Source organism: Microtus oregoni, unplaced genomic scaffold (assembly GCF_018167655.1).
Source record: "Microtus oregoni isolate MIOR12 unplaced genomic scaffold, Mior012 000003F_ref0000135, whole genome shotgun sequence".
Taxonomy (NCBI): domain Eukaryota; kingdom Metazoa; phylum Chordata; class Mammalia; order Rodentia; family Cricetidae; genus Microtus; species Microtus oregoni.
In genome coordinates this window covers 23409492-23531387 of record NW_024543062.1, presented here as the reverse complement: position 1 = coordinate 23531387, position 121896 = coordinate 23409492, and the positions used below count along the sequence as shown (strand labels likewise).

The 121896-nt window shown below is 48.4% G+C and overlaps 2 protein-coding genes across 15 annotated transcripts; one reads left to right on the top strand and one right to left on the bottom strand.

The window, feature by feature from the left end:
• Positions 1–3617: 3617 nt before the first annotated feature.
• On the top strand, positions 3618–7303 carry Lrcol1 (leucine rich colipase like 1). The gene is made up of 5 exons (XM_041648110.1): positions 3618–3719; positions 4825–4950; positions 5148–5273; positions 5391–5513; positions 7274–7303. The coding sequence occupies exons 1-5, from the start codon at positions 3618–3620 to the stop codon at positions 7301–7303; spliced, it is 507 nt and encodes a 168-aa protein (XP_041504044.1).
• A 13501-nt stretch (positions 7304–20804) lies between these two features.
• On the bottom strand, positions 20805–109839 carry Fbrsl1 (fibrosin like 1). 14 transcript variants are annotated; one of them, XM_041647601.1, is made up of 20 exons: positions 108976–109825; positions 96536–96736; positions 71811–71915; positions 69992–70027; positions 50951–50980; positions 38810–38855; positions 36697–36708; positions 36390–36600; positions 36055–36293; positions 35608–35676; positions 35220–35437; positions 34551–34601; positions 33634–33702; positions 33487–33516; positions 33241–33312; positions 31780–31909; positions 29908–29985; positions 29614–29697; positions 29250–29448; positions 20805–22231 (listed from the first exon to the last, which is right to left on the bottom strand). In XM_041647601.1, the coding sequence occupies exons 1-20, from the start codon at positions 109261–109263 to the stop codon at positions 21385–21387; spliced, it is 3015 nt and encodes a 1004-aa protein (XP_041503535.1). In that variant the 5' UTR covers positions 109264–109825; the 3' UTR covers positions 20805–21384. The 14 variants fall into 14 exon arrangements, with proteins under 14 accessions (XP_041503535.1, XP_041503488.1, XP_041503537.1 ...); XM_041647554.1 differs by having other exon boundaries at positions 36055–36290; positions 36390–36708; positions 108976–109828; XM_041647603.1 differs by lacking the exon at positions 69992–70027.
• Between the last annotated feature and the right edge of the window lie 12057 nt (positions 109840–121896).

Genomic DNA, 121896 nt, shown 5'->3' with positions numbered 1-121896 from the left:
GTATGCCTGTGCACTGTACGCATACCTGGCCAGAAGAAGGCATCAGATCCTTTGGAACTGGAGTTACAGACAGTTGTAAGCAGTTACGTGGGTTCTGGAAACAAAAGCTGGGTCCTCTGCAAAAGCAGCAGATTCCCTCTTAACTACTTGAGCCACCTCCTCCTGTCTCTTTTTTGTATAAACAGGATCTTACTGCATGATCCAAGTTATCCTGAAACTGTGGGGTTGCAGTACAGGTCACTGCTGGCTCTCAAGAGTCCACCTTTCACTGTGACCAGCCTCTTAGATTACCAGTACCTTTTCCCCAGTTTCTCACACACGGTAAGCAAGAACTCTAACCACTAAGCTACATTTCCAGCCCTCTTTTTATTTTATTTTTTTATATTTTTTTAAAAAATATTTATTTATTTATTATGTATACAATATTCTGTCTGTATTTTATTTTTTTAAGTTGCCTAGGCTGTCCTTGAATTTGTAATTCTCCTGCCTTAGGCTTGCTTGCAGCTGGGAAGACAGAGCTGAGCCGCTGGGCCCAGTTCCTGAATTACTTGTGAAAACCTCTGTTCTCCTTTGATGACCATTATTGCAACCTGGAAACACAGACAGGGTTTGGGCAGTTGGCTGTCGTTTTACTCTGCACATCACCAACTCTCTGCCTGAGGTTGCAGTTCCGGTGTTTATGTCTACTGCAAACCCAGGCCTACAGTGAGGAGGGATTTGCCTGACCCCAGTGGGGCCTTTTCCATAGTATGCACACTGCGGCAGGGAATGCTCTACACAAACCCCGTGTGGAGAGGTATCAGAGGCCAGGACTTGACATTGTTATTCATGAAGATTTGAGCACTGTCATCTTTCCTCATCTTAAATAACTCAGTTATCTAGTGATACTAGGGACGTCCTGGTTTCTATGATTATTAATAACTAACATGTGTTGTAAGTCCTTATTGCTTCTAATACTCTGTTGTCTATTAAATTTCTCCATTAACATTCTAACAAGGGGAGAAATACGACGTCTTCCTCATAATTTTATTTTAAAAGTCCTGTGTTGCTTCTTGATAGCTACTGTCTGGGTTCTGGCCTTTTCCCAAGCCATGACCAGTCATCCCCAACAAAGCAGGCTCATCTGTCTGTCTGTGGAGAGGACAGGGATGCCAGGAAGAGACAATGGTCATATGCTGAGTGAACATCTGAGTGTCAGGAGCATGCCAGACAGAGGGACAAGGCTTGGTTCTACGGAATGAGCCCTAAGGAGAGCTAGAGACACACACAAACCAAGGTGTTGGATCCCTTGTGGTAAAAACAAACAGAAGCAAAAAAACACATATACTACAAACAGGGTTTCTACATGGCCAATTACAAAAGGTTCCTCTGAGGGAGGCCAATGGGAGAAAGCCAACTGGAGCTTAAAGATCAACGTACCCAGACTTACAGGCACACTCCCTATTTTAGCAGTAGATACTTGCTTAAATTAATGAGCCTAGCCACTCCTGGTGGCACAGAACAATAATCTCAGCACTTGAGAGGCTGATACAGAATGATCATACATTCAAAGCCAGCCTGGGCTACACATTGAGAGTTTGTTTTAAAAAACAAAAATAATGGGTTGAACAGATGGCTCTTGTTGGTCCCCGACACCTACAGAGACTCATAACCATCCTTAACTCCAATTTCAGAGAGTAATATGCCTTTTTCTGGGGCTCCACAGATACCAGGCATATATGTAATATACACACATGCATGCAAGAAAAACACACATCCTCATTAAATAAATCTTTTTTAAAAAAGTAAATTAATGTTTGGAATAACCCTTCAATGGGAGGAAAGATTGTTTAAAGTCCAGGGTCAAGGTGAAGATACATCCTCATCAATAAAACATTTGATGTACAAACACAAAGACCTGAGTTGGTAATATTCCTAGAATCCACATGTAACAACTCAATGTGGGCTGGGTGGTGGTGGTGCATGCATGCCTTTAATTCCAGAACTTGGGAGGCAGAGGCAGGCAGATCTCTGTGAGTTCGAGGCCAGCCTGGTCTACAAGAGCTAGTTCCAGGACAGGCTCCAAAGCTACAGAGAAACCCTGTCTCGAAAAAAAACCAATTAAAAAAAAAAAAAGCTCAATGTGGTAGCATTCTTTTATAATTCCGGTGCTATGGAGGCAGAGACAGCCCAGGTTTCAGTGAGAGATCCTGTCTCAAAAAGCAAGGTTGCTGAGAACCATGGTAGACTTCTGGCATCTGCCCACAGACACCCACACACAAAGCAAACAAACAACTCTTTCAAAATACAATCAAACTTTTATTCAGTATTAAAAGGAAGTGAGCTGGCTGGACAGTGGTGGCACAGACCTTTAACCCCAGCAGAGGCACATGGATCTCTGTGAGTTCAAGACCAGTGTGGTCTACAAGAGCTAGTTCCAGGACAGACCCCAAAGCTACAGAGAAACCCTGTCTCGGGGGGGAAAAAAAGAAAAAAAAAAGAGGAAGTGAGCTGACTGGCTGGGCAGTGGTGGTGCACGCCTTTAGTCCCAGCAGAGGCAGAGAGGCAGAGGCAGGCAGATCTCTGTGAGTTCCAGGACAGCCAGGGCTACACAGAGAAACCCTGTCTCAAAAAACAAAGGAAAGAAAAGAAAAGAAAAGAAAAGAAAGGAAAGAAAAGAAAAAGACACAGAGGATCCTTAACCTAAATCAAATAAATCATTCTGAGAAGCCACAGACCGTGGTTCCAGTCTGAGCCTTCTGGAAAAAGCTGAACTACAGAAAAACAGGAAAAGAGAAAAACCAGCAACAGCCTTGGTGGGCAGAGGGGAGGATGAGCAGGAACGGCAGGCAATTCTCTGTGTGATGTGCTGATAGTGGACACGTGACTGACAAGTGTGAAGCCCGGTGCCAAGCTCGGATCTGGGCAGCAGTGTGTGTGTCCCTGCATTCACTGGTGTGACCAGCTCACCCCAACTGGTGTGACACATTACTGCAGACAAAAGGGGACTGAGGAAGAAAGTGGGTAGGTGAGAACTGGAAACCAATTTTCTTCACAATTTTGGGTTTGTTTTCTCTTGATTTTACATTTATTCATTTATTTAGGCTTTTTGAGACAGGGTTTCTCTGTGTAGCCCTGGCTGTCCTGGAAGTTGCTCTATAGACCAGGCTGGCCTCAAATTTATAAAGATCCACCTGCGTTTGCCTCCTGAGTGCTGGGATTAAAGGCATGCGCCACCACCACCCAGCTAGGTTTTGTGGTTGTTGTTTGTTTCTTTTGGAAGAGAGAGAGTATCACATAGTCCAAGATGGCTTCAAAGTTGCTATGTGGGTAAAAATAACCCTGAACTTCTGATTATCATGCCTCTACTTCCCAGTGCTGGGAGTTCAGTCATGTTTATGCACTGCTGGGGATCAAACTGAGGGCGATGGACATGCTAGGCAATCAGTCCATTGACTGAAACACAGTCGTGGGCCTTATGCGCATTTTTTCTGTAAACCCAAAACTGCTCATAAAAATACATTTGAATATTTATAAAAGCTATTTTATAAGAGAAAGCACTGGGGAAGGAAGGGGATATTTTGCTGGGTGCCAAGGGCAGAGCCGACTCCATAATACCCTAGCAGGCCTAATGTGTGATGTCTGTCATGGTGTGGAAGCTGCTGCTGCTGCTGCTGCTGCTGCTCCAGGCTGGGTCCACGTTCCAGGCTAGGAAGACAGAGGTGATTTTAGCCTATAAGGTGAGCTCAGACTATGTCTTCCCACTGCATGCTTATTAGATAGGAGGCTGGAATCTAGTTCACAGAGGCCTGTGGCAGGGTGGGGAAGCCAGGGCCTCCATGATCTGGGCAGGCCCAGTAGGGAGGGACTTGAGAACACAGACCCTAAGCTGCACAACTGTAAAGTGTCTGAGGATACACCCTACTGCTGCACCTAACCCTCTTGCAACCCCATCTGCCAATGGAGCCCCAAAGACACAGCAGATTGGAGAAAGCTCCAGAAGGCAGGGAACAAGGACTCTCTGAGGATCTCCCATAATTCCTTTCTGTGCCTTTGCACACACACCCAAATCACCGGTGCTGTGTCCTATTGCTCTGTGGTTCGCTTCTCCTCTGCCTTCTCTCCTGTGTGCCCTGGTGTGGCTCCTCGCTGACCTCTGGTTGCGGTCTCCTTAGCAGTTAACCTACAGCCAACACGCTGTTTTTGTTTTAAAAAGCAAGACAGAAGGGATCTGGGTGGAGCTCCCTGGTCTTCCTTTGCTAGCTCCTGCCGAGCTAACTGTGCAACCCCGGGAAAGTGGTTGCCTCCGAGCATCTGTTTCTTCACCTGGCATCAGAGGTGAGCCAGACAGCGCGGGGTTTGTCTATAGTGCTTCCTGCCCAGGCCCTATTGCTCTGCCACCTGGCCCTCCTTCTGTCTCAGCTTGCCTTCTGTGCACCTGGCCTATAACAACAGACGCTTTGGGGGGTGGAGGGACTGAGGTTTGGCTTTTTTGAGACCAGGTTTCTCTGTGTAGCCCAGGCTGCCTGGGCATGCACTCTAGACCAGGTTGCCCTTGAACTCGGAGATCTGCCTGCCTCTGCCTCCCTTGGGCTGGGATCAAAGGTGTGAGCCACTCGGCTCTGCTAAGATGATCTCACACTATCTCCCCACTCCTCATCCTTCCCCTACTGACATCTACCTTTTCTGTCTTCTTCCCAGGTCAGACAGCTCATCTTGAATTGAAGGGTGGTTGATTTAAGGAAGCCAGAATGGGTGGTGGTAGTGTCTGACCAGAGAAGCCCTTCTGGGGACTGGGTCTGCTGAACTGCCCTGGGGCAGGTAAACAGAATCGGAATGTTTCAGGTGATCGGAGAGCCGTGTGCACACAATTCTGAATGTCAGAGTGACTGCTGTGTCACTAACAGCTTGAACCCGCAGAAGTTCTGCACACCCCAGACCGTGTTCTTGCAATGTTTACCCTGGAAGAAGGTGACTGGGGCCCCTAGTGACACCCAGGCAGGGAAAGAAACCAGCAGGGGGCACCTTCTGGCCCCACTCCTACCTGGTTTTGGATGAGCTAAAGGAAGTGGCCCCTGTGGGGGGTGGGATATAAGGGAGTCCCCAAGGGTGCTAGAGGGAAGGGAGTCCCTGGCAGCAAAAAATGCTGGTCTCCTGCTCCCTCACAGCCGAATGGACATTTCTGTGAAGAACACTTGGAATGCTACAGCAACTGCTGCATCCGGACTGGCGACAGCCCTAACAGGTTCTGCTCAGCAAAGACCATCTTCTTGCAGTGTGTATCTTGGCGCAAGGTGAGCATGGAGCAAGGGAACAGGTGAGGGGCCACCCCATGGGAGCGGGCTCCCTGGTGAGAAAAGGGAAGGAACACCCTCCCTGGGGCTAGATGATATCTGACCATCTCTCTCCAGCAAGAAGGGGACAAATGCCAAAGCCACTCAGAGTGCTGGAGCCTATGTTGCCTCCCGCTGAGTGAGACCAGCTCTCCCCACTGCACAAAGAGAACTGGGCTCTTGGCCTTGTGCCTGCCAGTGGTAAGTCACCCACCTCAACCCCCACCTACTAAAGCTGCAGAGGGCAGGTCCCACCAACAAAGGGCACAGTGACTGCTTGTGGTTAAGGGTCCCTATGCAGTTGCTAAAGTGGAGGAGACAGCTGGAGCAGGCTGGGGGGGGGGGTGGAGGTGACTGTTCCTGGATCAGGCACTGAGCCTGGTGTGAAGCTACACAATGATAAAGGTCTGTTGATCCCACCTGGAGGGACCAGAAGCTTGCACAAGCCAGGAAGCTGGTGTTTAAAGTACCAGGAGCTGGGGCAGAACCAGTCTCCAGGCCTACAGGAGTGTGTCTATATCTGTACATGTGTATTATATCTGTATATTCTGTCTCTCTCTGTATTTCATAGCTCTGTCTCTGTCTGTCTCTGTCCCTCTATCTGTCTCTCCGTATCTGTGTATCTGTCTGTGGTATCTATCAAGTAAAGGTATCATTACAATTACCAAGTAGAAATGTCTCCCAACTTCTCTCCTTCCCGTCTCCTTTACTTTCTACTGGTCCTTAGTGGAGCCCGAGGACAAGAGAGGACTACAGAGAATGAACACTGTGGGAGTCGGCAGCAAGACTGTATGCATGGGCTGTGTAGACCATGGGTGCCATGTGGAGTTAAATACGTATTTTGCTGTTTGACATCATAATACCAACCTGTGCACAGGGGTCTATGGCTCCTAAGGTTAAGAATATGGTACCTGCTGGGTGGTGGTGGCACATGTCTTAAATCCCAACACTCGGGAGGCAGAGGCAGGTAGAGCTCTGTGAGTTCGGGGCCAGTCTGGTCTACAAAGTGAGTTCCAGGACAGGCTCCAAGGCTACAGAGAAACCCTGTCTCAAATAACCTAAAAGAACATGGCACCTGCCAGAAGGGCCCCCTCCTGTTGGATCTGCTTTAGCTTGATTGCCTCTAGGGACATCCTGGCACAGCTTAAATGAAGGAAAGGGTCAGGTAGTCACAGCGTCTGGACCCGAACAAGGGTGCTGTGGTTAGTGCTTAAAATCAAACTCATGTAATTTTTCTCTCTGATTTTTGCTGCCCTTTAGTGAATGAACAAGAGCCTGCAACCACAGAACTAAAACTGGACTTCAGAGAGCAGAGAGTGCTCTGTTCACATCCATGCTGGTTCCTTATTTGGGTTCTAAAATTCTGTGGAAATTAGAGATGTCTGTTGCTTGTTGTTAATATGAACTTGAGTACTACAGCTTCTAAGAACAAATCATAGAATTGCTGATCAATTACTACACAGAAATAAAAAAAACTACTGATTGGTGAGAAAGTATCTGTGCAGTCCATAGCTCGCTCGCTCTCTCTCTCTCTCTCTCTCTCTCTCTCTCTCTCTCTCCTTATTTCTCTAATATGGATACAGTGTTCTGCCTGCATGTAGTCCTGCATACCAGAAGAGGGCACCAGATCTCATTATAGATGGCTGTGAGCCACCATGTGGTTGCTGGCAATTGAACTCAGGACCTTTGGAAGAGGAACCAGTGCTCTTTACCGCTGAGCCATTTCTACAGGCTGTTTTTCTTTGGCAGTTTCTCCAGTGTGAGCTGCTGAGGTCCCCCTTACTCCCCAACTTTGACCCAGGTCCACCTTTGTTGTCCACACTTGCCCATGCTGGGCTAGCTGAATTTGCCCCTGTTCAGCTCCCTTTCTTCTTCCTCCCTTCCTGATGAGCCCTCTGCAGAAGGGGGTCCTTCAGTTCCATTTGGCTTATGAGTCCAATACCTGCTTTATATTTTCCTAGACTCCTCATGACCAGGGCCCTGGACCTTAGACGTGCTTCACTTAGACTGCTGGGTGTTTGAAGGGGAATAGCACAGTCTCTGGTCTTCATTTACACTGCTGGTGTTTGAAGGGGAATAGCACAGTCTCTAGTCTTCACTTAGACTGCTGGGTGTTTGAAGGGGAATAGCACAGTCTCTGGTCTTCCTGTGTCATAAGTGTCTTGTGCCATCTCTGTCTTTCCCTGAGCATTGCTGAGGAATGTGGAGGTGATACTATGAACAAGCTGTGGCTGGGATCACCGAAAGAGTTTGAGATGTTGGTGTCTTTCTTAGGACAGGATGTGGCCCAGCCTGGTCCGCTCAAGGCTGTAAGTTTAAACCCCAATACCACAAAAGAAGATGCCTTTTGCTTACTAACTTAATAGTAAAGTGTTTATTACATCAACTGTAAGGCAAACTATAAAAATGTGTAAGTTCAAAGTGGTAATATGCAATTTTTAAGAATTGCTGACATTTCTAGGACGTTTTATTTCCAACTTTTTGGTTTCAGCATTATCTTTAACAGTACTTACAAAATAGCATTTTTGGGCCAACAAGATGGTTTAGTGAGTAAAGGCACTTTCTACCAAGGCTGACAACTTGAGTTCTGTCTCTGGGATCTACAAACTGCCATCTGATCTACACACACACACACACACACACACACACACACACACACAGAGAGAGAGAGAGAGAGAGAGAGAGAGAGAGAGAGAGAGAGATATGGGGCCACGCCTTCTTCCTAATGAAATAAATGCAAGCCTAAATGAATAAAATATCATTTTGTGATGTCTACTAATGAAAGAAAAGAAAATTAGCTGAGTCTTTCCACTGAAAAGACTGAGGTAACCTCACTTCCCGATGGATGTTTCTCAAAATACATAACTTGGGACTCATTACTTAAACAACCACGAGGACTCTGTGATGGTTCTTCGTGGTTATCAACTTGACACATCAGGAATCAAAACACAAATGACTGCACATACCTGTGAGAAGGTTTTTTTGTTTGTTTGGTTTTGGTTTTTCAAGACAGTGTTTCTCTGTATTGCCCTGGCTGTTCCAGGCTGGCTTCTTGTTTTTTTTTTTTTTTGTTTTTTTGTTTTTTTTGGTTTTTCGAGACAGGGTTTCTCTGTGGTTTTGGAGCCTGTCCTGGAACTAGCTCTTGTAGACCAGGCTGGTCTCGAACTCACAGAGATCCACCTGCCTCTGCCTCCCGAGTGCTGGGATTAAAGGTGTGCGCCACCATCACCCAGTCTAGTTTGTTTGTTTTTTTTTAAAGCAAGGTCACAGGAACACACAATGAAAACCGTGACCTGAAAGCGAAGAAGACACAAGAGTAAAGCATGACGGAGCCTTGAGTCACAGGTTTTTGATGTTTTCTTTGTTGTGCCTGAGTCCAAGGACCCCCAAGAAGACCACCACGGAGCCACACTTCCGAATGCAAAAGCAAGATTTTGTTTATTAAGTACAAGCTAGCACAGGTCCTCTGCCTCATAGTCTGACACCGCAGATGGAGGGAGAAGGACCCCGTCTATTTTTGCAAGGGGCTTATAAAGCTAAAAAAAAAAAAATCACAAAGCAATCCCAAGGTTACAGTCTCAAAATACAAAATTACTTATCCTATATCACCATTGGCTAAAGGTGAGGTATAGCTCAGCTGTTAGCTCCTGATAGGCAGTTAGTATCTGAAGGGGATAGCAACAGCCCCCCAGTTACGTCCTCCAGACATCTGCTGACCCTGTGCTAACCTCAGAGGCAAAACAGTGGTTAACCAGGACGTTTGAAGCAAGCAGATTAAACAGATGTTGTTTGAGTACCCTGGTGGGCATCCTGGTCACTTTGAGCAGGGCAGACACAGTTTCTTGGGAATGTTTATGATTTTCCCGGACTGCATTCAGCCCCCTAGTTAGGTCCTGTCTAAAATGGAGTTCTTTTTCAAAATGGAGTTTGTTTTGTTCCTTCCTTCTTTAGCAATTACTTCTAGTTAATGTTAACCAGTTCAAGACCCTGTGCTGTTCCAAAATGAGCCACCAGGTGGTGCTGTGACCTTGGTAGAGCAGAAACACCTTGGCAAGAAAGCACCTGATTCAGAAAACACAAAATACGGGCAGCGGTGGAACAGACTGCTGTTGTGCCCAAGCTGTTCTGTGAAGATCTGCTTTGTAACACTTCTTTTTCCTGATGAATAGCTTCAGCTTGAGCCAAGTGGGTTGTAAAACAAACACAAGGAAGAAGGGGATCACAGCTCTGCGAAACCCCAGGCTGGAAACCTTTAAGGACCAAGTCACCACAGGCATTGAATCTCTGGAGTCAGCGATCAGGGTTGGCTGGGGAAGTGATTCCTAGGGTTGAGACAGAAACTTGGTCCATGGGAAGTAAAAAATTGATGGGCCAATTCAAGGTGCAGCAGGCTGAGTGTTGTTGATTCCTGGAGAGCCTTTCCAGGGCAGTCGCACCTCAGAAGTGCTCTGTGGCTTTAATACTATGGGAAATGAGGTGGCTGTTGCTCAGTGCGTTTTTATTCACGTCAGGAAAGACTGGAGTCTACAATTACCGTCACAGACCATAGCTTAGCAGAGCCGTTGGCTTGTCCTGTGGTGTTACCTCAAGAGCACAAGCTGCCAGGTGACAGGATGGCAAGGCTGGTGAGGCTGCAGGACAAGCACCTGGTCTTTTTAGAGCCCACTGTGAACGCAGACCTGAGGATGGAAAATCTATTGAGCGAGGGAAGGCCCCAGGCAGCAGTGAACTACTGTTGTTCTTAATTCCTGCGGGTTGTTCTTAATTCCTGCGGGTTAGACGAGGGTTACGCTAGAAAAGACACAGACACGCGGCGGTACCACGTGGTACACTTTTTAATGGGAGGGGAAAACACACTAGGAAAAGTAAAAGGAAGGGACAAAGGGAAGGGATAAGAAGGGGCGAACTTGTGGCTTGCCCTTGCTTTTAACAGAGGATGCAAAGGCTTCTGGGAAATGTGTCCCACGCTTGCGTGCGCTGGAGTCCAGAGGGATGTTGGGAGTTGTAGTGTTGCAAGGGAACAACATTTCACCCTTTTGGTTTGATTAAAAAGAAATTGGGGGACCTTAAAGGGTAGGGAATGGGGGCGTAGTCCAGTCTCTCATGGCTGCTTCCTGCTGACTTTGGGCGTTGAGGGGTCCAGGGAATGTCCGATTATCTTGGCAATGTCCCATTGGCGTTTGCGGTCGCTGGTGTAGTTGGTCACTGATGTCCATGTCCAGGGTTGCTGGCTGGTGTAGTTGGTCAATGATGTCCAGAGTTGCTGGCTGGTGTAGTCGGTCACCGATGTCCAGGGTTGCTGGCTGGTGTAGTCGGTCACTGATGTTTGAAGTCCTGGCTGTCGTCTGAGGTGGCTGATTGAAGAAATCTGTGTGGCTTTTCCTGAGTAGCTGGGTCATCATTAAGATGCTGGAAGGCAAAAGTTGCATTAGTAAAAGAAAAAAAAATTAAAAGAAGGGGGGGGAATTTTTGGAGAGCTGGGGTGAAGAGGGGGGGGAGAGGGTCTTAGGATGTCCGGGGTTAAGAAATGATAAAAAAATTAAGTGATACTTATTCCTTTGTGTTTGATCCGTTGGGCTGGCATCCCGGAGCTTAAGGAAACTGTCTTAAAAGAAATAGATTCTAACCATACATCTCTTAACATTTCAGGGGCCACTGCTGCAGTCAGCAGCTGACCTGTTACGTAAAAGAGCTTTGTAGAGGAGAATCTGCTTACCACTTGCCTTCATATTTGATGGGGGTACCTGTAACGACAGCTAGACGGTTATTTATGAATTTAAAGAAGGGAGGGTGTGTTAACACAGCGACGGATCGGGACCATTGTTTTCCTTAGACTGTAGCAGAGGGAACTGAATCCGGCGTCCTTTGGAACCTAAGAGAACAGGGTCCGGTTTGGGTCACCGTGTATGAAGGATTATCTTGAGCTGTGGAGACAAACGGTTAAGTGAATATTTGGTCCTGGGATCTGACTTTTGGCAGATCTGACAGGAGGCTGCTGTAGCTTTTAGGAGCCTGATATCCTTAGGTGTAACAAAGGGAGAGTGGTGGTTAGTGACAGCGGGAGCCTAGAGGGGCCTTGGAAGACCGAGGGGGAGGCGTAGGACAGGGAGGAGACGCTCCAAGCTGCCTGTGTGGCCTGTGGCGGAGGGGAGGCAGGGAAGAATCGGAAGACATGGAAGACACGCACGACCTGTTGCGGGAGAAGTGGGGCGAGGCTGGCCCGGAGAAGGAACGGTAATGGGTGAGCTGTCGCTGTCGCTCAACTGGGCGGAGCGAGAGCGAGTGGCCCCCCCGAGGCGCGGTGGGGGGTGTGTGAAGGCAGGGGGGTTGAGGTTTGTCCGCGGGATCCATAGCAGCGGCGGGAGCAGAGGGTCCCCGGAGGGATGGCATTGCACCAGCCTTCCAGATGTGGGGGTTGGTTACAGAGCCCACGACTGAAACGAAGTCTGTCCGCAAAAGGTAACTGGCCCGAACCCAGCTACCGTACGGGGGGAGGAAAGGCCCCGGCCCCGGCTGGGAGGAGACAATTACCGTGAACACGGCAAGCCAAGAGCGCTGGCATCCCGGGCGTTCTTGGGGCGTGCTAACTCTTAACTGCCCTGACCCAGCAACCGTACGGGAGAGAAAGTCCTGGCTGAGAGGAGGCGATTAAGCTCTTTAGGGCACAGGGCCCGGAGGTGCCACAAGAAGCGGCCCGAAAGTGGACAGGAAAAAGTTAGAAAAAAGGAAGAAAAAAGAGAAAAAAGCCCGGAGCACCGAACTCCGGGTGCGCGGACTGAGCGTTTCGGCCGAGGGCAAAAAACCGGGGGAGGCGGGTTAGCAACCTAGCCCTAGCCCGAGGTGCGCAAAGAAAGCCGGCCGGACAGTCTTCGAACGCCCCAGGGGGAAGGAAGCCAACTCAGGGTAACTCACGGATCAGGATGAAGCTGTGGAAATGGCCGTGGAAACAGGTGGTGGTGAGCGAAGGCTGTCGGTTCTTTGGACCTTGTCGGCGAAACCCAGAGGCAAAAGCCTCGGGCACCGGACGGAGAGGTCTCCGAGTCAATGCGGCGGCACCAAAATGTTGTTCTTAATTCCTTGGTGGGTTCTTAATTCCTGCGGGTTAGACGAGGGTTACGCTAGAAAAGACACAGACACGCGGCGGTACCACGTGGTACACTTTTTAATGGGAGGGGAAAACACACTAGGAAAAGTAAAAGGAAGGGACAAAGGGAAGGGATAAGAAGGGGCGAACTTGTGGCTTGCCCTTGCTTTTAACAGAGGATGCAAAGGCTTCTGGGAAATGTGTCCCGCGCTTGCGTGCTCTGGAGTCCAGAGGGATGTTGGGAGTTGTAGTGTTGCAAGGGAACAACAACTACACTAACAATGAAAAAGGGCAAGTGTGTTTATCAGGTGCAAGGAAGCAGATGCTTGAGGCAAGAGTTGCTGAAAGACTGGGGGTGGTGGTGGTGGCGGCGGCGCATGCCTTTAATCCCTGCACTTGGGAGGCAGAGAACTCTGTGAGTTTGAGGACAACCTGGTCTACAAGAACCAGTTCCAGTACAGGCTCCAAAGCTTCAGAGTCTCGAAAAACAAAACAAAACAAAAAGAGCTGCTGAAAGGCAAAGGGGAAGTTACTCAGAGCTTTGACAGTACCTTAGGGGGTGAGTCGAGTCTGGGAGTTCCAGCCCACTCCAGAGGCACATCAAACTTAGGGAGCTTTATAGCTGGGGCATAGATGGGGGGACTTTGTCTTCACTCACAGCATCTAGAAGTAAAATGGGTGTTGTTTGGGGTGATTTCTGTAGGACTCAGCCTTAACAAGCTTAAAGGAGGCCTGAGTTTCAATAGTTTACCCCGAAGCAATACCTGGTTGCAGGAAGGACCACAAACTGAGACTACCCAGGTACCACCCAGGAACAGACCATCCAAAGAAAATTCCTAATGTTCCAACCATTGTAGATAGGACCATCTGCCAGCACACACCCATCATTTTTCACCAGGACACCCCTAGACAAATGTCAGCCAATCAGGGGTCCTGAACCTCAGAAACCACTCACCCCCACCTTTACTATTATAAAAACCCAACTCTAACTGAGCTTGGGGCTCTCTGATTATTCTAATACACTGGACACACAGAGTTTGCAAAATTGCATAAAATCAAGGCTCATTTGTAATGGTTTAAGTAAAAAGTAAAATGCTGCAAGTCCCTGAGTGGCAGCAGTGGGCTGCGGGCCATGAGACCACGCCCCAGGTCCCTGAGCTGTGGCAGGCAGTGGGAAGCAGGTCCTCGAAGTGCAGGCAGGTCCTGAGACTACAGCAGGCCACGGAGACAGCTGGGTCCCAGGCAGGGAGCAGGGAGCCGCATGGTGAGTAAGAGACCTTGATGGGGCAGCCAGTTCCATGAGGAAAGACAGACGGATGGGCACACCACGAGACCACGCCACAGGTCTCCGAAGGCGGCTGGTCCCAGGCAGAGAGCCATGTGGTGGGCGAGAGACAGAGACATGGATAGGCATGCCCTGCAGAGTAAGGTTGGATATTTATTTAGTGGGTTATGGAGGGGAAAGGGGAGACGAGCAGAGAGAGAGAGAGAGAGGCAGAGAGAGAGAGAGAGAGAGAGAGAGAGAGGAGGGGAAGAGGAGAAGTGGGGAGACACAGAAGCTGCCTCTTTGAGAGGGAGATGGAAAAGGAAAGGACTCAGGCTGGAAGCTGAAGATCAGCTACAGGGGAGAGAGTAGGCGTGGCTTGTCTCTTAAAGGGACAGAGCAGACCATTACATCACAGCTTTTCCAAACAGGACTCAGTTCTCCTTGTTGGCTTTGGGAGACTTCACGGATCTGGACATACCATGCAGTTGCAGCACTGGAGGAGAACTGGTAGCTAGAGCTTGCATCTCCACTTCTAAGGGAGCAGGTTTTGGCTCCAGCACCAGTTGTTTCATACAGACTGCAGTTTCTTTCAGAGGTCTCATGCTTTTGTTGCTGCCCACTGGATCTAAGATGTCTTCTCCCAGTGACATTTCATCTTGCTCTAGTCCAGCCCCGTGGCTCCTTTGTTTTCACTGAAGCTGGTGTCTGGCAGCTGCTGAGGAGGCTATGGGCTGGAGGCCAGCTGCAGGCAGGTCAGTGAAAGCTGAGAGTCCCACATGGCGTGGGCGGCTATGGAATCTAATGGGCCAGTCCTGCTTTCTTTGTCTCTCATGCGGCTGACTGGGCATGTTCAGACTTGCCTTGAATTGGAGTTCTGTTGTCAAATGATGTACTCTTTGCCAAGGGTCATCGCCAGCTGTGTCTTGTCCTCATTGCAAGGACGCTCTCTGGGCCCAGGTTTTCACAGAGATGCCCAAGTAGCAGACAGTACCCTGAATGTTGCCCATCCAAGGCAATCATCCATAAACGTGACAGTCTACTCCAGAAAGGAATGTCTATACCACATTATGCCCAAATCTGCAAAGTCCCCCAAAAGCCAACAAGGAGACTGAGTCCCGTATGTAAAAGCAAAGAGCCTTTATTTTATGAAAGTTTGCAAACTCAGTCTCTCCACATGTCCAATGTTTTGGAATAAACAGAGAGCCCCGAGTTCAGAGTTGGGTTTTTATAGTAGTAAAGGTGGGGGTGAGGGGTTTCTGATTGGCTGACATTTGTCTAGGGGTGTCCTGGTGAGTGTGTGTTGGCCACTGTGTGCTAGTGAGTGTAGATAGTTACAGCAGTTGGAATGCTAGGCATTTCCTTTGGATGGTCCGCTCTTGGGTGGTGCTTGGGTAATCTTAGTTTATGGTCCTTTCTGCAACCAGGCATTGCATCAGGGTAAACTACTGAGACTCAGGCTTCCATGAAACTTACCGATGGCTGAGTCCTACACTGGCAGGTGATAATGGTTGGAAGTAAAGAACTTCCATATTTAGCCTATCATGGCCGGCTCCTACAACCACACTAATGAGGTGCAGGTATTAGGTAAGGACCCACGAGGACCTGTAATGATTCAGTCACACAACACGGCTGACACTTCCGGGTTCCAGGGCCATGCACGTGCGGACAAGCCCTCAGGCAGAAGTGCCTAATGGCTCTGGGAATCTTAAAGGACCCCGCGTGACCCATATGCAGCATGGTTGCATCATCTACGTATGATGCAGCTGCGTGAGCCCTTGCGCGCATGCGTGAGCTCCATCATCTGTGTGTGACGTAGCCACATCATCCCCCTGTGCTCATGCGCTAGACGGCCTTTAAAAGCTGGATGCTTTTAAAGGCCGTCTAGCGCATGGTGGTGGTGGCGCACTCCTTTAATCCCAGCACTCGGGAGGCAGAGGCAGGCGGATCTCAGTGAGTTCAAGACCAGCCTGGTCTACAAGAGCTAGTTTCAGGACAGGCTCCAAAACCACAGAGAAACCCTGTCTCGAAAAACCAAAAAAAAAAAAAAAAAAACAAACAAACAAACAAAAAACCTGGATGCGCCATCTTCTCTATCTCTCCCCCCCACTCCTCTCTCTCTCTCTCTCTCTCTCTCTGCACACTACCTTCACCAGGCCTGCACCCCCCCCCCCCCATCCAAAAACCTGTTCCGCGTTCCGCGTTTCCTTCGCCTTGAGGAAAGATGTACCGTTGGCTGTCACTCAGTACTCATCAACATGATGGTCTTAGCTAGAGGACCCTAACCTGCTGCTCACACCTAGTGGTGAGTTCTATGGCCTCTTGAAGTGGTTCTGCAAGGCTCTGAACAGGGCCCTCTGAACAGGGCCCTGTGAGCGGCCTCCAAACCCACTCTAGTCAGTGACACTGTGTAGCCCTGGCTGAAACATGCTATGTTCTCACAGAAATCTAACTTCCTCTGCCTCTGATGGGATTAAAGGAATGTGTGATCCCACCTGGATGACAAAGTATTGGTTTTGTTTGTTTGTTTTGTTTTTTAAATCCCACTCATTTCCCAGTCCTTGTAACCTCCCCCAAAAGAAAGTAAAAAAATCAAAACCAAACAACAACAAAAACATCGTGCTGACCCCTCTGGGCAGTGGCTATCAACCGTAGCGTTCTCTTTTTTTTTTTTAAACATTTATTTATTTATTATGTATACAGTATTTTGTGTGTATGCCTGCAGGCCAGAAGAGGGCACCAGACCTCATTACAGATGGTTGTGAGCCACCATGTGGTTGCTGGGAATTGAACTCAGGACCTTTGGAAGAGCAGGCAGTGCTCTTAACCACTGAGCCATCTCTCCAGCTCCCCGTAGCGTTCTCTTACATCACGGCTGTTGCTCTCCAGCTCACTACACACGCACCTCTCTGCTTGGCTGTCTTTCCTGTCCTCCATCACACGCACCTCTCTGCTTGGCTGTCTCTCCTGTCCTCCATCACACACACCTCTCTGCTCGGCTGTCTCTCCTGTCCTCCATCACACACACCTCTCTGCTCGGCTGTCTCTCCTGTCCTCCATCACACACACCTCTCTGCTCGGCTGTCTCTCCTGTCCTCCATCACACACACCTCTCTGCTCGGCTGTCTCTCCTGTCCTCCATCACACACACCTCTCTGCTCGGCTGTCTCTCCTGTCCTCCATCACACGCACCTCTCTGCTCGGCTGTCTCTCCTGTCCTCCATCACACGCACCTCTCTGCTCGGCTGTCTCTCCTGTCCTCCATCACACGCACCTCTCTGCTCGGCTGTCTCTCCTGTCCTCCATCACACGCACCTCTCTGCTCGGCTGTCTCTCCTGTCCTCCATCACACGCACCTCTCTGCTCGGCTGTCTCTCCTGTCCTCCATCACACGCACCTCTCTGCTCGGCTGTCTCTCCTGTCCTCCATCACACACACCTCTCTGCTCGGCTGTCTCTCCTGTCCTCCATCACACACACCTCTCTGCTCGGCTGTCTCTCCTGTCTTCCATCACACACACCTCTCTGCTCGGCTGTCTCTCCTGTCCTCCATCACACGCACCTCTCTGCTCGGCTGTCTCTCCTGTCTTCCATCACACACACCTCTCTGCTCGGCTGTCTCTCCTGTCCTCCATCACACACACCTCTCTGCTCGGCTGTCTCTCCTGTCTTCCATCACACGCACCTCTCTGCTCGGCTGTCTCTCCTGTCTTCCATCACACGCACCTCTCTGCTCGGCTGTCTCTCCTGTCCTCCATCACACACACCTCTCTGCTCGGCTGTCTCTCCTGTCTTCCATCACACACACCTCTCTGCTCGGCTGTCTCTCCTGTCCTCCATCACACGCACCTCTCTGCTCGGCTGTCTCTCCTGTCCTCCATCACACGCACCTCTCTGCTCGGCTGTCTCTCCTGTCCTCCATCACACGCACCTCTCTGCTCGGCTGTCTCTCCTGTCCTCCATCACACGCACCTCTCTGCTCGGCTGTCTCTCCTGTCCTCCATCACATGCACCTCTCTGCTCGGCTGTCTTTCCCGCTCTCCATCATGTATTCGTTTGTCCTAGTGGTGCTGGGAGCTGCAGTGTGTCACCCTTTTGCCCAAACAGCTTTACTTGCAAATGTTTATTGCAATGAGTCATTGGTCTGGTTCAAGACCTTTGGCTTCTGCTAAACTATCAATACTGGACCATCACTTAGCATGATGGGGTTAATGCTGAAGATCAGAGAGCCAGAGCAGCAGGCCCTTAGAGACTTGTTTTACCTCTAGCAATGCTCAGACCAAAGGGGCGATCCTGTCCTCAGACTGCATCTCTCGATTGCATCTGTCTATACCAAGTCTCAGACTGCAGCAGTCTCCTTCCGCCTATATTCCTCTCTCCACTCCCCAGCCACATCACTTGTCTCCACCTCCCTAGTGCTGGGATTAAAGGCGTGTGATCCCAAGTGCTAGGATCACCTTCGTGTGAGCTCTGTTTCTCTTTTAAACAGATTCAATCTCCTGTAGCCCAGGGTGGCCTTGAACTATAAGATCTGTCTCCTGAGTCCTGGAATGAAAGGTGTGTGCCACCACTGCCTGGCCTCTAGTGGCTTAGCTCTGCACTCTGATCTTCAGGCAGGCTTCATTCATTTAGATATAAACAAAATATCACCACCCTTCACTGAAATTCCTCTTAGTTATCTTGCTCTTGCCCAAAGTCACGGAGATCCTGAGGCTATGGTTCCTCAGTAAGACCAGCCCTTCACATGTTCCAACAGCTCACAGATGGGGCAGGTGTTGGGGTGGGCCAATCAAAGGCCTGGATCTGGGCCTGGGTGGGGCCTGGGTTGGTCAGCCTATCCCCTCCACCCTCACCAGCTCTCCACACTGGTACTTTTCCCTTGCTGTGGCAGCAGAGGGACAGGGTCAGTTCATTGTGGTCCTCAGACATCAACACGGCTTCAGGTGGCAACCCAGACCACAGACATCTACATGGCCCTTGGTGGCAACACAGACCACAGAGACCCTGGCTGACCCAGACATGGCAGCCCAGGCCCTTGATATCACCATGGTCTCAAGTGGCAGAGCAGTCCTCTCACGTGGGCCTGTTCCTCACCACTGTGAAAGCTGCAGCTCTACCTCCCCACTCCCCATTCTCTCCCATCTTCTCAGCACCCAGAGGGCGGGCCTCTGGCTTTGTTCTTCATGCCCAGATATTGGAATCACTCTGATGAAGTAGACAAGGAAAGCAGATAAATCTCTGAGTTTGAGGACAACCTGGTCTACATCATTAAGTTCCAGGACAGCCTGGTCTATATACAGTCCCAAAACCAAAAAAACAAAAGATGAGTTAGGGCAAGTGAAGTCTTGTCTAATCCAGGGTACCCTGGGAGGAGACATATAGCCAAAATACCTATCTGGATCATAACTTTCTGGGATACAGGGGACGTTCCCTTCTGCTACCCAATCCACAGCATCACTGTGTTCATAATGCTTTCATTCTGGGGCTTGGGCAGCCATATGGTTATAAAGCACTAATATAATAATATAGTTATTGTCAGAGCAGCCGTTACTGTTTGCAAGCCCTCCAAGATCTGGCTTGTTGACTACTGATATTTCCTCATAGAAGGGGGAGGGGTGATGGCCTTCTATTCTAGGTGCTCCCTCTTGTGCCCCTTCGCCATTTGTATGTAATTAGCCCTAGTTGAACATGGCCTAGTGATTTAGGAAAGTGCTGGAGTATAAAAGCTGGGGAAGATGGGCATCCCATCTTGCAGCTCTAAGTTGTTCTTTTGGGTTCTCATTCATGTTAAGATTTTCTGGAGCCGGGCGGTGGTGGCGCATGCCTTTAATCCCAGCACTCGGGAGGCAGAGGCAGGCGGATCTCTGTGAGTTCGAGACCAGCCTGGTCTGCAAGAGCTAGTTCCAGGACAGGCTCCAAAGCTCCAGAGAAACCCTGTCTCGAAAAACCAAAAAAAAAAAAAAAAAAAAAAAAAAAAAGATTTTCTGGTGATGCAGCTGCTTTAAGGCACTCCTTATTCTGTAAGAAAGTCCAAGCACTCTGCAGAACCCTACTTGGTTTGTCACTGGTATTCTATCACCCAGGCTTTCCACTCGACAAGGTGACCTGATTAAAACTTTACTTCCAAGCCCAAACAGGACACAGTGAGAGCTACACCAAGTCAGATGTACAGGTGGGTCCTGAGCTTCATCGATATGGGCAGGTGGCACTATCCTGCACACATATGGAAGGAGGTCACTGGCTATCTCTTACCCCAGACATTCTAAGTTTTCATTCACTGGGCAGAGTTAACATGGTTCTATGTGGTGCAACAGGCAGGTCAGAGACACCTGCATGTGGCAATGTGCTCTCAAGAGCTGCAAGCCCTATGCACCAACAGTGAGAACGTGAAGAATGGGTTCCAAGTAGAAAACCCGGCATCTCTGGTAATATGGGCTGCTGTGGCCAGGATGGTTAGGGTTCATGTCACTTGGGCCAACCTGCAAAGTCAGTCATGCAGATGGGGGGGGGGGGTACAGCAGAAGTGGTACCCACAGGACAGCCCCAAGGGAAACAAAAGCTGAAGCGAGCAGCATGGACTGCCAGCCCCACAGTCTCAGAATGCCCTCGAGGCACTTTGAAGCCCAGAGCCTCATATCCCAGGGAAGGATAGAGACAGTGAGACACCTGCCTCAGAGCCACACAAGACACTGGACCACATTTTATCCAAATCAAGGCTATATTTATCACTGTTGATTGACGAGAAAACAGACTGTTTGGGTCGGTGGTGATAGTGGGGGTGGGAGGGCAACACCCAGACAGACGCTAGGAAGAAACTAATCTTTTTCTAAGATCCAGACAACGCAACACTAGCATTAGCATGTGGGCACGGGTTTGTCCTTGTAACTGGGGTCAGTCCTGAAGTCCACAGTGAGTCTAAGGAGATGCCCACAAGTGTGGCTCTCTGGGAGGTCCAACCACCCCGACAGGAGGCTCAGGTACTTTCCCTAAACATCCTGTCTTGCCTGGGAGGCTTGCATAGTTGAAGGATAGTCGCTGCAGATACTCTGCTGAGTGTGTTCACAACTGACAGCCAAGTGGGTTTTTGTGACCACGTACACAAATAACCAGAGGGATTTCTAGAAACTTTTTATAGACTGTCCAGGTTAAGAATTTAATAAGTTTTATAATTATATCAACAGAATATTTACATGTTTTTCTCTAAAAAAAAATCAAACCAAAGAAATCCTCTTACACCTGTGCATAAGGCAGAAAACCCAAAGTTTTGTACATTATTATTATTATTATTAATATATATCTGTAACTTCGGTTCCAAGTACCAAGGGAAGGCCAGAGCCGGGCCTGAGTGTGGAGCCTCACAGTGCGCTAGACAGAAAGACTGTTTCTATAAATAAGACAAACTCTGGGGCTCAAACGGAATCTGAGACGTGAAACCGTAAATCCCAAATAAAATTTCTTATTTTCTTTTTTGGTTCTTTAAAATGTTAGAGCACAAAATTAAGAAAAATACAAAACCATTAAAAATGCTTGTCAGCTGTGGGGAGTTACAAAGCTAAATTTTTCCCAGTGTCCTAACTGCAAGCTCGGAAAATAAAGTTACCCCAGAAAAAGAGTCAAGTCCTGGACTATGCAAGCCCCAGCGTGGAGCGAGCGGCGCTGCTCCTGGACTAGAGGAACTGTGTTCAGATCCCAGGTATGTAAGTGAGTCAGTCCGCTATGCTGGGACTACCGAGCCTCCACCTCAGGCGGGTTGCACGCCGCCGGCGAGTAGTCGCGCGCCTCGCCAGGCCCAAGCGCCAGCGGCGTCGTCCTAGAGCGCGCTGGTGGTGTAGACACCCCGCTAGCAGCCACCAGTGGAGGAGGCGCCCCGAGTGCGGCGGTGGCCGGCGGGGTCCGGGCCAGGAGCGTGCCGTGTAGCGCGCCAGGAGCCAGGCGCGGGTAATGCAGTGCCGGCAAGAGCGCCGTGCCCGAGGCGGGTGCGCTGGCGCGATCCAGCTCTTCCCGGCGCACCTCCCGCAGGCACTCCGGGCTGTAGTCGTGAGGCTCGCGGTCGCGGTAGGTGCGCTCGGAGAGCTCGAAGGCAGCGGGGCCCGCAGCGGGCGGCAGGGCGGGAAAAGTGCGACGTGGCAGTTCTAGGCCCCGGTAGGTGTCGCGCGGCAGGTCCCACACGAAGCCCGACGAGCCCAGGCCCAGATGTGTGGCTGTGGAGTGCACGCTGATGCCCGTGAGCTCCGGTGTCTCGTCTTCCCTGTGCTCCTCCTTTACCTTCACATCGCCCTGGGGCTGCTCAGGCGTCTGCTTGCCGGACTCCCGACCCAACAGGCCTGCCAGGCGCAGGCAGTCATCCAGAGCTGCCTTGCAGTAGGGCGATGGAGGTCGTGCACCCTGTTTGGCACCATCCTCTTTGCCTGATGAGTGGCCCTCCTTGACCCGAGGCTCAGCCTCACTCTCTGTGAGGATTCTAGGGAGGCCCAGCTCACCAGGGCCCCGCTGCAGGAGGCTGCTGATGGGGTGGCTCACTGATGCTGCAGGCGAGTTGTGGCTCAGCAGGTGCGTCTTCTCCAGGAGGTCCCTGGGGACAACAGGATAGAGCCATCACCTAGAGCATCTATAGCTCCTAGAAAGGTGTTTGTCAAGTTCCTGTGACCTCAGTATTCCCGCTGTGGAGCCTCTGTATCCTGGGCTCTAGGCATGTCCAGTGTTAGAAGTGCCCTAACTGTGAAGACACTGGTTGTGGACAATAGGAAGCTCCCTATCATTCCTTCCCTGGTTATTAGATACAGTTCTCTATATTGTCCTGGTGGCTGCAGCATGAAAAACTGCTCGGAGTTCTACCACTTGGGGGCTGGGGAGGCAAGGCAACATGGCTCCCCCAACCCTGGAATTCCCTGCTCAAAATTTAAGCATTCTCAGGTTTAGGGGTATGCAGTTGCTTTCTAGTAGTTTAACTACAGATGCTGTCTGTTTTAAATTCCCTCAGCACCAGCCTAATAATGCAGGCCTGTAATTCCAGCTGAGAGGCTTTGACTGGAGGACTAAACGGTTCAAGACCAGGCTATACAGTTCAAGGTTAGCCTGGGCCACTTGCCCTGGGTTCTTGCTGTTCTCACCAAAGGGCCAGGGAGGATCCTGAAAACACGCTACACTCACTTTTCTGGTAGGGTCCCCAGCTAGGCCTACAAGCAGGTTCTTTTCCCACATTTTGTTTGTTTGTTTGAGACAGGGTTTCTCTGTGTAGCTTTGGAGCCTGTCCTGGAACTCTGAATACCAAGCTGCCTTCGAACTCAGAGATCCACCTGCCTTTGCCTTCTGAGTGCTGGGATTAAAAATGTGCACCACCACAGCCCGGCTTCTCCCACATTTGCTCAGTGTGGGGAAGTCTAGAGCAGGCCCAGGGCTCTGTTCTCACCTAGCTGAGTCTCTCATACTGGCCAATTCTGCTCTCACCAGGCAAAGGACCCTGCTCCTTTGGTCTGGGGGCAGGAAAGAGCCTCCAGAGCCTGACCAGGGAGGGATCTCAGAGAGCACTCTAAGGTGCCAGCTGCAGGAAGGCTGACATGATGACCTAGGAAGTCCCTGATAAAAACAACCTGCATTAGCATCTGCAGCTTTGAGACTGCAGGGGAATTCATCCGCAGACGGAACCTTCCACCCTGAGAAAGTTCCCCTTCCTGCCTCAGAAAGCCCCCAAGCTTCTGGACCTGGGCATATACCCTCCACTCCCGTCGAGATGCTGCTTCTCATGTTCTGGTTGAAGGGCAAACTGTGTTTGCAGAGGTCAGTCTCCTCTCATTTTCACATTGCCTTGACCAATCTAGAGCTTAACACTTGGTGCCAAGACCCAGGGGGGCAGTTTTGGGGACCTACGCCCCTTCCTCTGAGTAATCTTTCCTCCCGCCCCTTACCCATCTACCTTTGCTGACATCTCTCACCCAGAGCTGCTCACCTGCTTACCATCTGAAACCTCTAGGTCTTCGCAGCCTTTGTCTTCATACGCAGTACAAATAACATTCTGAGGTTTTATTGGAATGTCATATAAACTCAATTGAGTCTTCCTCACCTGCCCACTTTCCCTCCCTAACTACCAACCTCTAGAGCAGAAGCCAGTCCCCACACCAATCCATCAAACATCCACACATTAAGGTAAAATCTGGGTTGAGTTTACAAGCGCCCTCAACTGACTCTCCGAGGTCCTCCAACTTCCTGCCTCTGGCTTTGCTTGCCAGGTCACTGTAATTGGGGGTGCATGTTAGGTGACCACTTACTTCCAGAAACAAGCTTCACACTCTCCTAGCCTAAAACAGTGTACAAGATTTCCATTCTACACACTTTCGCTTGTCTTAAGCCTGAAGACATTAGTTAGCCTGTTGACTGAAGTGTGGACACAACACAAATTGGGTAATACTTTTCACTTTCAAAGTCTCACTGACTCAGAAAACTTCATAAAACAGAAGGGCAACTGTTATTTTGCTGATCTTCCGTGTCACTAGAGTACCCTGCCCCTTTAAGAGACAAGCTCCGGTGGGCAGTGGTGGTGGTGGCGCACGCCTTTAATCCCAGCACTCGGGAGGCAGAGGCAGGCGGATCTCTGTGAGTTCGAGGCCAGCCTGGTCTACAAGAGCTAGTTCCAGGACAGGCTCCAAAACCTCAGAGAAACCCTGTCTCAAAAAAACCAAAAAAAAAAAAAAGAAAAAAGAAAAAAAAAAGAAAAACCAGAGAGAGAGAGAGAGAGAGAGAGAGAGAGAGAGGGGGGCCCCGCCCACCCTGATCTCCCACCCATCTTTCATCCTCTGTCCACCCCTCTTCTGAGGCACCCTCCCCGCTCTATTATCTCTTCACTCCATAATCCCCTTCCCCATTAAATAAACTCCATACCCAAGCTCTCTCTGTCTGTCTCCCACTGGCCAGGGGACCTGCCAGGGTTGCGCTGCCATGAATCTTACCAACAGTTCTGCAAGTCTCCTGTCTTCCTTTACTCCCGCCATTCCCTTTATTTCTTCATTTCTGGATATCAGGTGTTACTAGCTCACAATTTTTTCCCCTTTGAGACAGGGTTTCTCTGTAGCTCTGGCTATCCTGGAACTTGCTTCTTAGACTAGGCTGACCTCAAATCACAGAGATCTGTCTGCCTCTGCCTCCTGAGTACTGGAACTGCCCTTCCCTATCAGACTTTTCTCCCACCCTGCCTCTATGCCACAGGGATGAACTGTGAACAGATTTCTTTTTCTTGATACAGAAGGTCCAATTAAGATCTGGACCTCAGGCAGGGCGGTGGCGGTGCACACTTTAATCTCAGCACTCAGGAGGCAGAGGCAGGCAGATCTACAGAGTGAGTTCCAGGACAGGCAAGACTGTTTCACAGAGGAATCCTGTCTCAAAAAAACAAAAACAAACAAACAAAAAAGATCCGCGACCTCTTCCCTCCCAAGGGATCCCATATATCCTGCTCAGAACAAAAAGACAGTTCTGGTCCATATGATTGTTGAAGGTTTAATTTATCCTAGGTGTGCCATGGCCACAATAGACTCTTTGGTGCCAAACAGGAACTGCTGGTACCACTCCCCCATCCTGATACTGGTAATATTCCTAAGGGAGATTCAGAAATTACTCTGTATCTGGAGATAAATCTTTTTTAAACAAACAAGCAAGCATCTTCATCCTTTCCTTCTCTCGTCTGTTCTGCAACCCTGAGTGAGAAAGTCACGCTGTGATCTATCAGCCACTCGAGCTACCCAAGGACCCTGTTTCCTCAAGCTGAAACTATGACATTTTCCTCTTTATTTTACTATTTTGGGCCTGCCACAGGTACCATCTCCTTCTGTATCCATCCATATTAACTAAGATCCACCTGGCTCTACCTGACTGATGGTAACTGATGAACCAGCCCCATCTTGGGCTCGAAAGTCATCTTAAAAAAAAAAAAGTCAATGAAAGGATTCCTAATGATATTCTCCTATACTCATAGATTGTTGCCTAGCCCAGTGGTCATCAGAGAACCTTCATCTAGCAACTGACAGAAACAGATGCAGAGACCCACAACCAAATATTAAGCAGAGCTTGGAGAATTCGGTGGATGAGGGAGATTGTAGGAGCCAGAGCGGTCAAGGACATCATAAGAAAACCCACAGAAACAACTAACCTGGACTCATAAGGGTTCACAGAGACTAAATCAACAACCAGGGAGCCTGTGTGGGACTGGCCTATGCCCTGTGCACATATATTCCAGTTGTGTAACTTGGTCTCCTTGTGGGACCCCTAACAGTAGGCACAGGGACTGTCTCTGACTTTATTGCCTGCTTTTGGGATCTTTTCCTCCTCCACGGTTGCTTCATCCAGCTCTAATAGGAGAGAAGGTGCCTAGTCTCAATGCACCTTGATATGCCTTGGCTGGTTGATATCCATGGGAGGCCTTCCCCTTTCTGAAGAGAAATGGAGGAGGAGGAGTGGATGGAGGTGGAAGATATATGGGAGGGGCTAGGTGGAGAGGAAGGAAGATAAATATTTGTCAAAATGTAAAAATAATAAACAAAACATCAAAAGATACAATAAAAAAATAAATAAAAACAGACAAACTAGGCTCCTTCCTGCTTATGATCAAATTTCAGTTTCTTTCTTTTTTTTTTCTTGGTTTTTCGAGACAGGGTTTTTCTGTAGCTTTTGGCGCCTGTTCTGAAACTTGCTCTTGTAGACCAGGCTGGCCTCGAACTCACAGAGATCCGCCTGCCTCTGCCTCTCGAGTGCTAGGATTAAAGGCATGCGTCACCACTGCCCGGCCAAGTTTCAGTTTCTTAAAGATTGGGCTATGTACCATCTATAACCTTAACTACAAATGGTTCTGTACTTCCTGCTCCAGGAGACAGCAACCATGTCTTTGTTTCAAACGGTTGTTAAGACCACCTTGTTATTTTCTGCTTCTATAACCCCTGCATTTGCCTGCCAAATCCCATTTGGAAACTCCCTTCCCCAGAGCTATAAAAAGCCTTATCTTTGCCCATACCCAATGCTGGCCTCTTGAACCTTGCCTTAGGGAGGCAGTCTGTATATGCAAATAAAAAAACAGTTTGCTTTAATTGTTTAAGCTAGGTGGTGGTGATCTATTCCCTTAATGCCAGCACTTGGGGGACAGATGCAGGTGAGCTTGAGGCCAGCCTGATCTACAGAGCAAGATCCAGGACAGCCAAGGCTACACAGAGAAACCCTGTCTTGACAAACAACAAAAAACCAGTAATATCAGTCTCAAAAAACCAAACCAACCAAACAAAACAACAACAACAACAACAAAAAAAAACCCCAGTAACAACATCAGATGTCTAAGAAGGAATATATGTATCTATAATTTTAATGTTTTATTTATGACAACGTGGTGGTTTGAATGAGAATGGCCCCCATAGGGTCATACAGGTATCACTTTGTTGGAGAAATTGTTATTGGGATAGGCTTTAAGGTTTCAAATTCCATGCCAGGCCCAGACTGTTTCTCAGTCTCTTACTTCCCTTTGCTTTGGATCAGGATGTAGCTCTCAGCTACTATTCCAGGACTATGCTTGCTGCCAGGATGATAATGGACTAATCCTCTGAAATTGTAAACAAGCCCTCAATCAATTGCTATCTTGTGTAAGAATTGCAGTCATGGTGTCTTTTCACAGCAACAGAACAGTGGCTAGGACAGAAGTTGGTACAGGATTAGGGTGTTACTGTGACAGGCCCAACCATGCTGTTTGTTGGAGTAGTATGAAAGACTGGGATTTCAGACTAGAGAGTGGTTGAATGCTTGAGTGGGGCCATCCTGGTAGGAGCACAGACATCGGTACTGCCATGGCTCAGCTCAAGATGTTTCAGAGGGGAAGAATATTAATAAGTGGCCCTGAGATGCTGCTTTTTGCCCTTGTCCTAAGAATTTACCCGAGGCTCAACCGTTAATTAATGGTGCTGGCAGAGGAGAGTTCAGGACAGCCTAGTACTGTCGTGTGGCCATTAGTGATTATTCTTATACAAAATATACAATGTGAGGAGAGAAGGAGTAATAGGAAGTGTAACAGAGACAAGTTCAGTGCTCAAGGAGATAAAAAAGTTTAAAAAGCCTGATGCTAAATGAGATAAAGGGAGCTATGACCTCACAGAAAGCCCCCATATAGCTAAGCTGCCAGCTGCTGAAAAGGAAAGAAAGGACAGCTTAAGCAGTGAAGGAAACCACTGAAAACAGAAGCTGATGCAGATGCAGCTGAAGGAGGGGCCATATTCCAGCCCTAGCAAGCAGCAGAAGCTGGTAGCTTTGGCCATGTGGTTCTGGCGTCAGAGTCAAGGATACAAGAAAGGAGTTGTGGGATCTCCCTCCATGGGTAAGCTGTTAGGCCAGGCACGTGTCAGGAGTGTCCCTGCTTGGAGACCCAGAGAGGCTACTGGATGAAGCTGTGAAGGTTACAGATTCTGCCTCACTCATATAACACAGTCCAAGGATGCATGCTGTCACCAAATGGCTGTTTTATGTTCTGGACCTTTCCTGCCTGTTTAATTTTATTGTGGCTCCTTAGATTGACCCTCCTCTGAGACACGCTAACTGCTGTCTCTTTTATTGCCCCCTTGCCAGCTATGAAGCGGTTAGGTGAGCTGTGCACCAAAACCCCTAACAGCAGTTAGACACCCCCTAAAAAAGGACTGATGGGCCACCCAACTCATTCTCGTTCATTTGTTTGTTTTGTTTTTCTCAAGACAGGGCTTCTCTTCTTGTAGTCTGCCCTGGCACTTGCTCTGTAGACCAGGCTGGCCTCAAACTTATATAGCTCTGCCTGCCTCTGTCTCCCAAGTGCTGGGCCCCAACTCATTCTTCTTGCCACTCTGGGCATTTTTTTTCTTTCAGAACTAAAACAGCTGGATTGAATTAACCTCTCTGTCTGGCCAGCTCTCATAAAACCTTAAAGAAATTTCAGATCAGTTAATATCCTTCAGGACTAACTAGTTTCTTTGGCCCCAAAATTAAAGAGGATTTGTTGTCTACCCCACCCCCCTCAGTATTTGTTTCTGGGTTAATGGAACTAAAAGCCTTAGACAAGCTGAGAGGCTCCAGAAGGTAAGTGGACATACTGAGAACATCTGTAGGCAGTAAGGAGCTGAAAAGCCCAGTACGAGGTCAACAGACTCACCTTTGTTAGTATTTACCACTTTAAGACTGAAAGGGAATAGATCTGCAGATGGAATCTTCCACCTGCAAAGTTCCCTTTTCTGCCCTGTAAAACCTCCAAGTTCGCTATGCCCATGTGCAGTCTCCACTCCCATGGAGACTTAAGGACAAGTTCCTTCTACAGAGGTTGGTCTCCTTTTATTTTATTTTATTTTTGGGGAGGGGGGGGGTTGAGACAGGGTTTCTCTGTAGCTTTGGTGCTGGTCCTGGAACTAGCTCTTGTAGACCAGGCTGGCCTCGAACTCCCAGAGATCCGCCTGCCTCTGCCTCCCGAGTGCTGGGATTAAAGGCATGCGCCACCACCGCCCAGCTCCTTTTATTTTCATGCCGCTTCTTTGATCAATCCCAATCTAACAGACTAAACAGGTGAGAAACCAAGCCAGGTAGAGGGGTCTGGGGCCAGATGAACTCACCGCTCATGCTCTTCCTGGCCTTTGTCAGGCTCTCGGTCGTGGTTGGTCAGGGCTGGGAAGCGCTCCGTATCCATTGGCTTGGGCCATGGGGGCGGGGTAGGAAAAGAAGACGGTGCCCTGTGCAGCCGGTTCCAGGAATCATGGGGACTGGGCAGGCCAAGCAAAGCTGTGCCCTCCTTGGAGGCAAAGATGCTGCCCCCTGGTGTGAAGCAGGAGAAAAGGACAGAGGACCAGGAGTGTGAGCTAGGCAGGATGCCAACACTAACCCTAACAGGCTGTGAGAAGCCTTAGCCTAGTGGGAGGTCAGTATGCAGGACAGACAGGAGGGTGAGGGGCAGTGGAATGGATGTGGCGAGTCACTCACTCAGTGCATGGCTGCCCAGACCTCCAAAAGCATGGCTGCCCAGGCTCCCCAGGCCTCCAAAGGTGCTGGATCTGCTGAAGGCGTCTATAGGGGCGAGGGAAGGGCAACAAGGGGTCAGGAATCTGCAAGGCTTCCCCCCTGCCCCAGACAGAAAGGGTGGCCCAGGAACACCTTAGTCTGGGCAGGTGCCACAGATATCAATCTGAGAGGCTGTGGGACCTCCTTCCCACCCATTCACATCCCTCTAGCTGTGAAGTGTGTGGAAGATGCCACCCAGGCTTCTCGATCACCTACCTGTTAGATGACTAGTGGGCAGGAAGCTGCCATGATGAGCTGAGGGTCCAAATGGGTTGGCGGTTGGATGAGTGACACCTAGGTGAGGGGTAGCCAGGCTGACAAGAGCTTCCAGACCTGGGACCTCCTACCTCTAGTGTTGGGTCACAGGTAGAGAACCCCAGTTTTACATTGGGACCCCCTATCTTCCATTCTCTCACCTCTACATCACTGTACAGGTGTATGGTTAGATTATGAGATTGGAATTCAGTCTGGTCCCCAGGTCTGAGGCCCCAAGGTATGCAGAGGCAGTGGTACTCACTGTAGTGGGGCTCTCCGAGAAAGACGCCAAGATGTGGACAAAAATGGAGAGGGAAGGCCTAAGTAAGTGAGCCATAATGAGACTGATCCCCAAGGTAGTGACCCCAGGGCTTAAAACTGGAGCAAAAAATGATCCTGGCTAACCCAAGGAGGGCAGCCGGTCCTGAGTCCATAGTCTTGGGTGTGCCCTCTATTTTCTAGCTAAATGAAATTTTTAAATGAGTAATGAGTAAGAAACAGAACACCCAGGAATGCTTCTATAATTCCTAAACACCTTGTTGGTGGGTTAGAAGATGATACCAGAAAGGAATGAATTCCCTTTCCTGTGTTGTCTCAACTCAATCCCAGTAAAAAAATATCAGCTGTTTGGTAGATACTAGGCAGGTTTAACAAACAGAGAACTTAGGCAATCAGAGAAAAAAATATAGCTCAATAAAAACAATTTAAAAAAAAAGATTAAAAAAGAAACAGAGAACTTTGAGAAGTGGGGAGAAGGTAGTGATCATCCAAGATAAGAAATTGAAGGATGGAGGCCAGCTAAAGAGCACAACACTAAGGTATGTTCTGGGGCTTGAGTCAGCTCTGTTAGCCTATCATCCTAGCAGAGGTAAAAACATGCTTGTTCTCATTCACCTACAGGTGGGCACCAAGTGGGAAGAAGATGGAAAGGACTAGGGTAGGCCGGGCAGTGGTGGCGCACGCCTTTAATCCCAGCACTCGGGAGGCAGAGGCAGGCGGATCTCTGTGAATTTGAGGCCAGCCTGGTCTACAAAGCAGATGACAAAACCATTACACAGAGAAACTGTTTTGAAAAACTAAAAAATAAAAGAATGACTGAATGAATAAATAAATAAAAAGGAAGGAAAGGACTAGGGTAGCGGGGGCTCTGAGGTGACAGACCTAAGACCTGCTTGTGGAAGAAGAGGAATTCTGCAGAGGGAAATACAGACAGCATTCACTTATGTTTATGTACACATGTGTGCATACACACAGGCTGAAATTGATGCTGATCCTTCTATTTTGAGTCGGAGACATTCCTTTTATGCCTGTAACTGAAGGGCAACCTGCACTTGTATCCAGACTTTATCCATATAGCCTCTTGCTGACTCTCTTTTTCTTCCTGGAGACTAGGGATTTGGATACAAGTCAGGCAGATGTCCCCCCAAAGACCCTGGGCATCGAGGACTGAAAAGCACATAACTCTACACGGCCAAGTACTTAGGGAAGGCTGGGACACAGGATTTTGGGAACAGTTCCCTGCATGTGGAGACAAACCAGATACTGTCCTAGGTATCCCAATGATGAGGGATGCCAGGATGAGGAGGAACCAAATCACCAAGCCTTAAGTTATGTGTGATACACATTGGCTAGGGCCTTCAGGAACTAACACCAGGGTCCCACAGTACATGAGCTGGCTTTGGGAAGTTTGGGGACTTGGGCCTGGGACCAGAGGTAGATAGATATAAAGAACATTGTGCAAGGGCCCTGGACAGTTCTCTTACTCCCAGCACAGGAGAAGACAGATGTTTTGGGCCTACTCAGACCCCTGATCCCAGCTACCTTTGGTCTCACCTGTGCTGGAGAAGAGGGGCCGGGCCAGGTCCTGTGGGTAGTGGAACCCAGAGAACATGCCTGGGGCGGGGGGCCGGCTGAAAAGATCCAGCTTTGTGGCAACCTCCAGCTTGTGGGGGTCCAGCTGCATCTGCAAGGGAACAGAGTATGTACCAAGGCTGTGTACAAGGGCTTGGATATTGCTCAAGGTAAAGCCTCAACTGATAACCTTTACTAAACAGGGACTTCACTGGAGGTACCTCCTGAGGAACAGGAGGTAAGGGGAAGGAAAGGTAGTTTTAGTGGGGGTTTCATCTGGTACAGAAAAACTAAAACCTTCCTATAGTATGCAATGCATGGAGTCACAATGACACACTCCACTTTTATATCAGAGCTTTCAATCGTTGTACCCTTATATAACAGCATATTTGCATATATCACAGAAAATATCTTTATTTAGAATTCACAAAATTCAGTTGGAAAAGCATATCCATAGGCCAAAGTTGCTCCAAGCATGTTTGGTTTCCAACAGTGTACTTTATGTTTAACAACAAAATCTAGAGCAGTGAGATGATTTAGCAGGTAAAGGCTCCTTCCTGCTACCAAGGCTGAGCACCGGAGTTCACACACCAGGACCTACATGGTAGATAGAGATCCAACTCCTGCATGTTGTCCTCTGACCTCCACATGCATGCCATGGCACACATGTATTGCATGTGCAGATGCACACATGTGTACACACACATAAAAATATACAAAACCCCCAAACCATGACTCTATTAAAATATATAGACCTGAGGTACCCGTCCTCCTTTGGGCTGGCCATCCCTTCAGGGCTCTGTGGCCAGAGGCTACACTGAGTGTGGCTCTGAAGATCACAAGGACAAAGTCACTGTCCTTCTCCCCTTGCCTGTATGACCTGCCCTGCCACACCTTGCTATGGCCAGCATTTCGGGGCTCACATTTCTCCCATTTCATAAAGTATGTTACTGAATGTGTGTGAGGGTGGCGTTCGCACATCAACATGGGAGTGCCCTGTGCTAGAGGGGCAAGTGGGAAGTATGTAGACTTTATGTCTACAGATGCCTATCCAACTAGGGTCACAAATTAATCTCAGCAAGTGAGAACCAAGGATCACCAGGGATCACCAGGGATCACTGTAGTCAACCCTAAATTTTACCACTCCTGGAAATCCACACTGCCAGCACCTCTCCACCCCCACCTAAGCGTACGCACTGGAATATAAACAGCATCTCTCAGGAGTCCCTTTCTGTTGACAACCGCACAAAAGGTGCAGTGCATCCTGGGTAACATCCGTATTAGATTGTCCTGATTGCGAAGAACCTCTCCTACTCCATTAGATACCTGTGCACATGCATGTGGCCCTCATCCCTGGTCTCTGCATTGCCTTCCCTACCTAGGTTCCTCCCAAATGGCCCCACCAGGGAGGCCCCAGTAGTGACCCGCTTGGCCCGGCCTCACCTTCATCTTCTGCTGCTGGTGGTAGATCTGCCAGGCGATCTGCACGTGTACCGCACACCACTTCCCTGGTTTCTGTGGCAGGACCGGGATGTGCTCAGAGAGCCCAGCGCCTCTTCCCAGGTCTCATCTTCCCCAGATTCCTACCATCAGGACCACCCAAAGGCCACCCAGGAGAGAACCGGAGTCCTTCCCAGCCACAGCCCTGGGTGTGCTTCCAACTCCTCTTCCCAGCATGCACGCACTCACCCTGACTGCTGTCCGGTATGGATCAGGCACCTACGATGAACAGGAGAGATGGGTCATGTCCAGGCTCTTTGGGAGCACAGGACCAGGGTTGGGAGAGACAGCACCTGAATGTATGTTGCCAACTACATAGTGAATGCCAACACCTACCCCAGGGGCTTTCTGCAGGAAAGTGTGAACCGCACTGGCCCGGCCCGTTATCTCGACTGAGTTTGAAGTCTAAAGGTACAGGTGGAAAGGGAGAGAGAGCATGAGTGAACCCATACACTGAGGAGGAAGGAAGCAGGAAGCCTCTTGGAGCCCCAAGTTCAGGGATGGACCATGCTTTGGCCTGCTGGTGGGACCCTGCATACTGTTACCACTCCTCATAGCACACCTCCCCTTTAGTCAAAAGGACTCGCCAAGGCTTATGACATCACTAGGGAGAGTGAACTGCCTCGCTGTGCTAAGCACCTACAGACCACGGGTAAGACAGTACTTAGGGGAAGGCAGCCAGCCCAGTCCTTAGCCCTGGAGATTTGGGGAGCTGCTGCAGAAACATAGGTGGGTTTGTGAGATGGGGCCCACACTCCTTATTTGGAGGGAGAGGCCATGAAACGTCTCCTGTTCAGCTCCTGGCTCTTCCACTCCTTCCCTCCTGTGAAAGGTACCGGGTTCAGATGTCATGTCAGGTGGACAACTGCAGCAAGGCGCAGGAGCAGCCTTTCTGACTGCAAACAGGCCCGACCAGCAGGGGGCGCTTTCAATAAAAACTGGAGCTATTCTGGACCCCTGCCCGATGCCCCACCCACCTGCCAGTCACCTCCCAGCAAGAACAGCTGAAATCAGGCTGAAAAGCACCCTGCAGGGACCCAAAGGGGCCAGGGTGCTCAAGTAGGGTGGGCAGCCCAGGGATTGTGAGAGGGAAGGGCTGCAAGAGAGAGACAGAGTTCTGGGCTGTGGGCCCCACATGGTGGAGGGCCCTTGAGCATGGTATCTCCCTCAGCATCCGGAAGGAAACACAGAAAAACCTGTAATTCCCTACATCCCAAGCAGACAGTAAGGTGAACTTGAGCACGGGGACTCACGTTGGAATGTCGGAAGTAGGGGCTGTCCAGCTTGGGAGAGAACTTGTCAAACTGCAAGGGAAGAAAGCAAAGGGAAGCCTTCCTGTACAGGCCTGATGTCCTCTAGTGACCCAGAACCCACCCACGGCTGGGCTGGGTAGTGACCAGGATGGTACTGCCTTTTCTGAAGCAGGTGGCCCGGTGTCCGGGCTCCTAGAGAGCCCTGGTCTCCGGCCCTGTGGAGCCCGGGTTCCTGGTGCAGAGAGGTTTGTGTGGACCCAGCTGGGGCCCTAGGTAGGGGTGTAGGCATGAAGCCCTGGCTGCGGAGGTAAGGTGGAAAAGCTGTGAACAACCCGGGCTGCTCAGAGAGAGGAAATGGCTGCACTCAACCATGCGGAAACGGATCAAGGGACACACAAGGGGGCTATAATGGACTGGTTCTTGCAGCCCAGTCCTGTCTAGGCTCCAGACTTGGCGTCAGGCATAGGACCCAGCACAGTCTCAGCCAGCCCAGGCTCACAGTCCAGCACCCAGCATGGCAGTCGAGTAGGGTCTACATACACAAAGGCAGGAGACATTGGGACTGCCTGCTCACGGCCTATGTGCTTAAGAATTAGCGTGCGTCTATGTGTACAGATGCCTGTCCCACCCAGCCCGCCCCACCAGCAGCCAGCACTAGGGCCTACGCACCGGCGAGGGTGCACTGGGTGGCATGAGCGGCGTCGGGGGCAGGCCAGCGAAGGGGGCAAATGTGTGTTGGTGCTGGTGTGTGTGCTGGTGCGTGTGCTGATGCGTGTGCTGGTGGAATTCGGCCCGCAGCAGAGCCCCTGGGCCAAGGGCGGCGCCAGGCCGCTCGGTGTTCTGCACCAGAAACCGCGTGTTCAGCTCTTGCCTGAGCAGTTCGTGATCTACAAGAGAAAAAGAGAGAGAGACAGAGAGGCACGTCGGCCGTGGGCTCCCAGCGGGGCGAGGCGGATAGTCACCTGGCACTCCCGGGGTCGGCAGGCCAAACCGTGACGGCCGCTAGCAACATGTGGGCCCAGGGGTGGAGGTAAGAGAAGAGCCTGTGACCAAGTACCAATCAGAATCCCCGAATGAGGCTGGCAATACATGATTGGCTGGTTGAATGAGATCAACAGGCTGGCATCTAGAGGCAAGGAGAGAAGTCGGTGAGCCCTGTCCCATGTGGCCCACTGCCAGGGCCGGGATGCCTGCCCCTAGGAGGAGGTTCTGTCCCCTGTAAGATGGCTGGCTGCTTCCATTCAGAAATCCTCCAGAGATTAAAAATTAGTGAAAGTTACGGCCAGGGGCAAGGGGGGGGGGGGACTACGACGACACTTGTACCCACTCGGGATCTTCTGGAGGTTGGGAGTGCAAACGCAGGGTAGGTAGGGGCTGCCTGCACGTCTTCTAACACCCAACCCCCGGGAAATGGTCAGCCCATTAACCTCCTGGGATCTTCACCACTTCCGTCTTGCCCCAGGGCCCCACTAAGGTTAAGGGCACCACTGGGTGTAATACCTACCGGCAGGGTGTCCTGGGATGACCAGGCTGCTGGCGGGCAATGCTGGGGGCGGGGGCAGTGTTGGGGGGGCAGCAAACATTGCTGCAGCGTGGTGCTGGTGCTGCGCCTGGGACCTGAGCGCCAGGTGTGAGGTAGACAGGTGGGGGCCAGGGCCATGTGGCGACAGTGTCACGTGCTGTGACAGTGTCACGTGCTTCGCCAGGCCCAGAGGGGTGCCGCTGACTGTACTGCTGCTCCTGCTGCAGGACACAGGGTTCAATAGTATCCTTTCTCTCACAACCTGGTTGTCCCGTAGCCACCACCCCACCACAGGACATATCTCACCCACTCCCCACCTGAGGCTGTGCAGGTGCAGGCTGTTGGGTGCCACCTGGCCAGAGCCAGGGCCCACGAAGGCGCCCAAGGACAGAGGCACGTGTGTTGGGAGTGAGCCACGATGCTGCGGGGTGAGCTGTGACTGCGAGACGTGGTGAGGTACTATGGGGGCTTCCCTCTTCACCAGGGGGCTGTCCCGAGCTCCTGGCAGAGGTCCTGAGGGCGCTGGTGCTGTGTCAGGCAGTAAAGACTCGGTGCTGAGCTCATGGCTGCGCTCCAGGCCTGACACCTTGGGCACTGCCCCGGCCTTGGCCTCTGACTTCTCACCTTTCCCAGAGCCTGCAGAGAAAGGGTGGGTGTGCTGTTGGACCTGGTCCTATGTGCCCAAATACCACCCACCAGTAGCCAGAATGTCTAGACCCTGCCACTGCTCCTGACACAGTTTCAAAGGTCCGGTAATGACCTCTATGACCAACGGAGAAACATGAACAGAGATAAGTCATGTGACCTCAGGCAATGAACATAGGTGAGCTCAGATGTGTGCCAGCCTCCGCCCTGGTGCTCAACCCGGGTCCTTTTCATAACTCCAGAATTCTAGGCTCCAAAGGACAGGTTACAAGGCTGTTAATGCCCCCCTCCCCCCCTTTTCTTCTTTTGGTTTTTCAAGACAGAGACTCTCTGCATAGCCTTTGCTGTCCTGGAACTTGCTCTGTAGATCAGGCTGGCCTCGAACTCACAGAGATCCGCCTGCCTCTGCCTCCTGAGTGCTGGGATTAAAGACGTGAGCCACCACATTCAGCTTTTAAAGATCTATTTATTTATTATGCAGTGTTCTGCCTGCAGGCCAGAAGAGGGCGCCAGATCTCATTACAGATGGTTGTGAGCCACCATGTGGGTGCTGGGAACTGAACTCAGGACCTCTGGAAGAACAGCTAGTACTTTTAACCTCTAAGCCATCACTCCAGCCCAATAACCCATTTTTAAAGTTGTTGTGAGGTTTGCTTTTTCTTTTTTCTTCCTTATCTTTATGTGTATGAGTGTTTGACTGCATGTATACCTGTACACCACCAGATTGCCTGGTGCTTGTGGAAGCTACAACGGGGCATCAGATCACCTGGAACTAGAGTTGCAGATGGTTGGAAGCCACCATGCGGGTGTTGAGAATCAAACCCTGGTCCTTTGGAAGAATAATCCGTGCTCTTAATCTCTCTAGCCCCTTCTTTTTATTTTAAAATAAATATTTTTTCAGTGATGTGGTTTTTTTTTTTTTTTTTTGAGACAGGGTTTCTCTGTGGCTTTGGAGCCTGTCCTGGAACTAGCTCTGTAGACCAGGCTGGTCTCGAACTCACAGAGATCCGCCTGCCTCTGCCTCCCGAGTGCTGGGATTAAAGGCGTGCGCCACCACCGCCCGGCTTCAGTGATGTGTTTTTAAGGTGTGTGTCTTTGTATGGATATATGTGAGTGTGAGTGTCTGGGGGAGAGAAGAGGCATGATCCCTTGGCGCTGGAGGTACAGGCATCTGTGGGCTGCCTGAAGCGGGTGCTGAAACCCGAACTCCAGTCCTCTGACTGGGCAGGATAATTTCTTAACCACTGAGCCACTTCTCCAGCCCCACCTCTCCTCTCTATGTATAGTCCTGGTTGCTTCGGAGCTTGCTCTGTAGACCTGGCTGGCCTCAACACAAGCTATTCTCTGCACTTGCCTCCCAAGTGCTAGGACCAAAGGCATTTTAAATATTTTCCTTCAACTGTGCCCATGAGCTTGTGTATGCACATGCACGGTCCACATGTGGGACTCAGGACAGCGTGTGGGAGTCTGCTCTCTCCTTCTATCATGTAGTTTCCGGTCTTCAGGCTTGGCAGCTCCCTAACCACTCAACTCTCACTAGCTCTTGCTTTTGGTGTTGGGAGACAAGTCCTGAACATTCTAAGCAAGTGCTCTACCACTGGCTTTTCTCTTTAGCCCTCTTTGACTTTTTAATTTTGAGATAGGGTTGCTGTAAGTCACACAAGATGGTCCTGAACTCACTCTACAGCCCACAATGGGCATCAAATTTTAATCCTCCTACCTCACCCTCCCAAGTAGTTGAGAAGACAGTCCTGTGCCATGAGGCTCAGCTCTCATGACCCCATTCTGTAGAAAAGATTAAGATTCTACAAGGACTTGTCCTAGGGTTGACACTTGTCCAACCACTACTTACTCCCTTGGCTGCAGCATTCATTAACATACACTCATGCAGCCACACATGCATGCATTGATGCCTACCTCTTTCTGCAGTGTTCAGGGGAAGCTGTCCCTTACACTAAGACAGCTTCCCTTTGCCCCACTGTTTCTTGACCACCATCCCTACCCAATGGGATAAATAGACCCTCCCAAATTTCCTACTATTCTTGAGTCTCTACAACCTGAGACCCAGGAACTGGGCTAGGGATATACTCACCTCTGTCAGATGCCGGGGTAAAGAACTTCTCAGAGCCTACAGATGCCTGAGGAGAGAGAAGAGGCTAACAGGCTGGAGCTGAGAGTGACTATTCCCCATCGCCCCAGCAGAACCCAATCCCTGGTATACTACACACTTCTGAGGAAGACACACATTTAGTCCTGGACTTGGAAGCAGGCACACATGTTTACAATGTTCAGACGGCTCCTTTCTACTTAGAACAATGGACTTCATCAAAATGGGGCATGTGATGGTCTTATGGTGGAATGATCTGAGAATGCCACCAGCCTGGCCGGTAGCCCATCTCTGTGCTCAGGACTCTGTTGGGTCTCAGGCACAGGCTGAAGGCAGAGAAGGGAGGAGAGTCTTTACTGCATGTCCCTCTTGTCCTGCCCAGGGCACAGTGTCAACGCAGAGAAAGGTAGATGAATACACGGATGTGCACCCTTTAACACTGTCATCTACAAATGTGCAGGCTGCATCCATCTTAGGATACATTCAGCTGTAGGTGATAGTTGGCTCTACTAGGTACCAGGTTGGAGATGTGCCGTTTACATGCTGTGGCACAACACCATTCTCAAGGGCTGGGACTGGCCAAGTCAGGGCTCACATAGTCCAAGCAAAATAAGGCCTTGGATTTCTAGTATTCTAGTTTTCACCTGAAGCCTCAAGACTGTCTCTGCTTTTCCCTATTCTGTACCTGCATGCAAATGCTGTCATACTGCATGGGGTTCGTCAAGACCACTGTACCCACCTAGTGCAGTATGCCTCTTGAACAGACCTCAGACACTGCTTCAAAAGAGGAGCCATTGTGAGATGCCATGCATCAACCACAGACTTGTGTACACAAGGTGCCTGTGTATATATTCTGTACATGGATGCACAAATTATGGGTGCCTGTACTGTATAGGCATACATGTGATCATGTGTAAGCAAGTGTATGGGTAGACACATTAGCGTACATGTTTACATATACTGGCATACACAATGAGTGTGTGTGTGTGTGTGTGTGTGTGTGTTTATGATTATGTCAGTAAGGCCTCAGGAAGGTCTGGGAGGACACGTGTCCACTGGAGATTGGTGGAGTTCAGTGGATCTGGGGTCATGTCCCCGGCTCAAACTCTCCTATTTTATGATTTTACAAAGAAGGAATTCATTTATCACTGAAAGTGATAGCATAGCTTCTGCAGGGAGAGGGAGGACAGGCTTGTCCCAAGGGAATTCATGGGAGAGACAGCTTGGAAGAGGCCTCATCCCAAGAGGCCATACATGGAGACTTGGCACACCACACTGCAGCTCTAACTACAACTTCCCCAGCTCAAATCCAACAGAACAACGCCAGAATGCCCTTACTGTCCACAGAGTCTCTAAGTGGCCTAGCCCAAGGCCTGGGGTGAGGATACCCAGGGTCTATCAACAGGCAACGAAGTGGACATAGCATCTACCTCAGCACAACCAGGGAGAGCTGTGGACACAGGCAATATGATGAACCTCAAGTGCCCAAAGAGCCCATTCTGCAAGATGCCATCTGCATTCAAGAGAGTGAAAGGCAGCCGGAGGGCGCTGTCAGAATGCATCAGATTGGTTTGTTTAGGTGCATTTTATTGGCCATAATCTACAATCCCCAAATCAACAAAAAGATGTGGTGCTGAAGCTTGAGAAGGCCTAGGGGAGTACCCAAGCATGTCTAAGGCAGGCACTCCCACTGGGAGAGCACAGAGCTAGATCCCGCTGTTTTCCATGTCAGAATAATTCCAGATAGACCTCAGACGGGAATGTAAGGAAGACCGGAACATAAAGCCATCATGAGTATGAAAATAGGGCTTTCCTACCCACACCTTAAGAGTTCACCACAGAAGAGGCAACAGATTCAAGCCTTTGACACCCCTACCTGTACCCCAGGGCTCTAGTAAAGGTCAAGTCAGTAAACCACCCTTGAATTGCACTGATCATGAACATGCTTAAATAAGGATCCATTTTCCTTCTTTCTGATTGGTAAAGTTAAGAAAAACGCCAGAGCCGGGTGGTGGTGGCGCACGCCTTTAATCCCAGCACTCGGGAGGCAGAGGCAGGCGGATCTCTGTGAGTTCGAGGCCAGCCTGGTCTACAAGAGCTAGTTCCAGGACAGGAACCAAAAGCTACGGAGAAACCCTGTCTCGAAAAATCAAAAAAGAAAAACCCCAGAACACTGGGGCTGGGCAGAGATGACTCAGTGTTTAAGAGCACTGGCTGTTCTTCCAAAAGACCAGGGTTCAATTCCCAGCAACCACATGGTGGTTCACAATCATCTGTAACTCCAGTCCCAAAGATTTTTCTGGCCTCTTTGACACATATTGTACAATGTACCTGCACATATATCAAATTTTTGTTTGTTTGTTTGAGACAGGGTCGCATTTTGTAGCCTTGGCTGGCTTGAAATTCACTGTGTATACCAAGTTGACCTCGAACTCAGAGATATACCCGCCTGCCTTCTTCACCATCTAAGATTAAAGGTGTTTTATTTTTATTTTTTTCTAATTAAAAAAGAATACCCCAGGACAGTGAGAGGCAGAACTCACAGGACTGGACAGACAGGTAGTGAGCAAGGAGGCAGGGCCCTATCCATAGGCTACTCTGACCCGCCAGCTTTGCTCTCTCCTGGTTGACAGGCTCCTGTCTTTGATGCTGGGACACTTACTACAAACTGGGTGACTATAGTGCACAGAGCAGGCCACCTCGACCTCAAGACCAGAGTTTTCAGTGTCCTGATCTTGGACTTCCAGTCTCAATGGTGAGCAGAAGTTCACTTCTGCAGTCTATAAGCCTCTGTGCTATGTCACACACATGATATGGAACCAGTGATGTTCTCAATTCCCTGGAGGTGAAGGAGGTGCCAGGACTGGGTAGGAAGAGAGGCTACAACCCAACCTGTAGCTCCAAGTGTGATGTGTGCTGGTGTGTCCTAGAAGGTGGAGCAGAGTAGCTTCAAACACAAGTCAGCACACAGTTCGGACCTGATCAGAGGTCTTTACAACGCCAGTGAGGCCCAGGATCCCCCAAATCACCCGAATGCTGAGAACACTCTGCCCAGCTCAGTCTTTTTGCCCCATGCCATACTTTGTGGCTGGGGCTTTCTCAACTCTGTCCTTCCTACAACCACCACAAGCTAGTTTGGTAGAGGAGATGACAGGACAAGCCAAGCTTCCTAAAGATTGGGGCTGTTCTTCCTAATTCTGCTGCTGGCATGCTGAAAGGACTGACCACTGTAGGGTCTGCCCTACACGGGGCTCAGAGCCATAAGGAATAGAGGTTCAGTCAGTGGATAGGAAAAGCCAGGGACCTGCTGAGCAGGTAAAGAGGACCTTGTGGGGTTAGATTCAGCTGTTACTTACCATTGCTGTCTGCAGACAGAACAGCAGGGTCTTAGAAATGACTGGGCATTGCTTCTTACTGCCTGGCTCTGTCTACCAGGACGCCCAGGGTCCCAGGAGGTGTCATCACCTGTCACCATCCTATCAGAGCTAAGGCAGGTCACTTGGTCATCAGTTCCTGTACCATCCTGGCTAGCTTAACTTTTAAAGTTCTTTACAACAAACCAAATAAGAACAAGTGGCCCCCAGTGGTGAAAATTTTAGGCTCTCCCCAGGCCAGAGCCCAAACTTCTCTATGGCTGTGGTGGAACTGTGTAGAACCCCCAGACCCCCCTCCTATCCTATTCTTCTGCACACAGGGCTACCATGGTCCCCATTAATCTCTCTTGGCATCTCATGAAGCCCCTCTAGAGTTCTGTCAGCATCTGTCCTGTGTCTATAGCCTCCTTATGTGTACCAGCTCTGGGAACCTACACAACCAGCCCCACAAGGCACCAGGAAACGGCAACCAGCCTCCCTCTGAAGAGGCTGCCCTGGGGTTTTCACTACAGGCCCTCTGGGTGCCACCAAGTCCTTAGTGCAGGAAATTTCAGCAAGTCCATCTGGACCTCTCTGTTTCAAGTAAGCTTGGAGCCCAAGCGACCTCCTGTAAGCCCAAAAGGAAGAACCCCGACCTCTCAGGCAGGACAATGAAACAAGCCATCAAGAACAAGACCTGCAATTCCAGATCCAACCCAAATGGTAACTTCCAAATCCCAAGACATAAGACCCTGTTCCTCAGCACAAACAGCAAGCAGCAATGAAAGGGCCTGAGCTTAGGTGAGGAGAGGGGGGCAGGGTGACCCCTGCTCTACCTGCCTCTAATTGAGACCTAATGACCCCTTAAGAATATCCTGGAGAGCCAAGGGGAATAGTGTAGGGGTGGGGAGCAGAGAGGGGAAAGCAGGGGTGGCATATTCTTCCCATCAAAGGACACTCATGCATGGCCACAGCCAGTTCCCTCCCTCCAGAGGCAAATCTGCTCAGGAAGACCGTGGGTGCAGGCAGGAATCCTAGTGCTTTTTAGGGTTTTGAACACATGGCCAGGATGGTTATCCCTGTTCCCAAAAGCCCTGACCCAGAAGACTCCAGTTTCCAGGATCTCTGAGGAAACCAGTGGTTTCAGTGGCACAAGTTTGAGCTGCAAGCACGGAGATGTCCCTTCAGCCTCTTCCTTTCTGCCAAACTTCAGAAATGACTAGGTTAGGCCAAGACGGGTGAAGTGTCTCACCGGGTTTCCAACCCTGTGTTAATAACTTTCTGGGCATTATCTCCAGGGACGTGCCTCAGGCATGCAGTCCTCCTCCAATCCTGGTGTGCAGCCAGAGTGCAGAATACAGTCACTTCATGCCAAGGAGCATGGGGGAAATCCCTGGGTTGCAGGCTTGTGGTTCCACGCAAAAGGCATGTCTGGTAAAAAGACACCACTAATCCTCCGAGGGGGCTAGGGTCACCCCTTGCTTTGTTTGAGACTACTGGACCCTAGGGGCACCCTCAGATCAGACAGGAAGCGCAGGCTGCCGGCCGCACCCCGCCCCAGACAAAGAACTCAACTCCAGTCAGGTGAGCAAGACACCACGCAGCTGGTGGCGGTGGCCCACTGTGCGCAGGGGTGCAGACAAAGGCGCCCCCCCCCACACACACACCGTGCCCCGCCTGCCTACACCGCAAGTCCAAAGGGCCGGGACCCTCGCCAGACAACACCCCTACCGCTTGCCACCACGTGCGCCCCGGGTACAGCTTCGAGAACACGGATATTCTGAGCGACCTGCTCCAGCAGAGGACGGATGCATGAGCGGGGCTCCCAGGGTTGTCCTGTTGCCCATTCTTCAAAGGGCTCCCCACCCGCGAAGCCCGAAGTCCCGCTTTGCTCTTCGGAGCCCACAACGCACACTGACCTCGGGGGTACCCAGATCCCGCGTGCTCCGGAGCGTTCCTCGAAGGTCTGAGCCCTAGGCGCGGTACGGGCATGGGTGGCAGAGAAACTCCTGCGGGGCTGCTACCCAGGTAGCCTCTTTTTGCATGTCCTGCTCAGCCGGACCTCGGACGCGCGGGGCACACAAGCCCCAGCACCTTCTTTGAGCGCTAAGGGCGCTCTGGGAGCAGCTGCCAGGAGCCATCGGGCGGGGTGGCAGTGGCGCGGGCAGGCGGGGCGCTATGTGGGCGGGGGACGGGCAGGCCCAACTAATCCAACCCCGAGGCGTGGATCTACCCTAGCTGGGCTGCTGGCTTTATCCTGGCTGTCTGATCTGTCCTGGTACCCCAGGCTCGGCGTACATCAGCTACAAGAAATGCCCGTGGGCTTGATTCCATGTTCATCTTAAAAATAAGTTACAGACAACTGCTACTCTGCTTACATTAGGGGAAACAGAGCCAGAAAGAAGCGTGACCTCTGACAAGTCAATGTAGCTATTTTGCTCCACGGCTGTGCCATTATTTCCATTTTTCAGGCAAGGACACAGGATTGGAGATTCACTGGAAGCCTGAGGTCCCTGTAGCCCATAGTCATCCCTGGTGGGGGATGAAGGCAAGAACCACAGTTTGTGTATGGTCTGGGGTGGGGGCAGGTACATACAGGAAAGAAAACTCCTGCAGAATGTTTAGCAACTGACTCTGACTCTGCTAACCTGCATTCATATGACCACGTGCAAATTACATGAACATGCCTCTCACCTGTTCTGTCCTACTTGGGGTTTCTCTGTATAACAACCCAAGCTGTAACTCGCTTCATAGACCAGGCTGCCCCAGAACGCACAAAAATCCACCTGTCTCCCAAGTGCTGGGACTAAAGGCATGCGCCACTACCACCTGAATTTTTTTCTTCTTTTTTAAAAGACAGGACATTACTATGTAGCCCAACCTGACCTATTTCTACCTCAGTCACACAAATGCTGAGAATACAAGTACCATGCCTATCTTCACTCTACCAATTTCTGATACCCATTCTTGATGTGGAATTCCCCTCTGTATGCTGTGAATATGTTTTATTATCATTAGTTAATAAAGAAACTGCTTTGGGCCTATGGCAGTACAGAATATGGCAAGGCGGGAATTCCAAGCAGAGATAAAGGAGAAAAGAAAGCAGAGTCAGGGAGATGCCATGTAGCTGCCAAAAGAGATAGTCACCAGAGAACCTTACAGGTAAACTATGAGTCTCTTGGTAAAAAACAAAATAATAGAAATGGGTTAATTTAAGATGTAAGAATTAGCTAGAAATATGTATAAGTTATTGGCCAAACAGTGTTGTAATTAATACAGTTTCTGTGTGATTATTTTAGGTCTGGGCGGCCGGGAAACAAACAAGCAGCCTCCTACTACAAAAAAAAAAAAATAAAGAAGCTGCTTTTGGCCAATGACTTAACAGAATAAAGCTAGGCAGAAAATCTGAACAGAGATGCAGAGAGAGAGTAGGCAGAATCAGGGAGACACCATGTAGCTGTTGAAGGAGACATATGCCAGAACTTTACCTGGTAAGCCACAACCTTGTGGCATTACACAGAATAATAAATATGGGTTAATTTAAGATGTAAGAGCTAGCTAGGAATACACTAGAGTCATTGGCCAAGTAGTGTTGCAATTAATACAGTTTCTGTGTGATTATTTCGGGTCTGGGTGGCCAGGAATGAACAAGCAGTCTCTGCCTACACATTCTTGCCAGAACTACTCACCTCTCCAGGGTGGAACCTAGTAAGAATCCTGTGTCATGTCACACCTAAGGGTGTTTATTGTAGCTCCTGAGGGGAATCAAGATGCCTCCTTGTATCAGGAAGTGAAAATGTATTAGCGTGTCTATATGTGCATGTATGGGGAATCCTTCCATCCATGACTCTCTTTTCTCTCATCAAGCCCACCAAAAACAACAACAACAACAAACCAAAAAACCAAAAACAGCCATGGCACTTCTCAAAGCTGGTGACACTCAGAAATAAGAAAACCCAACAAATACCAGACACAAATGGTGTGGGACAATGGTCTGTATTCTGTCAATTATATTTTAAATAAATGCTGATTGGCTAGTAGCCAGGCAGGAAGTAGAGGTGGGTCAATGAGAACAGGAGAATTCTGGGAAGAGGATTCTCTTTCTGCTGTCCTGTCCCAGCCACAGAAGAAGCAAGATGTGACTGCCCCACCAAATAAGGCACTCAGCGACGTGGCTAACACAGATAAGAATAATGGGCTAATGTAAGTTGTAAGAGTTAATAAGAAGCCTGAACTAATGGGCCAATCAGTTTATAACTAATGTAGACCACTGTGTGATTTCTTTGGGACATAACGACTGTAGGAACCGGGCAGGACAGAAAACTCAGTCAACACACAAAGCCTGTGGGCACCCCAGGGTACCCTGAAGTAGTTGTGGGCTCTGAGCTCATTCTACATCTTTTCTCCATCATTTGATTCTTGGAATGTATCTTGGAGTCTCATATATAAGGCAGGGCAACACTGGCTTGAGCTGAGGTTTGATGTTTCATTAGTGGATTCTGAAGCTTCTGCTCAATCCCCTTCTGTCCTGTAGCTTGGAGATACTACCTGAAGCTGGCTGGACTCGTCCCTCTCCTTCCCTGAAGTAGGGACCATCCTATTGGCCTCCATTCAGGTACCCCCACTTAGAGAGATCCTAAAGTCAGCAGGCAAAGGGTCTGTGGGTATCTGCAGCTAGTGGTGGTTCTCCATACACAGAAAGGAAGTGGATCCTGCCCAAGGCACCAGCCTGAAGGGGTAAGGGTGGCCATAGGGGCTACTCAACTTGGCAACCAACATCTGCACAGCAAGCTTTGAAAGAGGACACACAGCTGCCACTCACTGGGGCACCAAGAACAGAAATGCCCACATCCCCTTTCCACACATGTCCTGCATCTAGCCCACCTAAGCTGTCACCTGCCACTTGCTATCCAGGGCCCTTGACTTCACTCTCCTCCCTACTAGTCATATCTCCTCACTGGGCCCCCACTCACAGTAGGAAGGTTTTGACCCTTAGAGGCCTTGCCTTTTAACAAAGCTGGCAAGTCAGGGATATCTTGGGGTTGTCTGGAGCCCAGGAAATACCTGCCACATAGTGGTAGATGCCTCTGTACCCTTTGACCCCTTGCCCCCTGCCTAATGGAACTCCTGGATATCAGTCCAACAAAAGGTGGCCATGCAGAGGTGAACAGGGTGCCAGGCAGCTGGAATCCAGAGGTGTCCAACTTAGGGACCAATCACCAAAGCCCAAGGTACACTGTGCTGGTTGGATTTTTTTGCCAACTTGATACAAGCCAGCATTGTCTGGAAAGAGGAAACCTCATTAGAGAAAGTGTTTCCATCGAATTGGCCTGTGGGATATTTTCTTGATTAATGATTGATGCGGGAGGGCCCAGCCAAGTGCGGGAGTGCCATCCCTAGGAAAAGAGTCCAGAGTAGCATTCCTTAGAAAGCAGGCTAAGTAAGCCATGGGGAGCAAGCCAGTGAACAGCACTCCTCTGTGCTCTCTGCTGCAGTTCCTGCCTTGCCTTCCTATACTAAATAATATTTATCATAGCAATAGAAACCTAAGACATACACAGTATAGCAGAGGTCTGTGGACTTCACCCCCGGAGGGACGCAGTCTCCACTGCTGTGCTTAACCTGTGCTGTCCCTTACGAGATGACCCACACAGGGGTCTCTTTACCCTGGAAGGATGTTCTTGGTGGCCAGAGTGTAAAAAGAGTCTCCTAGTGGACACCTACAAATGGGCTGCAGACAGTCCCAGAGGCTGGCTAGCCACAGGGCTGAGGTCACACGTACTCGGGAGGAATCTTGGCCAGATGGCTGGCAGCTAGGGCCATTTGGGCAGAGTTGGCAGCCATCCCGGACCTAACGGGCTGCCTTATGAGCCCCTACACAACTTTTCACCAATATTATTCCAATAAAAAAGCAGTTAGATACTAGTCACAGCCCTGAGAAGGAGCCATCTGTCTGCCCACTCCTGAGCCTGCAGCTAGAACTCCCTGCACTGGCAGCTGCCATAGTAGAGAGTAGCTCTGGTGGGTGGAGGTGCACAGCTGTCTGCACAGGGCCAGTAGAGCCTGTGGGATGCTGAGCTTCAGGAGACAGAGAAGTAAAACATCTGTAACAATGAACTTGTCTAGTGTCTGCATCCTGACCTACAGTAGAGCTCCAGGCTTGTCCCTGGGGGAGGGACACTAAGTACCAGAGTACTAGGCTCAGGTCCTGTCTACAGGACCACCCCATCTGTGTGAATTGTCCAGCTCCACCAGCATGCCCAGGCTCTCTTCCTGCTACTACAGGGCTAAGCCTATCTGAGTCATTGCCAAGACTCCTATACAATAAACTTATTGTGCACCCCCCCACCCTGCCCCCACCCCCAGGGTCTCTCTATGACCCTGGCTGTCCTGGAACACACTATGCAGACCATACCAGGATGGGCTCAAACTCACAGATCTGTCTGCCTCTCCTAGCCACCACTTGTCAGCGACCCTGTTCACTGCTTCCAGGCCACATGTACCAGGGAATGTGAATCAGTGCTGTGAAAAGCCCAGAGATCCCTTTGAATATGGCTGCTGGCAGGCTCCCTCCCTCCCAAGTTCCAGGATCCCCTGTGAATATGGCTGCTGGCAGGCTCTCTCCCTCCCTCCCAAGTTCTTGCTGCATTGAAAAAAGAGACATGCCACCTCAGAAACACCTCAGTAGGGAACTTGGCCTTGGCAAAGCTACGCCCAAGAGGGACACAGGATCTGGCCACCTGAGATTTAGCATTGTGAGGAAGGAGGTACAGGTCTGGACCCTGATTCACAGGCCCTAAACTCAGGATCTCAGTATCCAGGAAGTCAGCATCTTTCTTGTGGCAAGGGTTGAGAGGTCTGGGCTATGATCTGTACCTGTGGTATTGGAGGTACTAGGGAGGATACAGCTCCCATGCGAAGCCCTTTGCTATACAGAGCCATCGGGGATGGTAGCCTCAGGAGTGACAAGAAATGGCAATCATGATTGCTACAGGATAGCGACTTCGCTGTAGTTCAGGTGTGTAAATAGATCATCACAGAGAGACGCTCATGGAAAGAGCAATCTGAGTTAACAAAACAGATGTGTAACCTGTCCCAAGGACCCATTGCTCCCTTAAAAAAATCCCCAAAGCAGCAGGTCACTCACTCTGCTGGCTTCTGTGTCCCTTATGTATGCCAGTTCAACTCCACTAAGACCAACTACAGTGGCAAAACAGAGACACTGTGGAATGGGACAGGTGCTACCCTGGCTTATTCCTCTTGTTCAGAGGGATGCGACTGAAGGCGACAGGGGTGTTCTTCCACTCTCCTCGGCAACTACCCCTCCCCAGGGCCCCACTTCACCCCTCCAGGGTAGACCTCTCTGAAGACCCCACAGCCCTTCTGGTTACCTGCCCTCAGATGGCTGACGGATTTGTTTCCTCTAAAAGACAGGATGAAGGAACAGGAGCTTGAAATCCCTTCCTGTTTTCTTCCTATCCCATATGCTCTGAGCAGCTCTGGATTACAGAGAGAACTTTTTCCTGAAGTTTGCTTTATACCAAGGGCCCTGCAGGCTGAGCACTTCCCTAGGTGCTTCCTAATATCTGTATAAGGCCTCTGTCAGTGAAGGAGGCAGCAACTCTAGACGGGGGGGGGCACAGCTCTTATCTTCCCCATAAGTCTCCCACCCTGAGCCCCAGTGGCTCCTTGTGGATTTACTGATCTCCAGGGCTTTTTTTCCAGAAATGTTTTGTTCAAGGGACCTGTGAGGAAAGCCTGCACTGCAGAGGGACACAGTGGAGGCAGCACAGGGTCTTGAAACCTCATGATACAGGCATGTAGCCGCCAGAGCCAGCATGGCCTGATCCTGGGTCCTGTTAATGTACCTTCAACAATTTGGGGTCAGTTGAGTTGAACCTGCTGAAACCTACCAAGAGGTCGGGCAGACATGGCTCCATGGAGCCCTACACTACAAATAAAGTATGCATTAGCAGGCACCAAACACCCTTAGTGCACCCTGAAGATCCACATATATAAAACCCTTTCCATAAAAACTTGCCTCAAACCAAAGTCCAAGCACAATTTCTATCCCCCTTTCACGCCCTGTATCTGGAACACACCTCCCTCTGTGTCCTCTCCTCTATATTTGGGATTGCCATATCCAATCCCATATCCAACCCCATATCCAAATAAAGGCTAGGCCTTTATTTGCTCAGAGGTCAAGGCCAGTAAGACAGGACCCTGAATCTGCTGCCCCTACCCACTTGATAAGTGTGACTTCTGCTAAGCCCCTTCCCTCCTATGTCCTGAGGATCCCTTAACCATCTATGAGAAAGTGCTATCTGGAGGACTCCAGAACCCAGGGAGGCCCTGAGCAGTGGTGGTGGTAGCAAGTTACTCCAACACTCAGCGCTGAGCAGCACAGACCCTGGATTAACGGGGATGCTCTGTTCTAAGAGTAGAAGGCAATAGTGACCAACAGCCCCCACCTCACCTCCCTGGAGGTGCCTGCTGCTGCTCAGCAAAAGCCCTGCTACCCTCCTTGAGGCCAGCCAGTGCCTAGGGTGACCTCCATTAGTGTTTCAACAATGGCTGCCTATTTGAGGTCTACTGTTGGGATGCCTAAGTCACTGTCATGGCAGGCACCCCCAGCCAGGGAGAAGCTTCCTACACTGCCTATCTAATAGACAGAACTCTTCCTAGCTTTCAGGGCCTGCCCTGCTTTAGGGAAGGTTGGTGGAGTGGGTATCCCAGGTCAGTCCATAAGAAAGGGAGGAGAAGCCAGGCTCACCTTGTCATCCACGCCACTCTCACTGTCGCACTGTGGGAGAGAGGGGGGGGAGGGGGAGAGAGAGAGAGAGAGAGAGAGAGAGAGAGAGAGAGAGAGAGAGAGGAGTCAACGCCTTCCATATAACCAGAGTCACAAGGCTACAGGGTCCAGGTGCACATTCCCAGCTTTATCTCAATGGGAAGGAAGGGGGACAGGGGAAAGGTATAACAAAGCTGGCTTGCCTCAGGGTACGTAGATTCCATTTCCCAAGGGCCAGGCCAGACTCTGGAGCTTCTGAATGCAAGGTGATTTGGGGAATGTGCAGGGAGCTTTTCCCAGTTCAGATGAATTCAACGATCCCAGGAAATCCCCAGGGCCTCACCCCATGTTGAGTTTTTGTGAGGAGAGCCCAGGTTGAAAGAGCATCTCCCCCCTACCCCCACCCCCAAACACTCTCACTGCCAGGCAACAGCAGCAACAGCTGCTCTATGCCCAGATGAGATGGGGTACAGAAGAGACAAGTGGTATCACAAAGGCCCATGAAGCAGCGATAGTGACACAATGCTCCTTCTCCTGGTCTGAACACAGGAATTTAACTGGAGATGGCAGCATCCCATCCAGCTGCTCTGGCCTCTGGAGAAGAGCATACTTAAGCTGTGTAGCCTTGACAAGTCCCTTAACCTCTCAGTGCCTCAGTCTATGCTTCTGCAAAGCAGGGACAACAGCTTCTCTTGGTGGGAATGTAAGGGGTAAAGGAAGTGAGTGGCCTTCAGTTTTTGGATTTGCCTGAGAAACCCAGGGTGGAGCTCAGGGCAGTCAGACTGTAAGAGATCCATTTGTGAGTTAACTCAGGATTGTGACAATCAAGAAAACAAATCTTTATTTACTGTTTTCAGAAAGCAGATTTGAAAAGGAATCACTGCTAGAGAACAATGCAGGTTCCTCTGAGACAGAAAGGGGGAAAACTCGCTAGCAACTGCGATTATGATACATGCACATCAAATAAATTATATGGCTTAAAATAAATCTCCTCTGAGACACATGAGATGGAGATTGGGCTATAGTCAGACATGTGTGGTGCTAGCTTTATAAGTTGTACTCAACTTGATTACTACACATCATCAAATTATACTGCCTTCCACTGCCCTAATTGAAGGCCATAATGTCTTCAATGACAAAGTTTAGAGTTAAATTAAAATGTGTTCACCAGTCGCTCATTGCAGCTGGAGCTCTACTCCAGCTCAAGGACAACACGCCAGACAGCTGGGATGGGCATGTGGGGGTTTTCTGAGGCTGGTGGGCTTCACAACTGCAGCTCATGGATCCCTCCATTCACCCATGCAGTGTGGGTCATGCATGGCCAGGGTGAGCAGGGACCAAGACTCTGGATGCTAAGCCATGGGCGGGCATCATTTCCTAGACCAGTGGCTCTCAAACTTCCTAAAGCTGCAACCATTTAATACAATTTCTCATGTCATGGTTACCCCAAACTATAAAATTATTTTATTGCCACTATGTCATAACCATAATTTTGCTACTGTTGGGAACTGTGATCTAAATATCTGATAAGCAGGATATCTGGTATGAGACCTCCAAAAGGGTAGTCAACGACTGTCCTAGAGTAAGGAAGACTCGTGTGGCGCTTCAGCTGTGCACACGGCCAGGCCCCTCCCCAGATCCAAGCTTCACTGGCCTGTCTCAGCAGGCACTCAGCAAGGACTATGCCTGGACCCTTCAAAACCTTGGCACCCCTCTCACTGGGAGGTAGGCAAGATCTGGTGATATAGCATATAACAGGGTCTGTGTTATAAAGGAGAGTTTGCAAATGAGGGCCTGATTGTGGGGGAAGGAGGGGTGACCAGACAGAGCTCGGGAAATAGGAGATGAAATCATGGAGCTGAGTGGAACCTGAATATGCCAGGACATTCTAGTGCCTCTGCAATAGTACAGGGCAAATGCCATGAGCAGCCCTTCAAGGCAGTCTTTTGCCAGGTCACTGAGCACTGAGACAGATGTGTGTAGGTAGAGTGGAGGTAGGACGGGACCTGACAGTCCCTCCCTCTTACCTTGCTGCCTGGGCTGCCAGGACCTATGATCAGGTCTCTTACCATCACACCTCGTTGTTAAACTGTCAGTGCAGCAGGTCAGAGCCCTGCATGGCATATTTGTCAGTGGGGCAGCTGGATGACAACTGAATCGTCTGTGAGCATTACCCTCTGCTCCTTCTTCAGCACCAGAGCCCACCTGCACCAGATCTATGGCCAGAACAGCAATTCACAGACCTAGACTGGTAACAGACTGTCCCATGGCTTTAAGATCTGAAGCCAGACCAGCAGGGCTGAGCAGCAGAACCTGACGAAGGGCAACTTATGGTGTCTGCCAAGTGAGAGGACCCTCCAGAAGATACAGGAGAGGCTGCCCAGATCTTATAATTGTTAGACAGTGCTATATCATCAGCCATATGTAGACCGCACCATAAACACAGTCATGTGATTAAGTACCACTGACTTAACATTTAACTGCAATGGAGTTAGAATTTAATCAGGGCAAGGTGGGGAAAAGAGACATATCCACCTTCTGAAAGCAGCCTAAGCCATGTTCAGGAGCTGGACAGCTGGTATGATAAATGTGTGATGGTATAGTAATAAGACCATCACCATCATTACTACTTCTCCCATCCCCATCACGACTCTGATGGGTAATCCTGTGAACTTGACAGGATTTGGAAACACCTAGGAAACATACTTCCAAGCATGTCTCTGAGGATATTTCCAAAGAGGTTTCATGAAGGTTGTAAAACTCACCCTCAATACAGGTGACACCATCCCATTATCTAGGGTACTAGACTAAGAGAAAAGGAAAAACTGAGCTGAATACTATCATTCTTCTCTCTGCTTCTTGCTACTTTCTGAACCATGATGGACTGGTTCCTCTTAATTGTGAGCTCAAACAAATTCTTTTGTAATTTGCTTTTGCCAAGTACGTTGTCATAGGTTACAAAAAATAACTAAAGAAAGCCCTGGAACCAAGAAGTGGGACTATTGCTGTGACATGCCCATGCTGTAATAGGCCTTTAGAATGGGTTTGTGGGAGGGTTGCACAAGAGTCTGAAGCTATAGGCTAGAGAAGGCATAGAATGGTTTAAGCAGAACTTAATGGGCCATTTTGGTAGGAGTCTGGAAGACTAGAATGCCAAAAGAAAAAAAGCTTAGCTTAGTAAAAGCTAGGCTCATTCAGAGAACAACAGGCCTTTACTAGAAACTGGGCTAGCAACTAAGGTGGGATGAGACAGGAACTGGCTCTCTTTCAGTCTGAGGATCTATTTCTTAGCGGTAAGAGCTCTCTAGTGGCTTCGCTGCTTTGCTTTTCTGATCTTCAGGTTGAACCCCAATACCCGTCTCTGGGTTTTTATGATTTGTGCTACATTTGGCACTCAACGTTTGGAGTATGAGTTCTCAAAAATTCGTGAATTTGAGAGGGGTTGTATAGGCCAGAGCTGCACATGGGCTCCAGCCCCACCTGGCTAGGCTCCCTCCCCCCAGCCTCTGATCTAGTTTGGGATTATATCATTGCAGCCTTCAGACAGCCCCAACACACGTGCTTTTTCTGAAGAAGCCCCTGTGTGTTTTTCAGACAGCGGGTTCTCTCCACTGTGGGTTGTAGACTCTCCCTGAAACCCTTCTCGGGCTGCTGCCAAACTAGGTAGCTGTTCCACACAGCAGCAATCAGCCTCACACCCTCATCAACATCATTGGTAGATTTAGTAAAACAATTGAGAATTCTTAAAGTGAGGAATTAGTTCAAAAAGAAAGTTTTTCTCACATTAAAAAAAATGGAAAAAAAACATTATAATGGAGGGATTTGGGTCTCTATATAATAATACATTAGACAGTTTTAAAATGGAATGATTAAATGAGAGGATATCTAATTTAAGTGAGATTTACGTAATGTCAATTGTAAACATTATCATTTTTGTCTTATCACTAAAAAAGCTGGTTAATCTGAGTGCTAAGATACAGGCCTTAGAAAAACATAATAAAACAGATCACAGAAGAATTTAATAGAGAGCCAATTTCAGCATTGCATTATAAGACTAGAGAGGAATAGTTGGGCAGTGGTGGCACACGCCTTTAATCCCAGCACTCAGGAGGCAGAGGCAGGAGGATCTCTGTGAGTTCGAGGCCAGCCTGGTCTACAAGAGCTAGTTCCAGGACAGGCTCTAAAACTACAGCAAAACCTTGTTTCAAAAAACAAAAATAAATGAACAAAACAAACAAAAATAATAGAGAGGAACAGCCCAAAGTTTTCAGACAAACAACCTTATTATATCCAGTAGCCTTACGGTAACCAAATGGCAGAGGCTCTGTCACAGCTAACTGGGCTCCTGTGCCAATGTTAGATTTAAGGAGATTCAAGGAAGCAAAAGTCTCACACAGCATGCATTCATTTATTGTGAAGCAAATGTTAACTCATGGTCAGTTTGTAATAGAATTATCCCTAAAGACTGGATAAAATTGGTTAAGGGTGTCTTAGAGCCTGGTCCGCAATTACAAAGGAGTACCTGGTTCAGCGAAGAGGCTAAGGTTATTGAACAGCAGAGTAAAGCTAGAGGTTTCTTGGAGAAGGAGACTGTGTTACTATAGAAAGGCAGGCTGTATGTGATGACCACACCCTGGGTTTATGCCCCATAGCAGCTTTGACTGCTTGTGAGAGAAATGGAGAAATAGAAAAGAAAACTGAGTCATTTACTAAAGTTATACAGGGCTCAATGGAAGCTTTACAAAGATTGACTTCAGCAGTAAATAGAATGATACAAAATTCAGAAGCTAGACAAAGAATAATTCAACCTTTGGCTTCGTGAATTCAAGGCCAGCCTGGTCTACAAGAGCTAGTTCCAGGACAGGCTCCAAAGCTACAAAGAGATACCCTGTCTCGAAAAAAATGCCAATTCACTATGCAGAAGAATAATTAGACTGTTAAACATAAGGTCAACACCTTTGTTTTTTTTGTTTTTTGTTTTGTTTTGGTTTTTCGAGACAGGGTTTCTCTGTGGTTTTGGAGCCTGTCCTGGAACTAGCTCTTGTAGACCAGGCTGGTCTCAAACTTACAGAGATCCACCTGCCTCTGCCTCCCGAGTGCTGGGATTAAAGGCGTGCGCCACCACCGCCTGGCAAGGTCAGCACCTGTGAATGAATGAATCCGAGATACAATTAATATTGAATCTCATGAACATGATGATGCATGGATAAGAGAAGTGATTTCCAGAGGTGTGAGGAAAATCAAAATATCAAATGTTATAACTATGGCAAACAAGGTCACCTTAAAAGGGATTATAGATAGGGCTTTCCTAGAAACAATGTTTTTCTAAGAATAATCCATTCAGAATGCCCTTCCTTTCTATATTATGTGGAAGGTGTGGCAAAGGCAGGCATTGGACTAATGAATATTCATGGTAATCTTTTGCTGACAATTAATCAAAAATTTTCTTTTCAGGATCCCCTAAAGATGCCATTGCCCCCAAATAGCAGGAAGTAAATTTAAGAATATGACGCCCACATTCCCAAGAGGTAGGGTGAGTGGTTTTTGATTGTTCAATAGGTTATGGATATTAATTATTGTTTAGGGGGATTGGTTACAAGTTGTTATTAGTAATGGTCAGGAAAAAGCTAAACAATGGAAATTAGATTCAAGGTTCTTCTTTTGAAAAGAAAAAAAGAGGGATATAATATGATAAGATAAAAAGGTAGAGTATTGAATCTACTTTTAAAAAGCAACTACCAGTTTTAAATGTTTTGCATTGTATTGGATTTTTGTATATTGTATACAAATTTTATATATTGATAAAAATTTGAGATTAATTTTGTTAAAACATACTGTAATACATTTCTACTCTTGTTCAAAGTATTGTACTTACACAGCTCATTTAAAAATGCAATGTAAATTTCTAGTCCTTGGAAATTATTATTACCAACTGTTTAGGATAATAAAGAAATGCAGGTTAATAGTTAATCACCTATTACAATTGAACTTGGAGTCACATTAGGTATGTTTTCAAGGTCAAACAAAGGTATATTTTAGGTAAACATGTCATTTTCAAACACTTCAGAGATCTACAGAATATGGCATTTAAGATGTTTTAATAACATAGGTTTCTTTTTCTTTTTTTTTTAATGATAATGAGACATGTCTGCTCCTGGAAGCACCAATCTACTTCAGAGAAGATGATGGGCAGCAAAAAACAAAAACAACAACAACAAAAAAAAAACAAACCTCCATATGGAGTTTACTTTCTTTGTGGCAAAAGTAAGCCACTGGGCAAGAAAGTGCCCTTGCCTTGACTGCTGGCAGTATGCTGTCCTAATGGGACAAGCAGGACACAAAAGAGAGTGACTGCCAAACTTTGCCCAGACAAGGTAGGACAGTTCTTCAAAAACCCTGCTTCATAGAAAAGTCTGTCAGATATTCTAGGCCTCTCGGCCAAAGGCGGATGCCCCATCACTGCAGAGGACCTCTGGGTGACTGTCCAGGCAGCCAGATGTTTCTGTCATATCTCACATTTTTTTGGAAGTCACTTGCTTACACTTCCTGCTTATTCAGTTAATATTATTTCCTTCTCAGGTTTCTGAGGTAGTTGAAAATTAGAGAGTTATAGTTTTCATTGTTTATGAGCTCAGAAAAGAAATTCACTAAAGAAATATAAAGCATATAAGGTTGAAAGCTATCAAAAGATAGTTATGGATGGTAATGCAAGCTACGATAGAAAGTAAATTAGGTACAAGACTTTGGACTCATCAAGATAGGATAGATATGGAGTATTTTCTCTGAATTTGTCAAACGCAAATGGACTAGACATTGTTGATGTATTTATTGCCTGTACATTGTATATAGTTACTGTACTTATTATAAATGGTTTCTTATATTAGTTATAGCCTTTTTAAAAATTTTAGAGAAGGGGAAATATAGTGATATTTTATTTATGTTTTATAAATAAAGCTTACCTGAAGCCCAGAAGGTAAAATTAAGCCACTAGAGGCCAGGTAGTGGTGTCACACACATTTAATCCCAGGATTTGGGAGACAGAGGTAGATGGACCTCTGTGAGTTCAAAACCACCCTGGGCTACACAAGATCAATGTAGAAACAGATCCAGATGGTGGTGGATCACACCATTAATCCCATTACTAGGGAGTCATGTGCCTTTAATCCCAGCACAAGAGAGGCATATAAGGTGGGATGTGACAGGAACTTGGTCTCTTTCAGTCTGAGGATTTCTTTTTTTTTGTTTTTTTTGTTTTTTTTTTTTTTGTTTTTTCGAGATAGGGTTTCTCTGTGGTTCCGGAGCCTGTCCTGGAACTAGCTCTTATAGACCAGGCTGGTCTCGAACTCACAGAGATCCACCTGCCTCTGCCTCCCGAGTGCTGGGATTAAAGGCGTGTGCCACCACCGCCCGGCCAGTCTGAGGATTTTTAGAGGTAAGAGTTCTCCAATGGCTGGCTGCTTTACTTTTCTGAACTTTAGGTTGAACCCCGATATCTGTCTCTGGGTTTTTATGATCCATGCTATAAGCAACTATTTGTTACATCTTGGCAAAGAATCTGTTTGCATTTTGTCCATGTCCTAAGAACTTCAGTGAGGGTGATTTAAAACACAAAAGAATTCATTTGGTGGAGGAAATTTCAAGACAGCATATTATTCAAGCGGTGGCATGGTTACTGCCCTTACTCAGGTCTACAGTGACAGACAACAGCAAATGGAGTAGAAAGATACAGAAGATGCACAGTTTGGCTAGGAAGGTGTTTGAATTCATTTAAAGTTGCAGATCAGGAAGCATAGAGAAAATAGCTGTAATTTTTTTTTAAGAGACTAGTATCATTAAGAAGAAACCTCCTTGATGGGGAGATGGTGAAGTCGGTAAATCACTTACCACACAAACATAAAGACTTAAAGGTTGAGTGAAAAGCCAGGCATGGCGGCATGTACTTATAATCAGCACTGGGGATGTGGGGGAGCCAGTCTAGCTAATCAACGAATCCTGAGCAACTTTTGAGATGGACTAAATGCATTTTGCAGTGACTAAACATGCCACTTTAGGACCAAGAGTAGAATGCTCAGTTTGGGTTTCAAGTTCATATGGAATGAGAGCAAGACAATTAAAGTTAACCTAACGGGATTCAGAACTGCTAGGTGATATACTTTAGAATGGGTTTTCCTCCTTGAATGTGAGCAGTACAATCCCATGATCTTATTTTATTTATTACTTTGTTTTTGGAGTGGGGGTCGAGACAGGGTTTCTTTGGGTAGCCTTGGTTATTTGGAACTAGACCAGGAACTATAGACCAGGCTTGCCTTGAACTCAAGAGATCCACCTGCCTCTACCTCCCGAGTGCTGGGATTAAAGTCATGTGCCACCAATACCTGGCGTTTTTTTTAAGACATGGTCTCTCTAAATATCCCTGGTTGTCCTGTAGCTCACTATGTAGACCAGGCTGGCCTCAAACTCACAGAGATCTACTCACCTCTGCCTCCTAAGCACTGGAGTTAAAGGTGTGCAGTACCACTCAGTTAAATAAATCCTTCTTTAAGTAGAATGTGCTAGGTATTTTACCTATTGAAGCTCCTTCCCTCCCTGTTATCTACTCACCTTTGCAGCCATTCCCTACATGGACTGACCTGACAGTTTTCCTATCACTCAGGCTTTCCTACACCCCTGCCTGCTGGGGTGGGAACTTCTTGTCACAGAGACACAAGTCAGCATGGTCAAGGCAGGAGCAGCACTGTCCTTTCTGTGTGAACTCTTACAACAATATTCACCGCTGTCTCACCACTGAAAAGAATGAAAATTCATGAGGACCTTGTAGCCAGAGTTACTCCACCATGTTGAGCAAGGAGGAGGGACAGAAAGAAACAGGAGGCAGGCCTCCCCAAATTCCCACAGGTCACCATACCTGAGCCAAAGAAGGGCTGCAGGAGGCTCAGACAGGGCCAAGTGTAGGTTGGGTTTCTGCCCAGTTACCATGCAAGAGCTGCTGTAAGATATTACTTCAGGGCTGTTTGGGACAAGGAGGCCTGGTCCTGCTGACCAGCTGAAAGATGTTCCAATGAGAGGCCCAAGGAGATACAAATGAAGCAGAATAAAGGAACCAGAACATTTGAAGATGCAGGTTTAATGGCCATAGTGTGCACAAGAAAGTCTCAGGATAGTCTATTGAGCCTGGCTCAAGAATGGGGTAAGGTCTCAGCTACAAGGATATTGAGCACCAAAGGTGCCACTCAGCTGTAGAGAGGTTGCCTGAGGCATGTACAGGTAGCATAACATACAGGTGTTCCACTGGCTCCTGCTGACCTGGTATATTCAGTGCATGTGGCAACTTTATGGTAGGCATGAACCCTCGGATATATGCATATGTATCTTAGCATTAGTGCTGTATGCCTGAGTGTACCGTAGGAGATGATGAAGCTAGGCTTCACACACAATTCTTGGCACTCTGCTTCTGTCCTCAACTCCTCTCTGGATCCTGTGAGGGTGATCAAGTGCCATGCCACTAACTGGGCTAAGGCTCCTCTGTCCTGGGCCTCCAGCACTTGAATTCCAGCTCTCACACAGGTTTAGTGGGAGCAGCCTGAGAAGAATCAGGCAAGGGAATGAAGACTCCACAGCCCAGTCTAGGAAATGCATTGCCTCTGCAGATATGGAGTGGGAAGAGGCTCAGCTCCATCTGTGTACGTTCTGATTAGCAATCCAGCTAAAATAAGGAGCCAAGAGTTAACGTGGACTGCCCTTATGGGACTCTGGGTGACTAGTGAGGAGGTCACATGTTGACCTCAGCACTGAAAAGTTCTTATGACCAGACTGGGATTAATATGTGGAGTCATTGCTCACTTTTATGTTCACCTCTGAGAATAAGTCAGTGAAACTCCTTCCCATCCCCACTTAGATGAAGTGAGTCGGCAGGTCAGAGAATCTACCCCATGCAGCCAGATCATCAACTTCCCCATGGCTGCTTTGAGTCCTTAGGGATGGTTCCATAAACTTCTTTTCCACTTGTGTCTTTTTTTTAAAAATATTTATTTATTTATTTATTTATTTATTTATTTATTTATTATGTATACAATATTCTGTCTGCATGTATGCCTGCAGGCCAGAAGAGGGCATCAGATCTCAATACAGATGGTTGTGGGCCACCATGTGGTTGCTGGGAATTGAACTCAGGACCTTTGGAAGAGCAGGCAGTGCTCTTAACCACTGAGCCATTTCTCCAGCCCTCCACTTGTGTCTTGCTTGGAGCCCTTGTACTTGATGGATCACTAAGGACAAGGGTACAGAGTTGGGGGGGGGGGGGTGTGTGCTAGGATGTAAGGTAGGAATTGTGGCCACTCTATGCTTAGTTGTCCATTTCAAAGAAGAATTGGAGGCTGAGAGGGTAAAGGACCTGCTGTGGCTAGTCAGCCAGCAGAGGCTGGGAACAGAGTTTGGGGCCCAGAACCAGGTTCTAGGTTCAGTCCAGTAGAGGCACATATAGGACTGGTAACAGTTAGTTTAGGGTAAAGCCAGGCAATTTGAGCATTGCTATCCAGTTCCCACATGCTACAGCCAAGGTGATGGCCAATCAGAGACAAGGAGGTGCTAGGCTGAACATCCCTGCCCAAAATGATTTCCCTGTACTCCGGACTATAGAAGACAGCTGTCTCTTGGACCTCCATTCAATGCTTGCAATGGAAGGTCTTGTGATACACACAACAGACCCAACCTCAGAGGGAAGGTCAGTCATGGGAGACTGAGCATGTACTGCTGAAAGGAGTAGAGACAGGCTGCTGTGGGACAATGGTCTTGCACACTGTAAAGAATTGTTACTTGGGGGGCTGGAGAGATGGCTCAGTGGTTAAGAGCATTGCCTGCTCTTCCAAAGGTCCTGAGTTCAATTCCTGGCAACCACATGGTGGCTCACAACCATCTGTAATGAGGTCTGGTGCCCTCTTCTGGCCTGCAGACATACACACAGACAGAATATTGTATACATAATAAATAAATAAATAAATATGTTTTAAAAAAACAAAAAAAAAAGGAAAAAAAAAAGAATTGTCACTTGTATTGGTTTAATAAAATGCTGATTGGCCAGTAGCCAGGCAGGAAGTATAGGCAGAGCAAACCAGAACAGGAGAATAGGAGAATTCTGGGAAGAGGAAAGGCTCAGTCTGCCAAACACAGAGAAAGCAAGATGAGAATGCTTCACTGATAAAAGATTAGCCACGTGGCTAACACAGACAAGAATTATGGGTTAATTTAAGATGTAAGGGTTAATAAAAAGCCCGAGCTAATAGGCCAACCAGTTTAATTAATATAGACCTCTGTGTGTTTCTTTGGGACTGAATGGCTGCAGGACCAGGCAGGACAGAAACCTCTGTCAACAACAGGCAAGGGGAAAAACCTGGGGAGGCTACAGAGAGAGATATGGCTGGAAAGGTGAGAAGGGTAGGAGGTGGCCAAGATCAAAGACCAGTGGTAATATGATGGGCATGATGGAGCCACAGGTAACAGACTGAGCTGAGATCAAGGTGGCTCTGCTAGATTCAGGCTGATGCAGTGCACTTTGAGATGGACCAACATGACTTGACAGACTAGATGTAGACACATGAGAGACATGGACACAGCAGTACCTGGGGGAGGGGTGGTGGAAAGAGACCTATATATGGTCTATATGTCTATATACTGTCAACTTCAAAGATGGGGTTGGCTGGGACAGGACAGGACAGGGCCCTAGGGTTGGGTCATTAGGACTCCTGCCCAGGTTAGAATGTACAGTCTACCTGATCTTCCTTTTCCCTTCTTTCCCTAGATGAATCTCTGGCAGTCACTGGTAAAACCCAGATGGGAATGACATGCCTCATTCAGGTACCATCATATACATGGTCACTAATGGGGAAACCGAGGCCCATAGGGATGGGGCTAATCCTCAAGCACAACTAGGGGGAGTTGAGTCCTAGATTTAAGTTAGGCCCTTTGCCTAGTCAACCCTCTGCATGAGGCCATCAAAATCAGCCTGATTAATTATGTAGTAGTCAATAAGCCTGAAAACTCCATTTCTGTCTACTCTGCTCATCCACTTTCTGAGTGTTTAGGCTTTAAAACCAAACAAAGCACTATTTACACAATTAACAGTCAATTAAGTTATAGCCCATATAGGCAAACCCATTGTGGGACCATTTGACCACTCATGCAGCTATGATCTCTGGGTACGCACCCAACCCTCTGCCAGCTTCCTCTGTAGCCTGAGACTTCAGTAGAGGAGGGCAATGAGGACAATGGCCACCCACACTGGCATCCTGTCTCCTGACAAAGGTGCAGCCTGTTCTGTCAGCCTGTTCAGGAGCCTTGACTATTAGCTGGCATATCAGTGAGACATGGAGCAGTATCTGTGAGGGACAGCCTGGGGAAGAGGATTGGCCAAGTCAACCTAGAGAGAACCTGGTAACCTCTACCCCGCCTCAGCCCCATCCACAGACTAGGGATCCAGAACAAGTTGACTCCCTACCAGTCTGGCTCCTTCTATAACCAGGCTCAGCATTGTGAACCCCCTCCTCAGCTGTGAGATCTAGGCTCCAGCTCATTTAGCAAATGCTCATGGCTCTGGTGGCTCAGCAATAATGTCATCTGCCTCTCATTGAGACAATTCTATCATGAGGTCAGTCTAACAAGGTGAGCCCCAGAGATTTGTCTGCAGAGTGCTTAGGAGAGACCCAGCCAATCACCTTGCTAGCAGGGGGCAGGGTCCCCCGAGGATATTTTTTACTTATAAAGATTGCTGGCGCGCTCCCAACCGCCCCTTCTGTTTTCCTGTTCTCCGCGGGAACCTGTGGTTCTGTAAGTCTATTTCCCCATTAAAGCTGTATATATTTTTACAATCTGTCTACATTCATTTACGCTGATACAGAGTGCTCTTCCTTACTCTGTAAAGGAGTTGGAGGGCCCTAGAAAGGATACTTGTTCAGCACCTTACGTTATTCTGGAATGTTCCCACAATTTTTACAGAGCTGAAAACCTGTGAATTTATGCTTGAAACCAACTCTATTCTGAGAAATGTTACTAGTTTTCTCAGATTGTGTTTACATAACAGCAAGGAAAAGCTAGACAAGTGTTCCCTATCTATTCTCTGTGGGGTCACCCTCTGGGAAAGCAAAGAACACTGTGCTAGAACTGTACCACAGACACTCCTTATCTGTCTGCTCCCTAGGGTCATATGTCTGGGACACATGCTAGTTCTGCCTTTCAGACTCGGCCTGGCATTCACCACAAAAGGGATTCTGTGTGATTTTGCTTGGAGCTTCCTTCCTGTTTTCCATTAATTTCTCAAGGGTACACACTTTCATTTTAATTGTGTTGTTGATTTTTAATTGCGTTGATGATCTTTGTGTTCCCAACATACAGTAAAGGGTATTGTACAAACTGTGACAATGTTGCTTAAGTTCCACCCCACGCTACACACACCTGGACGCCCCTCCATTCCCCAGCTGTTGGCCCACTCTGGAGCTATCTAGGATGCTAGGTTCCCTTCCTGGCTCCTCCTGGCAGGGAACCTGGGTTTGGCTCACAGCACTTACATTGTACGGCTCAAAGCCACCTGTCATTCCAGCTCTAGGGGATCCAAAGCCCTCTTCTGCAGGCACCTAGAAGCACATGGTACTCATAAACTCATACAAGCACACACACACACAAACACACACACACACACACTAAAAAAATAAAAATTTTAAAAATGAATAAAAATAAAACCCTTTTTAAATTGCTCAAAGACAAGCATCATAATAATCAGCTAATCATACCCTGTGCAAGGTACCAAGGGGACTTTTCTGGCAGGTACTGCTTCCTGGAAGGATCCTAAGTGCTTCTATACCTGACCTTGAGGCCTGCCCTCCAACAAAAGCATCTTCAGTCTATTGTAGCCATCAAGATTGGAAGAAGACAGCGCCATTTTGTCCTCATTACATCCTATTCTCTTATAAACCCTCAATGGCTCTCTCAGCGCATCACAGCCAGATCTTCCTCTGGGCTCCACTGCCCAGGTGGAACCTTACCTCACCAGCTTTTCTCTCTTCACCTGTCTGTGGCTCCTCAAGCATACTTAGGCTTCTACCCCAAGGCCACCCTTAGGCATGGTTTACACATGCCTGCTCCTGCCATACTATGTAAACAAGACTATACCTGCCTGACCCTTCTGCTTCTCCTCTTATTCACTACTTATAATGAGCCTCTCTACCCGCAGTACTCAGAATGTTCTGGAAGTGCCCATGCCCAGCAGGTGTGGAAGCCGCCTAGCACCTGAGCTGACAGGCACAGTGTGATGGAGGCTGGAGGCTTATCTAGCCTGTGAGATGAGAGTTGCTAGGTCAGCCATGCATTTGTTGTCAGTAGGACACTGACACACAGGAGATACTCACTGAACGCTTATTGGAGGAGGAAGAGGAGTAAAGAAATGAGTAATTCCTTTCTCAACTCTGTAGCTGGGGTTCCTATGATGGGAAAGACTGCAGGACAATGGAGACCAAAGGGAAGGCTGTTTGGGGGTACCAGGGCTCCTGAAGGTGCTCCAGATACTAAGGTGGAGGGTCTAGGCAGGACACTCAGACAAGGAATGATGTTTCTCTGTGTAACAGTCCTCACTGCCTGGCTGTCCTAGAACTCACTCTGTAGAGGCTGGCCTCAAACTCACAGAGATCTGCCCGTCTCTGCCTCCTGAGTGTTGGGATCTAAAGGTGTGCACCACCACTGCCTGGTCAGCAACAGGTCCTTTTCTAACACTGACAAGATACTTGGGATACTGGCCCACGGAGGGCTCCGGGTTGTGCGTGTCTGAGGGATAGGAGGGAGACAAAGGTCTTGGACCCAGCCTACTCTTCTGAAGCCAGAGCCCTGCAGGCAGGTTCTGTAGCTTCTTTGAGCCTTGAGACCCCATCTGGAGAGCAGGGGTAATATAAGAAATCCAACTCCACCTTCCAGACTCGCTAGGCCTCCAGGATGCATCACCCCAGCACTGGCCATCTCAGCTCCTCTATGGCTACAACCTCCTCTGCTCCTGCTCCTAGACAATGTCTGCACTTGCTGGGCATGGGCACTTCCAGAACATTCTTAATCCTGAGTGTAAGGAGGCTGACTGGTGTTTTTATATATAGAAACTGTTCTCATTTCTTTTTCACAAGAGGAGCCTCTCAGTCCTGCTTTGCAGGAGACACACCACTCTCTGGGCTGTGAGCAAACCAAATTAAGAAAATCACTCTCTGACTAATTTTATGGCATTAACAAACATTTGATGGTGTATTGGGAAGGCAGTGTCTAGCGTTTTGGATGAAAGCTTTAAGGATGAGCAATAACTAGGGAAGTTTCTGAGGATAAATCTTAGCAAAATTCACCTACTTTAAACAGTTTGCAGAGATCTCCTGAGTAAATTGGGAGCATGGGAACCATGGGTGAGGGTTGAAGGGGAGGCAGGGAGGGGAGCAGAGAAAAAACGTATAGCTCAATAAAAACAAACAAACAAACAAACAAACAAAACCCAAAAATACAGTTTGCAGACTGGGATGTGTAGTTTAGTGGAGGAATGCAGTCTAGCAAGTACAAAGCCCTGAATTCAATTCCTAGTACTACAAAATTAGTTTTTTAAAAAGTGCAACCTGAAGCCAGGTGTTGTGGAATAGACTATCTGTTTAAATATGTAAAGATGATGTGCTGCATTTGTTTGTGCTGCAGAATAATTGCTTAACTATGTAAAGATGTGTTGCATTTGTCTAAAAGGTGTGTTGCTATTTCACCTTGCCTGCTTAAGGCACCTGAAAATAAATAAATAATAAAAAGCTGAATGACCAATAGCTAGGCAGAAGAGGAACAGGTGAGGCTGGCAGGCAGAGAGAAGAGGGGAGCCCCCCAGCCAGCAGGGGTCAGCAAGCAAGACACGGAGGAAGCAGGAAAGCAGGACGGACATGAAGTAGAAGAGGCCAAGGAACCTCGGGGCAGCACACAGATTAATAGAGATGGGCTAATTTAAGTTAAAAAATAAAAAAAAAAAGAACTAACTAGAAACAAGCCTAAGCTAAGGCCGAACAGTTATAATTAATAACAAGTCTCTGTGTCATGATTTTGGTGCTGGCAGTCCATGAAAGCCTGCTTCAGCCAGGTATAGTGGAGCACGCTTTTAATCACACCACTGGGAAGGCAGGTGAATCTCTGTAAATTCAAGGCCAGTCTATATAAGTGGGTTCCAGGAAAGTGAGGGCTACATAGAGAGACCTTATCTCAAAACAAAACAAAGCAAGGTTGGAGATACATAGTGATGTCACTGAGCATGATGATACTGTGGGACAAGAAGAGGACATGTTCAGGTAGGGGGGCATCTCTCTCTCTCTCTCTCTCTCTCTCTCTCTCTCTCTCTCTCTCTCACACACACACACACACACACACACACCAGTGCTACAAAGCCAGAGGTGCACACAAATACAATGAGCACTAAGGATCCCCTGAGAAGCTAGAGAGGCACAAGAGTAGTGTCTACAGATATTCAGGAATGCATAAACCACAGAATATAAAGAAAACAACAGGTACAGTACCCCACTATACACAAAAGCCTCCCACATCCATAGACACATGCAACAGACATCCAGACATACACACCTGCTGATAAGACTGGGCATTGTCTCTTGCTCTCTGCCTGGATATCGGTCTCACCTGAACCCATAGGACAAATGAGGTCTGTCCCTTGTGGAAATAGTTTACAGGTGTCAGGACTCACGTGGCACTCTGAAGCAGGAAATTCTACACAGGAGGACCCTAAAGTTCTGTCAATTCAAGTCAGTTCTAATACACCTGCCTGTCTGTGGAAGCCTCAGGTCTATGTGCAGGCGCCAGGCCCTCCTGGGTCTTTGGCTCAGAGAGAACCCTACAGCCAGTCATACTGTGGACTAGTAGGCTCCCTTCCTGGCACCGTCTGTCACTCCTATGCAGCTGCCACAGGGGGCTAAGCTACAAGCATCTGGCAAGTTACTTGTAGGCTTTTTAAGAAAACGTTAGAAAATCAAAGTCTGGGGAGAACGATTGCATGATGGTTGTGGACTTAGAAGCACAAAAGGGGCCTGGTAGCTCAGAGTAGTGGTGCTGCAGATACTCCATGGGTCTCCAATCTGTCTATTTTACCATAGGTAGGCCAGAGATGACCTGTTATCTAACTTAGATTAGCTGTAGAACCTCTGCCTAATACTTTAGTGTAACACAAAACCACAGCATCAGGAGTCTGCTCCAAGATGTAGTATTCTTCCTTCCCAAGGGATGCTTCAGACCCCTGAAAATTTAGATGACAGAGATGGGGCTTGGATTTATTCCTCTGCCCAAGTGCTGGCCCAGATATGAGTGTCTTGAGTCCAATTCTGGCTGTTTCAGCCACCAGTTTCTAGCACTGCCAGCAGCATCTGCTGTGGCTACTGGAGCCCTCTACGTTAATAGGCTTGGGTAAGGGTTCTTAGCAGCTTACTCCTCAGTGCCCAACACAGGCCTGGGCACAGTGCCATTCTCAGAAGCATCAGGTACAGGGGAGGGCAACAGAGAAGGCAGGTCCATCATACCTGGGGCATCTACAACCACTCTCAAGGGCTGCTGTTCTCAGTGATCAGACGTGAACAAGGCTGCCCAAGGGTACACCCTGCAAAGAAGGGTACAAGTCTCCCTGTCAAAGATCTCCTTAGGTGACCTCTCTGTGATGTCCACAGACCCTAAGATCAAAGGCCCAAATACTAGACTTTTCCAGCCAAACCCAAGCTCAAAATGGAACAAGGTCTGATGAGCCTTGGCCTTCTACATCCTCAGGTACACAACGGAAGAGGTGGGGTTGGGGGAATGAGGAGTGCAGATGGAGTGGGAAGACACTAGGTCCGTCCTTCAGCCAAGGCAGGTATCCCCACCTGTGCTCTGGCCTCTGAAAGGGCCACTGAGCCTGAGCTGCTGACCCATTCCAATTCCTTCCTTGCTTTCTTTTCAGTACCCAGGAATTCTAGGGTAGATACCAGGGTCAGGGGAGATGCTCCAGTAGGCTCCGCTGGGTAACTAATGGGTTAATTGCATACCCCATAAAAAAGCCACTGCAATTTAGGGAGTGAGCCAAGCAGCCCCTGACTGGCAGTAAATCAGGGATGAGACAGGTGGAGTCCCAGCCCTAGTCCTCCAAGGAGCCAAAACGGCAGTAAATCTACAGAAATGGCTTTTATGAAGCTCTGGGTTTTATGATGACGTTAATGTTTCTCCTGATACTTATGGGAAAATGAAGTAAGTCACGGGCAGGTGCAAGAACTGCTCTGGTTGGTGCCAGGCCACTCCATGAACTTAGGTAGATGAGGGAATTGCCTGCACCTGAGGTCATGCCCCTAGTGGATTGGCAAGCTGGCATCAAGCACCCCCCAACCAGTTGACCTGGATATGCCTGCCCACCCAGGGATTTATGCAGAGTTTATTGACTGCCGTCTTGCCCCAGTGGGGCTTTCCATGGGCCAAGAGTCCACTGTTTGGGCACACATTCATCCCCACAATCTTTCCACACAGGGGTAGCTCTGGACTTCTCCGGGTCCAGTCTAAGCCCAAGACCCTTCAGTACAAACATGGAACTGTGTGCTGTGAGCTGTGTGTTGGAGTACGGCTGCTCAAACCACAGGCTTGACACCAAAGACCCTTGGTCCCTAACCAAGAGACCCAAGAGGCAGCAGCCTGTTCAACCTATTAGCAGCAGCCTGGCTCCCCACTTCCTGGCACTCTGCTCACCTACACAAAAACCCACCTCAGGTTCCTGGCCAAAATCCTGGAGACCCTGTCTTATGTTGTGTCCCAAAGCATCAAGCTTCCCATGAATCTCAGTTCAGGGGCATGTCCACCCTTTGCCTGCCCAGCAGCTGTTGAAGTCAGAACCAACAGGATTCTAAAGGGGAAGAGTCCAGGGTGGTGGGGCCCTGTAGGCACTGGAGCTGTGGACAGCTGCAGTTGAGGGATGGCCCTGAGGCAAGGACAAAGACAGCAGGGGAGGAGGGGCTGGAGACTTACTGAGTAGCCTCTCCCGGAAACCGCCTGTGCAGAGCTCTGTGGGGAAAAAGTACGAAGACAGTCAGTGATAGGTTAAGCCACAGCCAACTGCCCCCAGGAAACAGGCCCGCAGACCCTAGGGGCAGTAGGGCACCCGCTGGAAAGTGGAAAACAGGGCTGAGCATAGTCTTCTGCACCAGACAGCTTCTGGAGCCTTCTTTCAAGCAGTGGTCTCCCCTCTGGTTTAGCCACGTCAGCAGTTATTTCAATACCTCTGGGCTAGCCCAGGAGATGAGCCCTACCTAGTAGAGGGGGCCCCACAGAGATGCCCTTACACTATCCACAGCTCCTTCAGGACTAGGATGCTAAAGCCATTCCCCAAAGTGCAGCAGGAAGACCCTTCTGGAGGAGGGTGATAGCATAGGTTGCTAGGTTAGCCAACAACTATGGTGGAGGCTAGCATGAGAGCCCAGGGCACTAGGAAGCTTCCTTCTATCCGGCTTAAGAACATCAGAAGAGAGACAGCTGTATCTCAAGTTGCTTGGGATTCCATAGCCCAAAGATGGGCCATGAACCAGGATCAAGCACGTGTATGTGCACATGAGGCAGAAGCTGTGGCAGGTAGGGGTGCTGCAAAGTGCACGGTGGGGGCTGTGAGGCAGGTGGGAACTACATGGTGACTTGTGACAGTAAGACAGGAGAATAGAGAGTGGATAGAGCACACAAAGGAGAGTCAGCAAGGAAATAGGAGCTAGTAGGTGAAACTGCAGTCCTCCCTTCACAGCAATCCTCCACATCCTTTTCTTTGAACGACTAACAGGGCTAGGTCACTGCTTGGAGGGTGGAGCTCACCCACTTCTACCCCTGTTGGATCCCACCTGCCAACCAAAGGCAGCTGATGGGGTGGGGGTGGGACGTACTTGGTGAATTCTCAGCTTCATGTCAAGCTGTGTTCAGAATGCAGCTTCATTTACCCTGGGCTGCAATTAGAGTGCTAACTAGGGCAGCCCTGCGGCCCCAGACAATTACCAGCCTATTTTCCCATCTTGCAGCAACAAGATCAGGAGCCTGGCAATTAAGCCTCCCTCTGCGACAGCAGGCTGCACCCCCAGTCCCCTATTTAAATGATAATGAGACACGACTCATTCAATTTAGTCCTTCAAAAAAATGTACTACCCTGAGGCCACTTCAGGAGCTGGGCAGGGTTGGTGTCAGTGGCCAGTCCGGAGCCACCAACCCAGTGGGTAATCCCTCTGCTTCTACCCCAGTTCTAGTCCCTATGCTTCATTTTGGTTGGCCCAGTAGGCTAGCCCTGTGACAGGCTTCAGACCCCTTCCACCTGGCTTTGTGGCTGACTATCCCAGAGACCTGGTACCCAGGGGCCTTTCTCAGGGACACTGATACAGCCCCAATTCAGATCGTTGCATGTGCACCCCTACCCTACATCAGCAGCCCCAGGTACCTCAGACATGGCCTGACACCTACGATTTCAGACACATTTGTGGAGTCATTTCTACCCAGGCATCACTGCAGGATGCTGATGTAGCATCTATCTGCTCTAGGACACAAGGGTGTCCTCCTTAGGGTTCCAGGGCCAGATCTCAGGCTGCTACGCTGTGCACTATGAGATACTTGATATTCCAGATGGGCTCCTGCCAGTTCCTAACTGCTGTCCTTCATTTAAAGCCCTCCTTCTGGTGAGGTCTCAATTTGTGAACAACTGCTTTAGAGAAGGCAAACTGCTAATTGCTCATGTGTGGCCTCCGTGTAAACTGCCGGGCATGGTCAAAGCCATGAGACACCTGCAGGAGCCACCAGGATGTCAGTGACGGGTACTCACATCGCTCAGCTGGTCCCGGGAGTTGCTATGCTGAGAGCTGGAAGCTTCAAGGACACTGTCATCGTCACTGTTCTGGCCACCCCCTCTGGCCATGGTGACCTTCATCTGGGGACAGGGAGAAAAAGTCTCAGGCAAACGGGCACTCACCAATAAGACACCCTGACCAGAGTCACACCCTCCCCACAAAAGCCACTGGGACTAAGCTCATTCCAGGGCTGGACGTGCCAAATGTGGCAGGGGGGCATTTCCCCTTAACTGGAGGACATGCGTTTGTTGGGAGACAGCAGAAAGAACAAAGAGATGTAGGGCCAGGAACCCACCTGGCTGAGTACTTACAAATTCATCACCAGACAGAACAGGAAAAAAAAATGCACCAAGAAGCTACACCATCACTGGCCCTGTCCTGGATTCTTCCAGTCATTGACTCTGAAGATACCCCAGGGGACTGAGAGGCTACAAACCAGGCCTGTTCTCCCTGCCTTTCCCTACTACACCAAGATATCACACCCATGCACCCACAGGGCCTCCTTTAGTAGGCACACTCACTCCTTATGTATGTGACCTTGAGCTACTTCTTAGCTCCTGGATGCCTCGGGTTTGCCATTTGCCATTTGCAGGGCAAAGCTGTAGGCACACACAAACATCTCAGGGGCCAGCTGACACTGGTTATCCTTAGTGCTTAGCACGTTCTGAGACTGCTGGCTGTTTGGAACAGCCCTTAGGACAACCCATTTCACTCTCAGCTCAGAAAAAGGAAACAGGTTGAGGCATGGTGACAGATATCACTGGCCTTGGCATTAGGAGCAGCCTAATTAGGAGCAGCCAGTTACGCAGCTGGGTTCACAGCATCCTGGGACTACTAGTGCAAAGGCCACCTTCTGGCCCCAGACACAAACACGACTGTCTAGGCATGATGACCTCACACTTCTGCGATCTGTTTAATAAGATCATTGCCACATCTTACAATGGATGAGCTGGGTCTCCTCATGAACAAACTGGGTGCAGTGTTCACTCAGCCAGCACAGGATGCTGAGGGGCTATGTGATTGCATGTGACCATTTGTCCTGCTTCTACCTCTTTTACCTCCCCTGGTCTCACATTCCACAGCCACTGATATAGTTTTGGCTAAAGTCCTTAGAATACAGCTAGTCATTTTACCAAAGCATGTGCCAGCCCTGGAACTACTTTAGGGCTTGGAAGTGGCTAAGCCTCCGAATCTGCCAACCTCCCTCCAGCCCCAGACTTCCAGTAATCCAAACCCCTTTCCACTCCCCAGAGCTAACAGGGTACCAAGGCCGAGACACTAACTGGATGTTAGTTCATGACCAGATAGCTAAATGGGGGCCCTCTCACCCAGGAAAATGTGTAAGGCCCTAGCGAAGTGAAGGTCATGTCTTTGGGGCAGAGTCTAGGTAGGGTGCAGATGAACTAGGAGCTGAAGGTGATCATAGTCACTGACTGAATTCCATCACTGGACCCATTGAGAATCTACTGGTATCTATGTCTGGTTTGATTGATTTGAGGGTACTCTCTCTTCTGACCTACAACAAGTGGACAAAGACTCACTGCCAACTCATGAGGGCTGAAGAACACACCTATGTAGTTGAACTATGAGTACACAGAGCATGCTTTCTGCTTGACACATACATGCAGAAGTCACCCTTTCTGAGTCAGACACTAGAGTGAGTGATATACCTATGATTCCATGATAGAACCCTGTAGGTGGGGTGGGCTGGTGTCTGTTATCCTGTCTTCAGGGTTGAGAGCCCCATTCCCTACAGTGTTACAGAGCTGACTGAGTCCTGTACTGTGGAAACCACTGCAACCACAGACACACAGACAGTTGCCACCTACTTCTAAAACCAGGTCATCCAAAACAGCCCAACCTGTTTGCCTTTGCTCTTTCCTGCTTCTTCCCCGCTTTGAGAGTCTATTAGCTATGCCAGAGGCTGTGAGATGCCATGCTTCCATCTCCATCTTTGTGTGAAAGGAGGAGGTGAACTATTTGTTTGTTTGTTTGGAGACAGGGTTTCTTTTCTTTTCTTTTTTTTTTTTTTATTTTTTATTTTTTTTTATTTTTCGAAACAGGGTTTCTCTGTAGCTTTTGGAGCCTGTCCTGGAACTTGCTCTGTAGACCAGGCTGGCCTCAAACTCACAGAGATCCACCTGCCTCTGCCTCCCGAGTGCTGGGGAAAGGCATGCGCCACCACTGCCCGGCGTGTGGAAGGATGAGGTCAGTACACCTGGACCTCTGTATCTGCCTGGAGCCAGAAGATGACCTGCTTGCTCCAGGAGGGCAGATGAGAGTACCTGTACTTACAACCACCTCTGGACTTTGTAGACCAGACACCAGCTTATCCACTTATCCACTGGTTCACTCATCCACCCATCAACCCATCCAACTCTTCAGCTAATCAGTCAGCCAACTAACCAACTAACTAATAAACAGTTAACCAACCAACGAGTCAGCATTCCCTGGGTGAGTACATTGGGCTCTTCTGAACAATGGACATGTAGACATATACCCTCCCCTCTCATCGAGCCTTCAAAAGCACATGACTTCCAGTAAATGTAAGGGGAAAAAAATGGATGAAAGACAGCCGCAGGGGAGGCAAACTGCAGAGAACGAGAGAGGCTCACCAGAAAAGGCTGCCCTATGCCACAAGGCAGGCAGGCCCACTGCTCACGCTGGGCAGTGTCTCGTTTGTTCTGTGACACAACGACTTTGATGAGCAGTTAGGCTAGTTTGTAGGCTCCAGTTTGGGAGGCTACAGACATGGAACGGGGCTCAAAGCTGGTCCAATCATTTAAAGTTTGCTCCTGCAGCAGTCTAGGTAACTATGGCCTGCATGTTCCTGTGCAACCTCAGCAGCCCAGGAGGTCTACAGGGAGTGGCTAGAGGCCAAGCCCCAAGGAGGAAGCACAGATACTGTACCTCCTCACACAGCTCTCTTGTACAGCCACAGGCTGACACTTCTGAGCAGCTGTTCTCTTGGGCTTAGGTATGGAGTCTATGCAACTGCACATGCGCCCCCGCTGGGCACAACCACATTCAGTCTCTCTCTCTCTCTCTTCCTTATGCCCCTTGTGGGTTTCTGAGGTCATCTTTAGAAATCACAGTTCTTTCATCCAGCCTCCTATAGGAACTTAATGTATACATTATCTTGTATATGTATGTGTGAATATGCAAGCCACAGTGCACATGCAGAGAAGTCAGAGGACAACTTGTGGGGACCATTTCTTTTCTTTCACCAAGGGGGTCCCAGGAGTTTGAACACAGGATATCAGGCTTGGCAGCAAGTGCCTTTCTTTACCCACTGAGCTACTTCTGTAACTGAGTGGATTTGATAGTTTATCATTTTTTTAGGTTTATTTTGTTTATAGTGTTTTGCCTACATATATGTCTGTGTACCATGTGCTAGAGTGCCCACGGAGACCAGAAGAGGTCATCGGATCTTCTGGAATCACAGATGTTTGTGAACAACCATCTGAGTGCTGGGAACTGAATCCAAGAGTCCTCTGGAAGAGCAGTCACTGCTCTTACCACTGAACCACCCTCTCTTGTGCCGGGTTTTAATTATTCTTAACCATGTACTTGCCAGATAGCAACATGAGCCCAAGGCATTTCTGGACAGCACCTGAAAGCTCACAGACTTTGGGTCACTGGCAGCTCCAAGAAGCTAAACTGGCAGCCTTGGAGATAGAACTTTCATAGGCCTTTAGTCTTGGTGGGATTCAGCCCTTGGCTCTGGGCTGTGTAGGTCTATGGGGGAGCTGCAAGAAGAAAGAAGGTTCCCAGCCAAGGGGGCAAGAGTTCCAGAACATGAAGGGAGGTAGGGCAACGATTAGGGGTCCAGATATATAGAGCTCACAAGATCTCAGAGAAAGGCCAATATTGTCCTACTGGGGTCCCAAAACTATAGTGCTGATGAGTGTCCTCTCTGCAGTGGACCTTGCATGTCCCAAGCCCACAAAGTGGGTGGGGTAGACTGTGAGCCAAGCTGCTTCCCGTCCAGCAGCCTCTGTCAGCATGTGCTAGTGAAACACTCCTTACTTTCTCATGGCGTGGTCTGGGCGGGACATAGGATACAAAAACCACAACAAGCTGGCAGGAACTTGCGCGCAGACCTGTTCAACACTATTTATGTGAACATGCTACCGACTGGGCAGAGAAACTGAGGCACAGTGCAGTGCATAGACTTCTGCAGGTACTACATGTGATAAATGGGAGCTCGAGTGGTACACTCCTCGGGTACCACTGCCTGCCAAATGCTGGAATACACATGGTCACTGGTACCCAAGCAGGGCTTCAGTTGACACTACTTGGGCAGACAATATATGTATTAGTACATACATATTACACACCTCACTTGCTCCCCAAACATCTTCATGTTCTATAGCACTTCAAAGGGGCATCAAGGCCCACTGGACCCCAGGATCCCATTATTCAGGCTGAACATACACACAAGGGCAGGATGGGGTTGGGCAGTGGTGGTGCACGCCTTTAATCCTAGCACTTGGGAGGCAGAGGCAGGCGGATCTCTGTGAGTTCGAGACCAGCCTGGTCTACAAGAGCTAGTTCCAGGACAGGCACCAAAGCTACAGAGAAACCCTGTCTCAAAAAACCAAAAACCAAAATAAAGAAAACAAACGAATAAAAAAAAAACAATTAGCAGGACCAAAGCAAAGCCAGCAAAGCCAGCGTTGTGTGGTAAGTCTGCTTTATGGGAGGGGGAGGCCTCCAGGAATGCCTGCCAGTTTCCACAGAGTAAATGCTCACACTGAAGTCCACCGAAGCTACCAACAGTTTCACAGCTTGTGAATTTTCTGAACACTTAGCAATCAGTTTCTGCAAGCTGGTGTTTCTCAGAAACAGGGCAATCTGACTAGAGGCTGGGAAAGGGTTCCGGTAGCCAAGACATGGTGACTCTAGCAATGAGGTGCCTCCTTTCCCTACTCAGCTGCAGGCTGCACATGGAAGGGACTGTTTCTAGGACTGGTGGTCAAGTACACTGCTCTCCCAGGCAGGAAACATGTGCTTTGTCCTGGTGCTCAGGGAACAGAGCGAGCCTGTCCAAGGGTTGTACCCCGAGCCACTTATCATTGAAGATGAAGGCCCTAGAGTGTCATCTCTCACTTGCAGGAGTTAGAAAGTCTACCAAGACTCTGACCCAGAAAGAAGCACACATGGACACACATGTTACATGTACATGCCCCAGGTTATCTATGAAATGTATATGTACTACCCAGTGTACACACCTCACCTGCTCCTCAGACACTTCAAAGGGGCATCAAGGGCCACTGGACCCCAGAACCCCATTTTCAGGCTGAGAAGACACAAGACAGTAGGAACAGCGACCCTGAGGAAGTGCAGGGCATGACCTGGATGGTGTGCATGAAAGTCTGATGAGTCACACACAAGCTGAGATAGTCCCAGGGAGACATGCACAACACCTCAAACTGTTGCATGCTTAGACAGATGCTTAACTTAGGGCCCCTACAGTCCACTTAACCTCTGCACTTGCAAGATAGAGACAGGGTGGAGCAGTTCACTTCCTGGATTGAGGATGAGAAGTAAGGCTGCCTGGCTGCTTTCTGCTATAAGCCCTGGGAAATCCTTGCAAGGGGCAGCAGCTCTCTCAGGCATCACAGACCCAGAAAAGGCCAGAGGTGGAAGAGTGGTTAGGTTCCATAGACCCTAACGTGAAAAGCCAACCAACGTAAGACACGCCGTAGCACTGCCCTCCTAACATACAGTACGTCCTGTATACACAAAATGTCAAAAGTACACACCGTGCATGTATGGTTCTTCCTGTATGCCATAGGTACATTTTCAATACATGGCACTCGTGAGCATAGTAGATCCCGTGTATACAGTGCATTCTATAGACAGAATATACCGTATGTGTATGGTGTGTCCTGTACACACAGTGCATTCCATGTATGCTGCTGGCCCTCCAGCAGCCACTCTATGCCTACTCTTCTTGGGGGGTTGACCCCTGCTCCCACATCCTCAGGTCACTGACCCCTGGTCCTGCTACAGACAATGGTCATTTGAAGAACTCTGAAGGTTCCCTAGATATAGCACATCTTAGAAGCTTGGCACTGGCCCAAGTTACCCGAGTAACTAATGCCCTCCTGCAGTGAGCTATGCCAAGAGTCCATAGTCACAGTAACCCTGATCACTTCAGCAGAACAAGACCACGCTGAAAGAGACCAAGCTGCAACTTTCTCTAATGGTCTCTGCTCCCTGTCCTATATAACCCCTACTCATTTGTCAGTTCTGGGCCCTGGCTTCGCGTGTCTTCTGAGATCCTAGAACAAGTGCTGATACAGTAAAGAACCTCAGTTAGCACAACAATAAAACAGCTTTTCTGTTTTGTTGTCTCCAGGCCTGATGGTCTCCTACCCCTGACCACAACACTCACTGGCCATTGTGGACTCCACCCCATACTTCCCTTCCACAGGTACCCAGCTGTGGCTTCAGACTTGGGCATTCCATATAATCCTCTCTTCGGAACTAAGCTTTCTCGTCACCTGACCAGGAGGGGGCCCACCCAAGATCTTCCTCGCCAAGACACTCCATTTGCTCCTTTCCCCATCATATTTTTTTTAAATATTTATTTATTTAGTATACAATGTTCTGTCTGTATGCCTACAGGCCAGAAGAGGGCGCCAGACCTCATTACAGATGGTTGTGAGCCACCATGTGGTTGCTGGGAATTGAACTCAGGACCTTTGGAAGAGCAGGCAATGCTCTTAACCACTGAGCCATCTCTCCAGCCCCTCCCCATCATATTTAACACCAAGATGTCATTGTTGTTTACTACTGTCCCGGGATGGGGAGATGGCTCAGGCTTGAGGTTAAGGGCATCAAGCTTCTCTACATCCTTCCAGGATTCAGATAGCTAAGTTCTGTGGTGAGGTAGCACAACATGGCTAGGGCATGAGGAGGGAGAAACAAGACAGGGACTTGTTGCGGGAGGTCCTCCCACTCCTCCAGCCTATCACTGCTGAGGTACCAGCCCATTGGGGCGTGGTTTCTCTCCCTTTAAAAAAGCGGCCACTTCCCTCTCCTCTCGCTCTTCACTTCCTGCTCCGCCTGCGACTAGACTCCTTTCCTGGTTGCATAGAGGGCTGTTGCCTGGGACAGTGATCTGTAAGTTTTTTCCCCTTTAAATAAATACCACCCTAATAATCATAACCCCGAATTGGTGTGGCATTGTTTGTGACTTACGCCTTCATTTTGGCACCCAACGTTTGGTTTTAGAACCTCTCCTTTCCCCGCTCGCAGCCGCGAGTTCAGCTTGGCGGCCCCAAGTTCGGCTTGGCGGCTGCGGGCTTGGCGGGCGCAAGTTCAGCTTGGCGGCCGCGGGCTTGGCGGGCTCTAGTTCGGCTTGGCGGGAGCCCTCCCTTCCTCAGCCGCCAGCGGCCTTGGACTCCCCACGTGGATTTAAACTCCACAGGCCCGCGTAGTCTCTGGCCGCCTGGTTTGCTCTTTTCTGAGTCATTTTTAAATCTCCCTTGCAAGTACAGCTCTTAAGTGGCACGAACCAGAGCACGTGGTTGCTGAAAGCTGCAACCCCTCAGGGTGACTTGTTCCGTCTCAGGAATTGATTTAATTACATTTATTTTGTTGAGAAACTTGCATTTTCCAGTTTTTAACATCTACTAAGGCACTGAAACAGGACCATGTTTTCACCGCGACTCTGCAACAGCGCCACCTGCTGGATAATAGGTAATATTGCAGTTTTTGTTTCTAACGCAAATTTTACTGCTTTGTTTTCACTAATACAATGGATTAGTAAATTTATATTTACTAATACAATGAATTACATCATACAAGGTTTATATGATTATGGGGATACCTTAATTTGCTTGTTACTAGCCTTCAGTTTTCTTTTCCATATTCTATCATTAAGGAAGAATATGGCACTCCTAAGAACGATTGAATCTTTACGTACTAATAATGAACAGAAGAATATGGCACTCCTAAGAACGATTGAATCTTTACGTACTAATAATGAACAGAAGAATATGGCACTCCTAAAAACGATAGAATCTTTACAAACTAATAATGAACAGAAGAATATGGCACTCCTACGAATGATAGAATCTTTACGAACTAATAATGAACAACTAATTGACAGGATTAAAATTATTGAAAATCAGAGGTTATCTGAACAAGTGGATACTATGACAGACAAAATTGATTCCATATCCAAGGGTATTAGAAAGTTACCTGAAAGGGTTCAGGCTGTTGTATTTGACGTTCAGACTTTATCACAAAGTTTTGATAAGGTAACAGACAGAATGTACCTCCAAGATGGGAATCTACATGATATACAAGAAAAGTTTAAGGAGGAAATGTTATCTTTGAAGGAAAAAATTAAAGCTTTGGAATCACAGGTGCAGAATGGGGACCAAAAAATTGATACCTCAGTGAAATCACTGGAAATATATACAGGTCAGGAGATTCAGGATTTAAGAGAGACAATGATAAAAAGATTTGAAAAGATTGGGGAAATTATTGCAGCTGGTGAACAGAGTAAGGAGGCACAAGGACAGGATACAATGCCTCCACCAGCTATTAGAACTGGCTTACCCAGGGTTCTAGCGACATACCCTATACTTAATTCTGACAAAGCGTCAACTTCTAAAGGCTCAAAGGGAGTCAGAGAAGCTAGATGGACACCAATAGCAATGAATGATCTGAAAGAAATTAAGCAAGCTGTTGTTAATTTTGGCTTGCACAATGCATAAGTAAAGGAAATGATAAGGACTTGGGCTTCTAATGCTAGAGCTACCCCCCATGATTTCCATCAGTTAGTGTCTGCAGTTTTAGATAATGGACCTTCCTTGATGTTCGGAATTTATTTCAGAGAAGAATCCAAACATATGGAACAGCAAGGAAGAGCAAAAGGTATTGAGGTTTCCCAAGATCAAATTCTTGGTGCAGGAGAATATGCTGATCCACAGGTCCAAGCTCTTTATGACAATGAAGTACTGTGTCTATGTCACCAAGCAGCTTTAAATGCTTGGAATAGGATACAAGATCCAGCAAAAAGGGTTGAATCATATACCAGAATTAGGCAGGGACAGAGAGAACCCTTTATTGACTTTTTGCAAAGATTAATTAAGGCTCTGGACATAGGGGTAACAGACCCAGAAGCTAGACGAATACTTCTTGAATCTCTAGCTTTTGAGAATGCAAACATAGAATGCAAAAAGATAATTGGGCCTTTAAAGTCTAGATCAGCACCTATGGATGAATGGATTCAGCATACGATGAATGTTGAGACGTTTAGCTATAATGATGAATCTTGGGTAGGAGAAGCGATTTCCAAAGCAATGAGGAGACATCAAACTACCAGGTGTTTTAATTGTGGTAAATTAGGACATTTGCAAAGGAATTGCAGGCAAAGAATTTCTAGGAATAATATCTCTTCTGGGAATGACAAAAATAGGAGACCTCGGCCTTCAGGTATATGTAGGAGATGCGGTAAAGGCAGGCATTGGTCCAACGAATGTAGGTCAACAACAGACAGACGGGGCAATCCGATATCATCGGGAAACTCCATGGGGGGCCTCTCGCAGGCCCCCAAGCCAACAGTGGCCCAGTCATTCCCAGTCACAGTGGAGAACGTGCCTCACCAAGAAAATTAAAAGCTCCAATTTCTGCTGTAAAAAGTAATACTGGTCTAAATGAAGAATTACGTGTGGAGGATGAGTCAAAAAACCCAATAGGACAGAGTAAACGTATATTTTGGCAGACTTCTATTAATGATCAAAGACCAAAGCTAAGAGTCTGTATAAATGGCACTTTTATTGAAGGCTTATTAGACACAGGTGCGGATGTAAGTATCATTACCCCAGAATCTTGGCATCCGAATTGGCCTCTTCAAGAGGTAGATGTTCAGTTCCTGGGAATTGGAACCCTATCTCGTGTAAAACAAAGCACAAGATGGGTTGAATGCATAGGGCCCGAAGGGCAAATAGGAAGACTAAGGCCATATATAGCCAATATTGCCATAAATTTATGGGGCCGTGACCTGCTACAGCAATGGAATACCCAGATTAACATTCCTGTATTTCCAGGAACTCATAATTCTGGGAAGGATATGATGAGGTATTATGGAAAAAGGTCACCAGCCATTCAGGCTGTACAAGAACATACAGCAAATACCAAACCTTTAGAGGTACCAACGGCCCTACCTTTAAAATGGCTAACTGAGAAGCCAATATGGACCAAACAATGGCCTCTAGCTGAAGATAAACTACAGGCATTGGAACAGCTGGTGCAAGAGCAACTAGATGCTCACCATATTGAAGAATCAACCAGCCCTTGGAATTCTCCTGTGTTTGTTGTAAAAAAGAAATCTGGTAAATGGAGAATGGTGACAGATCTAAGAGCTGTCAACAAAGTAATTCAACCTATGGGCCCACTACAATCTGGAATTCCTTTGCCTTCTCTGTTACCAAAAGGATGGCCTCTTATAGTTATTGATTTGAAAGATTGTTTTTTCACTATACCGTTACAAGAAAAGGATAGAGAAAAATTTGCCTTCACAGTGCCTACTTATAATAATTCTCAGCCTAATAGGAGATATCAATGGACTGTCCTCCCACAGGGTATGCTCAATAGTCCTACACTGTGCCAATATTTTGTAAGTAAGCCATTGGAAATAATTCGTAAACAATTCCCCAAGTCCATCATTTATCATTACATGGATGACATCTTATTATCTGATTCAAATAAAGATACTTTAGAAAGGATGTTTGAAGAAGTAAAGAAAGTCTTGCCTAGGTGGGGATTACAAATTGCCCCTGAAAAGATTCAAAGAGGAAATTCTATTAATTACCTAGGTTACAGAATAGGGTTAGAGAAAATTAAAACGCAAAAGGCACAAATTAGGAGAGACCGCTTAAAGACTCTTAATGACTTCCAAAGATTGTTAGGAGACATTTCCAGTCTACGACCAGCTGTTGGGATAACACCTGATCTAATAGTTCATTTAAACAAAACCTTAGATGGTGATAAAGATTTGAATAGTCCAAGAGAACTGACAGCTGAAGCAGAAAAGGAACTAACAATGATTGAGGAAAAATTACAGGAGGCACATGTGGATAGGGTGAACCCAAATCTTAGCTGCATCCTAGTCATATTGCCTTCCAGAATTTCTCCTACAGGGATTCTAATGCAGAGGGAAGATATTATTTTATAGTGGATATTTATACCTAATAAACCAAGTAAAAAATTAAAAACTTACGTGGAAAAGGTCTCTGAATTAATTATAAAAGGTAAGCTGAGACTTCGTCAACTAGCAGGTATAGACCCAGCAGAAATTATAGTGCCTTTTACTACTGAAGAAATAAAAAAGTTATGGGAAGACAATGAACCGTGGCAAAGAGCTTGTGCTAACTTTTTGGGAGAAATTAATAGCAACTATCCCAGAAGTGATAGACTTAATCTCATAAAAAGAACTTCTTGGATTCTTCCTAGAATTGTACGTGATGCTCCAATAACTGGAGCCCGTACGTTCTATACTGATGCAAATAAATCAGGGAAAGCAGGTTACAAGTCAGATGAATTGAGTAAGGTGGAACAAAGCCCTTATAATTCTGTCCAGAAGGCAGAATTATATGCCATTCTTATGGTGCTAAGGGATTTTAAAGAACCTCTTAATATAGTTACAGATTCACAATATGCAGAAAGAGTTATCTTGCATATTGAAACCGCTGAATTTATACCAGATGACACAGAGTTGACTTCATTGTTTATCCAGGTACAAGACATAATCAGGAACAGGCTTTGTCCAATGTACATAACACACATCCGGTCCCATACAGGTCTGCCTGGTCCTCTAGCCCAAGGCAATGCTGAGATTGATCAATTATTGATTGGAAGTGTGTTGCAGGCCTCAGAATTTCATAAAAAGCATCATGTCAATAGTAAAGGCCTAAAGAAAGAATTTTCCATTACTTGGCAACAAGCTAAGGACATTATAAAGAGATGTCCTACTTGTTCTTTCTATAATCAAACACCGTTGCCTGCAGGGAGTAACCCAAAGGGTACTAAGAGAAATGAAATCTGGCAGATGGATGTGTTCCACTTTATGGAATTTGGTAAATTAAAATATGTACACCACACCATAGACACGTATTCAGGTTTTCAATGGGCTACTGCCCTGAGCTCAGAAAAGGCTGATTCAGTAATCACACATTTATTGGAAGTTATGGCCATCATGGGTATACCTGCGCAAATAAAGACAGATAATGGTCCGGCATATGTATCTAAGAAAATGAAACGCTTTTTTGATTATTATAATATAAAACACATTACAGGTATACCAAATAATCCTACAGGTCAGGCAGTTATAGAAAGATCAAATCGTACTATAAAGGATATGCTGAACAAACAGAAAGGGACTGAAAATACCCCCAGAAATAGATTACATAATGCTTTATTAACCTTGAATTTTCTTAACGCTAATGAGAAAGGAACGACAGCAGCAGAAAGACATTGGATAATGGAAAAGTCTGCTGAACTAAATCAACCGATTTATTTCAAAGATGTGCTGACCTCTCAGTGGAAGCCAGGAGATGTGCTACGTTGGGGAAGGGGTTTTGCTCTTGTTTCCACAGGAGAAGAAAAATTGTGGATACCATCAAAATTAATAAAGTTTCGATTTGAAGAGGAGAAACCTCTTGGAAAGGAGAAATGACAACTCATTCACAATGATGATATTCATACAGGTGGTAAGAAAAACATATAGAATGGGGGCAGGGTTCTGTTCTTATCTCCACAGGAAAACACTCATCTTTGAGAAATTCAAGGGACCCTGGATGTTTGGATACTGACAGATGGAAAAATACCTGCCCAATAGGAAATATCAAGACAACTGAATGGGTTGTGTAAGTAATATTAAACCATATTTCTAAATTTATAAAGCTGGTTTTGAAGTTGGACTCTGGCTCAGTCCCTCTCCAATTCCAAGCCTGTTAGTAAGAGAAAAACCCAGAGTTTCTGGAGTTTCTGTCTCATGTCAAGAGCCATGATATGGGACAGAAAGAAATATGAGTTTAGAAAACATCTTTGCTTTTCTTCATATCTATCATACTTTTCATTGAATATATCTATCATGTCTTTCATTGAATATATATATATATATATGTCTATATGATTAATGTTTAAGTTTTTCATAATGAACAATGAGTTTTTCCTGAAGTGACATTTGAAGTTTCCAGGAAGAAGATGGGGCCCCATAACAACAACTCCACCTGGTTGATATGACGTCATGATACTGATAGCGCTACTACAAGACCTGCTTTTGGTACCAGCTGCACAAGACAGTTCCAACTTGGTTAGCTGAAATGGTGCACATCTTATACAACATTTTGGCCAGACCTGCACAAAATACTCAGAGACTATTGGAAATTTTAAAAGACATTGATCTTGAAATTTAACCATCATTTTACTTTCACAGGATCCCCCAGAAAGAATGTCACCCCCATGACAGCTGGAAGTAATTCTAGAGGACAACGTCCCCTCTCCCAGTAAAGTTTGCCCTTGGGTTTAGGGACATCATTTAGGGGTTGATTATAATTAGTATATGATTGAGGGTTGGGGGAGGAATTTTATAAGCTCAGGGATCATTTTGAAAAAAAAAAAAGAGGGATGATGGGATAATAGATTTGTAATTGTGAGTTACTGTCTTTAGACAAATATATTGGTATAGATTCTTGTATATTGATACAAAGTTAAATTATATTGACTATTGTATGCATGCATGTTTCTACCTCTGTTTAAAACATTTTTTATGTATTGACATATATTGTATTGATATATATATATATTGTATATATTTACCATATTGCAGTGTACATTTCTACCTCTGATTAAGATACTTATATAATATTTGTGTATTGATATATATTTACCTACTGCAATGTATATTTGTACATTGTTTATATTTGGAGGTCATTGTCCTCATTTGTTTCACAGTCGTTTTTTGTCTTAGTCTTTAAGTTAGATAGATATTGAGAATTATATAGACTAATAGTCATCTAAGTTTGTCATTTATAATAGACTAATCAGGTTCTTTAGATATACAGAGATTATACTCAGTATAGATAGATAATCTTCAACTTCTTCAAAGAGCTGTAGAAAATGGCCTTTAATCTAACTCAGAGTTTTGTGGTAGTGAGACACAACTGCTCCTGGCAACACCACTCTATTCCCGAGAGAATGTTGAGCACCAAAGACACTCCACCTGGAGCCTTTCTTTTTGACAGAACTGGCGTTTGGGCAAAGAAATGCCCATACCTCAACAACTGACAAAGATACAGAGCATGCATCAATGGATAAAACAGGACTGTCATATCCTGCCAAGACAGGGTAAGATAGTTTTGAAAAGTTGCTTGCCTTAGAAAATGGTATGTCAGTTATGTTAGGCCTTAGCCAAAGTTGGTTGCTTCAACGCTGCTAATGTGACTTTGGGTGATTGCCCAGGTAGCTAGTTGTCTCTGTAATTTGTTGCATGTTTTGGAAGTTGTTTTACTGAACTTCCTAATTACCCAGGTAACATTATTTCCCTTCTCAGATCTTCGATGGGGTTGAAGACTATATAAATGTAGTTACTTTCTCTCATGACTTGACCAAGTTATTTATTATACAAGACCTAAGCTAGTTAGAATAGGATATTTGTACTTATTGTATATAATTTCATAGTAGGTTTAGAACTCTCTTATTTAAACAAAAGGGGGAGGTGTTGCGGGAGGTCCTCCCACTCCTCCAGCCTATCACCGCTGAGGTACCAGCCCATTGGGGCGTGGTTTCTCTCCCTTTAAAAAAGCGGCCACTTCCCTCTCCTCTCGCTCTTCACTTCCTGCTCCGCCTGCGACTAGACTCCTTTCCTGGTTGCATAGAGGGCTGTTGCCTGGGACAGTGATCTGTAAGTTTTTTCCCCTTTAAATAAATACCACCCTAATAATCATAACCCCGAATTGGTGTGGCATTGTTTGTGACTTACGCCTTCAGGGACTAGCAGGATTTCAGGGACCCACAGCGCCCTTCAGGAGCATGCCTCCAATGATCCTACTAATCCTCCTAATTCCTCACTTCCTCCTACTAAGCCCCACTCTCTAGAGTTTCCACTGCATCCCAGCAGTGCCAGAGGCTGATACCTTTAGCATATGAGCCTTGAGGGGTGCCCCGATCCAAACCACAACATGGCCCTCTTCCATTTTCATAGAGATCTGCAGTGGAACCACCCCCACCAGCCTGCACTCTGGGTCCTGCATGTCCCTTCCTGACACCAACCCAAAGGTGCTTCTCCATATAGCTGTCACACTCAGCCCCCACTTGCTCTACTCTACTGCAGTGGTTCTCAATCTTCCTAACGCCATGGCGACCCCCAACCATAAAGCTATTTTGTTGCACTTTAGAGTTGTAATTTTGCTACTGTTACAAATTGTAATGTAAATAATCTTATGTGTAAGATATCTGATATGAGCACCCCCAAGGGGGTTGTGACTCACAGGTTGAGAACCACTGCTCCTCTATGTCTTCCAGACAGAACTGATTTTCATACAGAAAGTCTTGTTTCTTGCTGAATCCTAGGATCCGAATATAGTGGCTCATGCAAAAGAACCAGTTCCTGAGAGGGCACAAGACCTGACGGGGCAGGATTACCATGATTGCCCAACACAGCCAGTCCAAGGCTGTAGGGAAAAAGGTCCTGGTTGCCCAGAACCACACCAGTCCTTGAGTCTTCTATCCCTGGAGGGGAGGGATCCAATTTATGTGGGGCTATGATGGAATACTAGCGGCTTCAATAATCAAAGCCATTCAAATGTTCCCCAGCTTGTAGCCTGGCCACAGCAGTGTTACAGAAGGGGACTGGGTCTGCAGATGAGGACAAAGATGAGCATCCAGGGTTTGGGTCTCAAACCAGCTAAGTGGCATGAGAGGAGGAAATCACTGAATTTATACAGAGAACAGTACCCACCATGGAAACAGCAGGGCACATTCAAGTCCGCTAGAACCTTCTGATGGTTTTTGAAGATAGGGTTTCAAGCAGCCTTGAACTCAGTACGTAGGTGAAGTCGTCACTATACCCTGGTAACTTACTTTTGATCTCTCATTCCCACACCTCGAAGACTTATGTGTTATTATGAACATTCTCACTTTATAGGGATAGAGGTAGAGTCCCAGAAAGAGGATGCTCCTTGACAAGGCTACCAAGCTGCAAAGGGCAGTGCAGAGGATATGACCAAAATACATTGAATACATACATACATGAAGTCAAAAATAAAAAATATTAAAAATTAAGTCTCTAGCATGACCATTGCTAGATCACAGCTGCCAAAGTGAAGTTCAATCCCTTGTGACTTCTAACCAAAGCAAAAACTGCAAAGAGCATTGCAAGGCACCTTCTCACGTTCGGAGGAAGCTCGGGTCTTCCCCTCTTCCCAAAGAGCTGAGACTGAAACATAATGTTCAGTCTATGCCCACTTGGAAGGAGATGAAGTTCAGGTTGTCCAAGGACACTTACAAAGGCCATCAAATTGGCAAAGTGGTCCAAGGGTACAGAAAGAAACACGAATCTACGTTAGATGAGTGCAGCAGGAAAGGCTAATGACACGACTGTCCACGTGGGCATCCACCCCAGCACGGTGCTGTCACCAGGTTAAAGCTGGGTAAAGATGGCAAACAGATACTGGAAAGGGAAGTCTCGACACGAAGGAAAGGAGAAGGGCAAATATGAGGAAGAAACAATTGAGAAGATGCAGGAGTGGAGGTGTCTTATAAACAACTTTCATTAAAGATGCTTAAGTTAGTCTCTCCTACCCACATAAACACACACACATGAGGTAGTGGTGGGGTATAACAGTATCATTCAGTCCTCAGGAGGGCAGCCATTCCAGATCCCTGAGGAATAGGGAAGCCACAGCCTTGGAACCTGCTGAGAAAGTGGTCTGTCTAGCAAAGGTGAACTAAGGCAGGCACGAAGGGACTGCAGAGCCTCCTGCTGTCTCCCAACTGCTGAGGATCATAAATTTGTGCCACCATCTATCAGCTTTTGTGACTACATTTTTTGAGGAATTTATACATCTCACCCAATTGTTGGCTTAGTTGGAATAAAATCTATTTCATGTCTATGACAACTAAAAACTGGCAGCCTGTGTTGTTTTGTTTTTCCTTGGTTAATTTAGCAAGGGGTTTCTCAGCTTTATTATCTTTCCTAGTTTCTATTGGCCATTTGCACAACATAGAAGTCCCTAGGAAGGGCCCTCAACTAAAGAATTGCCTTGACTACGGACATCCCCAGCCTACTGTGGGCCATACCACCCCATAGGCAGATAGCCCTGGGCTGTATAAAAAAAGCTATCTGAGTATAAGAGAGCAAGCCAACAAGTATAAGACCCGAAGTTAACCTGTGAGCCTAACCCACCCAGGGACCAGGTAACTTCCTGGGACTTATACAAATGGGAAACTGGGTAGTCATATATGGGTTTGTCCTTAAATAGCCCCTACAACATGTGTCTCCTTGCCCCTTGTGGGAATTCCAGAGAGTGGTTCTGACCAAGGTCCATCCTGGTCAGTATTTAATTAAAGCTTGCCTTAAATTTGGCTCAAAATTGTGGAACTGGGGGGCTGGAGAGATGGCTCAGTGGTTAAGAGCATTGCCTGCTCTTCCAAAGGTCCTGAGTTCAATTCCCAGCAACCACATGGTGGCTCACAACCATCTGGAATGAGGTCTGGTGCCCTCTTCTGGCCTGCACATATACACACAGACAGAATATTGTATACATAATAAATAAATATTTAAAAAAAAATTGTGGAACTGGTTCTTCTCTTGCAAATCTCAAGATCAACTCAAGCAGCCTTCTCCTATGGTTCCTATCTCCAGGTTCTTGCCTCGAGTTCCTCTTCCGATTCCCCTCAGTGATGGACTGTCTAGAAAGTGCAAGCTATACATTTACTAGGAAGCCTTTTCCCCCATAGCTGCTATCACTTAGCATGTGAGACCCTAAAAGTGAATTGTGCTAGTCCCTCCCACTCCCACCCCCGAAACAGGGTCTCCTGTATCCTCAGGCCCTTGTGCTAGATTTCTAACACTCAACGCAGAGCACAGACACAAACACAAGTGCGCGTGCACGCGCAGACACACACACACATCCCAGTGATATTTTTATTTTTTTTTATTTTTTTATTTTTGATTTTCGAGACAGGGTTTCTCTGTAGTTTTTGGTGCCTGTCCTGGAACTAGCTCTTGTAGACCAGGCTGGCCTCGAACTCACAGAGATCCGCCTGCCTCTGCCTCCCAAGTGCTGGGATTAAAGGCGTGCGCCACCACTACCCAGCTGCAGTGATATTTTTTTTTAAAAATATTTATTTATTTATTTATTATGTATACAATATTCTGTCTGTGTGTATGTCTGCAGGCCAGAAGAGGGCACCAGACCTCATTCCAGATGGTTGTGAGCCACCATGTGGTTGCTGGGAATTGAACTCAGGACCTTTGGAAGAGCAGGCAGTGCTCTTAACCACTGAGCCATCTCTCCAGCCCCCTGCAGTGATATTTTTAAAGACAAGATTTAGGCGGGGCGGTGGTGGATTTAGGTGGAGGCAGAGGCAGGTGGATCTCTGTGAGTTCAAGGTCAGCCTGGTCTACAGAGCTAGTTCCAGGACAGACTCCAAAGCCACAGAGAAACCCTGTCTCAAAAAAAAAAAAAAAAAAAAAAAAGACAAGGTTTAAGTATTTAGGCTGACCTCAAATTCGTCATCCTTCCTCAGTCTCCCAAACGCTAGGATCACAAGTGTGCAGTGTGCACTACCAGCTCATCACTAATTCATTTCATACTTTTTACATGCTAAAATGATAACACTTTCAACAAATTTAAATGATATCTATTATTAATATCAGCACTTGGGAGGCAGAGGTAGGTGGATCTCTAAATTCAAGACAAGCCTTTTCTACAGAACCAGGACAGCCAGGGTTACACAGAGAAACCCTGTCTTAAAAAAACAAAAACAATCCATTATGATGGTTTATTTCAGTGTGGTTTCTAGGACATTTCAAATGCTTTGGCTCATGTTACTTCCACCAACAGTGCTGCTGAGTCCAGGACCTATCCATATCTGTTTCTCAAGAAACTGCCCAGGAGGCCCTGTAGAACTAGAAAACCTGTGGACTTTCCCGCATCTGTCAACTGTGGGGGATTGTCACCTGTCACTGCATCTTCAAGCTAGGAAGGGGCCTCACTATGCCACTAAGCCCATTTAGAAGGGTTGAAAGGTAGGCAGAGAGATCCCAGGTCAGGTCATGCCACATGTCAGGCACAACACCTCATCTCACCGTGATAAACTGCTCCAAGGCCCTGAAACCTTGCTTTTCTATTTCTGGTCTGGCCTCACTTCTTTAGCTAGGGTATAAATTGTTCCCTCTGCCATATGCCTTTCTTCTAAAACTGCTAGGGTGCAGCCCCTGAAGGGTTATCAGTTGGAGCTTTGACTAGAAGAGGCTCCATGAGGCGAACATCAGCAAGCTGGGACTAGTGTCTGGATGAAACTGGTGAGCAGGTTGGGAAGGCTGGTGACTTCATTTCATAGGCTGTGATGTTAACATGGAGAGCATGATGGGATGTGTCATAAACACCCACCTTGCAGACATACCTTTGCAGTCATGTAAGGTGAGGCAAGGACACACACACACACACACGCACGCACACGTGCAAATGCCTTGGACAGGTACTGGCATTCAAGGTAGACTGTGCTTGCAACTTTTCCCTTCTAGGTTGCCCCAACTCACATTCTGACTCAGCCAAGGTAGAACCCAAGGATCATTCTAGCTCCAGGCCCTACAACAGGGGCCACCCAGCTTCCCTGGGAATTTACTCAGATACTTCAACTCCTCACAGGCTTCACTTTCTTGTAAGAGATCCAGTGGGGGAGCTTACCAGCTTCTTCATGCTCCCCTCCCCTTCCTGGTAGATAATACTATACCTTGCCCACGGTAAAGCGGGCTACACCGAACCTGGTACAGAGTATGAGGCCCTAGCAGCAAATAAGTAGATGCTGATGCCACTTGAATGATGGCACTGTCTCCAGACTCCATTTCCAGAGGGTCTTCTGGACTCCAGACCCACATCATGTGGATGAGCCCACTACCCCATGGTCATCAGGACCCAAGCCTGCTTCCAGGGAAGCTCCAAACAACCTCAGGGTCTCCACCCACAGCTGCCTATCCTGGCAGGCCCATATAGCCATATGGTCAGATAGGTCAGCAACACTAGAATTTGCCAAATCCAGAGGAACCTGGGTCTCTAGTTGCTCAGAAACACCACAGGTCAGCTTTGTGAACTCGCCTTTTCTAAGAGCAGCTCCAAAACAGGTCCCAGAACATGGCCCATGTGACCCAGCCACCAGGGTCCTGGTAATGGTGCCCACCCAAGGCTGGCTGTGGTCTGTTTTTCAATTGTGTATGTGTGAGTACAGCGTCTATGTGTGGAGGTTTAAGAAGTTCAAAAGTCTGTTCTCTCCTGCCACCTTGTGGCATAAGCACCTCTCTACCTGCTGAGTTGAGCTATGTCTCTGACCCACTAGGTTCAAGTAGTCTTCCTTAGCAAGCGTCTACAAGACCTCATCCTAGAAGCCTCAACTTTCTGTGCTAATCTGCCCACCACTGTCAGTATTCTATTTCCCCTCTTAAACACACAACTAAGAGGCAGCCAAGGGCACCCAGAGTGGCCTGATACAATAGATACCCTCAGGTACAACCAACCAGCCTTCCAACCCTGTAATAGACTAAGCTGAGCAGTAGGAGATAACAGGACTTTACAATGCACTTTCTGGCCCCAAACAGGACAGAAGGACCTGTATGTATGCGGTGCATCATCAAAAATAGGATTTCCCTAACCCTTTCCACAAGCTAATGTGCAGAGTAGGTTCAGGGCAGTCTAACTCAGGCGCCAGGTTCCTTGGGCCACCCTCAGGCAGCCAACTCTCTTCAAAACACTGACATGGATGGGCCCAGTTCGGCGTGTGAATCCTGCCCTCAAGAGCTCCACCCTTAATAACTCAATACCCACCACAAACTTCTACTGCACGTCTGGGTACTACAGCCCTCTCCATGAGGGTCATGGCAAGGACAGCAGCTCCCCAGACCCACAGGACAGAATGTGACTCCAAGTCTCCTCTGTCTAGTACTTAGTGAACAGAAGACCAACTCTAGATATACAAAACCACTCAATGGAATAAATCATGGGAAATAGGTCATCTATTTAAATTATAAAACACTGTTATAAAAATGGCATGGCACTTTATTTTTATAATCAGAAAAATAAGTTCCAAATTCTCAGTTCATAGGCTGTGCTAAGCATCAGAAAGGGGTTATCCAGTGTCAACAGGAATAAGAACAGGTACCAGGTACAGTGACTGGGGCCCAGCCATGTAGCCCAGACAACCCTCCCAGGTAGAAGTTCCAAGCCCAGGAGCCCTCTCTCTGCTCTGGTCACCTCCCCTTCAGGGACTCAATCTAGCCACTGGGACTCCAGGAGATCCAGTGTGGGGCTGGCTCCCCTAAGATGGAACTTTGGCAAGCTGAACAACCCCTGATTGCAGGTAATAGGGACAGGTGCAGGCCCAAAGGTGTAGTAATGGGCATCGGAATCAGGGTTGAACACTGTTGTAACGGGGATGAAGAATCCGGATAGAGGCTTCTAGCTGCCCTGTCAGCATCTCTGGGGTGGAGAAAGCCCTGAGAGATGGGGAAGCAGCCACGGAGTCACCACCCCTTCATATCTCTTATGCAGCTGGAGGATCTTCAAGTAGACACTAACACCATCCCACAGCCAAAAGGTGTGATGATGGAGGAGGGTCATAGGTCTGTTGGTTAATAAAGAAACTGCCTTGGCCCTTTTGATATGACAGCAGCTTAGATAGGCGGAGTAGACAGAACAGAATACTGGGAGAAAGAAGCCGAGTCAGGCAGTCGTCATAGCTCTGCTCTCCAAGATGGATGCTGGTTAAGATTTTACTGGTAAGCTACCACCTTGTGGTGGTACACAGATTATTAGAAATGAGTTAATCTAGATGTGAGAGCTAGCCAGTAAGAGGCTAGAGCTAATGGGCCAAGCAGTGTGTAAAAGAATACAGTTTCTGTGTAATTATTTCGGGTAAAGCTAGCTGTGCGGAGCTGGGCGGGAACACAGCCCGTCGCTCGCACTACTACAGAGTGAGCTGAAACCTGGCTAACCAAATGCACGCTGTGGCCCTGAGTCACTTAAGCCATTGTGCTCAGGGCAGGGAACACAGTGGGTGTGAAGTGGGGGACAGAAAGTGAGGCCTAGGTCTCACACATGCCCGCCACACACAGGCACACATGGACACACCACTTGCACCTGCACATATGCATGAGACGCGGAGATGCAAAAATGTTGTTGGCAATTAGAGGCACCAAAGGATGCTGAAGGATCCCAACAGGCTCCAAGTCCTTGGGTGGCTGTGTAACCTCTCCTAGGAGTTGTCCAACATAAAGCATGTGAGGGGCACAGTAACACCAAGAGGCCTGACACCTATGGAAGGGGCAGTAGGATGATGGAATGACTTGGCATTCATCTCTCTTCTGATGCTTCTGAGGCGATGAGCCTGGGCCTGGTCTTGGCACAGCAGGGGCTTTCCTGTCTTGACCTCAGGCCCCAATCAGTCAAAGCAGTCTGGGAACAGCCTCATGGCAGTCTGTAAAGCATCTAAAGGGTAAGGTTCTCACTGGTGCAGCCCAACTGCAGCGTGACAAATTCATCCAGGGAGTTATCTACAAGCCTCATGCTCCAGGACTCACAGACGGGGCTTGGCGGGCCACCCCCGGGGCAGAGTTTCGAGTCCACTGTGTCCTCAAGGGCCTGAAGGGATGGCCCAGGATCGAAGGCTGGGGTTGACGGGCTGGCACCAGATCCAGTAGGGACTGCCGCCTCAGTTGACAAAGGGGCCTCAGAAGAGGCTGGGGGGCCAGGCCTGGTTGCCCCAGAAGTGAAGGGCGATCGGGTAGGGTAAGTAACGGTTGGGGTTTGCGAAGTTGGTCTGGGCCCAGAAGTGACCGCAGGGGCTTCTTTGGGCCCATGAGGGGCTGTTTAGGTAGGTGAGATGGCTCTGGGCTAAGACTTGGACACTTCTGTTGTGACTGTCTAGGACTCAGCAGGGCAGGATTTGGAGAGCTACTCTGCTCTGGGCCTTCAACTAATTGCTGGGGCTGCTTGAGGCCCACCAGTGACTGTCGGGGGCCACTAGACTGGCCCAGGAGAGATCTATGGGGCTGGCTCTGCTGATGTGGGGCCAACAGTGCCTGCCAGGAGCAGCAGCACTGGCCTGAAAGGTGGCTGGTGGGACAATGGCGTGGTTGCAAGGTGAGAGTCCGAGGGGGCTGGCAGCGCTGTCCTGAGGCAGCCCTACAGGGCTGATCACAGGAACACTCTGTGGTCCATGACTGCAAAGGTCGGCAACGATGCCACACAGTCAGTAGAGACCGGCAGAGGTGACACGAGGTCAACAGGGATCGAAGTGGGTAGCGATGCCATGGAGTCTGGATGGACTGCAGGCGCTGCCTGGAGCCTGGAAGAGCCAAGAGTGGCCTGTGGGGCTGAGCCAGGCGTGAGCGCTGGGTCTGGCTGAGCTGATCTGGGGCCGGAAGCAGATGCTGGGGTCGGTGTTGCTGACCAGGGCCCAGAAGTGGGCGCCGGGGCTGGCAAGGCTGTCTCAAGCCAAGTGATCGATGGGGCCAAGCACGCTGACCCAGGGGTGGCCGCTGGGGCTGGCAGGGCTGCCCTGGGGCTGGGAGGGGCCCCTGGGGCTGGCTGGACTGGCTGGGCTGTTGTTGCTGCTGGTGCTGGGCCGGGCCGTTCTGGTGCCAGGGGCTGGCTGGGAGCGGCCCCCCTTCTGGGGAGCACACCTGCATGGAAGAAAGAGTATGTGTCCACCTGGGCAGGTGTGCCCGCGGATCCCCCATCCAGCCCAGGCCCAAGACATGCTATTCCCTCTCCAAAGCCCAATTCCCAAGGGAGCTCAGAGCAGTCTTAACTGCTGAGAAAAGCCCTTTTTCTATAAAAAGAGGACACAGGCCTAGGGTCCTCAGGAGGAAAGCAGTTGCAGCACTGAGCCATGACTCAAGACAGACCCATGCTCAGGCAGCACAGACCAGTTTCTACCTGCTCTGACAGACCTCATATGGCCAGAAACACTCCTCCTGGGAGAGGGAGGGCATCCCTTTTCTTGGTTTCTCCTTTCACTGCTGGACCACCACCTGAAGCCTTTGGCTGAGCATTCCCCTCTCTTAGCAGGAGCCTTGTCCCCATATCCATTTAGAGACACTCTGGATGTCTCCAGACACCTAGTCGGCGGAACCTGACAGACGCAGTGGGAAGCGGGGCCGGCCTATCAGCTTAGCACTGTCACCCATCCTGGCCAGCACACACCCCTGTACTCCTGGGGAAAAGCAATAGCACTGGCCAGGCAGGCCTTTTCAGTTGGGCAGACAGACAGGTCCCCGCACCTCTGTGACCAGCCTGGCTCCTACCTATCTACCCCATACCCCAAGCCTAGCAACGATGGGGTGCATTGCCAGGCAGGCCAGATGCCGAAGGGTGGGGTCCAGGTGTGCGTATAGAACTGGTGCAGATCCCACCACTGCAGAGATCTTGAGTAAGGGAGGGCACAGGATGCTTACCTGTTTGGAGGGCTGCAACGGGACCTTCTTAGTCCCTTCATCACAAGTGGGCTCTGCATTCTGCCCTGGACTGCCCACCTCCAGGGGCTGCCTGTTCTCACTCAGCTCAGCAGATGGGCAGTTTTCTGACTCTCGGGGCTTCTTGATGAGGCGTTGATCCCATTTTTCTTTCCGCTCATGTGGCTTCAGAGCCATGTCCTTCTGCAGAGAAAGAAGGAAATACATGTCAACCTGTGGAAATACCCTATGGAGATGAAGCAGGTTCTCAGGCTGTGGAGACTCCTCACAGGAAGGAGCCTCCAACCTGTAAAGCCATGTCTGAAGGGAAACAGACAGGTGATGGCTGGATTATGTAGGAAATTCCCAAGTTCCCAGGGGCCTAGTAAACAGTATTGTAGAATTCTTCATGTATGGCATACTTGGGAACTCTCTGAGGTGGCACATTGGCCTGGGGTTAAGGATACCTATGAGCCTCACCAACTGACACCCACAGGAAATGCCCCCTGGTAACATGCTATATAGAATAGGAAATACCCCAGGTGATCCCTACTTTCCACAGAAGTGCCCCCTAGTGGCTCTAATTCCCTATGTTCTTCCCAGTGACATACTTCATTCCACAGGAAGCACCACTACCCAGGAGACTGCAGAGAGCCTTGCCAAGTATCTTTCATGTTGTCAGACTTCAAAGACATTACTGTCAGCTAGCCCTGTCAGTGGTCATCTGTACCGCCATGTTCTGGGACCCCCATTTCTGTAGCAATGACCAGCACTGGTTATCAATGGTGGCACAGAAATGAGGCAAACACTCACATGCAGCTTAGACTTCCCCAAAAGCAGTGGACAGTGAAGTCTACAGAAAAACAAAACCTCCCCCAAAACAGGAAAATCTGTAAGGGAACATCCCAAGGCCTCAAAGGCAGAGCCACCCCCGCCCCAGAGACAGAAGATTTGAGTTTCTGCCCTGCCTTTCTACCTTGGACAGGTTAAGGCTGAACATAATAACCTTCTGTAATACACAAGTATTTAAGGTCCTGATCTCATTAAACCCATATTGCAGACTGTCTTGTCATCTGTCCACAAGGGCCCTGGGCTATCAAGACTGCCCCGCTGCTAAGGACTGAAATGTACAAAAAAAAAAAAAAAAGGCAAAGACTTATAGGCACTCTGATGTTATAGCTGTGACAGGGCTGTTTGCAGGGTGTTTTAGACCCAAAGTCTAAATAAACTGAGGTCAACTTTAATGGATACTAAACAATGACAATCTCTGACTAGGACACCAAAGGGTTGGGGAGGGGGAGAGAGAGCAAGCCTGGTCTTCCCCAACAGCAGAAAGCAGAAGGAAAGAGAAAGTAATCAGACAGGAAAACTGACAGACAGTACAGACCCAGGCCCAGGCCCCTATTAGGAATTTGAATCCTCTGTATCTATTTGGTACTCTGCTTTTTATACGATAAAAGACTCCACTGGCCCCCTCCCATTCTGTTAGTCCACTTTCTAGTCTCATCCTGCACACAGAATTGTTTTCTTGGTCATCTGCCCCACTTAGCTTAGGGAAGGGCTGGCTAGTGAGTGATAGTAGCCAGCCCCTACCCCAAAGGAAGACACCTTCAGATTTCCCCTCATGAATGAATCTTATGTGTACACCTGCCTGAGGGAACAAAGGTGACTCACTCAAGGGGTACTAGCAAGGCTGTCACCGAATCTCAATTCTGAAATTCTCGGTTGGTGTAAATCAACTTTCACCTTGCACATTAGGAGAGCACAGAAATTGCTCAAGCATCACCTAGGCATCTGGGGAACAATGGGTTATTCTGTCTGTCTGGGCATTTTTGGAGCTTAAGCACTCCCCAATAGACCCTGTCTCTAAAAGCCCTGCTTTTAGACCACCAGTAAAGAAAGGGCCTTCAGTAGCTTAACCTATACTTAGATAACCAAGGGGATAAGACACACAGCACAGAGTTGCCTTTAGCAGTGTCCCATAGTTGCTGTTCTACAGTCTAACCCCCCCTACCCCCTGCAGGGTAAGCACTGAAGCTCAGAGAGGTTTTACTTACAGCCATATGTCAGAGCCCAGGCAGCCAGCACTGGAGTACCGTGTCTGTAGCACCAGGTTCAGGTACCCCAGGTCTAAGAGAAAGCAGGGCTCTAGGCTCTGTCTTCAAATGAGCCAAAATAATTCCAGGGAAAGTAGTCACTCACAAAGGTGCTAGGACACCAAGGAAAGAAAGGCTCAAAACACTAATGGACAAGTTCTGTATTCATGACCCAGTGTAGGCCCTGCCTTAGGTATTCTGTTAGACACTCAACGGATCCACATACAATCAGTACTGAGTATCTTAAAACCAAACACGGACACCAGAGGCTCAGAGAAGCCATCCAGAAAGACAGCTTGGTCTCTGGTAACCCAGAGTCTTATACAAACAACCCCTACTCCAGCACCCCGGGGAATGCCAGCTCCTGTCTGAGAGTCTGGCAGAAGACAAACACTGGAGCCCAAGGAGTCATCCTGCCAGGACCTGTGCAGCAAGACAGACTACAGAGTAGATCTGACTGTCATGTGCAGCAGGGTTAGCCACCAGCAATCAAGCCCACACACAAGGCGCTGTTGTGCTAACAGTCCCACAATCATTCCAGGCTTCAAACTTGTGTTCCCCACCCCAAAAAGAACACCAAGCTAAATGCCTAGTAAAGGAAATTGCCCATTCAATTTTCTTCCTTCCTTCTTTTTTTTTCTTTCTGGTTTTTCAAGACAGGGTTTTTCTCTGTGTAGCCCTGGAACTCACTAACTCACTAGGTATGCCAAGTTAGCCTCAAACTCAGAGATCCTCCTGTTTCTGCCTCTCAAATGCTGGAATTAAAGAGGCGTGTACCACCACTTTGTTTCCACAGCTTGTTTCTCCCTGCCACCTCTATTCAATTTTCTAATGGTGACTTTACATGACTGTTCCCATCATGTTACTGCTATGCAATACCAATAAAATTCTAATTGTACTACATTAAACCAACCACAAGGAGACTTGTTTCTCTTCAGAGGCCAAGCTACTTAACTCCCATCATGATCCTTACTAAGGCTCAGCCCCATCCCCTTTAGCCAAGAAAGTATATGCTCACTCTTACCCCTATTATCAACAAGCCTTAAGGCATGTTCCCTTTGGCAAAGCAGGAAGGCCTGGCCCAAGCCTGTCTGAAGCCTTGTCCCGAGCTTCCTAACCCATGTGACAGTATTGCCCCTGGAAAATCTGAGTCTGGAGTATCAGAACCTTGTACAGGCAAATACTGCTCCAGTACTCCAGGCTCCCTTCTCACCAACTACTTAAACATCTCAGCAGCCTTCCTTAGACTTCCCCTCATGCTGAATCTACCAGTTTATTTGTTCTCTGGGCTGCTGTCTACCCAAGTTCAAGATCTCCACTCAGGTATCCACCCAGGTAGGACTCCCATGAACCAACCAGTCCTTGCAGTCCTCTGACCCCTGGGGCAGCACCCAACCTACTGGCATCTTAACTACCTCTCCAGCTAAGGTGGAAATAGGGCGCTCCCTCCCAGATCTTTCTCTCTTCAGCTTGCTTCTCCCAACTGGCTGCTGAGTTTCAGTCATATAGAACCTGAGTCAAATGTTCAAGAGGATCGCCACAGGTCCTCATGACTTCTTATCTGCTCCAGAAGTATAGACCACTGTGCCATCTCTGAAATCTCCAAGTTCATGGATATTACCTTCATACCTGCTATCCAGCTGCCAGCAACCAATGACAGCAGGCTTCGGTGGACAGGTAGAGAGACTCCTGTGCCCAGCACAGGCTGCCACAGGATACAGGGAGGCAGAGACCATCCTGCTACACAACTACTGCTACAGTGCTGGGGTTCAGGAAAAGTTGGGGAGGCCAGAGCACCAATGGGTCCAAGGGCCATAACCCACCCTGCAATTACTAAATGAAGTGTTTTGAGCACTCCACCCCCAGGGTTCTGGCGAAGAGCCCTCCTTCGTCCTCAGACCGAGTCAAGCAGCTGCGCCAGCACAACACTGGCAGGACAGAGGGTCGCTTCGAGACAGCAGCAGGCCTTGTCTATGGCTGAACGAGGTGTACAAGGTGGGAGCACTGACATCATTAGCAGTACTATCCAGGGAGGAGTTGGAGCTAGACAGAGGAGCATGGAGGCCACTTGCTTGGGGTCTACATCAAACTACTATATCATGTCCACATTGCTGGCCTGAGCAATGGTTCTGAAATCAGTCTCCACAATCCTTCCTTCCAGCTCCATTCAGACAGACTATAGCCTTGTTCTCAAATCCCATTTCTTTTTTTTAAGGGGGTAGGGCAAGGCATGGTTTCTCTAGGACAGGTCAATGAGGAAGACCTAAGGGTAGCGGTTTTCCAGGAAGAAGTTAGCATGTAGGAGGGCCTTACGGAATCTCAGTTCTGACCCCACTGTCTGCTTGCGGCCACTCTTTTTGTGAGGATGTAGGTTCTGTGTACTCTGAACACATACAATTTCCCACAGCCATAAAAGACAAGAAATCAGATCATCTAGATTTGAGTGGAGACAGTAAAAAGGGGTGGTAACCTAGATGGACAAGAAGGTCCCAGAGCAGAGAAAAGGCTGTGTGGCTAAAGGCAGGAAAGGGGAGAAGGTCTGGGGGCTCTAGGGCAGAGCCAAGGTCCCTGAACATGACTGATGCCTGATCCAGGCTCTCCTTTGTGTGGTAGCCTTCAAGTCCCTTGCCCCAGTCACAATACACTGGATCCTCAGTGCTCTCCCGTGAGATCAGTACTCCTGGGAGGGATAGTCTACCCTAAGCCATTTTCCCTGGCCTATTCTCTTTAGCCAGAAAGCAAGGCAGGCCAACAGCCCATCTGTCTAAAACAGTACTTTCTCTTCCAAGTTCTGGGAAGACACCTCAGGTCTGATTTCTGCCACACTCTAGGCCCATCAAAGCTTCAGCACAGCTGCTGCTCAGTTGTCATCCAGGGTGTCTCCCAAAGCCTCTTCTATAGCAGAGTCAGCTGAAGCCAGGCTGGACATTTCTGATGCCACAAGCCTGGGACATGAAAGGATCTGGGTAAGTTTAAATGAGTGGGGAGGGGCAATAGGCAAGCATTCAAACTGAGCCTGCTCTTCCTCTCTGTACTGGAGACCACTACAAGTAGTCCAGTTCTGGATATAGGTCCAGCAGGGTCTGCCTGGAGTAGACTGAAGGAAGACACAGGGACCTAAGTATGCTCACCACAGGACTCTCATCCTGGTGTCCAGTGGGTAGCAGGGAGAACAAGCACATGTTGCCTCATTACCCTTTCTGCAGATGAGGAAGTAAGACCCAGAGCAGGAAGCAGGTATTCCCAAGCAGTTTACAGATTTTTCTGCAATGTATGGCTGGCAAGGCTGAGGGCAGAGGAAGCCCAGGGCCTCTTCCTGAGAGCTAGGAGACAGCAGCTGCACTGCTGGAGAATGTGTAGATGCCCTGAGACAGACTCACTGGTATTCCTGAATCACAGGAAGCCCCTGAGGTTGAAGCCTTGACAAGCAAGCCTATTCCTACTCTGCCCGACTAATCCCTACCTCAGATAAAGGGAAAAGCTAGGGGATACTGAGGATACCACCACATCACCTCATCAGGAGCCCCTCCTCCCTGGGCAGTCACTGGGTTCAGTTCCCAGTTCTAAGTGTGCTGGCAACATCATGAGATAAAGAGAAGGGAAGGTCATACAGAACAGAATCTGGTCAAGGGGCAACCAAAGCTCTACAGTATGAGCAGTATCCCAAGAGGCAGGGTCTGAGGGGGCAGGTGGCCAGAGCACATCTGAAAGATCCCTGTGAGAACTCTGCCTTTTACGGGAGAGGAACCTGGGCCTTTTGAAGATGACAAAGCTGTCAGACTAGAGAACAAACTGCAAAGAAGCGGGACATAGAAGGACACCCAGGACAGCCAGGGTGCAGAAAGCTGGACATAGAAGCTGGGAGTAGGTTAGTCAGACAGACAGATGCCAAGGCAAGAGCTACTAGCAAAATGGAACAAAATAGAACAGGGGAAGCTGGCCACTCTCCAGGAATCTGTCTGAATCTCACTGGGGACTCTAGCTTTACTCTGTGCCTCAGTTTCTCCAAAAGTATGGGAACAACACTGCTGCCTCTTTAGAGGCTACCAGAAGGGAAAGCTCAGCACACAAAATCCTCCAACCATCCCTACACCCTGGAGACAGTACAGCACTGACCTTTTTCTGTCATTAAGCAACAAGGCTAGGCTTCGAGGAACAGCTATAGCACGGAAACTTTGACACTCCTCTGCTCCTTACATAAAGAGGGACTGGTTGGTGAATACAGGATATGCAGGCACCACCTGAGGCATCCTGAGAAATCTAAGGGACAAGTGGCTGTTCCTCCCGAGATGGCAGTTTCAAGCCTGAATCAGAGCTGAGCTGCCAAGCCAGGCAACAGCCAGGCTTCTACCAGGAATCACCAATACACAACTGCATGCACCACACATGCTCCAACTAACGGCAAGACACCTGCCCGAGCTAGAAAGCTCTGTACACAGCATGAAACCACAAAGCCAATAGCTCTCCATACCAGCTCTCTACAGAAACCACACAGAACAGCTCATGTTGTGCTGAGGAACACTAGTACCTAGTTGGTACACTTTCCTTTTTTAACTACTCAGGTAAAACATGCCAGGCACCTGCCACTCCATTGTAATATTCTGACTAGTTTCATATCTTCTACTCTACCCTATACACAATACACAGCTTCCATCATATCCCTTCTACCCCATTCAAAGCTGGAAACATAACCACACCCAAGCACATGTCGGTATCAGAGGTTCTAACACACCTAGTAGCAGTTGGGGATCCAGCGGGTGGAAGAGCTGTAGGCTAACACTGGGCCTGGATTTAAGCCTGGATCATCTTGGCAGGAACAGGTAGGTCACAGAAGGGAACAAGGAAGTTGTCAAGTGACTATGGAATCTGAATGGAGGGGTGCTAAGATGAGTGTAGAGGGAGGGGGCAGCTTGCAAGGGATTTGAGTAGACTAGGCCCCTCCCACACTACCCAACCCTATAACCAGGCTGCATGCCCTGGCGATAACAGATGGGCACTGCTATAGCATGCATCCCTCTAGGTCTTGGCTGCTGCTTATAGGTGGGCCTCCTTGACATGAAAGCCAGGCCCCACCACAAACAATGCTGATCAACCGGTCACCAGTTAACAAGGTTGGATTCTGTGACCTAAGAATTTTGTCCAGTAAAAGAAGTAGCTGCTCCTCAGAGTGCAGGAAAAAAGAAAAGCCCCCAATCCAAACAGCAGAGCTGGTAGAACAAGACAACTTCAGACCAGGAAGACAGCAGCAAAACTCATAGCTAATTCTGAAATGGACTCCATATAAACAGTTCTCTATGGGGCTCCAGAGACACCCAAGAGCTAAGAGCTGAAATGTTACTGGATACTAAGAACAACCCAAGCACAGTCAGCAAGGCATAGAAATGTGCTTCAAGACCAGCGCAGCATGCGTGTCAGAACCAAAACTAAAGGGACCTCACCCACAAGGGAAGGAAAGACGCCAAGACTACCAACAATCTGTGGCTCTGGGAATGCTATGAAATGATCAACTGGCAGCATAGTAAAATTAGCGTTATAAATAAAAGCAAGATGACCAGAGTCAAGTGCTTGAAGACCCAATGAGAACTCAAGAGCACTGTCTAGGAGCAAATGGGGACAGCTTTGGAAAACTGGCTTTCTCACAGAAGCAGAAAAAGATGGGGCGGGGGGGGGGGGGGAACAAAACACAAAACAAAACAAAAAAAAAAACAAAGTTCTCTTCATTCAGGATCAACCAAGGGAGCCAGGCGGCGAATGGAAAATGCCTCCTGCCATAGCTCTCCTCTCCTCACCTAAATGTCTATGTGTTTCAGTTCCCATAGCTATGCACAAACATCAGCATGGCAGGGTATGGGCATAATCCCCTGAACACAGCCAGAGTGAAGACCTTCCCAAACTGTCCCACGATATGCCATTCCCAAAAGTCACAGTGCAGGCTGGTGGCTGTCAGCTAAGCTGACAAGTTTTTGTCCTTTTTTTTTTTTTTTTTTTAAATAAAGACAATGTCTCTCTATGTAGCCCTTGCTGTCCTGGAACTCAAAGAGATCCACCTGCCCATGCTTCTAGAGTTCTGGGATCAAAGGCATGCACCACCATGCCCAGTGGCTGACAATTGCTTAAGCACAGCTCTGTACAGTGTGGTTTTATGAATATATTTTGTGAATTATAAGTCACATTTATTGACCAGAGAATGCAGAAAAGAGAAAAAAGCACCACAGCACACAGCATTTGGGACGATTTTCCTTTCCACTTTTGTCCCAAGTACAGTTCATATGCACAGAGGTGAGGAACAATAATACTCCCTCTCTATGTAAACAGCATAGCTTCTACCAAGTTGTCTCCACTGTGAAGAACCTCCCTCAACTCCATGCGTGTGACAAACAGTATCCAGCTGTGTCTCCTCTGGGAATTCCCCTCCTCCCTTTTTAGATGGCACAGCCATTCATATACCTAGCCGCATCTCTATTGTGAGGAACAACTCCCACCCACTATAAATGACACTTATGTATCCAGTTTTGTGTCTTCTGTGATGAGTACTCTCCTTCCCTGTGTAGATAGCACAGCTCTTTGTGGCCACTATGAGGAACCTTCTATGTGCAGGTGACATAGTTGTTACTTGTCTGTCTCTCCAATGTGAATAAACACCACCTCCCTTCGCATGTGGGCTATTACCCTGGTCAGGGGCTCCAGAAAACAGCAGACACCTGTGGAATGTAGCACTGCAGCTGAGGCACCCATCTTCTAAAGAGCTTGACTTTCCAAACACCTCAGTCAACTTGCTGCTTAAAACAAATTAATGAGCCAGAAGGTGGTGGTGCACCTTTAATCCCAGCACTCGGGAGGCAGAGGCAGGCGGATCTCTGTGAGTTCGAGACCAGCCTGGTCTGCAAGAGCTAGTTCCAGGACAGGCTCCAAAGCTACAGAGAAACCCTGTCTCGGGGGAAAAAAAAAAATTAATGAAATCACATGACATGAAACCACAGGTGGTTTCTGCTTGGTGATGGTAGTAAAAATGTTCTCTGGCCCCAGAGTCTTAGCCCTATGGCTAGAAAGTGCTTGTCTACCTGAGGTTGGATGCAGGACTCAGTCTACTTCCTAGTAATACAGGTACCAGCACAACTTGTTCAGTGACCTGCGGCACTTGTGTTGGGTGAAGGGGATACTTCGGGCCCTAAACAGTTCCTCACCTTTTCACTGCTGGGTGTGGGGTCACAAGAAGGGCAAGATCTACTTTCCCTAAGTGTCCAAATCCCAGGCTTCTATGGATCCCTGTCCTTCACTCCCCAACCTGTTAAGAGAAGACTGAGCTGGGTGGTGGTGGCGCACGCCTTTAATCCCAGCACTCGGGAGGTAGAGGCAGGCGGATCTCTGTGAGTTCGAGACCAGCCTGGTCTACAAGAGCTAGTTCCAGGACAGGCTCCAAAACCACAGAGAAACCCTGTCTCGAAGAAAAAAAAAAAAAGGAAAAGAAAAAAAAAAGAGAAGACTGAATACCTTCAGTTCCAACATGAGACTCTTAGTCTAAATCTGTGGATACACTAAGTGCTACCCCACACCCTGTTGCCAACAGCCACCACCATGGCATCCGGGGAAGCATCACAGACAGAAAGGAGTCAAGGGCTCCAATCCCTACAGTAACAAAGGAAGATTAGCAGAGAGATATGAGGCAGCCCTGGCACAGGGAGCCTACACAGGCATCCTCAAATGAGTTAACGGGACCTTCTTCCATCCTCTCCCAAGTCATTCCATCCACTGAACTGCCTTTGGGACTATGCAGGCTTCTCTGATACTCAACAGTGTCATGACATAGGGATCCTAAGGAAGTTACTGTTGAGATAAGCTCTACCTCTGGACTGGAGTCCTGATAATCCTGAGAATGTAGCTAGTCATCTCCCCCTCCCCGCCCCGCCCCAGTTTGAGGCTATAGAGCAGGGGGACCACACACAATTTCCAGACTGTGTTGAAGGGATAAATGAATTTGTGTCTGCAAAGACAACTAGTAGAGTGAACTAGTCATCATTAGAGGTGATGGGATTATAAATTACCTGATCTCAAGGAGAAAACAGTTTACTGGTAAATGAGACCCAGCAAAACTCTTCTAGAGGCGATCTAGACCCTGTGATCTGCCCAGAAACCAAGTACTTCCCAAAGCCACACTCAGGTCATAAGAAAGACTACCATGGGGGTAACAAGTTTGTGTTGAGGTGTAAAGTGAGGCAGGATAATCTCTCAGTGACCTGGGAGTAAACTGGTGAGCCTGTACAAGTCAACCCTCTATATGTGGCCTAGAAGAGGTGGGGAAGGCCAGAGACTACAACCGCAGCTAACAAAGGCAAAACACTTAGGTCCAAACGGGCTGTTCTCATGCATGTCCTGTGTGACCTTAAGGAGCGACTATGGACTTCCTGAAAGACCATTCCTCTCTTCACTCCCTCCCTCACTACACAGGACATTCACAAGACACTCCCCACTGTTGAGTCTTGGTTGCTCCATTCTGGGTACTGGGAACTCATGGGCACTGACAAGTTTGGAGGGGAAGAATCCCAGGCACACCAATCAGTCTCTAAAGTATGGGAAAAAGTGAGACCAAAAGGGACAATGAAAGACATGGGTTAAAAAATATCCCTACAAAACTAGAGACCTGAAAAAAGAAATCCCTACCTCAGATGAGATTTTTTTTTTTTTTTTTTTTTTTGGTTTTTCGAGACAGGGTTTCTCTGGAGCTTTGGAGCCTGTCCTGGAACTAGCTCTTGTAGTCCAGGTTGGCCTCAAACTCACAGAGATCCGCCTGTCTCTGCCTCCCGAGTGCTGGGATTAAAGGCATGCACCACCACCACCCGGCTTCAGATGAGATCTTAAATAGACAGCAGGGCTAAGCTGTAACAGCACCGAACAGTACACAGGCAGACAGAGCACTAAAACCAAGACTGCAAAACCTAAGACCCAAAAGAGGCCCATGTGCTAGAGAAGAAATGGGGGGAAAGGCCAAATGGATGTGCAGGCTCTCTCTGGGCCTGGCAGCAGACACAGGTGTGGCAAAGTGGAAGATGAGATTACCTATCTGAAGCATGTGGTACTGTGGCTGCAATGTAGGGGTTTTAGTGCAGTGTTTAGCTGTGTCATTATCACCACTAAAGCAGAAACCCCAACATCAGGCGCAAAATCCTGTACATCAGTACCAGACACAATACAACTACACCCCATAAAATCACCTGGCTTGGAGTCCCTGACTTGGGCCCAGAACTCATCTCATGTTCCCCAGAAGACCACTGAGCTCAGCACAAGGTATGATTGTGCTTCAATCATTTACAGGCGTCTGAGACAAACCCTTCCCAGGGCGACTCATAGCAGCCATCACTGTGGGACCCTCAGCTCTCTACAGACCCAGCAGACCCCAAAATTAGGGTATGAGCTTGGTGGGAACTCCCTTTAGAGACCTGCAATGACAAACACCCCTTTCCCAAAGCTTTGTCGGAGACTGGGGAAATCCCCTATTGTCAGTCAGGGCAGAAGTGACAAGAGCTACAGAGTGATCCCTGGGACCACAGCCCAGCAGACTGAGAAGTGGTTCCAGAAGTGCTCACCTAGATGGAGATCTCTGCATTCCTAGGGGCGAATAGGGCCTTTGAAGGTTCTGCTGGTGCCCAGCATTTCCAACTACTTGCGTTCCAGAGACACAGTGGCTACCCACTCACTGGCTGGCCATTTCTCTTGAAGTGTCTCTCTTCCTTCTCTACTAACATGAGTTCAGGTAGAAAGGATACTGTGCTCAGCAAATACTGTACATGATAACTCACAGTCAGATAGGTAGCATTTTTAGTAGACTTATTACTTCTACCCAAGCAATAATCAGTCATCACCAAGAAGGGTTTGCCAATTTACTCCCTGTCCCCTCCAAACAACCCTTAAGAGAACACCGAACTGCCGGGCGGTGGTGGCGCACGCCTTTAATCCCAGCACTCGGGAGGCAGAGGCAGGCGGATCTCTGTGAGTTCGAGACCAGCCTGGTCTACAGAGCTAGTTCCAGGACAGGCTCCAAAGCCACAGAGAAACCCTGTCTCGAAAAACCAAAAAAAAAAAAAAAAAAAAAAAAAAAAAAGAGAACACCGAACTGAAAGAATCCCAAGTGTCCACCTTATCGTCGCTGCCTCCCGAGGCCCCAAACTGTCCAACTCCCCAGTTAGTCCAGGACACAGCGGTAACTTGGCAACAAGTAACAACTGCTGCAAAATCGGCTTGGGCTGCGTGATTTAAGTCCTCCCACACACCCCTCACTCCGGGTCCTCTCATTGGCAGGCGGCGTTCGGGTAGGTTTTCTTGGTCCCCGGTCCGACCTTCCCGCCCACCTACCTCCAGGGCCTCCAGGGTGCTGAAGCTGGCTATAGCAAAGCCGTCAATAACCTCCTCCTCCTGCGAGCTGGACTCGCGGCGACGGCGCCGCGGGGGGCGCGCTGCGCGCAGGGGCGTAGGGCGCTGAGACGGCGCGCCGCGGACTCCCGCGTTCTCCTTGCCAGGACTGGGCTCCGGCTCGTCGCCCGACGACGGGCTCTGCGCGCGGGCGTCGCGGGTGGCTTCCCGACGCCGGCCGCGGTCTCTCTGCGCGCGCGAACGCCGGCTCGGCCGGACCTTGGCCTCCATGGCGGCGCCGCGGCTGTGACCTTGGCGCCCCGCGCCGCCTGCTACGCCGCGCCGCCGGGCTGGGAAGGCGCCGCGCGGGCTCGGGGCCGGGGCGGGCTCGGGGCCGGGGCGGGCATGCCGGGCACGGACGCTCAGCGCCGGGCGCCGCGCGGGCTGCTACTCCGGGTCTGGGCCCTGCGCATCGGAGGGCGGCCGGCGCTCAGCAGCCCTACACCGGGCCCTCAGGGACGCAACCCATGGCGACCGGCGGGCAGCGGCGGCGGGCGGCCGAAGACGGCGGGTGGCGGAGCTCCTGATCACCGAGATCGAGAGGCAGAAACAGTAGTGGCAGCGGCCGGAGCGGATAACAACTGACGCACTTCCGCCAGGCCGGAGTGCCAGAGGAAGCGGGCGCAGCTGGGGAGGCTGACCCGCCGACTCCGCCCCACCCAGGCCCCGCCCTGGCTCCGCCCTTCCGGACTCGGCGGCTCCGCGCTAAGCTGCCCAGCGCCCTTTCATATTAAGCCCCGCCCCTGAGAAGAATTTTCCCTTTGCTCCGCCCCTGCAATAGGCCACACCTATTTGTGCACTTCTCTTCAGAATCCCGCCCCTCCCAGTCAGGCCACGCCCCTTTCCTCCTGGCTCCACCTCTCTAGTCAGAGCTCTCTCCGTCCCGTAAGCCCCGCCCTTGCCTTCCAGTCCCGCTCACCTGTGGCAGGGCGGTGAGCCAGGTTCTGCTCAGATCCCGCCCCTTCATGTCCCGCCTTGTTGACCACGCCCACTCGGCGACCTGCGCACGCTAGCTAGAACTGGCCACCTGCGGCGAAGTTTGTGGCGGTCAGCACCGCCTCTTCCGCCCTCTACGTGGGAGGTGATGGGTTTCTGTACCCTCAACAGGTTTCAGCAAACTGAGTGAAAGCACGTGAGCTTGTGGGCCCGACTGTTTGGGGGCCCACAGTGCTGGAATGTGTATGCCATCCTCCACCTGCAAGCCCTCAAATCCAGAGGTCCCACCCTGCTCTCCAAGCTAAATTAGGTGGTTCTCGGCTGAAAACCAAAGCCCTCTGGCCTCAAGCATGCTTCCCTTGGGGACCTGCCTCTCCCCGTTAGTCAAGGACCAGGGGACTGCAGCTCTTGGGAGACATGAAGAATGGGCGCTAGGAAGTTCGAAGTTAGACAAAATGGTGGTTTTCCTCCTTCAGCAGAAAACAACTTTCCCAAGTAGAGTGTCCTCGTGCAAATGGAGCAGGCCACTGATTCATATAGAAATTACCCCAAAACCTTGTTCTAAGGTACCTTGATAACTCAGAAGTGGGAACTGTTGACACGAAGAAACAGGTGGTGTCACGGCTTGGCTTAGACATTGAGTGAGAAGCGACATAGCCATGTCTTCACCTGAGCATTCGAGGCCCTGACAGGAAGAAGACACATGGAGAAAGCCCTGTCATCTGGCTCCTGAGAAGGCCACAGGCTCTCAGCAACGCTGTCCCCTGGGGCCTCTGAGAAGACAGCCTACCATCCACAGGAGAGCTTCTTTCACTTCCAACCTGAGACCACACCTGCCAGCTACCCCAGGGTGGGGGTGTCTCCTGGTAGGTCTCCCTCCTGTCGTTCCAGGGTTTATTATGAAAATTCTCAACAGCTAGCTTCTAATCAGCTAAGAATCTAGTTGGAAAGACAGCAGAACCAAAGCAACTCTCACTCCTGCCCCCTTCTTTCTCCTTTTAACACCTCTCCTGAGGCCATCCCACCTCCACATTGTACAGAGTTTCTCTCCCCTATGTCAACCCTTTTCTAGAACAACTGCTGAGACCCACTTTTTTGAAGTTTTCATTAGAAATAAAAGGTTTCCTTGCTTCTTAGGTCCCTACTTTCTCAAGTGCATTAATTCAGTGAAAGGCAGGGACTCCAGAGACCAGATTAGGGATCTTTCATCCTGGGTTTCTTCCCAGTTTCTTTATCTCCTTTAATTTGTTTTCAACTTAGGGACCAGCCACAATCTCCCTCGGGGAATGGAGTTCTAGCTCAATTGTTCCTCAGGGAAGGCTGACTGTGGAGAGACATCTGCTCTGGTTTTTTTCCCACAGGACAAAGCTAGGAGGGATGCAGGGATAAGATGGACTAGAATGGGCCCCATTTGCCTCCACCTAGAAGACCAAGTCTCCACTCAGGTTTGGAAGGACTTGCAGATGCAATTCACCCTAGTTTCTTGGTGCAGTTCAAGCTGCTGCACTCTGGTTTTGACTAGCCTTCGTGCACACCCATTTTTCTCTCAGACCTCTGTGGACTCTGGACTGGATTTCCCTCTGTGCTCTGGTGATGTGTTCAGACTCAGCTTGTCCAAACTTAAGCACATTAGTATCACAGTAGGGAGGGAGTTATCATACACACACACACACACACACACACACATGCACACACGCACACACATACACACTCATTCACACTCACCACTCTCCTGATCCAGAGTGCCTGAGCTTTAGGCTTGAGAATGAAGCTTGAGAATTATTTGTGGGCTGTTGATCTAGGGACCACACTTTGGGAACCACCTTCCCCCATGCCACCAGGACTGGTTGGCTGCTGAGCTTAGGAGCTTGCATATGCTAGGTAAACACTCTACCACAGAGTTATATTCTAGCCTGGAGATCTGGATTTAAACAATGAGCACCAGCTAGTATTCCTATGTTAACCCAGAGACTTTTCCAGCCTCTCACCTCAGGTCCTGTCCCGCCATGCCTTCCCCTCTTTTTCACAGCCCATGGAAGTAATGATCGTATCCTCTGCTGGTGGAAGCCAACAGCACAAGGACTGTTCAAAAAACAGCTGTTTCTCAAGCCTATCCCAGGCCCTTGTCCATTTCCCCACAGCTCTGATCCTGACCTATTCTCCCAAGGTTGAGGCTGTCAGAAGCTCCCCCTGTTAAAAGGAAACACAGGTCACTTTGTGAGTTCCTAGTCTTGTAGATGGAGGCATGTACAAATGCTCAGGAGAAAGCTTTCACTAGGATTTGAGCGAAAAAGCAATAGGATAGACGAGCTGTACATCTCAGAGGCAGCCAGAAAGAGGAAGCTGAATAAGAAAATCGAGTAAGAAGGTGGCTCAGTAGTGTAAGTACGTACACAAGCAGCTACACTAGGTGGGGAGCTTCTTTTGGAGTGAGAATCTATACCCAGGGTAGCAGGACAAATGGGCTTAGATTTTTGACCACTACCTGAAAAAGGAAGAGAGGGAGATGAAAAAGGGAAAAAGAAAACATTAGGTTTTGTAAGTTGAGAACTTCAAAAAGAGGGCAAGCTTAGTGGTGAAAATCTGTAACCAGCTAGATCCAGGAAGAGACTTCTGGTATCTTAAAGGAGTGGTCTTCTTTACCTTCAGTAAAGGTCTTGTCAGGCCCATTTTGATAAACTCTTAAAAGATTTGATTCTGAGGAGCTGAGCAATGACTCAGTGGTTAAGAGCACTGACTGCTTTTTCCAGAGGACTGGTGTTCAACTCTCACCCACATGGCAGGTCACAGCTGTCTGTGACTTCAGTTTTAGGGGATCCAATACCCTCCTACAAACATACATGCAGGCAAAACACCAATGCACATAAAAGATAAAAATAAATCATTAAAAAAGATTTGATTTTGAGACAGAAGCTACAACTCAGATTTTATTCTTTTGAGTAAAAATTATTTAATGGGCACTCAGGAGCCAGAGGCAAGAGGATTTCTGTGAGTTCAAGACCAGCCTGCTCTACATAGTGAACTCCAGGATAGCTAGAACTACATAGAGAAACCCTGTGTCAAAATAAAATGATAAAAAAAAAATCAAGAAAGGAAGGAAGCAAAGAGAGAAAGAAGGAAGGAAGAAAAAAGAAGCCGGGAGCATACGTTTTATTCCAGCACTCAGGAGGCAGAGCCAGTAGGATCTCTGAGTTCGAGACCAGCCTGGTCTACAGAACGAGTTCCAGGACAGGCTCCAAAGCTACAGAGAAATAGTAAAACCAAAAAAGAAAAAAAAAATGTGACTGCAGACTGAAGAGAATAAAATCTGTAAAATCACCCTGCTTGGATGGGAGTAGCTTCCCTACGGCTTTCAACAAAGCTCTGCTACCTCCACCTGCCTCCCTTTCTTTTGGTTTTAAATCTGAAGGGGGGTGCAATTTGAAGGGCAGTTCTCTCTCCTTTCAAATTCTTTTTTTTAATTTATTTTATTTTATTGATATTTATTGAGCTCTACATTTTTCTCTGCTCCCCTCCCTGCTTCTCCCCGCCCCACTTCAATCCTCCCCCAAGATTCCCGTGCTCCCAATTTACTCAGGAGATCTTGTCTTTTTCTTTTTCTCACTCCAAAAGCAGACGTTCAGGTGTGGTGGTGCACGCCTTTAATCCCAGGCAGAGGCTGGTGGATCTCTGTGAGTTCAAGGTCAGCCTGATCCACAGAGTTCCAGTACTGCCAGGGCTTCACAGAGAAAAACAACAACAAAAAAGAAAGGAAGAAAAAGAAAAGAAAGGAAGAAAGAAAGAAGAAAAGAAAAGAAGCAGGCTTCTAAACCATAAAAATACTAATCTGTGCAGACCCATGCAGGCTAGGGGTTTACCTCTGTGGAGGTCTCTAATGAGTTTAGAGAACAGCCCAAGCCCCAAGCTGCTGATGGCTGCTAAGCTGTGTGTGTCTCCTGGTATATTATTGCAATACCTGATTTGACTTAAGGTCCCCTCCACAAAATAGAACCTATGTTTGAGTGACCGCTTCCTCCTGCAGCAGTGGAGAACAAATCAGACCCACAGGCAGACTTTATGCAGAGAGTTAGAGACCTTGGAACTAAGTGCCCTAAATGGGATGTTTCTATCAAATTCCTCCCTTCAGTGCTCAAAGAAGCCTGTTTGTTTTCTTTTCATTTTTCTTTCTTTTCTTTCTTTCTTTCTTTCTTTCTTTTTTTTTTTTGTTGTTTTTCTCTGTGCAGCCCTGGCGGTACTAGAACTCTGTGGACCAGGCTGACCTTGAACTCACAGAGATCCCCCCCCCCCCCCACCCTCCCGGAGGCTTCTGGTTGATACTCAAGCAGTTGGTTTTTACTCTACATTGTTTGGGATAGGGTGGCCTAGAACTCACTACGTATTGTATCGTCCAGGCTCTACTCCTAGTGCTGGGAATATGGGAGTGAGCCACCACACCCAGCTCAGCTGTTGTTTGTTTTTGAGACAGGGTCTCACTGTGGTAACCTAGGCTGACCTAAAACTCTTGGCAATCCTCCTGCCTCAGCTTCTTAAGTGCTGGAATTACAAGCATGTGCTACCACACCCAACTTTCAGCTGCTGTTTTCTTGCTCACTGGGCTGGAGGCTGCTTGGAGGGGCTGAACTTTAATTGGTGGACAGAGTGATTTTTTTTTTCAGAACACAGAGTGGAGGGGAGGGCTTTTAGCTTTACAAGGGGCCTCTCCTGAAGGCCTTGTGCTCTAATCAAAGCTGCAGTGTAGAAAGAGGAAGTATAGCACTGGACGTGGTTGTAGTGTGCCCATTCAGGAGGTCAGTCTGCTAGTTATTTGTCTTGTCTCTGGAACTCAGTCCAGCCATCCTTAGTGGCCCCTCTTGCTGGCTCCTGTTCTTATGGATCTAGGCATGACCTTCCAGTTTCAGGTCTGTGGCTCCTTGGCATGAAGCCCTCCCTCTTTGTATAGTTCCACGAGTACCACTGTTGCCTAGAGGTTGACTATTGGCCTGGTTGAACAGAAAAGACTTTCCTGGTGTCTCTAGGTCAGTGTCAGGCACCAGAACCATTTGTGTGTACTCAGCAAAGCTGAAAGAGGAATGGAATAGTTCATTTTATAGCCCAGAGAGGCTCATGGGGATACCTGATCACAATCAGTTTCTAATTCTCACTTCTGGGCCATGAGAATGTAGACCTCCTTTTGTCGTAGGTAGAGGTAGGAACAGATGCATACTATGTTGTCTTGAGGACTAGCTATTGCCTATGGATACCAGTATAGGCAGCCTCTTGCAGGGACCTATCCATCCTGAAGCTCAAGTGGTTCCTGCCGAAGTCCTCTAAGGGGCTAACAGGTGTCATTTCCCTGTACTACGAATTCTAATAGGTATTAATTAGAAAAACCCAGAGTCAGATATTAGAGGAGGAAAGCTGAAGGAGCAGAGAGCAGTGCAGCAGCCACCAAAGACACCTTTTACTCCTACCAAATCCTCAGACCAAAAGGGCGATCCTGTCTTCAGATTGAGTCCTTAGACTGCATTCTCAAACTGTATCTGAGCTCTTGTCTCCTTCCACCTACATTACTTTCTCCACCCAGCTATATCCCTTTCTGTTTCCACCTCACTAGTGCTGGGATTAAAGGTGTGGTACTCCCAAATACTAGGATTAAAGGTGTGAGCCACCACCGCCTGGCCTCTAGTGACTTAACTCTGCACTCTGATCTTCAGGCAAGCTTTATTTGTTAAAACACAAACAAACTATCACTACACTTCCCAGACTATCCACATAGCCCTTCTCCCAGCAGCACTGCCTCCTCTTGTCACCAGATCCAAGTGTTAAGTATTTTCTTTCTTGGCCAACAAACCTCTCCTCTGACACAAATTATTCCAGTCAGACTAATCAGACCAAATTAAAGATGCCCATGTTTAATGGAGTGCTCCTGGGTGGCCCCGGGGAAACATGGAGAAAGGAAGAGAGAGAGAAGGGGAGACCATGTGAAACCCGGAGACCATGTGTTCATTCTGGGGGGGGGGGAGTTTAAATAGCCTGTGGGAGTGGTCTTGACCTTCCCTGGGGAGGGGTCACCATTTGGTGGGCTTTTTCGGAGGTGGTGTTTGGACTCAGGCAACAACCAGGGGAAGGGAGCTTATGCCAGGAGCTGGGGTGAAGCCCCCAGCCAAACAATCCGGACTTTTTGTATAAAGGGGTGTTAGGGAGCTGAGGTGATGCTTATCACCAAACACCAAGCTCGCTAAGAGCCGAGGGCAAACCTTCATAAACTTGTGAAAAACCCTTGGCTCCATGAAAGAGCCCAGTTCTGGATTGCAGGGGTGGGAGATGTCAGAGCTTGCATGAATGACAAACAAAACAAAACTGCGGGCAGTCACTTGCAGCTTCCTAAGCCTGAACTCCTAGTATGGCCTGTGTACATAGCTTGTAAAAATGAGGACACACTGGGGAAATGGTCTAAATGACTAAAAATGATAGAAAACTGACTGGTCGTGGAGGTGCACACCTTTAATTCCAGCACTCAGGAGGCAGAGGTAGGCCAATCTCCAGTGAGTGAATTTCAGAACAGCCAGGACTACACAGAAAAACCTGTCTCAGGAAAACAAACAAACAAACAACCCCCACCCCAGAAAACCAAAAATGATTACTGTGAAAGTTTGGTATCTGCCTGGTTTCAAGTCGGGCTGCTTCTCAGACACCAGCTGGCTTTGATGTTTCTTCTTCTTCCAGGCTTTCTCACTTCAAGCTTTCTGTCTGTCGTTTGAGAGATATTGTTTTGGTTTTTTGTTTTTGTTTGCTTGTGTGTGATCTTTAAAGATTATTTGTTTATTTATTTATATGGGTGTTTGTCAGGTGTTCTTCCCTGCTGTCAGAGAGCCTAAAATTCATCTTGGAGTAACCCTCTTTCTTTGATTGTCCTCAAAGTACAGAACACCCGTCAGGTGTTTTGTACTCATGTATGTCTGAACATCAGAAAAGGGCATTGGAATTCATGGGACTATAGTTATAGACAGTCGTAAGTCACCATGTGGGGCCTGAGAACTGAACTTAGGACCTTTGGGAGAGCAGCCAGGGCTCTAACTGCTGAGCTGTCTCTCCAGCCTCCACTTTGGTTTGTTTGTTTGTTTGTTTGTTTGGTGTGTGTGTGTGTGTGTGTGTGTTGGTTATTATTGTTGTTTTTGGTTTCTTGAGACAGAGTTTCTTTGTGTAGCCCTGGCTGTCCTGGAACTCACTCTGTAGACCAGGTTGTCCTCAAACTCACAGAGATCTGCCTGTCTCTGCCTCCTGAGTGCTAGGACTAAAGACAATGCCACCACCACCAGGCTGCATGTTTTTTTTTTCTTTGACAGATTATCATATAGTCTAGGCTGGGCTTGAACTCCAAAGAAAGTAGCTTTGTAAGACAGTCAGACAGAATAGGGACATCATAGTACAGTATGACACAAAGTAAAAGTGGCCAGCAGCCAGAAGAAAGCGTATTCTTCACCAAAACAAACAAACAAACAAAAAACATTCAAACACAATTTAGCACATTTTATGTTAGAAACAATAAGAAAACTGGAGACTAGGGATCTAGGTCAGTTAACAGAGTGTTTAGCTGGCATGCACAAGCCTCTGCACTTGCTCCCTAGAGCTATATAAAGTTGAGTGTGGTGGACCAGGCATGGTGGCACATATGTTCTGTTTGTTTTGTTTTCTTGAGACATGGTCTCTCTATGTGTTCCTGGCTGTCCTGGAAATTGCTACTATATAAACTGAGCTGGCCTCAACTCACAAAGATACTCCTGCCTCTGCTTCCCATGCTGGTATTAAAGATGTGCACCACCAAGCCTTCAATCCTAGCACCTGTGAGTAGGGGCAGTCTGATCTCTGAGTTCTAACAGAAATGACAGCAGCAGAGGTCTTGGAGACAGAAAAAAAAAACTGTGCAGTATTGGAGATAAGAAACTCAGACTTACAGTCATGAGAAACTAGAGATGTTTGCAAGAGTTTCAAGGAGCTGCCAAACCTTAAAGGCCAAGAAAGCCCAACCCCTCTAGGCCCAAGTGTTGTATAATTAGCTCCTGGATGTAGAAACTGAAGGTCCCAATTTCCAGGCTTATTCGGGAGATGAAATTCTAGCAGCATTGACTGCTGCTGCTGTTCATATTCACTGCTTCTGGAAGCCGGGGATAACAATAGTAACCAAGTGCTGGGGACTAAAACCTAGAGCAGTAAGTGTTGTTCTTAATTCCCGTTTGTCCTATGGGGTAAAGACGATTACGCAGGGAAAAGACACAGACACGCGGCGGTACCACGTGGTACACTTTTTAATGGGAGGGGAAAACACACTAGGAAAAGTGAAAGGAAGGGACAAAGGGAAGGGTTAAAGAAGGGGAGGGAAGGGGCGAACTCGTGGCTTGTCCTTGCTTTTAACAGAGGATGCAAAGGCTTCTGGGAAATGTGTCCCGCGCTTGCCATGCGCTGGAGTCCAGAGGGATGTTGGGAGTTGTAGTGTTGCAAGGGAACAACATTTCACCCTTTTGGTTTGATTAAAAAAAATTGGGGGACCTTAAAGGGTAGGGAATGGGGGCGTAGTCCAGTCTCTCATGGCTGCTTCCTGCTGACTTTGGGCGTTGAGGGGTCCAGGGAATGTCCGATTATCTTGGCAATGTCCCATTGGCGTTTGCGGTCGCTGGTGTAGTTGGTCAATGATGTCCAGGGTTGCTGGCTGGTGTAGTTGGTCACTGATGTTTGAAGTCCTGGCTGTCGTCTGAGGCGGCTGATTGAAGAGATCTGTGTGGCTTTTCCTGAGTAGCTGGGTCATCATTAAGATGCTGGAAGGCAAAAGTTGCATTAGTAAAAGAAAAAAAATTAAAAGAAGGGGGGGGAATTTTTGGAGAGCTGGGGTGAAGGGGGGGGAGAGGGTCTTAGGATGTCCGGGGTTAAGAAATGGTAAAAAAAATTAAGTGATACTTATTCCTTTGTGTTTGATCCGTTGGGCTGGCATCCCGGAGCTTAAGGAAACTGTCTTAAAAGAAATAGATTCTAACCATACATCTCTTAACATTTTAGGGGGCCGCTGCTGCAGTCAGCGGCTGACCTGTTACGTAAGAGCTTTGTAGAGGAGAATCTGCTTACCACTTGTCTTCGTATTTGTTGGGGGTACCTGTAACGACAGCTAGACGGTTATTTATGAATTTAAAGAAGGGAGGGTGTGTTAACACAGCGACGGATCGGGACCATTGTTGTCCTTAGACTGTAGTAGGGGGGCTGAATCCGGCGTAAGAGTACAGGGTCCGGTTTGAGTCACCGTGTATGAAGGATTATCTTGAGCTGTGGAGATAAACGGTTTAAGATGTGACAGGTGAATCCAATGAGGAATTCCTTTAAGCTTGGCAGCTGTGGGAGTTAAAAGAATTACTTTGAAAGGGCCCTGCCATTTAGGGGAAAGGGGTGAAGGGCGCTGGCCTGGGGGTGAGAGTAATACCTCATCCCCTATTTTAACTGGCGGCGGACATGTATTAGCACATGGTCGAGGTAGTGAGTGATCTATGAAGTCCCATAGTAGTGAGCGTAAGTGGAACAGGAGGGGAGTGAGCAGGTGGTCAGGAAGGGGGGAAGTCTCCGATGAGAAGCCGGGGGTTAAGACCGGCCGCCCATACATGAGTTCAAAGGGTGAGATGAGGAGGGGGCCCCTTGGAAGGGCTCGGAGTCGGAAAAGAGCTAAAGGCAGGAGCCTTACCCAGTCAAGGTGGAGTTCTTGTGACATTTTAATGAGGGCTTCCTTTAAAGAGCGGTTAGTTCGTTCTACCTTACCTGACGACTGAGGATGGTACGGTATATGAAAATTCCAGGGGATTCCGAGCGCTTTAGACAAATATTGAAACTCTTTTGTGAAATTAGTGGGGTTAGCCGTATATGACCCTAGTAGCTTAGAAATATGTGAAAGTTCCGATAAGGCGAAGGGGACGTATACCCGAAGTGGGCCCTCGACCCCAGCTACCTCTCGTAAGGGCAGAACGGTAGCTGGTTTGGGTTGATCAGGGTCTGCTGCTGCGGCAGCGGCTCGCGAGCGCGTAAGGGGAGGGGTGAAATTAGGCGCAAGGCGGCGGGTGGGGTTAGCGCCTGAGGGGGTCTTGGAAGACCGAGGCAGAGGGGTGGGGCGGGTAGGTGAGACGGAAGAATCCGAAGTCAATTCGGCCCGCCTACTGCGCCTCCTGTGCTGGGAAGAAATTGTTAATTGTCTTCGCAGTCGAGTCCTGCTGCGAGAGAAGTTAGGTGAAGCTGGATCGGAAAGGCTGGGATATATGAGACGGGGGGGGGGGGGGGGGAATGAGATTTTTTGGGGGATTCAGAGGAACAGGAAGGCGACCCAGAAGGATGTTTACACGGAACTCCTGGAGACCTAGGAATGGAGCGTTTAGAGGCGTGGGGAGAAGGTGTAGGCGACTCCTTTTTGTACCTAAAAGTAACTTTTGAAGGAGGGGGGATAGAGGAGGTGGCCCCCGATTGGGCAGGGCGGGAAGGAGTGGTGTCACGAGGTCGGGGAGGCGGGGGGGGGGGGGGGGGTCGTCATCGGGGTCCATGGTCGGAGCGGAGGGTTCCTGGAGGGAGGGTAGAGCCAAAAACATGTGAGCCGGTGAACAGTGTGACGAGGTAGATGGGTCAGTTTTTAGAGCCATATAAAAGAAGGCCATCACGTACATTAATTCCTTCCATTTAGCTGACCGGTGACAAAAATTTGCCAGCTCCCGCAGAGTGTCAGGGTCAAATGATCCCTGAGAAGGCCAGCGAATAGAGCCCTGTAAATTGTATTTAGGCCAAGTCTTGGAACAAAGCCGTATTAACTTGGAGAGTTTTATGGAGGGAATGAGGGCGTGGGGTTGGAGAGCTTCCAGAAGCTGTCCGAGCGGGGAAGATGGGGGGACCGGTTTAGAATTTTTTGAGCCCATGGCCGAAGTGCAGCCCAGCCGCAAAAGGTACCAACAGAGTACCGCGAACACGGCAAGCCAAAAACGCAGGCGTCCGTGCGAATTTGGGGCGTGTTAACACTTAACTGCCCCGAGCCCAGCAACCGTACGGGAGAGAAAGTCCCGGCTGGGAGGAGGCGATTAAGCTCTTTAGGGCACAGGGCCCGGAGGTGCCACAAAAAGTGGCCCGAAAGTGGACAGGAAAAAGTTAGAAAAAAAGGAAGAAAGAAGGAGAAAAAAAGCCCGGAGCACCGAACTCCGGGTGCGCGGACTGAGCGTTTCGGCCAAGGGCAAAAAAAAAACGGGGGAGGCGGGTTAGCAACCTAGCCCTAGACCGAGGTGTGCAAAGAAAGCCGGCCGGACAGTCTTTGAACGCCCCAGGGGGAAGGAAGCCAACTCAGGGTAACTCACGGATCAGGATGAAGCTGTTGAAATGGCCGTGGAAACAGGTGGTGGTGAGCGAAGGCTGTCGGTTCTTTGGACCTTGTCGGTGAAGCCCAGAGGCAAAGCCTCGGGCACCAGACGGAGAGGTATCCGAGTCATGGCACCAAAAATGTTGTTCTTAATTCCCGTTTGTCCTATGGGGTAAAGACGATTACGCAGGGAAAAGACACAGACACGCGGCGGTACCACGTGGTACACTTTTTAATGGGAGGGGAAAACACACTAGGAAAAGTGAAAGGAAGGGACAAAGGGAAGGGTTAAAGAAGGGGAGGGAAGGGGCGAACTCGTGGCTTGTCCTTGCTTTTAACAGAGGATGCAAAGGCTTCTGGGAAATGTGTCCCGTGCTTGCCGTGTGCTGGAGTCCAGAGGGATGTTGGGAGTTGTAGTGTTGCAAGGGAACAACAGTAAGCCTCCACTGAGATCATTGAGTCTCTTCTGGCTTTGAATGCCTAAAACAATAGGATTCTAGCTCTCTGCATGCATAGCTATGATGCAAACTGTGGCCAACAAGCTGCACTGATCTCTTTGCTTCTATTTCTCTGTTTCTGTGTGTGCT

Bases quoted from the DNA above. Each gene is read 5' to 3' on its own strand.
- Fbrsl1 (XM_041647546.1), bottom strand. From the start codon at position 109,263: ATGGAGGCCAAGGTCCGGCCGAGCCGGCGTTCGCGCGCGCAGAGAGAC. The intron at 50,981-69,991 runs GTAAGTCTCCAG...TCTCTCCCACAG, and splicing joins TTTCCGGGAGAGGCTACTCA to TGCGACAGTGAGAGTGGCGT. The intron at 29,449-29,613 runs GTGAGTGACTCG...GCTTCACACCAG, and splicing joins TCTGGGCAGCCATGCACTGA to GGGGCAGCATCTTTGCCTCC.
- Lrcol1 (XM_041648110.1), top strand. From the start codon at position 3,618: ATGTCTGTCATGGTGTGGAAGCTGCTGCTGCTGCTGCTGCTGCTGCTC. The intron at 4,951-5,147 runs GTGACTGGGGCC...GCTCCCTCACAG, and splicing joins AATGTTTACCCTGGAAGAAG to CCGAATGGACATTTCTGTGA. The intron at 5,514-7,273 runs GTAAGTCACCCA...ATATTTTCCTAG, and splicing joins TGGCCTTGTGCCTGCCAGTG to ACTCCTCATGACCAGGGCCC.